The following is a 144,179-nucleotide window of genomic DNA, read 5'->3' as shown; positions in this document are numbered from 1 at the left end:
GATGAACTTATCATGTGACGTCGCAGTCACATGATAAGTGCATGTGATTGTGACGTCACAAGAATTGATTTTATTGGCAAAAGAAGAATTTTTTAGGCTAGAATTTTTTATCAAAAAGATAAATATATTACTTTCAAATGAGTAAACAATTTCTTAAAACCATTTTTTAAATGTATTAGTTTTTATTAAGAACGATTTAAAATTTCTTTATTTTTGAAATGCTTTATGTGTATAATTAAATCTTTGCATTTATTCTTTTTTTATTTATTTCTTTGAATAATTATATTTTTTATTTATTTCTGTGAATAATTGTATTTTTTATTTACTTCTTTTAATTATCATATTTTTACAGTTTTTACTAATTGCCTTTGTTGGCCAGTAGAATCGCCGGAAATATTATATATGCAAATTTTAATTAAATCTCGTGAATAACATAATGTTTATGATCCCCCCCTCCAAAAAAATATTTTTGAGTACCAAATTGCGAAAGACAAGTTTTGTTATTTTAATACTTTTATACCTTCTCTGTTCATTCTGTATATGAATCATTCAAATAGAGCCAAATTCTATGACTTCATATAGCTATTAAAAACATCGGTTTAAGGAAAATATATCAGTTAACTTTCTCGATATTATTATTTTTATTTTTTATTCTTCATGAATTTTGCATAGATATTAAAATAATCCTTCAAAAATTTCAACAATGGAGAAAAATGACGCTGCTAAACAATTTTGTGAAAGAACAAAAGCTACTTGAACATCGATTCAACAGTAACAGTATTGTTAAAAATTCTGTAAAAAAAAGTGTATTTTAAAAATTGGCAAAATTTAGTAAAAGCGTGATCGACGATTAAACTGGTACAGATAGAATAACAATATTTTGGATGTTTATGGTGAAAAACGTTAAAATTTCTGCTAATTTTAATAAATTAAACTTTTGATTCCAATTTTTAAAAACCCCACAGGAGTACACGTTTTCATCCTCCAAAGTATATTTGTGACAAATTTAATATCTCTAGTTCAAATATCTGTTCTGTTAAGTGCCAACATCCCCATTTATTATTATTATTTAATTGTTTTCTGTCAAGTTTCACCATTTCTATTTTGTCGTTATCAGTATTGGTAATAAATTCCTGAGATTACATACTCCCTTTATCAGCGTATTAAACATTAATCAATCAAGAAAAATTTTAAGCCACATCGTAATGGTAAATGATGCTTTAGGTAAAGCTAAATGACCAAATATGAAATGATTGAAGGAATAATTGCATAATTTTGCAAATATTTTGATCTTTTTTTCCATTATTTTATATTCTTTTTATTTTCAATTTTCATTAAATGTTCTTTTATAAAGGGTGTCCCGAAATTAACATTAGATTTGAATTTACCACCATTCGTGCAGTAAAGTATTGACAACCCTAATTTAAGAAAACTATTTGACAGCTGATAGTTTAGGAGATAAAAAAAGAGGGTTACACAATAGAACAACGTGCTTACATTGTTGAGCAATATTTCAAAAATAATGAAAGTTTTCGCGACCACTTCGGAAATTTGCGAATTGATCATGTGATTCAACTCTATTGGATTACTTTTTTATGGGGTTATTTAAAGTCAAAATCTATGCCAACAAGCCCATAAGCGCACGTGCATTGAAGGAGGAAATTCAACGCTGCATCAACGAAATTCAGCCACTTTTATGTAAAATTATCATGGAAAAGTTCGACAAAAGAGTGCCTATGTGCCAACAAAGCAGCGGAGGCCATTATGAAATGTTCCATACATATAACCATATCCTTTGTACTTTGCAATTTAATAAATAAAAAAAACTTTTTTTATTTAATTCAAATCTTGCGTTAACACCTTGTTCTATTGTGGACGCTTTATTTCTACTAACTATACACTATCAGCCGTCAAATGGGTGTTTAATAGGGTTGCCAACACTTTATTGCAAAAATGGTGGCAAATTTAAACTTTGAGTTAATTTTGGGACAAACTTTATATTAAGTCTTTTTCTCACGTTACAGTTTGTTCATTGTCTGACAAATTGGCAATGAATTTGACTAACTAACAATTGACTTTCAGATTGATTTTGTCATGCGCAGCTATATAATTTTATATCTTTACAGTTCGTGTTTACCAACATGATTCTGTAAAACTAAACAATTCAGTAATAGGAGAATTAAAGCAGTGTAGTCCAATCGGTCTATTTAAATTCCCGTTTCTAAGCTGTTTTAAAAGCCAGGAAAGTCAACCCCTTCAGGAGATGTGATTTGTCTTCCATTTTATTCCAGTGACATCGCTTAAATAAACTTAAATGTTACAATTTCAGGTGCATAGAATGGTATTGCATTATGTTCTATTTACATTTTAATCTCTTGTGTTAGTGAAAATTAAAATGCGTTTGTTGAAGTCATAAACAGGAATCGTGTAAAATGGCAAAATTAAATTAAATATAAATTATTTCCTTTCAGCGTTATCTGAAACTTTTTATACGATGATAAATTTGATGCCATTATTTATAGGCAAAATCACATCATTAACCTTCTCGCTGGAATTTCCCGTCATTTTGAAAAATATTCTCCTGAAATAAAAAAAAGAAAAGAAAAATGTTTGAATAGGTTGGAAAGTATCCAGACCTCGATTCGATTCGCGAATCCGAGAGAGACATTTGTTCGGATTGAGAAATGAATTTGAAGTAACACATTGCATCAGTTTTTTTTTTTTTTTTTTACATCTTAATATTTATTTTAGTGGTGATGATAAAGTAATTATTTTTAATAATACGAGAAATTGGGGAAGTCACAGATTGGAACTCTTTAAATTATGGATCAAAACTATATCCAAAAGTGGTTTTTACTGGTGAAAAAAATTGGCGAGTGTTTTTTACTGTTAGATTCCTTAATCATACTATAAAAATTATATTAAATAAATTAACAAAAATTATTTTTAAAAGCAGCTTTATAAATATAATAAAAGTGTAATTTAAAAAATGATCCTTTTCTGGTTTAGTTTTTAATTTATTGCGTATACATATAAATATTATGTTTCTTGAAATTAATTTTTCTCTAAATCGGTACAAGATGGCTCCACTAGTATTGAATCAAAATTTAATTAAAATAATCAATTTATTGATTAGTTACTGTGCGACATAGGGAAAAATTACCCTATAATTAATCTATTAATCTGGTAATAACAAATTACCAGATTAATTTCGCAAATATTTTTCTGTTTTGTATTTCGTAGAGGATTTTTTATCTTCTTAAAAAACCATTATAAATATTTGTACAGATCTTGAATTCTTAGTCAACTTTCCTTATAATAATACCAATAAGTTACCAACTCTTTTTACGAAGATTTAACGGCATAAACGATGTAGGTATTAACAGCGAAAATAAAAATTATGTAAAACAGAGCCATTATGAGCATTTCATGCATGGATGCTCTTAATGGGTATATTCACAAAGAGTTGCGTCTCATCATTAGTGACAAAGCCATTGACTCTTCCCCCCTCTCTGGTAGAACCAAGCGAAGGAGTGTTTTTACCAACCGATGCTAAATAATCTATGATTAGTAACAACTTGACTGAATACATTAAGCTATCACATCCCCAATGAATGACATAGTACATGTTTCTATTATTCGTGAAGCTATAGAGACAGCTGCATCAAATTATACATTCTTCTGTTTAAAATTTTATTATAAGAATGATCCCAACGTTGTGCGATTGTGATGTGATCCCAACGTTGTGCAATTGCTATTCACTGTAGATGTTGGGATTTAGAATTAGTTTCAATTAATTATACAGATCAAACAACTATTGTTTGAAGTAGACCTAGAAAAAAAATGTACCATACGCGCATATCTGCGACTTTTCAAAACTTCATTCTAAAAAGACAGAAAAAAAAGGTTCTATGAGATATCATACAGTCTCAATAAACTTCGTATTTCTGGAAGGGGTTACATTGAACACTGTTGTTGTTGTTGTTTATAATGGCATTTGCCATGGACAAGCTCGCTGACGATGGCAGCGATTTTAAGCCAAGAGAATATCTCTTGTTTCAGTAGCGCCAATTTGGGCCAAGAGTAAGCTACTCACGCATCACATTCGCTTGCACAACCCCTTTTTACAGGGGGGGCACATTCACACATCTCACAGATAGAACAGAAGAAGAACAACCATGCCCGAACCGGGACTCGCACCCAGGACATAGTACACGTTTCTATTCATAAAGCTATAGAGACAGCTGCATCAAATTATACATCCTTCTGTTTAAAATTTTATTAAAAGAAAATACAATGTGATCCCAACGTTGTGCAATTGCTATTCACTGTAGATGTTGGGATTCTAAATTAATTTTTTTATAGGTCTACTTCAAACAATAGTTGTTTGATCTGTATAATTAATTGAAACTAATTCTAAATCCCAACATCTACAGTGAATAGCAATTGCACAACGTTGGGATCACATTGTATTTTCTTTTAATAAAATTTTAAACAGAAGGATGTATAATTTGATGCAGCTGTCTCTATAGCTTCACGAATAATAGAAACGTGTACTATGTCATTCATTGGGGATGTGGGAGCTTAATGTATTCAGTCACGTTGTTACTAATCATAGATTATTTAGCATCGGTTGGTAAAGACACTCCTTCGCTTGGTTCTACCGAGAGGGGGGAAGAGTCAATGGCTTTGTCACTAATGACGAGACGCAACTCTTCAAACAATAGTTGTTTGATCTACCGCTATCGACCGTCATTCACTAACTTAAGATTTGAATAACTGCAGCTTTTAAAAATGCTAATCAAACATGCTGAAAAAAGTGTGGGATCAATTATCTTATCGCTTTGACACCATTCGTGTTTCTTGGAAGGGTGGCTCACTTTTAATACTTATAACAGTTCTATATAAATTTTCGCTATTTTTTTTTTAAAATTACGATGAATAACAAAATTTATTTTATTTTGTTTTGTTTTCTATTAACAGTCCTTCAAAGTAACATCCTATGTTAATGTCATATTTGGAAGCAACACTAGTGCTGTTTTTATAATTCTGAATTCTGGTCAATTACTAAAAATGACACATGAACTGGCACTCTCCTGTTACTAACTTCGGCTTCACAGCCTACAATATCAAATTTTGGGCACCAGGCATATCTTTAGCGGAATAGGGTATAAAAGCGGAACTCTAAAGCGAAAATCTTGCCACAAGGCCATTTCGTCTTTTGTAAAAAAAAAAAAAAAAAAAAAAAAAAAAAAAAGTCTATTTTTGATACATGGTTGCCATTTATATTTTTATTAATTTGCTTAATATGAAGCTAAATAAAAGTGGAAGCAAGATCTATATAATTTTGATTTAAACGTTCAGGATTCTTAAGGTAAATTTTTTTGTACATAATTTGTTATGATTGTGTAATTTTTAATGTATCATAAAAATGAAAAAATAGTTTGGCTGATGCTACACGTTTCCAACATCTTTTATTTATTTTTATCCCTTAAAAATTTTAATTTCAAAAAATGGAGTTAATATAGAATAACTTGCAACATAGTAAACACATCGCATCATTTTAAATTTTAAAGCTTAATTGCTACTTGCATTATTACATTATAATTAGTATAAGACAGAGTTGGATAGTTCATACATTTACTTTTGTGACTGTGGCGTTGCAAGAATCGCTTCTTTTTGTAAGAATAAAAAAAATGTTGTCAATTTCATTTTCTAATGCTATTGACTTCAGGAAAAAAAAAGCAAATATGTGAATGTACTGTTTTATGCAAATTGGATACGAAACGTAAAAAGGAATTTCTGAATTGAATTTTTCTTTACCACATTTTTGCATCTTTAAAGTTCGCACTGAAATTTCTGAAGATATTCTTTTAAATGTTCCAAGTCAAAGTATCGCCATCTGTCGGCAAAATGCTCAGATTAAAATTTCGCCTTTTTCTTTTTCTTTCTGTGAGTTAATTATTTGCCTCATCTTTCTCACAAAATAAAAGGGGAAAAAACATACGAATGAAGTCATCTGTTATAAATAAATTTAAAAAAATCACAAACTATTGAATTGAAATGCTTTAATCATGTTCCAATTATTTAAATTTTTAAACTTCCGTTAATAATATACGAAATAAGATAGAGCTCAACTCAGTTTATTATTAAAGAAAATAATTTATGTGCACTTATAAAATTGCTCTATGTTACTCTTTAATGCGAATTTAACACTGTTCTGCTCTGATAACCATCGGAAGACTGAATTAAGAATAAACTTTTCAATTTACAAACAAGTGCTAAACTACGGAGTTTAAACGCAAAGTGAGCAAAAACGACGCATGGTCAAATTATATGTGTGTGACTTAAAAATTATAGTTTTGTTTGAAATAAAATGAAAAATAATTGATTATTTAAAAACAAACTATGTGTAGTTCCTTTATATTATATTATCTGCGTAGAAATGTGAATTCCAAATAAACAATACGAATTTATTTTGCAAATATTGCCTTTCAACAGACGATAATTATATTTAATCGAACGCACAATTATCCTTTATTATATGATTGATTACGTTAACTTGATTGTAATTTTTATTCTTATTTTATACTGTTTTTTAGCAGTTAAAAACTACTGCTGTAAGTTTTTCGACTGAAACAATAATTTTACAACCTTTTGCCTCCCCCTCTCCCCGAAACAAAATCAATTTCCAACTGTGGATTATGTGTAATTTGTTGTTTCTTTTCTTTTTTTCTTTTTTTTTATTCTGATTTGCTCAGTTCAAGATTTTAAGTTTTAAAGAGATAATACAATTTATTTTGTCAAATGAAAAATTATTTTAGAAAGTGTCATTTAAATGAATGTCCACTTATTTTAAGTACTATGTATCAACAGTTGCAAAATGATTCATAAAGAGTTAAATAAAATTTTAACTTAAAAAATTAAACTCGTTTGAAATAAATTTCAAATTCTTATATGCACCATGTTAGTATATGTAAGCAAATTTTTAGAGTCATAACAAAAACTCCAGCCTTTTCTTTTAGCTTAAATTTTTCATGCCAATCCAATTTAACCAAAGGGTGTAAAGCTTTTACACGTTAATAAAAAAGAAATTTCAAATTCTGTAAATTATGTCCATCTCGGTGGGTGGAAATGAAGTAATATAGTATATTGTTACAGAAAATTAATCCGAGAATTAAAGTCTGGGGCAGTGGGCTTACGGTGAACCGAGCCCAACAGATTCAATAATGGATAAAGATGTTTTATTCTACACTAAATAGCAGTAGCAAAATTCAGAAGAAGTGTACACAAACAGTATTTGTAGTAAACAGCAGCTCACAAGAAGCAAATCAGTAATAAATTACCAAATTGTTTACTATTGTCAATCCCTTGAGCAGAACTCAACTGCTTACTCACTACTAATTCAGTACGGACTCAGTACTGACTGATTTTAACTCTGTCTCTTGGCTATTTATACTAATTTCCTTAATTGGGAAAAGTAGCCTCTAGAAATATTGCGATATCTCGAGCCCTACTGGATCTATCGCCAAAATTCTTGTTGTTTCTGGAATCTTCGATTTTATCGTCAAAGTCGTCAAGTTTGTCGATATATATATATATATATATATATATATATATATATAATCAATTTTCATCATATATTAATTTTTCATCAGGGAAGAAAATCTATGTGCAAAGTAAGTGAGGAAGTGTAGTATTTTCTACTTACAGTATCGAATGCTAAAATGGAAAGTTACTTACTTCACCTGAAATACTACAAAAGAAAACAATGTGGATAGAATTGAAAATAAGATGCCAAAGCAGCGATACAATATAGATAAAGGTAGATATATAGATACAGTATAAATAAAAGAAAAGTGCTGATAAGATAAGGCAAATATAGTTACAAACCAAACACATTTTGACTATGGTCTTGAGTTGCAGCATTTTGAATATTCGCATCGCTTGTTTCCCCCCCCCCCCTTTTTCACTTTCTTGTATAAGAAGTATATAAAAAGAAAGCATTGTTATTATGAAAGAAAATCAAACTCGGGATTTTTTACGAATATCTATGTTTCCAATTTAAAATATTCAACATAAGAAACTTAAAAAAGCTAAATCTTTTTAAAATAATAATACACTGATTTAACATTTAAAATATAAGTTCTTATTAAATTTTTAGCCACATGTATCCAACGGTTGACTGTCTGTTTCAAATGCAAGTAAACTCAATATTTCAAAAACACAATGGATTAAATAAATGATGCATTAATAAAATTTATGAAACTTAGCATATCTTGTGACCACAACTGTATTTTTACATCAATATATATATATATATATATATATATATATGCAGTATATATATACTGCATTTTCGATCACATACAATACATACATATTCGATTTTCTTGTACTTATGCTTTAATCTAATAATAACTGATAATCATTAAACCTCTACCCCCTCTAATTCGCCAAAGATCTCATGATGGATTCAGTAAAAACATAAAATTTAGACCAAAGAACTTGTACCTGTTGTTCGCCAATGCTATAATGCTTAAGGGCAGATTTTCTTTACAAACTACGAAACATATCATTTTCATGAGTAGGACGCTGAAAATAAAAATGTGAGCATTTGTGGCATACATGGTCTTAACAAAGAATCCATAATTTTAAGCGAAAAGCAGGCGATAAAACATTTATTAGAGAGTAAGTTTGAAAGTTTCGGACGGTCCATTCCTATTCACTTATTTGTAGAAATAATTATTAATATCAAAGGTGAAATGTAGTTTCCTTGGAAAATTTTCAAGCTTAGATTTTGATTTTATCAACGCAAAAGAATTTGGATTTCCTCCTTTCTTCATTCTCTTATGCACTTTGCTGATAATTTTATTTCATCATTGAAGCAAAAGATAAAGTAATTTTTGATGGTAGAGGGAGTTGAATGTGAAGAGGCTTTTCATAGGGTTTTCTGAGAAATAATGAATTTTAAATTTTCGCTGATGGAAGATTTTATAATCTAATTAAAGGAGAAAGAAATCAGAATTTCAAGAATGTTTGATGCACTAAAATTTTAGAAAGGTTTATTTGTTAATGCTGTGAATATTCCAGGTATAAGAAAATCTAGAAATTTCATTAGAAAATCTAGAAAAAAACATTTCCAGGTATTTCATGTTTTTATAAGTAAAATTCCAAAATATTAATGTGCATAATGTTTAAAATAAGGGATTTAAAAAAAAAATTTAAAGCACATTTTAAGAAGTAAATAATTCATCTCCTTTTATTCAAGAATATTATAAATATCTTTAAGAATAACATATAAAATAGCAAATATTTTGTCAACCATGTGATGTTACATCCATAATTTAAAAAGAAAGCAAACATATACTATAAATATATTTTTCTGAAAAATGTTCGAACTGAAAGATAACATAAAATTATTTGATGAATTCTATTGAAAAACTAAACATGTATAAAAAAAAGAATTCCAAGGAAGTTTGGGTTTTTAATTTCGAATAAAATCACACGATGTGGAAAAGATAGAAGAAGCAAAATCAAAAGAAGGACTCTTATATAAAATTAGCATAAAAAAGAGATCGTTAAAAACTTTTTTTTTTAATATTAAATGCTTTTCTTTCTATATCAGGCTGAACCATACTTCCACTTTTTTGTGTATAGAATTCTATCATACTCGACACTCCAATGAATTACGGAAGTTTAAAGATAGAAATAGGTTTTTAACAATAATGAAATACAAAATATAAATAAAAATTATTGAGGCTTCATATGTATATATGTATGTGCATTCCACATACTTTTTCCATACTTTTTCTTTAAGACAAGATAAAGAATATTGTTATCTTTTAAGAATGGAAAAATAGAATTAAATATTCAAAAAATTAGAAATTCTCCAAAGTTTTACCGTTTTTCTGCAAATTTCGGAAAATTTTGCAAGAAATATTTTAATACAATCTTAAAATTCAAGATTCTATCTTTTTAGTGATAAAACAATTCCTTTCTTTGATTTTTATCAATTCTTTTATAGCTCAACGCAGACGATTTTGAAATAAAATAAAAGTAAATTCTCTGATTTACTCTATCTTCATTTTTTGAAATTTATATTTCATATCTTTTAAGGACTTTTTTATTGATTAGTTATTTAACGGTACCTAAAAATGAATCATGTCGATGTCAAATCAACCTTGCATACTTTTTCTTTAAGACAAAATAAAGAAGGCCGTTATGATGCTTTCATTGAATGAAGTGAAGAATGTTCAAGTTTTCAATTTCCTTGATTACATGTGACCAAGGACAGTCAATCAAGTGATGTGGTACAACAAATAATTGTATGCATTATATTAATTTATACAAAAATTTGTTTCTGCATTGAAAATGTTGTACATAAAAGTATTTATATTCCGCACAAAGCTGGGTATATCATCTAGTAACAATTAAAGATAAACTGAATACATTTTGCCTTTAATTTTAACTTCAAAGGTATATGCATTTTGTATGTTATGTTTATTTAGGAATATTTTATGCCTTTACAATTACAGAATTAATTCCTGAATTAATTTAAATTTCAGAGTCGGGAATAAAGCATTATATAACTTATAAATACGAGGCTCCTTGTGTTTAATTTGAACCATATTAAAAGAAATTTGGGTATGTATGTTGAAAATTTTCTCTTTGTTCAATTTGAACCACATTTTTAGAGATCTCCTCTTTTAGTGCCAACATCAACTACTACAGTATTACGATGTTCGTGGATACATGAACAGACAATATTCACCATTCGTCAGATTTAGAGTAAATCTAGGTACAGACCTGTATAATCCCGATGTGAAAGTCATTATACTGAAAGTCATCTTTGCTTTTCGCTTAATACGAACAAACAAAGCGACAATCATTTGTCAGTCAGCACCTTGACAAAATTCGATGCATATCTAAAATATTGTAGAAAGTTGTTGATCTAAGTTGTAGTAGAAAATCTCAAGTACGTTGGCAGAATACTTAAGGAATAAAAAAGAAATTATTATTTGCTGTACCTATACTTTAAATTTAAATATGTAATAACATCAGAAGTTTTGTTTCTTTGCAATAGGATCTTTTCAATCCATAAAGTTCACGAACAATCAAATCAAAAATAGTCAGTCACTAAAACTGGATTATAGCAAATGGTGATCCTCTAATAGAAGAAAAAAAAAACCCGCAATGCCGGATACAAGACGAAAATTGTAGATCTTCACTGATTAACTTTTATTACAATTTAGATTTTTAAAAGATGTAAATAAAATATGAAATTTATAAAACCATAACTATACATATTTATACTACTCATGTTTAGATTTATCCATAATCGATAAATCAGTCAATTAGAGAAACTATCTCATTTGGTAGATACCAAAACAGAAATTGGAATTTAATATACAAAACTGATAAAGACAAAAGCGCGAAAAAAATTTCACTTCTACAAGCGTTACAGACAATGATGGACGATTATATATGCTGATGTTGCCTTATGAGTTTCTGGAAACGGACCTCATAATTTTGATATGATCCAAATGAAACATTTATATACGTCGATAATATAAGCGGAAGCCATTTAGTATTCCAGTGAGTCAAAATGAGACAAATCTTGGATATATGAATTGGTAGAAGAAGGTAGTAATTTCTAATATCTAATTATTCTTTTACAAAAATGAAAAAACAAAAACAAGACTGATTTCTGTGAAGTATGCTAGCATTATTCAAAAATTAAGAGATATATGTGCTCTTTACTAAGTAATTGTATGATATGGATGAATGAGCTTCCTGAGGCTTTCTTTTTTTCTCCCTCTAAGTGAAAAACAAATATGGGCCAACTTCCCTTGGAAATTGTCTCTTGTACTATAATTTCTAGGGCGAGTTTTAACGGATTAATAGAAATATTAAATCAACATGAATTAGCAAAAAAAAAAGAAAAAAAATCCAGGCTATCTTATTTAATTTGAATAATTCAGATTATCTTTATTATTTAACAAAATATGCACATCTATTTCCCAATTTTAATTGATTTTTCTTAAGTGAAATTCACCACACTGTGATAGTTATTGAATGAAAATAACTTTTCATATTATTCGTTGTTCACAAAATAACCAAAATAATATATTTTACTTAATTCTACAATTTCTATTAAATATTATTTCTGAATATAACTTGATGCATTTAATTAAGCATGATTTTCGAAACCTATACCTAATTTTCATACCACCTTTTTTTCACATTCTTATTACATTGCTATTGTTATAAAGAATTATTGTTCAGAATGTATTAAAATGATAAATATAAGCAGATAAAAATAAAAACGATGCTCGCTTCTCCTTAAGTGTTTGATTTACAGGTTTCCTATGAGGCCCAAGCTAAAAGTAGTTAATTTTTATGTTACCCTAAACATTTTCGTACTCACCACTAATGAAATAAGTAACAAGTTTGCATAAGATAAAACAAATAAAAAAATCATTGCTTACAAGGATTTTTCCCAATTGTGGGATTGTAAATCTAAAGTATGTTAGCAAACAATTTTTACATTTAAAATTATTCGGATGTTAAGGAGGGAAACGCGGTCTTGAACTAAACAATCATGTCATTTCATATACCTAAGTGATCTAAAAAAAAAAAAAAAAAACGGCATTATAAAACTAATTTTTTAGTGTCTCATCCAAATATAAAGGGGTGAATTTGAGGACATTCGTTAAACTCATTGCCTGTATCCGTATTTATAGCAGTTAAATAATAAATTTTGTATAAGGAATTTTTTTTGTCGATAGTTCATAAATTGATCATTAGTCAGCTACTCATTGATCTTCTACTATAAGATTCTCCTTTTCTTAATTTTGCAATGAAGAATGAAGAAAAGGGTCTAGGCAAATACAAACGTAGCTTTCTGAATTTCTGGCATCCTTCTAGAAAGTATGCTTTAAAAATGGTTTAGCGATAATAAACTTCAAGATCCTTACTTCCCTGTGAGGAAAGAGGAAGATGAGTTTCATTTCTATATCATTTACACAAATGATAACGAAGCTGACATCTTTACTCATTTTACCTCGTGCTAGAGAACAAAGAACAATCAGCTCAGAAATAAAAGTTCCCAAATCAACAGTGTACAGAATATTTCAACTTAAAAACTGGAATTCATACAGCATATGTTATTTTCAATAACTGTTGAACAAATATATGGATAAGTACACTACTTGAATTTTAGAATTGGGCCTTATTTCAGGTAAAATCAAATTAATAGTTCTTGATAAATGTAATTTGCACAAATGAATATCATTTTAATCAAGAAAACAAAAGCATTCATTTTCACGAAGATCACTTTTGGAACGGTAAATATCCATTTTTCATTCAAACCGTTCATCATCAGTGACAATCTTCTATAAATGTGACATTTTTAGACACTCGTTAATTAGTCTAATTTTGTACAATATACTAAATAGAACTCTGTGAAGATTTTTGTCGACAAATTTAAAAAAATCTGTCTTTATGTCACAAATGATGAACTGTATCGCATTTTCACAAGTATTGTTAAAAGAATGCAACTTTGCATAGACATCAGAGAATGCGTTATTATTTTCTGACTCAGCTTTTTTAATAATCTTTGGTAATATGTATATGTAACATTATTTTATGTGAAGCAGAATTCAGTTTGAAGACAATGAAGATACTTTCAATTTCGTGACGTCGTTTTATTTCATTTTGAAGAAGCAGGCATATGTACAAGCGACGAGCACACAGAACGACACATAAAGGAATGAGGAAAAAGCTCTTGGACATTTTATCCCTGGTCTTATATAACCTATGATTTTGATAGGGAAAACATTTCTTCATAGTGCTAATATATTACGAGATTTCGATAGGGATTTTCGTTACACGCGCGGAGAAGGCAGGGGAAACACAGGGAGATTTTAAAAAAGAATTTGTCTCATCAACGGTATTTTGTCTCTTCACGCGCAGTGTGGGAAAGTTAGTTTTAGCTGATTCAGCAGTTTAACAAAGCTTCTCTTGAATGAATTAAGTAGAGACAGTGGAATTGGATCACGAAATAAGAAAATATTTTAGAATAAAGTTACTATGGGCTAAATTAAGATAAAATCTTGAAAATTAATTAAATTGAAATTAGAGTTAAAATATCATTACATATAATATCCTTGAAAATTTCAAAGGAAGATTTGCTCAAATATAGGTCAGAGATATGGGAAAATGGTCTAAGTCAATAAATTTGCTTTTTATTAAGTCAGAAAATTTTACAAATTGAAGCGTGAAATTTTGTGTCCTTATAGATGAGTGTAGACAAACATTTTATTTATTGATATTTATTCTCTGGGGGGGGCGTTCTATAAAAATTCAATTTTTCTATTTTTTTACTATCTAAATTCTTTTTTCTATTTTTTTTTTATTGCCCAAATCATTTCCATACTTTCCTAACTTGATGAAACCTACAATTGGAAGTATAACTCTAATTGCAATAGTTAAGAAAATAAATGATTGTAATGCTTTTTTGGATTGAGCTGTTTATATATATATATATATATATAAATTTAACATTTTGATATAGAGTGTACTTGTTGCATAGCGCAGTTTACAGATAAAATACCAGCCTTTAAAAATTAATATGTTTGTAGGTTCACTTTGTAAATTAATTTCAGTTTTCTGGTTATTACAAAAAAAAGGAATCTTAATAATTGAGAGAATCACGGGAGAAAACACTTGAGAGCAGAAACAAGCTTTGATAGCGGAAACAAACAAATAATTTATCTAATTTCTTCGTCATTTTGAAAACATATTTTAAAGACTTAATTGAAGTAAAAGACTTTTTAAACTCAAGAACACTCAAATGTAATTGAAATTTTCTTTGAAATCTTTGTACTTTTCAATGATTTAAGTATATTTACAATTTTTCTAAGTGTTCTTGAAGAGAAATTCGCCGAATCAGTTTCTGATTTAAAAAATAAGAAAATTTTATCTTATTGTTACATTTAGAAAGAATAGAAAAATCGTGGTTTTTCTTTTCCCCTCCTCTCGGTCTCTTCCTTATTCTCTAACTGCATTTAAAAATATAACATTGGTAGAATTGATTAAAACTTGATTTCAAATGAAGTTGTTGAATTTCAATAGCCGAATATTTTAATAATTTTTTGTGTTTGAAAAACTATGAGAGCATTTCAAAAGTGCTCTAAAATCAACTTTGATCTCCAGAATTACAGTAGACCGCAAAGTTATTGTATATTAAATTAAATAAGTAGTATTTTCTAAATTACATTGGAACATAACATGTTTTTGCTATTTTTTTTACAAAGTAGAAAAAGAAAATATATTTTAACAGTTGAAAAGTTTGATTGTGTGATTTTGATGAATGTTCAAGTTTTAGGCATACAAAATTTCGAAAATATCAAACTTGAGAATTGAATCACTCTGCAAAAGAATTACTCAAAAGCACAACAAGCAATATATAGTAAATTTGATATGTGGATTTCTCGTCTATTTGTAAATAAATATCGAATATTAGATGAAATCTGTCCAAGGAAAAGTCTGTCTTTACTTTTATGTACTTATGAACATGATAACTCAAAAATATAACAAACTATACCGATGAAATTTGGCACATTGTTTTATTATTATATCAATAGATATGTATTCAATTTTGATCTAAATACATCAGATAGAAAACTGTGTTTTGATTTATTTGTTCAAATGTATGTAAACACGAAAACTAAAATATTAGAAAGATTAATGAAAATTGACAATGTAGTTTCGATGCAAAAATTGCAGCTTTCTATCAATTATAAATCAGTTCTGTCGATAAAAAGAGGCCCAAAATGCATTTGAACTTCCCCATATTTCGAAACTAAATTCAAAAAGTGCCGTATGGTATTTGATGCGTAAAAGATTCAAGAAAAAACATTTCAATTGATTTATTTAAAATATACAGGATGTTTCATAAATGAACTGACAAACTCAGAAGATGTTAGTAGACATCAAGAGGGAAATAAATTGCAATCGAACAATGTGTTGTGGCAAAACACGTTGAGAAGGAGAAAATCGAGAAAAATATATGCAAGTTCTGAGTCCAGGTTCTAGGCAATATTACACACATAATGCACAAATGTTTCTAGCGGATAATCCCCATGCTAGTGTACAGTAGAAATCTCAATAAAAGTTTAGAGTAGATAGTTACGGCGAGAGCGCCTGAATGGATCAATTTTTTTTTCTGCAACACATCATGTCAAAAATGTCAAATTACGCCGCCGAAGTATAGCAAGGCATAGTGCTCATACAAAATGATGTCTTGAACATTTTCCCTGTGAAATACGTAATGACGCACAAGACTCATTATTTGGACTAAATGTTCACTGAATCTTAATCTATATTGTTTTCTGATATGGGGTAGTCTTAAATCCCTCATTTATTCCACACCAATGGACGCAACGGATGATCTCTTAATGCTGATTGTCGTCACTGCAGCAAACATAAAAAAAGTGCCTGGTATTTTTAAGTCAGTCTAGAAATCGTTTTTACTTTGTTGTAGACATTGTTTCTACATCGTTGAAATGGCGTCATTGGCCGCTACTTCCAACAGATCTTATAGTTATTAATTAAATAGATTATTGTTATTTATTTAATTTTATCGATAAAGACAGCAAACTTACGGTTTTCATGATTTTCACTCCCTCCACATAGTTTGATGTTTTATTGCAATTTTGATACTTATTGATGCGTAATAATAATCTTCTTTGGACCAGTTATAAAACACCCTGTATATAACATATATATTTTTCCAGTACCCTGCTTTAAATCAAAACATTGTTTTAAGTTAATTTGTACTTCCTTAAAGTTAGTGATGTTAAGTTCAAAGTGTATTTTCTAAAAGCAGTTTTCTAAATACGGGCCCCTTAAGTTTTATAATGGATTTCCTTCTGTAGTATCTCTCAGAAACATCAGATCAAAATTGAAATACCTAATAAAAATAACCATATAAAATGTTCAACTTATAAATTCTTTTAAATACCACTAATAATAAAAAAGCATGCGCACACATTTGTCTTGGCACTCTACTGGTCAGACCCAAAGTTAACAGACAAGATTCAGTTTGATAGAGTCGCTTTTTTAAACATTAATAAATGAAATATTAATTGGTTTTGGACTTTTCCTTGATACTTTCGAAAATTTTATCACTCAAAAATTCTTTTTATACTAATTTAAAAAATCAAAATGCCAACTTTTCATACATAGTAATTTAGAAGATGCTCCCTTTTCCTGCTTAATTTTAATAAATTAAAAAATGCTTTTTTTACGATTTGAATCACTACTTTGTCACCAAAGACAACTAGTCAGCAATAAATGTAACATTTCATAATCTGATTTCTTAAAATTTCGATTATACATTAAATTTGTGATCTTTCCTTATGATGGATCTTGCTCGGTGTTTATTAAGTGGCTTTTGCCGTTAATGACAGCTCTTCAATCGGCCGCACTTAGAATAATACAAGGGTGAATCGTCATTGCATCAAAGCATACATTAATGCAGTAAAGAGAGGGCTATTACATGTCATATTGATTGACGCAGCCATTTACTTCTAACATCTAGCATCTGTAATTGCGATCAAAATCTCAGTACCGCTAGCAATGCACAGTTGGAAGGGTGCCACCCCATGCCAGAGATGTTGAGATGTATGCAAATTTCCTATCGATAGTTATGAAGAGTTTGGATCGCAAAGGTTATGGAACATTTTGAAAAATGCAACAATGCTAAGAATATCGAACACCGATCAGAATTTATTAGCATTCAATACGTCTTTTCATCGAGTAGTATTAATAATAATGGTGTTGAATACATCTTCTGTAGACAGGATAAGATGTCTATTATAATCATGACTCGTTAGCTAATTTTTGAACAAGCGATACGCATTCACTTCCATTTGGAACAAATAGAATTGATCTCCTCAAAAGGTTGTCACATATTCTCTAATAAAGGTGTGATACCCCGGCATCGCATAAAATTATAAACTTTGAATAATTCCACGAATGCCCTGCATGGCATTGGCAAATAAAAATTAAGAAATATTTATCTTCGTAAATATTAAGCAACTTTACAGAATCTGGCATACGGCTAATACAGCAGTTCTAGAAAACAGAATTAAAAAAATTTTTGATGCTTTTTTACGATGAACATAGAACTACAACTGGCAGAAGATCATAAACCAAATTGTATATATTTAAGCCATTATGCTTACACACATGCGAAAACACCGATCGACAGGGGTCAATCCTTTTACAGATATGGCTCGAAATTTGATAAAAATCTATACTTTACATACTAAACCTGTGTGCCAAATTTTATTTATCTATCCTTTTATGTTTAGTAGTTATTTTGCTCACTTATACTTGGATGAACGAACAAACTTCTTTTGAAAGAATTTCGATGGGAAACGTTAACAGTTTTCGGGAGCCCAATGTTATTGATGTTATTGTTAGCCTAATTGGATTACCCAATATTATTGTTACAATTTTACAAAAGGAAAAGGATTTTGTTTTTATGTTTTAAATCCGAATATATTGACATTTGAATATTAAATTACGATATGTCGAAATGCACGCTTATCATTCCAATGCAACTTTAGTCTTGCTGAAAAAATCCAGAAATTATTTATTTAAAACATAGGCTTTTCTGTGACTTAAATTTCATTTCTCTACGATTTTTTTTATTGTTATCCATTTTTTTTCCAAGACCAATTTAAACACAATCCACAACAATGCCTTTTTCTATTGAAATCTTAAGCCTATTTTAATGTTTAATTACACATGTCACTCACGCTCTTTTGCCATTGTTAAACATTATGTTTTACCAATATTTATCCGAAATGTTTAGCATCAGTTAATTAATTACTATTCAAATTAGAAGTGGAAGACTCAAAGAAGAGTTAACTCTTCAATTATTTTAAAATGATTATATGAATTTGATAATTCTGCTATAAGAATTATATATATAGGATTATAGAAGTGGAAGACTCAAATAAGAGTTAACTCTTCAATTATTTTAAAATGATTATATGAATTTGATAATTCTGCTATAAGAATTATATATATAGGATTATAGAAGTGGAAGATTCAAATAAGAGTTAACTCTTCAATTATTTTAAAATGATTATATGAATTTGATAATTCTGCTATAAGAATTATATATATAGGATTAATAAATGCTATCGAATGGGCAGATATAGCGGCTGGTAGGTAATAAATTATTGTTTCGTTGCGTGAAATTTGTAGTAAAGTCCCATAAGTCAACTTTGCATGATGTCACGGTTTTGTTCGAGTCTCCCCTTTGCATAAGGTTTTTTGATTGATTGATTGATTTTGGAAAAGAGTTTAAAAAGCAATAAATGGAAAGCATCAAAATTAAGATATTTCAAATTAACAGTTTTAAACTATCCGTAGAATGCATAATTTTGATTACTTTAGAGAAACTGAACGTGAATGACATGAAAATTTGGGCGCCTAAAAATGTTCTACCAGTAAATAATATTACTTTAAATTGACTAGAACTTCTATTTTTCAATTATATCATCGCATAATAATTAAGAGCATTAAAATTCCTATCTATATAATTAATACAATCACTTATTTCAGGCCCTAACCATGCGAAGAGAACTTGTGAAAAATATTAAGAACTGTTCACTTTGAAAGACGAGCAAATGCGGAATTTCTCATCCACAAAAAAGGTTATCGAACTCCGTCAACTCAGTGGGTTACTGTAGCATCTCCTTAGTCTTCTTTTTAAAACAAAAGAGACATTATATTAAAATTTAAACAAATGTTCAATATACCACGTAACCATAATAGTAGGACTGCATACATTGCCATCAGATACCTTACCGTGCAGATCACGCAAAAGTGGGTTTGAAATTTCGATAATGCATTTCGGTAATCCCTTCTCTTACTGTGAGACGCTTTTGGGACTTAATAATAGCTTATACTATATCTGCAATTAATAACAGTAAGAGACTCTTCTCCCGCATAGAATAATCCCTCTTAGTACCAGATATTGTACCAGATCCTCACAATGATGTTCAATATTCTGAGTTGCCGCGCAATATTGTGAAGATATCTTCGGAGTCTTGTTCGACATTTTGTGCTAATAAGGAAGGAATATGAATCGCTGATACATCAAAGCTCCAGTTAATGAATAGAGAGAGAGGGACTTTAGCTCGTATTGACAATAGCAGCAACGATCCGAATATCGAACATTTACGATTCCATCACGTTTTCAGTGGCAATCGAGATGTGCCTTTAAATGGGGTTTGCTCCATTACACAGATGTGAGTGATCTGTTTATGACAGTTTTAAACAGTTTCGATCCCAGATGTTGTGGAAATTTTTTATACAAACCCAATAACAGCTTCGTTTATCGTTTTATTTGTATAAAAGAAAAAAAAACATATTGTTTTATGTCTATCAGTTTTCAAATTTTTTATATTTATTCCCTTAAGAGTTTCTAGGGTTCATTAACTCTAATGAGAAATAAGTAAATAATTTAAAGCTTTAGGATGAATGATAATTTTAATTTCGCCATTTGGCACATAATAATGCAAACTGTTATTAAGTAGAATAAGATCTTATTCAGTGAATTCAAGCTTTAATAATGCAAACTCTTATCAAGTGAAATAAGACCTTATTCAGTGAATTCAAGCTTAAACAAATGACGAATGGTATGACAAGTGAATACATAAAAAACTTTAAAACCATTAAAGTATAAGGTCAAACAGCTAATGAAATAGCGAATTTTAAAATACATAGCATTTGAACAAAAAATATAGAACTCATGAAAATTATGTTTAAATTAACTTTGAAAAAACGAATAAAAAGCAAAAAAAAAAAAAAAATTGTAGGATAGTAAAATTTGTCCTCTCGTTATTAATTCTTTTTGATTTTAAAATGATGCAAAAAATATTTTTGTGCGGTAATTTGTTCAGATATTATAGCGAAAAAATTTATGATCTTCCAACCCCTATTTCACCCCCTTTAGACAGCTGTAGAAACTTTTTAATAGCGCCATTTATCTTTCTAAATGCCAAAAAACGTGTTAAATTCCGTTCAAATTTGTAAAAGATTACGGAATGGTATAGAGTTCAGACAAATGGATTTTCAATTTTATATAGAGAAATGGCATTAATAACAATTTTGCTTATGCTGAAAAGAATATGCAATTGTATATGAGCCCAATAATTTTAAAACTAGGTTTTACATAAAAATTATGCACCTGTATCGACTTTCGATCCACGTTTGTCAAACGAAAAATACTTTTTCTTAAATAAATATATGTTATAATTTCTTTATTTTGCTATAAAATTACACAAATATAATGAAATTCGTACTTCCAATATGAAATATCGAAGCAGCATGTTATTTTAGGAAGGTCTTGTTTATCTCAATTTATTTATTAAAATTTATTGCTAATCATCAATAACATGCACGCAAAAATAGAACAGTCGCAATCCGCATGAATATATAATCCGATGATTAAAAGAATGAAAAATAATTTATATAAATAAAATTAAAAATATTTTAATAAAACCTATCAAGATGAGAAAAATATGGAAAATCAGTAGCACTAGAAAGCTTTCCTTATAAATTTTTAAATTGTGGAAGAATGGCCGTGGCATTTTATATGAATATACAATCCGGCAATTAAAGGAATGCAGAAAAGTATAATTAAAAACTTATTAAAGTGAGAAAATTATACAACATTAGAAATTATACAACAATTATTAATTATATAAAATTAGAAATTATATAAGAATTATTAATTATAGAATATTGTTAATTATAGAACAATTATTAATCATAGAACAACAATATTAATTATAGCACAACATTTAATAATAGAAAATATAATTAATTATATTAATAATAGAACAACAATATTAATTATAGAACAACATTTAATAATAGAAAATATAATTAATTATATTAATAATAGAACAACAATTATTAATTATAGAACTCCATACAACATTAGTAATTATAGAAAATTATATAACAATTATACACTAAAAAGCTTTTCTTTTGAAATTTTTAAATGGTGAAAAAATGGAGGTCACAATTTGTATGGATATTTGATAATTAAAAGAAGGGAAAAACAATTGGTTTAAAGTATAATTAAAATATTTTTTAAACCCTATTAAATGAGAAAATTATACAATTTTAATATCTCTAAAAAGCTTTTCTTTCAAATTTTTAAGCGTGTAAAAAATTATTTTGTATGATCATATACTCAAAGTTATTGGGGGAAAAGTTAAATATTAGGATTAATTTTTCATTAAAAACACCATTAGAATTTTTTAAAAACTCTTTTGGGGAATTTGTTTTCTAAGAAGTATTTGAGTATCAAATTAGGTGGGTCTAGATAGTCTGCCCTGCCGAGCATTTTCAGCAAGTTTGTTTGGAATTTCTCTATTTCCATCGTAGTTTATACAAAAATAGATTTAAACTATCGATAAACTCTTTTAATTTTCTTCTATAACAGAAAATTCTCACCAAGTTTGTTAAATTCTATTTATTATATGTAGATTTCCCCTTATTTTCTCTTACTCAGAGTAACATGAATATGAATACTCTGATGCATTAAAACATACATTAATATAGCATATAGAGAGAGACTGCATCTCGTATTGACTCACGCTACAACGATTCTAACATCTAGCATTTATATTGTGATGACGTTTTCAGAAACGCATGAGATGCATCTTTAAACTGGTTCATCCTTGTAGATACTGGCAATTATACAGTTAACGACAGTTTTAATTATTTTGAGTGAATATTTTACGGAAGATAGTTGGGATAAGTTATAATCTGTGTATTTTCTGTAGGCGGTTCAAGGTCACATTTTCTACCGCGTTACTGGTACCAGAAAACCAATAACGAGGTAAAAAATGTGACATTGAACCGCCTATTGAAAATACACAGACTATAATAGCGCTAATTATTATATTGTAGAATAGTCTCAATATGGCTATTCTATATGGCGATGTTATCTTCTATACGAAATATATAAAAACAAATTAAAACACTCTGTCTGAAAATTCGTTTGTGAAGAATTATAGATGTTTTAAATAGGCCTGAATCGGAAGGAAAAATTGACATTACAGTAGAAATTCGTAATTTAAATTCAAGGAATCCAAAATTTCGGAAGTAAAAATATTTTTTTAAAAAAATTTCTGAAAATTATTTATTAAATTACAAAGGAAGATCTAAAGGAAAAAGAAATTCCCAATGGTATATAGTGTTACAAATATGTAATGTTGCTTCTCAACATGGTTGGTCCAATCACTGGAAAAACCGCTTTAAGGTGAGCTCTGCTGGATGCTGTTCGGATGCCAAATCAGTGATCACAGAGCTTGGCGACAAACTTGGCGGCGAAATAGATAATACTAGAATCTTCCAGAATTTTGGTGATAGAGCCAATAGGAACCCAGATATGCCTGCTTGTTCCAGAACCTTCTCTGGGAACTATAAAAGGCCAGCAATCTCAAGCCGAAGTCTGTAGTGTATTGAATCGTGGAAAGAGCCAACAGTGAATTAGTTGAATTAGTCCAGCGGAGCCCAGGTGTTGAGTGGAGTTCAAACGATTGCTGAATTGAGCTGTGTGCCGAGTCCTGAAATTTATTGTACAAGCAGCATTGCGTCTAGTGTGGAGTAGTCATTCGTTTAGTAGTGAGTCGGCAGTTGGATATAGCTAAAGCGAGGAGACAGTGGAGAATTGCATGCTTTTGGAGAGACCGCAGAGAGAATCTATTCCCACCTCTTGCTGAATTCTGTTTGGCCGCTTTGTGTGCTACCGATTACTACTCGGTTGTTATCACTATCGATTACAACTTGTGGGCTACTGTTTGTTGTAGTGTGCTGCTGTGTGTTACTTGTGTCCGTCTCGGCTGTTTATTTATTGTCGGCGTATCGTTGTCTTGGTGTTTAATAAAAGTCGTCGCTTCTTACTAAGGACTGTGTCTTCATCGAATAGAACCCTACCCGAATAAATCGAAAGAACCCCAGAATTCATAACAATATGAAAGAACTCTCTTTGCTTCCCCAAAAATTGAAAAAAGAACTAAATAGCAAAAATAAAAGGAAGTAACCATAGAAGATAATCTTTTCCCATGATAGTGTAGAAACTAATTTACTGAGCAATGAGAGCAATATTAAGAAATGTAAAATGACAAATAATTGAAGTAGGGCCAATTTGCTTTATTTCTTATATCATTATAGGAAGTACAATGATTTTTTTAAATGACGCTAGTACTTTTTCTTTAAAAAAACATCGTTTCCTTTTCCCCCCCATATTTTGCTTCTTCTTACTCATAAGTTTGACTGATAATTTGTATAATATAAGAGTATCAAAACAATTTTTTTTTCTTTTAAAATATCTATAATATATAACTGATAGTCGCTGAACAACCTTGTAAATGAGATACAATAATTAGTTGAATGAATATTAAACGCCGAAAATTTTATGATAAATTATTATTAATTTTTATTCTTGTAGCATTTATTTCTACCCCTTTTTATTCCCGAGGGTAAATGTATTATGGAAAGTTATAAATTGGTTGCAGGCAGTTTTTTCTGATTTAAAAGAATTTCAGATCTATATACACAATTTATTAAATACTACACGGCCATAATAACAGACTTGCTTTTGAAAATTGTGTTGTAAAACAGATTCCACTTAAGTCCAATGTAAACCAAAAACGCTGTTCCCGCTCCACCCTAAGGCATACGAAATAATTGAAAGACCTGGATGCCGCAATAGTATTTGAGTTAAATATGGTTGAATTAGTTATAATGTGTGTTTTAAGAGGAACTTACTGTTGTTGCTTTTCCTAATAGTGTAACGTCAGAATTCCATCAAGATATTCCCTCATTTCGCAATAGTAGTGCGGCGGAATGTGTCCTTCTGGAAATACTATTATTCGCTCTCAAATATTTCTGGAATGCGTGATCTTCTTTCATGCATTCTTTTTGTAAAGTCAGGTGAGCTTCGTCAATCACTACACGTTTAAAGAGAGATCTGGCAAAATCGCATCATTTCTAACCTACATCTTTAACACATAATAAGTTCACAGTTAAACGAAGAGGATCTATTAATCACCGTGTAGTTGTTATTAATCTTGAAATGATTGAGCCATGATTTAAGAATTTTTTTTTTTCTTTAAAGGATATAGTTATGAAAACTGAAAAGTTATAACATCCATTAATTAGAATCACGGAACGTTCGATGGTTGAGAAGTTACTGGATGTGCCTTTATCAATCACAGCTATAAAACTTTGATGTACACTATTTATAGTTTACAATGTAAATATATAATGTTTGTATAAATATTTTTAAACACGTTTAGTTATGTAAATCACTAGCGTTTACCCGCGACTTCGTACGCGTGGAAATAGATTGGAATTTATAGCATCAATGGCTTTATCTTTTGTTACTTCTGCGCATGCGTGAATTTTCAATGCCAATTGGAGCAACACAAATGTATGAATTTTTTACGCCAGTAACGCAATATAGATTATAAATTTTTAATTTCCTTTATTCTGTTTTATTTTAATTCAAAAGTACTTCAGAATGAATCCCAAAGATCGATTCATTCACAATGTTTAATTTTAAATGTATCGAACACTAAGAAAATAAACAGAATCGTTTGAAATAATAGTCAAAATCATGTTAAGCCTAATCTCATTGGCGTGGGGAAAAAAACCCTGAAGCTTTGCTCATTTGGCGATTTTTGGCGGGAAAGTTAGTTTTTAATTAATAAACAATTAACCACTCAATTAAACGGAATAAATAGTAGCCTATGTCCTATTCTATTCTATAATCTATTTCTCAGCTAAATTTCATTCAATTCTGTTCAGCCGTTCTGGCGTGATTGACTAACAAACATCCATCTATCCATCCATCCAAACTTTCATATTTATAATAGTAGTATAGATTCATAATAATCAGCGGAAGTTTTCCCCCTCGAAACTTAGCATCTTTGTATAGTGAAGAGAATTGCCATCTTTTGTACATCTTCCCTTTATCGATTAAGATGAAAGTTATCTTAATTTTTTTTTTTATATTTCTTGTTATGATTTGAGTCATCATGTTTATAGACAAGTAAAGAAAAAGACAAGCTACAAATTTGGTTCAAAATTAGACACGGATTTACAATATTGAACTAATTACTATTTACTAAATTTTTTTCCATTTATCCTGTATTATTTCTGGACTATGGCTACTAAATACACACAGTTAAATAGACAGACGATGAATTCTTTATCAAATCTTGCCTAACATTTGACTCATACCACCGATTCTTATGATAAAGTCATATTCCACATTTCATGGATCTCTTTCGTCGTGTTTTTGTGCTACCGAATACCGAATGTTCAGGGACGAACCGACAGATTTGCTTTGATGGCTTTCGTCTAAAATTTGAGAGATATCTGTAATTTTGATGGATAAGTCATCACTAACAGAATTTCTCTCTTCTCTTCTCTTTTGTAGGACTGTTTTTTTTTTTTTTTTTTTTTTACTTTCTTGTGTACGAAATATAGAGGAAGTATTGCAATTGTTAAAATATTGGAATTCAAAATTTTGACGAATCTCCTGTCCATTTGTGATAACTCAAAAACGCTTTGTGTTAGAGTCCGAAATTTGGTATATGGAATTAAGATAAAATTTGTAGTTTTTCATGAGATTTTGAACAAAGTCCATTCACAGGAAATCTGAATGCAAAGATTTAGGTATATAAAATTTCGTAGACAGATTTAGCATCTAAAAATTGATACTTATCAAATTTTGAACCAACTTCGATAAACGGTTGATCGTCTATCGTTTTGTAGTTTCGCATGCATTTAAGCATAGAAACAAATGACTTAGAACAATGATATTCAGTATGTTACCTTGTGATTACACTTCCAATTTTGAGTTAAATTTTGGAATTAATCGGCCGGCAAAAAGGCGTCCAAAATACATGTTCTCTAAATTCAGTAAAATACTAGTAAAATACTAGATTCACTTCAATGTTCTAAATTTTGCACTATCGTTCGTTAATGCCAGGAAAAATATTCGCAGCGCCTTACCCAAGGTCCACAATCCACAATGTTATGCAGAAGTGGGAAACGGCCTTTTTTTTTTTTTTTTTTTTTGGAGATTATGCGAGAAAATTTTGAAGAGACCACTCCCGCTGGTTTAAACATGTATCCACAGATAATATGGTGTAATTCTAAATGTGTATCTTTCGGACTAGTTATAGATATGCCCACTTTCCGACCTTTAGCAGTGCAAATGATGTGGCCTCTCTTTTGATAAATTATTTTTAATTTTAATAAGTTTGTAAAAAGACATATGTTTTATTTATTTATTATGATTCATGAGTATACGATATCATTTTTGTACACATACTTAAGTAAACATTCGTGGTTACATGTATTGTAATAACTAAGTGAACGAAATAAGAAACAGAGAGACGTTCGATCAATTGTACTTGATAAAGTGATAATATTATCCTACAAGTTTGATCAATTGTACTTGATAAAGTAATAATACTATCCTACAAGTTTGATCAATTGTACGTGATAATACTATCCTACTAGCTTGATGAATTGTATTTGATAAAGCGATAATATTATCTTACAAGTTTGATCAATTGTACTTGATAAATGGATAATACTATAATACTAGTTTGATCTATTGTACTTGATAAAGTGATAATACTATCCTACTAGTTTGATCTATTGTACTTGATAAAGTGATAATACTATCCTACTAGTTTGATCAATTGTACTTGATAAAGTCATAATATTATCTTTTGATCAATTGTACTTGTTAGAGTAATAACACTATCCTACAAGTTTGATCAATTGTACGTGATAAAATGACAATACTTTTCTACTAGTTTGATCAATTGTACTTGATGAAGTGATAATATTATTCTACAAATTTGATCTATTGTTCTTGATAAAGTGATAATACTATCCTACTAGTTTGATCAATTGTACTTGATAAAGTGGTAATATTATCTTACAAGTTTGATAAATTGTACTTGTTAAAGTGATAACACTATCCTACAAGTTTGATCAATTTTATATGATAAAGTGATAATACTCTCCTACAAATTTGATCAATTGTACACGATCAAGTGATAATACTATCCAACTAGTTTGATCAATTGTACTTAATAAAGTGATAATATTATCCTATAATTTCATAAGTCATCGAATTTGCATTTCCACAATTTTTTTTATTTCGAAACTAGAATAATAGCATTTTCTTAATCGATCTGCTTATCCCCCCACTCATTCCACTGGCCCTAAGCAGCTGTCTACTTTGAAATCCATCAATGTTTAGGACACAGAGAGGTACAATATTTTCTGTAAGAGAAATTTAAAACATAATATAGCAAAAATATTTCCAAAGAATTATGGAACAAAAATCCTACACTAACAAAAAATAAATAAAAATATAAACCAACAAAGAAACAGCCTCGAACATGACTTATGCCCTATGCCTATCAAAACCTAGCGGACTTCTCTTTCCTCTTAAAAGAAACATAAAACTTCCGTAAATGAAAAACTACGAAATATAAAACGACACGCTATAGAAAAAAAAAGTTAAAAGAAAAAAAAAAGTAAAAGCATGAATTCAAGTAAGACGATTCATCATGATTAAACTTTCAGTCTGGAGAAACGTCTCTTTCCACAAAGAAGGGTCAATATTCTTGTCTGAATCGATTCGCAAACGTTGCTACATTTCCAGGAAAGAATTTTCTTGTTTTTACGCGAGAAAAACTCTTACACAGAAGTTATCTTTTATAGATTTTTTCCGCCTCTATAAATGGTTCGATGACATCATCATGCTTTGTTTCGTAACTTTTCGTTGTCAGGTTATCTAACTCTTTTGGTTTCGGCACCTGGAAATGAGAAATTAAATCATGAACTTCACTTACACCTTTCCTGTATTGTATTGTGCATTGAAATAATTGCACCATAAAAGCGGTAGTTGTTTCTTTACATTTCAAAATTAATTAGCTTTGATTTTTACTAAGTTCTCTAATGCTTTATAAATCTCCAAATGAATTTCATAATCTTAATTGTTTTTATTGTGTGTATGTTTCTACTAATAATAAAAACTAATGTCCATATTTTTTTGCGCCCTACAAGATGACCATTTGGCTTAGAACTATCAAATATGGTACAAAAATACCTTGTACAATGAGAATGAGCTCCTCAAAGCGATTTCTTTTCGAAATTAATTAATTAAAAATTAAATAAATTTTTGGTACGTTTCGATGACAGTTTTTGAAAATATCATCTCACAAATATCTCTTTTTTACAGCAACTTAAAATACAGAAAATATTTTTCAATGATATTAATTTAGATACCTTCAATTATTTTCATGATTTTAATAAATATTTAAAAAACGTTAGATGTATAATTTGCAACAATATTTTCAGTGAAATATTCTTTAATGAAATTCAAACTGTTTTCATTGTTAATATTCTGAATTATTTTTCATGTTTTAAACTAAGAAATAAAGATTCTGCTTATTTTTTTTTTTCTTCATACTTTTTGGAAAAATCGTTTTGGATTATGTTTCTTTTTCCATATTTTATCAAATTTGTTGAGGAATGTGTAAAATAATCTAAGACGTTAAATATATTCAGAAACATATTGGTAATTTTAATTATTAGTAAAGCTTTTTAAAATCTAATGATTATCTTATTTTAATCCAACTAATATGACATTGGACATAATACCCATCGAACCATTTAAATGTTAATATCAAATGTAAATTTTTTCATTAGGAATAAGAAAATAAATGTGGTACTAATACTGTGCAATTAAATATGCTGGATAAAGTGGGCACTTATGCTATTTTACTTGAAGCCCTTAGAGATGCAGACGCACATAATGGAAAAAATAAATACAATGTTACTATAATTACCCTTCTCGAATGTCTGTAATTATTTATTGTTTAAAAATAATTTAAAGAAACGATGAACATCAAATTATGCACGAGATATTTAAATGAATTGATCCTCAGTCACTATTGTGGGCGAACAAGCTAGTCGCCAAAGGTAGCTAGCAAATGCATAAAATAAAGATTGTTGGACAAGAAAAAACAAATTTTAAAACTTTACTGATTTTATTTACATTTTACAATTTCTTTAACCAGGAAATGAACGCTTTTTTAAAAATTTATATTGATCATAACCCTCACAGGGAGACACCTCAGAAATGAGGATGAAAAGTTTCTCGTAAAGTGGTTGGTTCTCGCCATCTTGCTGTAGCCCGCCCCCATGGTGCGGGCCAGCTACCTCTTGTCGATGATGGGACGTGCTTCCCGCGGGGAGGGTTGTACCGTGGCCAGTGATGACTCTTAAGACTTAATCATAGTTCCCGCCAGAGTTACTGTTGCTGCGGTCCGGTCAATCAGATTTAATCCGAATGCCTTTATTAGCCTGGAAGGAGTAACGAGTGTAGCTATATTGATCGTAATATATATTCTTTAGAACAAATCTTGATCGCTTTAAAGATGAACAAAAAGTACTTCTCTTAATCGCAAAGGCTAAAATGAGAGAGGGAAATTACAATGATATGAAAAATTTAAACGATTTGCATGTTTTAGCCAGTTTCCCAAATAAACATATTCTTAAAAAAGGAATTCGTCACATACATTTATAATTTGTTGACGAACCAGCTGTATTAAGGTTGATATTATTTCCATGTTTAAATGAATAGAAAATCAAATCATTTAATTGTGTCCAAATGTTTATCTAAGTCTTTCTTATACTCGGTATTTGTGAACAAAGTTAGAAGTATAGCTGATTTAATAAATATTTATAACAAAAATTAATCATACATATCAGCTGTTAAAAGCTATGTATTGTAAATAAACATTGTAAGCAATACAGAAAAATAAAAATTTAATATTTGTATTTGGCCCAGTCATATCATTATTACTTTCTACCGTCTCCACTTATAAAAATGTGAAAATACATCGCCTCGCCCCTCAAATAAAAAAAAAAAAAAAAAAAAAAAAAAAAAAAAAACACTTCTCGATCCTATTTTGCTAATGTTGCTCTGTTTCAGGAATGTTTGACATGAGTTTTCAGGTAAATTTAGAAATGAAAATCACTTCTAACAAAAACAATTATTTTATAATTGATTAGAATATATCGATTTCGAAATCCATTGCAAATTTATTTTTCCATAGAAATAATTTGAAACCCTAGTTATGGCAAATAAGAAATAATGCTCTGAATTTCGATAAGAGATTCAAGATAATTTATCAAATATATTTCCTTACACCAAAGACCTTATTTTCACATTTAGCTTAAGACCAATGTTGTGCTATTAATTTGTTTTGTTGATTAATTATTTTTGATTTTCAACGAGGAACTATAAGATGTAGACAATTTATTCGAATTACGCTGGTTTTCAGAATTAGTCCGGCCCAAATATAAGATAATATCGGTAATCATAATTTTTGTGATTTGATTTTAATGAAGCCGTATTTTAAACCTGGACAAGTAACTATTATTTAAGTTTTCGAAAAACTCTAGCTGAATCTTTTATTTATATTTTTTTGTCCTAAATCTATATTCTTAGCTTTAGTGAGTTCATTTAAAGTACCTCTTCAATAAGGTCATCAGGCCACCATGACAAATATACAATAGAATATGCATTTTTCATATCGTTACAGTAACATCGGTCTGCGAGGGAAAAATTGTCGGTAAAGCACGTTCTGTTTTTTTTTTTATAGTTTTTTCTATGCTGATTACCGGAAAAGTAATCAAAATCTCCCATAAAGTACAGTTTCATCACAAAGAGCAATCTATGAATTTAATATATTTCGAACAAAAAAAAAATGCATTATTTGTATGAGTTCTATAAACATATTATAAGAATAAAAATAATGAATTGGTGGATAGAACGACTAAACAAGAAAGAAGAAATTACTTCAATTTAGAATATTCCACTGAATCGCTCACTTGTTTATTAAATACGATATCGAAGACAGAAAAACTATTGGCAATAGTTGGAATCGGATACCTCTCTTGCTTACACGTGTCTGCCCCCCATCCCTTCTTCGTACTTCAATCAATGACCTCCCTTGTTCCTGTGCGCACACGTGTTTGTATTCCTATAGCTGTATTCCGATCTGTGAGTTATAAGTCCTTATATTTTTACTTCTAGTTTTTGTTACATTGGAGATCAATGACTTCCAGTAACTCACTGAACTCAGTAACTTAGTTCTAATAAATCACTGAATTATTTCTGCTATATATGTAATAACATGGGAAAAAAAATAACAAAAAAAGCATTTAAAATTTTGCAAAAAAAAAAAAAAAAAGTTTACCTGCACGTTTTTTGGTGTACCAATAGTTTGAAGAGAACCAAAAAATCATACTGATGACAGTTATTTTTATACTTGTAATATGAAAGGTTTCAAATTAAAGAACAAAAAGCAAATATCTTATCATAACATTCCTTATGCCATCCATCCCAGACCATCATGGCCATTCTATACCGGTTATTTTTGTTCCACATACCATGGAATTTTTTTTTTTTTTTTTTTTTAAATTCAGATACTGAATCTGAAATTGACGATGGTGTTGATAAAATATAGGACTTCATTAGCGATAAATCTAAACTTTTCACACAATCTTTCTGAAGTTCAGTTCAGTTATATTAACGTCCTGTTTTAAAAGAACACTAGGGTTATTTTAGAACGAACCTTGTAATTTTGAACAGCGGTCAGATGACGACGACGACACCTGAGATAGCACCCTAATTTCTCCAAGCTTCTGCACCATACCCTCACAGAGGGTACATTTGGTCCCAACGGATTTAACGTACACTAGATTTGCTTACACGACAGTTCTTCGGTAGAATCGGGTCTCGCACCGGAATCCAGACATGCTTTAAATGATTTAGTCAGGTATTTAAATCTTCGTAAGGATTTAGCAGAAGTTTTAAATTTAAGATTAAAAGAAGAGAGAAAAAAAAATCCTAGCTCCTGATACATTATTTTCTTGATTTCGGAACAAAAAATGAGTTTATTCCTTTTTTTTTTTTTTTTTTTTTTTCCCTTAAGCTGCTGAGTTTACTCATTGCACAGGTATTCATAGCCCTCATAGCATGTCCAATATAATCCTAAAAAAAGAAGACTTTTTGACAGTACTTGCATAACGGAAATGAATATGTTTCTATACCTTTTAGGCATTCAGTTCATTTGAAAGAGAGTTTTAAAAATTTTGATACCTTCGGAACAGACTATCGTATTAAACTCACAAATGGAAAAATTGCGGAGATGTGAAAACGATTCTAATCTAACATGGTAAGCAGAGAGGGTACACGAAATTTCCCTGTTTGTTTTGGTGAATCGGGCAATCGAGACAGAAAATAACATTACATTAAGAAAGAAGGGCCAATTAGGAAGACATTAGATCCTGGAGTCAAAACTATTCAAAAAGAATTTCTGGTTGATTAAAAAAAAAGTGTTACTTCCTCCACTTCACATAAAGTTAAGTCTTATGAAATAATTTATCAGGATATTAACCACAAGAAAGTGAATGCTTCAAATGTTTTTAAGGCCAGTTTTCGGGTTTATTCGAAGCAAAGTATGTTTGTAGGACCAAGCATTAGAAAAATGATGAAAGATGAGAATTTTGGGATTCAGATGGAAATAAACGAAAGGAAAGCTGGAAAGCTTTAAAATTACTTATTACTAACTTGCTTGGAAACAAAAAGGATCCAAACTACAAGTCTGGTGTAAAAGAGATGATCAAAAATTTCAATAATATGAGATTAAACGTTCATTTTTTTTAAAATTTACTTCTGGATTGTTTTTTTCAGAAAGTTCAGATATAATTAGTGAAGCATGTGGTGAAATTAGTGAAGCATGTGGTGTATGAAATATTTCATCAAAACATAAATGAAAATGAGTGGCAATTTCAAGAAAAATGGAATATCAGCAAGATAGCTCAATTCTGCTGGATACTACAAAAAGATAATCCCTACAAAGTTCGTACGAGGAAAAGTGGCAAAAGAACTTTTGAAGTAAAGAAAAACATTATTATAAGGACTTACAACTTTCTACTTAACAATGATTTGAATTAGGATATAAATTTAATTTATATGGATTCAGAAATTTAAATAAAACGTCAAAATTTCATGAGTATTCAATAGTTTCCTTTCACATATTTAATCACCTGATAAAAAAAAAAAATTCTTACATGACATAAATAAATGAATTTCATTTTTAGAATAAGTACTAAAAATGACATAAAATGCAATCATCAAATTTAAACTTTTTTTTCTTTACAGGCCTGTGCACTTTTGCATCTAGATTTTTGAGTTGTATATGTAATTTGTACAACCTTTTTGAATAAAAGCAATGTTAAAAATTTCAATCCTAATCCTATTTACTATTTGTAAGTTGTAAATTTAGTAAGACTTGCACTAAATTTTATCAATACCTGTATTTCCTAGGTAAATACATCTACAATCATTTACTGATACATAATATATTAATGTGTCAAGAATACAGCCTATTTCGGTTGCATTATTCATAAACTTTTCTTCATTGGCAAAGTATTGAGCACGCAAAGTAATATAAATGTTGCAATATATAATTATATTGCAAAATAATATAAATGTTGAGAATATCTGATCTTTTTTAATATCATATTTCTATTCACCTCATCATTTGGTAACTATGTCAAGATACAAAGTTATTACAATGTACTTTATTATTCTAATGAAATGGAATCAAAGCTTTCTTTGTTCAGAAACAAATTTTTTTTTTAGTTTGTTATGTAAATTAATCCTACACACATGCATAAAACTAAAAATAATTTGCTTCCTCAATATTCATGCTCAAAGTAATTGCTAGTAAAATATTTGCAGCTATTTAAAAAGGAATCATACAGGAAATTTCAAAATGGTAAAAATCATTTTTTTTTTTTTTTTTTTTTTTTATCAAAGTTGCATACAAACTGCTATTTATGCAATTTTTTTAATACATCATTTCCTTGAAAAATTACAATTCATGTCAGTAAAAACAATATTTTTATATTTAGTATTTTACCATGCCCTGAGAAGCATCCATGTATATATCTGAAAAACTGGCTTGACTGTATTGAATGAAGATGTGAATACAGAAGAAGGTATTAAAATCTCACTTGAAAAAGAAAAATCAGTTAATAGCAAATTATTCAATCACTCTGGTTAATAATTAGTTATGAATGGAATCTTATGTTTTTCTAATACTCTCATTTTATTAAGAAGAGGAAACAATACAACTCAAATAAAATTTATTCTTGTAAATGATGTTTACTACAATTTAAGATACAAGCACATATTCAGATAGAAAAAAAAAAGAGCTTTTGCCATAAAAATAATGATATAAAAATTGTAATTATTTTAAATCGAACTAAACAGTAAATAATATTAGCATATTTAAGAAAGGGGAAAATTGTAAACCATAACTAACCTCATCAAAAATTGTTTATTTCAATGGGGGGGGATTATTTTTATATGCAGTTTTAATACAGAAGTAAAAAATGTAATGACTTGTTTTTGCTATCTGTGAGTTTTCAATATATAACAAGCCGGATTTGCCACTTGAGCCATCATGATTAGTACCCAAGATGATATAACATTACTGAGGCATTTAATTCCATAATAGTAACTTTCTTCATATAAAGTTACACAGTTTGAAACATAAAGAAAACCACATTAAAAAATAAAAGTGAAATAACTAATAATAGTCTCTTTTAATAATAATAAATATATACATATACAGATATAATAATGTTTGTTTGTATGACTTTTATGCAAATCTGCAATTTTCTTCAGTGTTTATTAAATTTGAACAAGAGAAAGGGCACTGCCAATTTTTCAAAGTTCTAAAATTAATTTAGAAAACAAAACAAAAAACAATCTTTTAGAAAATTTTAATTATATATTACAAAAATGTTATCATAAATATGGCATTTGCACTGCCTGAAAGCTTAAAAATATTAACTTTCTGGTGATATTAATTCCAATCCTGTAATTTTTTTCTAATAATTTTTTCAAAATTAATTTTGTTCATATTTCTAAAAATATTCTTATTGTTGTGAGATATTTAAAATAGTTACTTTCTTCATCAATCCTTTTAATCATGTGCTTTTGTCAATGTTAAATTTATTATTAAAACTACAACTACTATTAATAATAATAATAAACATCTTCCTAAGATCTTTACTCTAAAGTAAGATTTTCAGTAAGATTAATTTTTTTTTTTTTGTGATATTTACAATTTTTAATTCACATGCACAGTAATTTGTAGAAAATTGATTCTATTAAATTACATTTTTTAAAGTCTTAATCAAATAATAAAGTGAAATTTAAAATGAACGTATCCTATATTAATAATTAAATAAAAAAAGCATGCCATATTTTGGTTGAACAAGTTGGTCATTGAAGTCAGTGAGTAAATGATAAAAACTTTTTGTTTAGTTTTCCATTAAAAATCAAATTTCAAAGCATATAAATTGAAGCTTTTTTTGAGTCTCATACAAACACAAAATAAATAAATACTGAATTTTTGTTTGACCAATTTATTGCATGATTTAATACAATATGTATCAAAAAAATAATTATGCATTGATAAGAAATAATTTTACAAACTCTACAAAATCATATTAAAAATCACTTAATTCTACAACAAGATGTAAAATAAAACATCTTTCTCAGCTAAAAAAAATTTTTTTTCAATCCATCCACAAGTACTTATATAAGGCAAGAAAAAAAAAGTAATGTTTAAAGAAACCAATAAACTTTACCTCACAGGGGTTATGTAATGTATAAAAACATTTTTTGCACAAAAATTCATTTATCACATATAAAGAGGAAACAATGAAATGTTTCCAAATCCACAAAATCAATTGTAACTAAAATTGTTGTTAAAGTTCCTTATTTAGGAATGTAAAATAAGGCTCAGAAAATTTATAATATATCAATTCAATAGTAAGATTTGTTAAGAAAGAGTTTAATTCATTTATACAAAAATATAAATCAAACAGTTTCCTCTTAAAATTACATTTTTTGCACTACCACATGAATTAATACAATTTTATTAATTTCATGAAATAAATATTATAAAATCCATCTAATCAATATTGATTAAAATACTCTGATAATTTAACCATAAAAAAAAAAGAAATATCAGAAAATATATAGAAAATATCACGAAATTCCATCAGAACCAAGCAAAACACAATGTGCAACAACAACAAAGAAATTTCTTATTAATGCATGGCATATATATGATATGAATCATGTTATTGAAGATATAGTAAAATCTCTCATAAATGGCACCTACATCTATAACATCTCTTTCTCTCTATATATATGTGTGTGTGTGAAATAGTTATCAATCTTGCAGCGTTCCACTTGGCGAAAATGGTGAGTCAATAGATAAAAATTCTTTTGTTTTAAGACATGTCGTATCTGTGTCTGATATTTTTTATTTAATATGGAGAAGATAAGATCTACAAATATATAACTTTGCCTCCAGCAATTTATATAAGTTGCTTGGGAGGGACAATGTGGTACAATTTATATTTTTTCTTTGCAACAATCAAAATATTCCCTTTGTACTGAGAAAAGTGAAAGACAGGATGAACATGTACACACCTTGAGAGTTATGTAGGTTGAAGTTGAAGAAGAACTGCAAATTTTTCATAAGATTTTACAAGCAATGTTCATTCGCATCAACACAAGTATTTTAAAGCTTCAATATAAAGATAGTAAATTTTTGTTATTTGTGATTATTTTGTAGTAGGTACACATTCAATATTACATGTCATAATACAAAGAAATTCATAACTCTTATGTAATAACATAATATGCATGATAATTTTAAGATGCTATTTAATTTTCTTATGAGTCTGTGTTTTTATTTTAAATACTGTCATTTTCAGTACCATTCATTCCGTTGTGGTTTATAAACTGAAGAACATGACAAACAAATTTTTCGTGCTACAATATCTAGAGTTGGAATGACAAAAAAACATGAGCAAGTATTGCAAATATATAAATATTTATAATTATCCAGAAAAAAATTATTTTTCTTGAATCAGCCAGGTCCCATAGCTGCCAGATAAGAGAGATACTACTACATATAACTGGAATATTAATACTCATAAGGACAATTTGTAGAATATTTGAATAATTTTTTTTCATAGACAATAACCATACTGTTTGAATTAATTCTGAATTGTTTCAATTGCATGATTCAAAAAGAGTTTCCACATAATATTGATAGTCACAGAAAACGATTATATTTGGAAAAAAATTCATATTATATATATATATATTAATAAGAGAAATTAATTTCCACATTTGTTAAATAAGTATTACATATGGCAACTGTGGAAAAGTTACATGGCAGAAGTAAGTACACTTAAAAAGTATATTTTTCCATTAAGAATATTTACAATGTTCCTGAGAAAAATTTCAGCAATTATTTTCCAAAACAATAAGAACATTCAACCTGTCATCTGGGCATATTGTATTCACCTGATAAGGTTAATTTCCATTGCATTTATGTATAATAGAGCTATGCCAAAAAAGGGGTTGAATTATAAAAAGAAGGGCTTCTTTCAAGTTAATAAATACTTTCCATCAATTGGACAAAAATAAGTGCAAGACCCAGATGATTGGTTAAATACCAGTCAAACAGCTATTTGAACTTTAAAAAACAACACTGAAATGCCAAAGTAAGGCAGTGCATTATGGAAACCGAGCACATTGCAGAAAGAAAAATTACGAGAAATCTTGAAATCATGACTATTAATCTTTTTATGCACATGCATGCAATTAAAAACTTTAATATAAATTCAGTATAAACTGGAAATTAAAATACTGCTCAAAATATTGAGTATTATCTGTTATTTTTGTATAATTTGCAAATAACAAAGTAAAGATGAGAATACAATGAAAAAGTAATTGCCAAATCTTAGAAACAAAATACAATAAATGCAAGACTGTAAAAAGTATAATAAATATACTCCTGTTCCAAATGAAAGATTTCTTTTTAAAATATTGTGCTTTCTTGAACTGGAAAAGAAAAATATATATATATATATTCAGAACAAATTAAAATATATTTACAAACAAGAACTAAGATATGCACATACAAGTTTTTATTATAAACAAAATATATATATACACACTGTAATTCAAATACTAATTAATATGAAACAATACACATAAAAAGAAGAAAAAGTGCATGAGTAGTTGACTGATTAAATTTCAAAATTAAAGGAATGTGTCCCTAAAAACTTAATTTCACTCGATATGTTCAGGTAAGAATTGTTAAGCATTCATTTTGTCACTAATCAAACATTGTCAATACTATTTTTTAAAAAAGATGAGTAGAAGGCACTGCAATATATTTTATCAGTATTCAAAAGTTTAAAACTGGAAGATCCATATTTTATGTGGGTATTCAAAACAGAATGCCCACATTCAAAATGGATATTGGGATTTCAGTAATTTTGAATTCACATTCCTATCTTTTAGATAGACTATAGTCACAAATATAAAGAAGATAAAATTCAAGTGAATTTCATATTATTATAACAATGGATAAGTAGTGATAATAAGTGGCGATTTGAGTTTTTTAAATAAGAAATCACAGATTTCTCTCTCCTAACATCAATAATCATATCACTGTAAATGCAACTAATTTATGACGATACATAATATGCAATTTCTGTCTAGTAGAGATATTTTCACTCAAATACAGGAAGCCCAACAACTTACTGTAAAAAAAGTCAAAGATGTTGTTCAAAACATAAATTTATTTATACAATTATCTCATTAGTGCATATCAGTTCATAATACAATATTCACAATTATATATATATATATATATAATTTTGTTAACCATTTCACAGTTGACTGTGCTATTTTCTATGATAAAAATTAATTAAACTAAAGACGTTAAAATAAAAAACAACAAGCTATTTAACTTCAGTGGTTTCATACTTTTTTTTACAAATAACTTTTAAAATGTTAAAAAATTAATTAACAATCTTAAAATATGATGATGTTGATGTGCTAATCTCGCAATGTTCTATTTAATTTTCATAATTTCTTAAATTATTCTAATCAGAATAAGCACTGAAAGTACCTGAGTCTGTAATTACCAAAGGGAGAGGAGTATGAAGAAAATGAAGGAACACTATGAGGCTTTTTAATCCCAGTCAAGCACAAAAGCAAAAATAAATAAATAAAAATGATGATAGAATGCTAAAAATTTCATATTATGAAAGGAAAAATCGTATTTAATGGATTGAACCATTTAGTTAAATAGTTTGAAGTACAGAGATACAAGAAGAAGTTTAGCAGGTTGCCTTTAAAATCAATGAAGGCTGCACCATCAAAAAGCTGAGCTACTTTTTTATTAAATTTTAATAGTTATAAGCATTCAGACTGAAAAGTATTTTTATCTTTAGATATAACAGGTATATCAAAAAATATTTATTAAACAATGCCATTTGGGACAAATAATAGTAAAATTGGGAAGAATTTTAAAATAATTACAACAACTTTCCTTTTACTTCTCTTTCTCATAGAAATAATGAAAAATATTCAATAAAAATATCATATATATGTTATCTATTAAAGAATTAAAAAATAATTCAATTCATTTTTAATCAGTAGTCATTTATAGTCAATTTCCTTGAGTCATAAAATAATGTCAAAATATTCATATCCTTAATTCATTCTTCTAATGCATGTTGAATTCATCATTGTTTCATTAAAAAACATATCCATTCAAATAATACTTTAAAAAAAATTTTATTAATAAAAAAATAACTTACCACATTATACACAGAGTTCTTTAAGACACTCTCGTAGTTTATTCCGTGCTTGCTGCACCTTTTCTTCTTGCTTCTTTATATCTTCCTCAGTAACAACAAGAGCCTATATATATATACAATACATTATCATTTTTTAAAAATAAAAATAAATTCCAATGCAATTGTTTTTTCTCTTAAAAACTAGATATCATTCAAGTTTTCATATTTGGAATTTTATCACCATATATTTACTTTATTTAGTATTAATATAAAATTAATTAGACATACAAAATGCTTTGATGAGATAAAATATTTGATATTTTGAAATTCTTTTAAACCAAATAATAAATAATTTGGACCTCATAGTGACAGAATTAAAAGAAATAATTACTTTTATAAGTACATAAGCTATGTATATATTTACAAATTAAATGATTGAATGATGATTTAGAAGCACTGACTCTCAATTTCATAAGACATTATTGAATACAATTTTCATATTTTCCATTGTAAGAGTTAAAATGTTCACATTTTTCTGACAAAATTTATTAAAATGAGGTGAAATACAACCTTTTCTAATTATTTTAATGAAATGTTGGATGGAACATTTCAACGGTTTTAAGAACAGAATCATAAATTTCATAATGTTTAAAATTTAAAATTCACTTTATTTCTTTATTTTTCTTTTTCAAGAAATTTCTCACCTTCACTACTTTAGTGAGAATGCTGAAATATGCATTTAATAAAAATAGTAATCACTAGAATTTTTTTTCTTAAAAATTAACAGAGCATTATAGTAGGTTTATAAAATCAATTTTTCATAAATATTTTTAACTAAAATTTATGAAGAAAGAATATTTTTAAAGCCTAAAATATTCTTTCAAAACTTTTTTCATTAAATGGTTTAAAAATTGAAGCACCATGCATTAAATACATTAATATAAATGGTACAAAAAATATTATCCACCATCGTCATCATTAAAAATGTGTTCTTAAGAAGTAGTATTTGAGAATAAAAATCATTTTGAGATTTTTCTGATATGAAAATTTATTTATGAATGAGTGGTGAATGATATATAAATAACTTCTATAATTAAGAAAAGATTTGTTTCCAAGTAAAATAATTGTATTTGCACCACATCGAGTCCCCCCCCCACGCACACATTTACATACTAATGAAAGTATTGAAAATATTGCAGAGGGGTTGTAATGTACTACAGTTTACAGTAACTTGACATAATGTTTGTATGTTATTGTTTTGGAAACTTATATTGTTCTATTTTCAAAATATAAACTAACTATTATATTGTCTAATTTTCTAAAAATACAGGTTCAAGATTTTTATAAAAAGGAGTAGGGAATCAGCATGCAGAAACAATTTTAAATATAATCTTAAGCTTAATTATTACTTTGCAATATATCTATAAAAAAACCATATCAAATATTAAATAATTTGGTTTTTATATAAAATTAATTTAAACTCAATTAAATAAATCTTTACCTGTACCAGAGGCTGCTCTGGATTGATGTATACACTAGGATTCTTGTCCATCATAACTCGTGAATTGGTTTGCCCTACAATTGGTTGCCCACTAACATGCAAAGCAGTAGCAATACTTCTCAGTAAAGTTTCATCACTTAATTCAGGACCAATACCTAGATTTAAAATAAAGTTTTATATTATAAAATTGATGTAAACTTTCAATTAAACTATACTGACATGATTTGAAGGATAATTAAACATGTTTTAATTCATTTTCTAGAGAAATAGAAATATTAAATGATTCCTTTATAGAGACTATATATAGTGTATAAAAACAGCACTTTTATTTAGAATTATTAATGATATAACGAAAATAAAGCTTCAATAAAAGTTACCCTGACATTTACCTCACAGTGCATATAGATTTTTTAATCTTGCACAGTACAAATTTAAAAATATTTTTGGACAATATATGCATTTATATAAAATTGAAATAATAATAAAAAGCCTTATAATAATAATAAAAAGCCTGTAATAAAATGCCTTATTCTAATGCTCAGGGATTATTATACCATTCATAATACATTCATTCCAGCTTATTCTCCCCTCGAAGCATATTTATGTAATTAGCTACAACTGAATACTTATCCTGTTTATACATTTAACAGTTGATTAAAAGTGCAATATCCAATAAATAAATAGCATAGTACGACCAATTTTAAAAGAATTATTTATTTATTATGAATAATATTCTATTCTTTTTCTTTATATAAATATAGTTTTTTAGAACCTCTGCAATAATGATAATAAAACAAAAAAATAACATTAAGATTAACAAATTAATTTCTTTCAGATCATCATACCTTTCATATTTCTTGGAAGTTCAAAATTGGGGAATGCTTCTTCATCCATATCAGATGCTCTAAGTCCTTGCAATCTTTTCTCCCAAAAAAGCTGAAATCAAAAAATTATCTCATAATTTTTTTTAAAAAACCACGGATTTTCTTTATAATTCTTAGATCACTTAGATCTAAATTCTTAACTTGGAAATACATTTTCTTATCATATTTAGATATCCGTATTTTTAACAAACACTCTTTTGATCAATTCTACCATGGCAATCCATTCTCAGAACTTATCTTACTTACTTCAGATCTTCCATTCTCAGAACTTATTTACTATTACAGCAAAGTATGATATTAATAGAGTGTCACTTGTTAGTTCTGCATTTCCAGAGTTTCACTTACATCTGCATTCTGCACTGACAAAAGCTATAAAAAGGATTTATACTTTTCAACATTATTATCATTGAAACAATTTATAAGAATTACATTGAAAGCACTAAGCCTACGTAAATATAGTGAAAATACATAAGGCACTCTTTTTTATATACCGTAAACTAAAATACAATCTTGATTTTTGTGTGTAATCTTGATTGGCGTGCAGTTTTAAGAAAAGATGGATGTAAGTCAAAGAGAATGTGTATATAAGAATATTGCAACTGTTTCCTGATATGCAACATTAAAATGTTGTCATCAGACCAAAAACTGATGACGAAGAGATTCAAAGATATTCATAAAATAACTATCATTTCAAACTATTTTTAATCATAATGTATTAAGTTTCAGTCTGTTAAAATTTATTAACACAGGAAACGTCAATACATCTAACAAATTTTTTTTTATACAGTAAAAGCATTTTGCATTTAATAACATAAATTTTATTTATTTTTCCATGTTATAACAATAACCAAAATTTTATCTTTTCTCTATATTATATCCTTTTGCCTTGTTATATTCAGTCTCATACCAAGATATTACAGTACTTAATTAAGAATTCTAATACATAAACATTATATGCATTGTAGAAATTATAGTTTACAATTATAACTAAATAGAAATAGAATATATTGAAAGCAGAATGATTTAAAAAAATATATATATGCCAATTAGTAAAATTTATGATGTTTTAAGATATTCCATTTCTTTCAGTGAGAAGCAAAGCATAGTAAAAAATCTTAATTCTTATTCATCCAACCATTTAGAAGTGTGTAACCATGATCATACATGGATTCTAATCATATACAGACAAGGCAGTCTTGGCATAATACACTTACATTTGTTATGTGATGTGATGCTTTTCACTGGTTAGCTTATTTCAACATTTATATTCTCTCTATTTGGATAAATAAAAGATTATAAAAAATAATATTTGCATCAATAAATTTCTTTATTTACATACTTGTATCTCTTATTTCAACCTAAAGAGTAAACGTCATTTTCTATTAAATATATGGATTTTTCTTGACATTTTAAATGAATATTTTCTTATTAATATATTAAAAGTTAGGCATATTTAATAAAATGTGTTAAGATAAGCAATCTTTTCTATTAGATTTTTATTAAAAATAAGTAATAAAAACCAACAAATACATTTATTTTTTTACACATATCCTTTCAAAATTTCAATTAATAGACAAATGAAATAAAAAGTAAAAATTCAAATAAATCAAAGTTTAATAAATACAATAATCAGGTCATTTCTAAATGAATAATATAATATTTAATAATTTAAAAAATCCATGTATGCATGTATTTACCTGCTTAGGTTTGTCTTGAGGACCATGCTTAAAATCTGTTCTCACTTTTCCTTCTACAGATTTCACAACTGTCACTGGCTGTTTAAAAATCGATGCAGTTTGCCGTATTGGTGGGACTAAAGATGCATCGTTCCGGATTCCCCGGTTATAATCAAACTGAGTTCCTCTTTGACGTTTACTCTTTCTTAAAAGTAGAGAATTTATTTTGCCAGTTCTGTAATCAAATGTACTGAGGTCAACTGCATCACCTAAGAACCGAGCTAGTTGAGGCTTACTCCGAAAGCGCTTACCCGATGGACTGAAAAAAAAAAGTTTAATTTCAATAAAGTATTAAAAATTATCAAATATAACAGAATTTTTTAAAGTTTAAAATTATTAAAAAATATATAAATTTAGAATTTTTCAACAATACTGAATATAAGTTGTTTTTATTTCTGGATTTCAAAATGATATTTGAGCCAAATTTGAATTTTATTCAAATAAATGCTCGCCAAAGTAGAAACTTGATTTAATATGTAGAAGAGCATTTTACAGGGAAATGTTATGAATTAAATTAAAGAAAAGAAATGTTCTTAAGAATGCCTGGTCCTATTACTATTATTTATTGAAATTTAAAAATATATGGCTGAATTAAAATTTATTCATTTAATTTTAGTGACAGACATAGACAACTTTAAAAAACAACAAAACTCATAATCTGCTAATAAAACCAAAATTGTTATCCAAGCTATCATAATATTTCAAAGCATATAAAATTTGAAAGATTAAAAAAAATATTAATTTTATTCAAAGAATAAAATCTATATAATCTGTAAACTTATATTAATTATTTCTGATTTCTTAATTTTGAAAAATATAATTACCATTAAAACTTTTAAAATAAAAGAGAAGAGGGAAAATTCAAAATTCTGAAGAACAAATAGAAAAATAAATACTTTATCTTCATCACAGAACCTGCAACAACTTCATCTCAAGTACCCTTAAATAAATTTTACATAGAGAAATTCTGCTTGATAAAAATTACAAGAATTATGAAAGTTTAATTCAATAAGAAATAATATAGGCAAATAATGAATTATTAAAGGATAGTTACAGAAATGAAACTCGTGAATGAACACAATGATGCTTCATATTAACTCTATTAAAACTGATAAATCCCAAATGTCCATTCAATGAAACTACAGTAGGCACACAAGATGTCTGGATATCATTAAGGAATTTCCTTACTCTTTTATTAAGTGCGATTGACTGAATATCCACGGTGCTTGCTTTGTTCATTAGACAAGCTTGCCCAAATGTATTTGGGGAAAAAAAAAATCTCTCTCTTTCAAAAAATATCCAAGCTTACATTTGCTTAAAAGCCATCAGTTAAGCAGAGCCCTCTTTTTTTAAGGGCATTGGGAAATTTTACTATCCCCAAAAGAGAAATTTGGATGTTCAAATAGTCCAAAGTACTGAAATTCAAACAATCTTAGGAATAAGAGGGTTAATCCCATATAGTTGAAAGCAGGCAGTCTATTACACAAAATCATTTTTGTCTGCTGCTGTTTATTAAATGATCATTTAAGAAATAGATTTCTGACACATGTTCATCTTTATGCCTTTACATGGATTCTTAAACATTCAGTAACATAATAACCATAAAACCATACCCATTATAAGCATTTTTTAACATTATATTTCATTGAAATCAAAATGGAAATTACAGAACAAAAATGTTTCATGTCCCAAAATAAACATTTAAAAAATTAGAGTTTTTAGTTTTGTTATGTATTTAAGTTTTCCTTTTGTTATTATGATATGCAAAACAAAAACTTAAATACACATATTTGCTTCAAAAATTTTAATGAAATATTTTAAATAAAATAGGTAATCTGAACTATCTACGTTTATACAATTTCTAATCCTGATGGAAGCACTGATCATCAATAAATTACAACCACAATTCTTTTATCTTTAAAAAAAAGTCATATGAATTTATTTTTACAAAGTGTTTATTTTTCTTTTAAATTGGAAGATTTTAAAAGTACCAAACCTTAAAATCCATTTATAGGAAGGCAAAAATTTTGGTAAGCCCTTTTCACCAAATGTTTATTATAATTTCAAAGTTCAAATATTACAAGTATAAAATACAAAGAGTGGGATGTGCATTAATCAAATGGCACTAGTGAATATTCGTTAAGAGTGAGTTCATTAATATACCATGTTTGGAAATTAACTACTAGTATGCAGTTAATATACAAGTACCAAATAAAATATATTATCAATAGAATAAAATACAATGAAAAAATTTATATTTTCTCTTACATTTTATATTACAAGATAATTAAAAAAAAATTTTTTTTTTTGCTAACAAGAATTTTGCTAAAAAAATTTTTGTTTGCTTTGAAAGAAAGCCCATTTTTAATCACAATATTTGTTTAAAAAAATACAAAACGTTTTACATTTTTAAAGGAGAGCATAAAAAAAAATAATAAATCCAGATCTAAATATAAATGAAAAATCAGATTCTATAACATTCATTCTTGTTTCTGAATTCTTTTAGTGAAATGAAAAGGAAATTTCCTTAACATTTCTATTTCCTTTTCTATTATTTTTAAGTAATAGAATAAGCACTGACATGAAACTAAATAAATTTAAAGGTACATGAATCTTTCATACAATTTCAAAATGCATTTATAATACCAATACTTTTTAATTCCAAATTATGGAGGAAAGTAAGAAAATGAAATAAACCTCATGCCAATGTTTAAACTATTTGAAAAACCGAAAAAACTGTGAAGAAAAAAAGTCTCCAACTATAAATACACACACACACACACACACACACACACATATATATATATATATATAACTGCCACAAACATTTTCTTTTTTCTGTAATACAACTCAAAACATGAAATCCATATATTACCAATTCAAATAATAAGGTCGATTAAACAGATTAAGATTTGTAAAATACATATGATTACAGTACTTCATATGCTATAATGAAAGTTGTAATATAACAATTGTAATCTCCAATTTTTAGACATAAATTAATCCATTTTCATTCTACCTGTAATAGAATACATCTATTTTTCCAGATGAGAGACCGTTTTTTCGAATGATTTCTTCACGCTTCCAACCCTTTGGGAGAGCAGGACAATCCGTTGTAGACATTTTGTTTGTTTTTTCAAACAAACAAAAGTTTATAATTTAAATGTTGATGTTAAATAAATACAAGCATCACAACCATACATAGACCAACAGTGTAATAATAAGTTGTTTATGTTGTTCTTTGTAACTAGAGTTCGAGAGTATGTAATCGATGGGAAAATGAATAACGATTACGATTATAACTGAGATATAAAATTACTTTGTTTGAAAATGTAAAAATTTAATAAAACATTTTAAATATTTAAATTAATTATTACTGAAGAACATTTTTTTACTCCTTTAATATTCGAAATATGATCTGAAGAAATTTGATAGGATTATTCAGAATTGTTAGTTATGACATCATATCGTTTCTTGATTTTCATTGGATATAATTTGTAGCCAAAGTATGCGTTTGTGTTTAGCAACAGCCAGAAAGGCATGATTTTTGTTTATTACCGTACGGAGATTTTTTTTTGGTAAACATATGGGAGTGCGATTATAAACAAGTAAATAACAAACTGTCAGCGTGTTAATGGCCTGTAATTTGAAGGGCTTATACTCGTCAAATAGAGAAATTAAAGGGTATGTAATGTTTAAAAATTCTAGACATAGCAGAACAGAAAGCAAGACAACAAAAATAATAATTTTATTTTTTATGTTTGGTTATTTAAAAAAAGTTTTTTATATTAAACAGCATGTTTAATTAATTCGTGTCTTAATCTTTTTTCGTTCGGTATTATTTTAAGCAATAAAATATATGAACTCTTTCAAATAACATATATATATCTCAAAATAGTTTCAGTTTGAAAACAGAAGAATTACCAAATTCTACTGTCAGAAAGTACCCTATTAACAGATTGCTAAATCTAACTATATATTCTTTAACATACTACCACTTTAAATGTCTATCTTAATTTCTTTAAAACAAATTTTGTCAAACTGATTTCTGAAATTTCTGCTGATTTATTTGCACTATTTGCGAATTTAAAGTAATTTCTTATTATTATTTTCAAAAGATAATTAACTGGTTGCTAGTTTTTCTTCTATGGTCGAAAATCAATATATTTAAAAATACTTATTTAAATCATTGAAAAAAATCCCGGCACCCCTCTATTGATATGTTTATAAACATTTAATATTACCTTGATGCAATATTGAATGTCGGATTGGAGATGCTTTCAATTTTTTGAATAAAATTTTTAAAAAATGAAACTACAAAGAAATGCAACATTATTTAGCCAATCGGTTGTTCTACAAAAGAAAATTTTTTTTAGTTAATTCGCTAATTTGTATTACAAAAGACAATAATAGATGGCAGCACGAATCTAAGAAACTGATTGACGTACTCGGTTTATTATATTTCTGCTGCTGAAAAGATCAATTACTATTTTTGCAAATGTGTTTCCACACTAAGAATCACTTCAACAGTTTAAAAAAAATATATGTACTAGTTATTTTAATTGAAAAGCTTATTCTGAATCTACGAGATTTATCTTTTTCGCCAGCTATATTTTAAAATATATTAAAAAAATTAACGGTTTTTGAAATTGCTTGATATAAAATAACAAAGGAAGTCTTACTTAGAAAATTTATTAATGGAAATTATTCATGTTCTTATGAATAAGGATCGTTAAGTTCGGAAAAGGAAAGTGTTATCTTTGTTATTTGATAACAGTTCTAAATTACGAAACGAATTCTGAAACAGTCTTTTTTTACCAAAATTTTTTAGGCTGGTGACTGGGATTACTATCCGATTAAGAATAAATTTAGAAAAAGAATATAATCTCAGTTGAGAGTTAGAATGGACATTTGTGGCTGACGAAAAGATCTTGCCTTCGAAACCACGAATGCTGCACCTTATTTGACGGTCTGGTGGACGCTAAATTTAGCTTCGAAGGCTCAACTTCCTCTTGCTGGTGTGGTGTGGAAATGCAGATGATGGAGACGGGTAAAGGAAGAGGCGAGGGAGGCAAGCCAATAAAAAATGTTACCTTTATAGATTTATTTAAATTTTATATTAAGATTTCAGGGTTCTTTCCATTTATTGTCAAATAAAGGAATTATTTTGTCGTTCTGGGTAATTCAATGAAATACTTTTGAGAATATTTTACAAAATTCAACACGTTGGAAATCGTTTACTTTTTTCTATAAATGCAAACTACACTCAAGGAAAAAAAAAAAAGATCTAGCTGTGAATTTGGGAAGTTTATGTCTGATGATCTTACATTGATAATTCTGATACCAAATAATAAAAAAAAAACTTGTAAATACACTTATCGAGTTTTTTTTTTATTTTAAAGTATGTCAGTAAGTCTGTCAGTTTATCTTAAAGTATGTGGTTATCTTAAAGTATGTCAGGAAATGAGTGAAGAAGTGTGATATTTTAAAATGGATGTAAATTAATTGGGAATTTTAATATTGTAAATAAGAAATTTCTAGAATAGCGTAATATTATAAAGAGGGAATGCAAAATTTTATTCAGTATTGTAGATTCAAAAAGGCCCACTAGTGATAACAAGGCTTCTAATTATCTGTGCATGTGAAAGGTAAATCAATGATTGATTAACTAATAACTAATAATGCTGTTTTTTTTTTTTTTTTTTCCCTGCTGTTTGAAAATTTCATGAGCATCTGTTTGGAGTACTGAGATCCACCTCGCTAACGCTTTGTCATTTTGCTGTGGTTAGACCATATGCTACTTTCATTTCATTGCTACCATACGCTAACTTTCTTCCTTTAAGCATCATTTTGCTGTGTATTTTCATGGCTACAATAAATGTGAATTATAATTGAATTTTTAGGTTATTTTTATTCAATTTGAAATTATCGAAAAGTCCAAAAACGTTCTAACCTGAATTTTAAATGGTTATTAAATTTCTCATTATTATTTCATTCTATGAGTTTCTTTTTTTTTTTTCTTCTTTAAAATTAGCTATTTCCCATAAGCCTTATTTCATTGTATGTGTAAAAAAGAATTTTTGATGGAACCTTTAAACTTGAATTTATCTGTATTAATTAAAGATGCATTTAGCCATGTTATCTGAAAACGGTCTAAAAATTAATGAATGGTAGATAAGATAAAAGATACTTGGTTGCCTTTGATCCTTCATGCTTTTTACCGTTATCATAGTTATTCTTACAAAAAGCTATCTACCAAAATACTAAATGAATATATGGCATCTGAAAAGCAGAGTTTGAAATGAAATGTTTTTTTCTATAAAGAACATTAAGTAAGTAAAGATATTCATTGGTTGTTTAGAATATCTAAATGTATTGACTTATATATATATTTCCAAATTTTGTTGAAATTGTAATAAAAAATTTCACTAGTCATAATTGTAATCATTTATTTATTTTTCTCCCTCTTTTCTTTGAAAATGATATAAAAAAGCATTTTTAAACGGTCATTAGATAATTGCATTTTTAATGATTACTGCTTTTATAAATTTTAAATTTTGGAATGATTTTTTTTTTTTTTTTTTGGAATGAACTGAAATAAACAAGCTGATTCGAACTTCTTCCAATGCAGTGGTGGAATTATTTGAAGAGATCAAAGAAATATTATGTCATATTTATATTTATAAAAAATCGCAGCACTTATTTATTTATTTATTTTTATTTTTTTAATCTCATACTTGCCCTTATTCACTGATATATTACTGGATACTCCCCGAAATCTGTTGTGTTTGTAAAAGCATTTTAAAATACTCTTCATTGATTTTATTTAGCTGTTGTTAATTTTAGAATGTGCGGTGCAAATATTTTTAAAAAAAATGTTTTCCAACATGAATATTTTTTATAAAAATTGTGCATTTTTGTGGAATGAATTTTTCTTAAAAAATTTGTGCACTTTTGTCATATGTGTGTGTTTAAGTGTAATATAGATCCATTTTACATATATTTAATTTCTTTTTATTTTTCAGGTTCATAGTCTATTAACTATGGGGCTAAGAAACATTGTAAATGAAAGTAAGTTCATTTTTTTGCTATTCAATAATAGTAGTAAATTTATTATCTGCACATTTTAAACATAATTTGAATCTCATTTTTGTATTATTTGATTGTTTCCAACTCAAAGAATTCAAATACTAATTTTTACTATATCCACATACGATGAATCTACATTTTGTTTTAATAATTCTAATTCTAATCTCACTTTGTGCATTTTCTCAATTTTTTTCAATAGCCTTTTAAAATGTAGTAGTCTCTCTATAATTCGATCCTTTACCAATCCAATTCATTCCGTAATCCGGCATTTTCAGATGGATTAATAAAAAGTTTCAAGGAGAAAAAAAATCATTGCATGCTATCGCCAGTAATTATGGTACGAATTAAAAACAGTCCTAGATTTTTCAATTATAAACTGTAACATTTATTACATATAGTAGAAACATAGTATGAGCACAAAGTGAGAAATTCTATAATTTTATATATTCTGTACATATAAATCTTTCTATTAAAATACGTTATTTAATAGCAAGATTTGTTAATTTGGCTATTCAGTAATCTGATGAATGCCAGATTATTGAATGATTATTATATCGGAAATAAACGTTCGTCAGAATATTTATCAATGAAGAAAAGTTAGATATCTTACTAGTAAGCTACACTACCAACCTCAATTTTTCAAGATTTAAAAGAACAACCATTAACGAATCTTTCTGAATTTTTTTTCACATCTAATAAAAAAATACATATTCTTTATTCGTTAAAAAATATATAATTTTTTTCTCTCTCTCTCTTTTAAAACTAAAATATTATTTAAAATTCAAAGTTCACATTTCGGAGATCTGCTAGATCAATAATAATAATAATAGTAGTCTATACTTATATAAAGCTGAATGTGTGTGTGTGTGTTGACGCTTTACAGGCCAGACCGTTTCACCTATAGATACCAAATTTGGTACATGTATACCTTGAAAGTCGGAAATGTGCACCTAGGGTCCCTTTTTTTTAATGTTTAGTTAGAATTTTAATTATTAATTAAAAACTAACTTTCTCGCAAAAAAAAAAAAAAATCTTCATTTCTCCACCGCCAAATGAGTAAGGCTTCAGTTTTTTTCCCACGCTAATACGGTTAGGCTTAATATTTTTCGAACGATTATTTCAAACGATTCTGTTTATTTTCTTAATGTTTGAAGCATTTAAATTTAAAAATTATTAATTAATAGATCTTTCAGATTCCTTCTGAAGAACTTTTGAATTTAAATAAAACAGAATAAAGGAAATTAAAAATTTCTAATCTGCGTAGCGTTACCCCAACTGGCGTAGAAAAATTCACGCATTTGCGTTACCAACTGGTGTTGAAAACTTACGCATGCGCATTGTGTTCTGATTGTTGACAACTATTTTAAACGGATGCGGACGTGATTTAAATTATTTTTAGGTTAGTTGTATTATATTAATTGTAGATTAATCGTTTCCACTTTAATTTTAAGCATAAATTATGGGTTAATTTTAATTGCTAGCTACGGGAGCTAACAAAAAAAAAAAAATTAAAGATACATATTACGTTATGACTGAAGACCTTTATAATATTATGAGTGAATTATATGACTATCAAAATTTGAAGTTTTCAAATATTTTGATGAAGAAGCTATTAAAGTAGGAATTACATAAGATATTTAATTATTAAAATTTTAACGAGTATTAAGATTTGTGAACCGGCTGGTCGCCAAAGGCGGCTAGTAGTGAATAAATATGATAGTAATAACTTTGTTTTTATTCTATTTTTGTATTTAATGTATGGAAAAAAATATTTCAATACTGAGAAGAACATTCCTTTTTATATTTTAATCGTAAGAATTCCTATTTATAGGTCATTTCTCTCATCAGTACGTTTTTTTTTTTTTTTTTTTCTTTTTATGATACTAAAATTTAAATTTTCTGGAACCTCCATATTTTATTTTAATATACTTCAACAATAGATTTTTATCGAAATCAGACTTCAGTACTTAACGACATTTAGGCTATTTTCATGTTAAAATGAGCTAGATAGATAAAATTCTATCCACATATTTAACCTCTTTAGTGTAGACATCTATCAAACTTTGAGCGAAGTCCAACAGCGGGTTGACTGTGTGTCTGTCTGTACTTTCAGAAGCAAGTAAACGCGATCATTCAAAAACGCAGTCACTGAAATATATCAAATTTGGTATGAATATTTGTGACTACACGTGCAGTTTTGTGTCAAATTTTTGTATTAATCGGTTGAGAAAAACATGTCTAAAACATAAATTCGATTTTTGGATACTGTTAACATATGCCAGGGATCAATCGCCAAAAAATTGGCCAAGGTTCATCAGATAGATTCAGTAAAAATATAAAGTTTACCCCAAAAATTAATATTTCGTAACTTTAGTACGCCAATGCCGTGTAAGGTGTTATCTGGCATGACGAGTGTGTTAGAGAGTATGCGAGAAAGTTTTGAGAAAAACACTCCCGCTGTTTTTATTATTATTATTTTTTTTTATTTCATTGATAGATTTTTCCCACAATATTTCCAGTATCTAAATTAAAATGTTGTCATCGTCTATATTCTAGACACCTCTATACAAGGACCAATCAATAAATCCGTTTGCAATTTTTATAACGGAATCGTTTGATTAAGATTATTCAATTACAGAAAAATGTGTTTTTTATGCAACGACGAATGTAATTAATGGTTAAGATACCTCTTTACCTTTTGAAAATAAACGGAATGAATTCAGATGCAAATGAAAAAGCATGAAGTGAAATTCATATCTTTAAATCAATGAGAAAAATCAAAAACTCAACCCCAATCACTTTGTCGATTTGGCTAATTTTATTTTATATGCAAGCTCATAGTCTTTAAATATGTCCTCAATGGCCGTAAGAACTCTGTCACTCTTCATTTTCGAGAAAAGTCTCCAACACAATCATTCCATTGCACATTCTCAATGGCGGGAAACTTTAATAGAGTCCTCCAGTCTCAACTATGAATTAATTGTAGTGATGAAAAATAAAAGTTAACTTCCTTCAGTAATAAGTGCCTATGGCTGTATTTCTAGCACTGAGGAAATAAATCACTTGTTTGTATCATTTAAATGTGTTTTAATCATCTTTTTCTTTTTCATTATTTTAATTAGCTCTTTTGTATGTTATTCAGAGCTGTAGTGTGTAACTAGTATAATTACACACTACTATAGTATTTAGAAATCGAACAAATTAACGAAATTTTTTAAGTAACTGCACCTTAATCACGGTTTTCGACAGTTGGATGCACTTTTAGTTTAAAGCCGCAAGTTAATAAATCGAAAAATGTAACAAAATCTAGAAGTATTCTGGCATAAATTGCGTTCATTTCCTGATATTTCCAAACTAGCTAACTTATTCGGCAAGCACACTGTTCGTGTTTTAGATCAATTAAATGCCCTATATTTTTAAATTTATTTGACGAAGGTATTTGAAACTTCATACTGCAAAAGACACTATTATTTTAGGAACCTTAAGGCTATTCTGTTCATTACACTGGTGTTATTACCTACTATTGGTCTATCACATCTCCTTTTTAATTTATATATTTGACAGAAAAAGAAAGAAAAGAAAAAGACAAATTGAAATAAAGCAGGAAAATTTCACACGAAAAATAAATTTATGTAGTTAAAAATATAAATTTTTGAGCTTTAGCTTTTGCTTAACGTTACCTTTTAATAAATATTTGTAGTTATAGACAAAAAATGAAAATGCTTGGATTTTAATTAATTAGAATTCTGATTAAAATTTAAAGATAATTCTAATTAAAATTCTTATTTAATTAGAATAATTCAATTCTAATTTTAATTAATTATCTTTAATTTAATTAGTATTCTAATCAAAATGAAAAAAAGCGAAGTGAATATTTACAATTTCCGATGAATATTGTACCAAATTTCATAGCTTTAGGTCTAACGATTTGTCCTATATATCTCTTAGAAAAAAACATTCATACATTCATTCATCAGGCAGCAAACATATATGCATTCATTCTAGAAAAAGGTATTCATAAGCAAACATAAATGCATTCATCCTAGGAAAAGGCATACACATGTAAACATGCATGCATTCAGTTTTTTTCAAACAGAAATAGATATTGGATAATTTTTAATAATATTTTTGTAAGTTGTTATATTATTATATTTTCTAGAAAATTGTAGTAAGTAACCTTTTAAATGTTTTATTTCAATATTTTACTGTTAATGCATATTGGAATTAATATTTTAATGCAAATTTGTGTTGATCAGGCTCTAACAGTCAACTTCAGAAGGCGAGTTCATCAGAATCTGATTATTTTGACTCACATGAAGGTATGCGCTTCGATGGCATTGATTGTATCTTATGCGCGGTACCATACTGCAATGCATGCTGCAGCGGATGGACAAAAAGTTACTTGTTTTTAGTTCGAAAATTAATTGGCACTTCGATGGCATTGTTTGTATCTAATGCATAGCACCACACTGCAATGCATGCTGCAGTGGATGGACAAAAAGTTACTTGTTATTAGTTAGAAAATTAATTTTAACAACCACATGCTTATTTATGCCCAACTGCTATTGTCCTCAATATGCTCTTAAAATATAGGTTGCCTCAAAATTTGTCATACGCACTGTTAAAAGTGATAGAAGGGAAAAAAGAATTACATAGGAAATGCATGACTAAAACTGGAATATACGCGAAGATGCAAAAATTCAATCTTTATTTGGTGATGGCTTACACTTTGGTAATGCGTGCTTATGTTCAGTTTAACAATAATTTTTCAAAATTCTTAATTATCTCAGTTATAACACTTGACCTACTGTGAAAAGTTTCGCAGAAAATTTATGATGGCATTGACAATTTTAGCGACGAAGTCATCAAGATTTTAGATCACGTGATTGGCAATCTCTAACTCAGTCACAAGGTTCTTCACTTGTCTGACTTAGTACGTCAGAGGAAATCCGATTTTATTGTTTGTTTCAGAGATAACCCTCTCAGAAAGCCATTGCTTTCTACTCCTGTAAAATCTTTGATAAACTCAAATCTTTACAAAAAAAAAAAAACATATTTGAGATTTGAAAAATGTGAGATGCAGTTTTTAATAATTCATTAGCGTAATGTCTTTTTAGTTGTTGCCATGACAATATAAATAAAATGTGAAAAGAAATATATATTATGCATTTTATATGTGTTAATAAATTGTTAAACACATTTGTTAAGTATTACGAAATTTAATACCTTATCTTATTAAGAATTTTTCTCGCAGTTGCACGAAGAAAGGACAGATGTTTATTGACGCAACAAAGAAAAAATATGAAAAGATTTAAAAGTTTTTATTTTTTTATTTTTATGATATCTACACAAAATAATACCGCCAAACAATTTTAGGCTTACTCTATCAAATTTTATTAAAAATATTACTTGTGTGAAATAACATATAATTTTTTTTTTAATATTTTGTTTTAGAATCTCATCTTCTAAACAAAGATGCGAAGAAATTGGAGGTAAGTGAAACATTTCTGTAATCTGCATATGTAATTACATCTGATTTAAATTTATTATAATGTTATTGAAAAAAATAAAATCCAAGTTAAAATTATAATTTGTTTGTCTACGAGGAGTAAAAAACGTTAATAATACCAATTCACTTTGAAGTAAGATTATAATTAGAATCTTGTCATTTCAATAATATTTGCTGTTCTAAATTTGCATGCTATCGGTAATTTGAGTGAAACATTAACTTAAAATTGTATCTTTAATTTGGATGCAAAGGCATAAAAAAAGTGCTCAGTAAATAATTATTAGTAAAGCATTTTCCAATGCATTTTTATTTTTATGCACTTTTATTTAACTTAACTTGTTTTATCTATATAAAGATCAAATTTTACAACAGAATTTTCCACTCATCTCTTGATTCTAATATTTTGAAATTTTGTTCTATCAATAATTATAATAAAAATACACTATTTTGATATTTAGACCTTAATTATCAGTTAATCGATAGATTGCATTATATTTTATATTTTATTTGCGTGGCGCCATCTATTGTAAAATTTGGGAATATTTGCTTTCAAAATACCATAATATTCATAATAATGATTTATAAATTGAAAATTTAAAAAAAAAATTAAAGAATTTAATATAAAAAATTTTTTTTGATAATTTTTTAGTACAACAATAAATATGCAGTTTTAAAAACTGTTTTTAAGTTAATTCCAAAGCAAAATCAAATTATTTATGTTACTTTTTTTTCTCAGATGAAAATATAATATCTAGTATGTTGTACTCCATTCAAGAATTCAGTTGCTGGATCACGAATCGAAATTTTTCACTGCATTAAACGAAATTTCGAACGCTTACATTTTATTATACCGTCAAAAATAGATTTTTATGTCTCGAAAAATGTGTTTTTTCATCTAACAGTTAAATTCTTGAATGAATATAGGAGGGAAAAAAAATATTAATTTGTTTATGGAAACAATATTTTTATAAAAATAACACACATTTTATTTTACTTTCAATGTAATAATTTAATTTATTAATGAAAAATCTGCAACATTGGCAGATTATATTCAGATTAGTAAGCAGCATTGCTTAAGAAACAATTACAAAGAACAACATATGTAATAATCATCGTTGATTCTGCCATTTGGATTTACGAATTCGTCTTGAAAGGGGAAATTGAATGCTTTATCATAGTGCAACATGAATTTTGACATGCGACATAAACATATACATATTGCAATATGACATAAGTAACATAAGTATATACGTTTATCTTACAACTGCTGCTTCCCATAAATTGACCTTAGTTCGAATTTCAATAAAAACTGCTGCCTTATGCATACATATATTTAAATAAATAAACGTACAATACTTTTGCTGAAAATACAGTCTAATTTAAAAAAATTCTTTTAATTTTGATTTCTATATCTAGTCTATTTTGTCGAACATCCAAAATGTTTTGTATTGTAAAATTCTTTAGTACGTCTTTCAAAGAATTGCTCCAAAATGACTTACCAAGAAGAACTATGTTCTGAAGATATTTATTTCAAAATGGGATAAACTATTTTCTTAATTGTACAATATTATATCTATGTATATTATATAGACTTGCTTTTGAGACTTCACTAATATCATCATCGTTATATCAAAATGTCGAATGTCAAATTGGCCGAAACACGTTATTGATGCAAAACACTGGTATATGTTTGTTACATCTGCTTTCAAATTGTTGTAGGGCGTCACAAAATGCCATATACTAGTAGCGGTTCTGGCTATTATATCTATTGTATATTTTACTGTGTGTGGTTTTTGACATACCACATTTTGATATAACATCGACGATATGTTATCATAATGCTAGTGAATATAAATTAAATATTATAAAATATTTCAAATTTAATTTTTTTTTCAATAGTTTAACAACTCTAAATGATAATTATTGGACTTTTATTGCAACAATTCTCTTGAAAAATTATATCCAGATATTTTTTCCTTGATTTCTTTTAACAGAAAATATTTTTTTATTTAATTATCACTATTGTATATATTGAGGTATTTGTTATAATAGAAATGAAATTAATCTTTATTGTAACAGTCCATCTTGATTTCTACTCCATTTTATCCAATTTTAGGGAAATTTGTAAGGAAATAGGCATATTTTTAATGTCGTATATATTCTAGAATTGTATTAGTTTTTCGTTGCGGCACATAATTTTGGATTTTAATAAAATTATTACGAACTGAATTTTCATCCTTCAGACAGGCGACAAACTATTGAATATTTGCTACAATATAAACGCTAAATGGAAAAAAAAAAAAAAAAAAAAAAAAACTGAAGCAGATTCTAGGAAAAATGACACACTAACTAGAACACTAACTAACTAGTAACTCAAACTAGAACACTAATACTAGTAACTAACTATCGACTTAATAAAAAGTTTATTTGGTTTCACCATGTTTTGCTTATAAATTAAAGTAACCCCTATTTCTAAACTTTTTTTTCCACATGCTCTACTGTTTGATATCAGTTTAACATTTACTTTCCCGGTGGTGCTCTGAACATGTAAGTCGTATGTAAAATTTGAATAAAATAAAACGTTCTACATATAAATAATACAGTTATTTCGTAAATAGAAAATAAAAAAATGGTGCATATTCAATCTGTTCTACTTTGTTGCGAAAGAGAATTTCAAGTAGATATGTTCCCAAGACAATTCTTGAAGAAGATAACAAAATTCTGCTGTCTTCATCACGTGAATGATAATCAGAAGTAGCTTTTTTTTTTTTTAAATTCGAAGAACGAATCAGAATTTTTATTTAATCAGTCAAATGATATGTGTAGTCACCTCTAAAACGACCTTGGCTGCAATTGTCAGTATTATAAGTTTTATATTATTTCCACAGTCTGCGGAAACTTTACATCGGATTAATTAAATATAAAATAAATAAAAAAAATTCCAAAAATGAATTTTACTGAAACAAATTACAAGTTATCATTTGCCTAAAGTACTTATAGGTATCATAGACAACGTCGTAGTTTTCTTGTATTTTAAGATGAATCGTCCTCATCATGAACAACTAATGTAGTTTATGCATTGCATATGAATACTGTGTATGCTCCATGATTACAATTGTATATTGCATGATTTATCAGCTTGTGATGCAATTGGCAACGTTCCACTAAACACTAACATTTGCATTTGAACAGAAAGCGAAAGTGACATTTATGTATTATGAAACAAAAATGAATATATGAAAATTCCGCTGATAGTATAAAATAAAATATAATAAATCGTTCGATGTTTTTTTTTCTTCATATTATTTATCGATGCATAATAGTATTAAATCAATCCAAGTTTATTTTTCCATGTTTCTTCTATTCCCGTTCTCGCGTTCTTCGTTGCAGCAACACAAAGTCTTAATTTATCTTCTAAATTTGCAACTATATATCAGCATGTTCTGTTTGTTGTCTAAACGGAAGATTTTTACTTGAACTTTTAAATGTATTGTACTCTGAAATTTGGAACTATGGTTTTCCAAACTAATCATAATAACCAGGGCCCGACTTAGCCTAATTGGGGCCTGGGGAAATAACTTCTTTGCCCCCCCCCTCAAAGCCATATTTTTGTAAATATATCGCAATTTGTGATATACAAAAATACAGGCTTTTGATTGGCCAAATTTGTCCATCGTAATTGCAAAAATTTGGCTCAGATTCCACCATAATTGCAAAAAAATTCCACCTCAGAAAGCCATGGATTTACGAAATAAAGATTTTTTGTGTTCATACGATAGATTAATGAAGAAGCTAACTGACAGATTTTACACTATACTGATATTTTGTATAAAAAAAGTTCATTAAAAAAGGATTCGTAAAATAAACTTTCTATTCGATTTGGGGCCCCCCTCTGATGTGGCGCCTGGGGCAATTGTCCCGTAGGCCCCTGCCTTAGTCAGGCTCTGATAATAACTTTTAATTTATAACTATAAAGAATTGCCCAATCACTTTTTAAATATAAGGCGTGTTTGAAAGAGCGTTCTGTAACAATCAACGACAAAGAAACTGAGAATCACTCTACATAAACTTCCTTTATTTTCCCAAATACTACATAGAATTTCCATTTCCGCCATTGAAGTAGCCTTCTGAGACTTTTAGAAAGTTAAAGTAAAATTGGTATACTTCCAAGATAGTCGGGGTTCTTTTCTTTTATATGGCAATTTCTTTTGCTTTTACTAGAGGTTGCCCGGCAAGCGAGAGTTTTTAGATTTATATTAGCAATCTGATTGATTTTTAAATCAATCATATCTAATGAAATTCATACAAAGTTTGGAATTTAATTATATTTCACTTTAGCATCCAAAGCTTTATATGTATATTCTGAAAGCAAGTTAATCCTTCAATACTCTTTGATGTATATTTTCATCATTACAATATTTATTTATTTGAAATAAGTACACTACAGAGATTGATTCCATTACAGAGTTCATTAATCTAAAACATACAAGGAACATTATCCACAAAGCAAATGAAAACGCATATAAAAAAGGAACAACAAAGAATAAAGAATTACAAAATTGTAAGAAATATATAAATTAAAATATAAACAGCTTGCATGGTTCAAAACATAAAATAATACCAACACAGAATGTATTTACCTTTTATTTTCTCGTATGCAAAATACAGCAGAAATGTTTTCTATGCGTTCCGAAATTTTAAGAAAACATATTTCGAAAAAAGGCAAAAAACTCTGTCTTCCTGTCATTAGAGCTCTTGTTAGAATCATTATTAAAGGATAATTTATAAACTATAAAGGATAATATATAAAGAAATTAAAAAATTACTGTAATTACTGAAACGGCGCTCTATTTTATTAGACTAAAATTGAAAAAACAATTTTTTTGAAGGTACAAATGTTCCCAGTTTAGAACTTGATGATTCGTGGTTGAACTTATTTGACGATTACTGTTCTTATTTGGTATTCAAGAAAATAATTTAAATAAATTATAAAATGTAGCGTTATTCTAATTGTACTCATTGTGAACTACGTATTTTGTTCACAACAATTTGCAAAAGTTTTGAATGGACTGAATAATTGATACATTATTAAAGAATTTTTTTAATGGCTCATTGTTGAAAGGAATCTAAATTCAACAACAGAGGGCGGTGGCTAGTGAATGAAATAGAAAAATATTCTGACGTGGGTATGAAAGGCGTTCCAGCAATTAGGCTACGTATCTTCTTGTTCTTGTGTACAGTCGACTACCCGGCTACCACTGCACGAAGCAGTATCGACATGATTTGTTGTAGCCAACTGCCAGGCTTCGGACCAGACAGCATCGACATGCAGTTACAAATTATTAGAAAAGAAATCTATTTTATGCTTATATTTTTTTCCTGTTAGACAAAGAGCAGTGAGCAAAAATACTGAGCTGTAGTTAGCGTTTTGAATTATCCTAAGAAATTAACGATAAGAAACTTTCAGCTTGTTATCTGTGAAAGGATGAGTCTGGCTTTTAAGTATGTGATTTCATGTAATCCCTTAAGTAAGCGACTACTTAATTTTTTATTCTTTTTCTCGTATATGGAGTGTAAAGATGATACATAGCTTTATTCACAGATGCCCATCGTGATGGTATGAGAAAAATATTGGAATTGGGAATGTTGTTTGCTTTCAACTTAATTTCTTAAAAATGAAATTCAATAAAATATTGATTCGAACATAATTGAACTAAAAATATTTTTTTGTAAATGTGCAAATTTTAAGTATATTTATTATTATTATTATTTTTTAAGTGCGCGTTCGTAAAAAAAATTGGGACTGCTGTTTTTGATGAATCTATGTTTTATGTCATTCTGAGTTAAAGAAAAAAATTTGGAGATTGCATTTGTTTGTGTACACGTTAATTAAAAAACGAACGAATCAAAAGAAGTAAAAATTGCATTTTTTTTTTTTTTTTTTTTTTTTGCCGAAATTATAGATAGGTGTCGAGTTTCGAATTATATGTGTTTGTGGATTATATGCGAATACTATAATTGAAAAATGTAACGAACTGTTTAATTAAATTGAACAAATGCTGTTGCTATAGAATTGCTGATTTGATAAAATTTTTAGACCAAATCGGTCAGAAAGTTCATTGGTTGTCTATTCCAACTTTTTCGATAAGTCAGAAACACCATGCTAGACTTTGAGCGCTGAGTTTTTATTTATGGTCTTTACGCTGAGATTATAGATCATTGCTTAATTTCGGACTACTTTTCTTAACGTGCAGCTTTTCTGTTTGCATGCATCTCAAGTGTGTAAGAGAGCACGAAAACTGAGAAAAACAAATGGTTTGATGAATGAAATTTAGTATTTTAATTTCACCTAAATTGTAGATTTATATCTAAAAATATAGATTATTTCCAATCAGTTAAAGTGAAGACGTCCAAAATATGATCGAAGATAATAAATGAAGTTTGCGTTTCCGTGATAAAAACAAAAGCACCGAGATTTGTTCATTTTTTTACTAATCACTTCCAAAGGCATAGTAATGACTGATATTGTTACAAAAACCGGTTCGTGGATATCTTTTGCAAGAAGTCTAACAAGCTGGATAACAGATAACGATGATTTATTCTACGAAAAGCGCGAAGCATATACAACAAAAACACACTCAAAGCTTACACAAGGAACAGCACTAATAGAAATTAACAACGCAAACAGACAGCAAATCGCTACTTAAATATCGATAACCTCAAAATAGCGCTCCTCTTACTTCCAGTTTACAAAGTGATTGCATTCCATATACAGAATTATTCCACATGTGAACGTTTCCCTTTTATAGGTTCCCAGCAAGGTATGAAATTTTCTAAACGAATCTCCAGATCTCAGATCCTAATAGAGATAGAGCCGAAATTCTTAGAATTTCCAGAACGCTCATTTTGCTGCCAAACTGCCAAATATTCGCCATAGTTAGGAGTAATTGATCTGATATCTTTTCAACATTTATTAAAAATTCTTATAAATTTCTCTTGCCTGTGATAACACTAATGTGGCGAAGAAATATTATTATAGATTTGTAATACTATAAATAAAAATTAACTACAAATGAAATATTGAGTAACGAAACGAACTAAGTTATTAATAGATTCGTAATACTGTGAATAAAAATGAATTACAAATGAAATATTGAATAACGAATAAACCAATTTAATTATTTAATTTAAAAGTATCAATTTAAAATTTTAAGTAATCTAATTAGATAACAGAAACAGTTATGCGCAGATTTTTTTAATTCCATTTTTCAACAACCCGCTAGTAAATTTGACAAGTTTTCCCGCTGTTTATTTAAACTATTTTAATTAGTTATTTCAAAGATATGTTTGTTATATTGCCATAGAAAAATTTAAATAAATTTGATTGACGTAAATGGGGCTGGTAAAAGTTAACTAACCTATTATTAGTACACTGTGTCCATAAACAAGTCTAGATTTGTTTGGATTATGCTATTTATTTCTCAAGTGAGATAACCATTAAAACGAACACACAAGGTCGAATTCGCTGTCTGCAAAGCCTTTGCTCATGTCATGAATTTCATTAAAAGGATATCAAAACTCCAGAAACACTTCTCACAGTTTTGCATCTTTTCCGTGTCTCGCATTCGAATCCAAGACGGTTACCCATTGACCTCGTATCAAACGAAATTCGTTCCACTTCTTTTACTTGAGTGAGGTCGGTGCTCTTTTATCCTATTTAGTTTTTTCCCCAACTGCTCCAAAATGCCGCTTCGTTTCGAAAAAAAAGCACCTCGAGACCTACAATTGGCGACAGAAACGCGACATTTATTGTTGTTGACTGTGTAATGTGCGTTATCTATCTCGTTTTTTTTTTCCACAGTTTGCGTAATGATAATTTGATTTAAGGGCAGTTATGTTTTAACTAACGTCAGTGCTGAGGAAATTTTGTTCGATTAGATTTTAAAATTTATATGAATTTTTTTCATCACTAGAGATGAAAATTGTTCTTTAGTGATTATTTAGTCTGAAATTTTATCCCAAAAAATTGATGATCTCGTGATTTTTTTTCCTCTTATATCAGTTTTTTAATTGATTTTTAACTTAAAAAATGCTAGTTATTTTTATGGAAGAACTAGCCAACTTTGGTGAGCAGTCAGTTCGCTAATATTGTTAAACAGTTCGATTAATTTTGTAACTTGGTATTAATGGTTTCCTCAACAGGTATTTTTAATTTCTTTTTAATTTTAGTACTTTTAATTTTGATAGATATGGAATTCGTACTATTTAAACATTATTCTGCTTTATTAAAATGCTATCCGCCTTTGATGACCAGCTAGTTCACCAATCTTAATGCTCTTTAAAATTTTCAGTTAAATATTTTATGCAACTTGCTTTTAATAGTTTCTTCATCAAAATATTTTTAAGCTTTAAATTTTGATATAGTCGTATAGTTAGTTCACTCATACTATTATAAAGGCCTTAAGCCATAATGTACAATGTACTCTCTAATTTTCTATCAACTTCCGTAAAATTTCAACTTTAAATTAAAGTGGTAATGATTATATCGCTTAATTTTCTTTCATCTCATCTAAAATTTGAAATTTAATTTTGAATGGAACTTAGAATTTAAGTTTTATTTATGTATACATCAGAATTTCAAAAATTCATTTCAGACGGGCCTTAACTGGAAAATAAACTGTATCTAGACATCTTATATTCACAGCTATGGAAGAAAAATTCAAGGTGAAATATTTATAGTGACAATAAGAGTGATATGAGTTTCATTGATTTTTGCAACAATTGAGTATACTGTTGCAAAAATTGCTTAAAAATATTTTAAATTAATTAAAAATAAACAATTAACTGTTCAACAATTAGACAGTTATTATAATTAACATTATTTTTTTGCATTTTAAGATGATGTAAAAACAGTTTTGATGCTTTAATACTGTCGGAAATCATGGTGAAGAAACATTAAAATGTTGCTTAGGTTTTAAATAAATAAAATTTAAATTTAAATTTAAAAAAAATCGAGGTGTACATCTTAACTTTAAAGTATATCTGTGCCAATAACGGCCTGTCCTGTTGAGTGACATGCTACACGCATAGCATATATACATTCATCTTTATTAGTAGTAGAGATTAGAGATTTGGATATTTCTTTCTTTCAGAATGCTGATTTTCTATCTCCACGTTCCATAATTTTGAAATATAGTAAATTCTTAAATTGCCCGCAAAATTATCCGCAACAACTGCCGAAAGGTGGCCAGAAAAGAGCAGAAATTAATATGAAAATTGAACAATTCTTATTTATTGTTGCAAGCCTACATATACAATTATGACTTAAAAAACAGCGTATTTTTTGCATTTACGAATGTGTTAGTTTACTTTTTCACAAAAATATTGATAATTTGTTTGTATCTGTCTGTTTGTATTTGAACATATGGTTTTTAAAAATTTATAATTAGTTTCTTTTATCACATGTTTGGATTAATAATCGTAAATGAAAAGTAAAGAACATAATACAGAATTTACTATTGTATCAAAGTATAATTTTTTGCTTTTAAATTTATGTATGATATATACATTATATTATATATATTATATATAATGTAAACATATAATGCTTTTCTTTGCAATTAATAAAAAAATATTATTTAAAGTGATAAAGTTTTTTCTTACAATTTAAGCAACCAATTGAATATTAGCATGTAAGGCGATAAGGTCTTGCTTAGAAATTCATGCAGTCAATCAGATAATCATATTTAAAATGAAAATAAGATGCCTTGTCTGAAAATTCGTACAGTCAATTAAATCCTTCTATTTATAGTGAAAATGCAGTGTCTTTCCTTAAAATTCAAAAAGTAACAGGCCGTGAGATTTAACACTGTATAGCAAAGAGTCTTGTATTTCCCGATAAGAAAGTTTTTCAACACCCTTTTTGTATTTCAATATTTTGCTGCAAACTTGAAATTGGAAAATAGTTAGAATACGAAACATCATTATTGGTTTAACGTTCATCCGTATGTTTTTATACATATTATCATCGATAACTCACAAATATAAACTTCAAAAACTGAAATAACTATTTCAAAATTCCATCTTAACTAATGAGGAACAATCCATCTTAAAGAGCACAAATATGAATATGAATTAAAAACATTATTCCGTATAGGCTCGAAAAAGATTTAACTCGTAACACATATATTTTATTATATCCATTGTAAATTCCGACTGCCCGAATGTGTATAATCTTTGTTTACTTCTAACCTCATTATTGTGTTGACTACTGTATATCGAAACAACCTTTGCATTTTAATTTCCTGATTTCCTTCTAGCCATACTTGACCTTTCGTGGTGGAATTACATAGTTGGCATTTTTCTCCCGTCGTTTCATCCGTTTTTAACGACTCATTATATCTTTTTTTACAACATATCTAGTATATAATGGAAGTCTTGGACATTTTGTACAAAAAAATTGGATTTTCAAACTTCCATATTTTTATATGTAGTATTTCATGATGTCATGTAACTCCCGAAATATTTCCTAGACATTTTAATAGGAATATATTTTTGGTTTGCTTTTAATATAGGTTTAGGCTATTGGGTCAGAGATAAAAATGTTCATGTCCGTTGTGTACTTTGTATCACGGCATCTATTTTTTTTTTATTTCCTTTTTTTTTTTTTTTTTTTTTTTTTTTTTTTTTTAGTACGAAAGAAGGCCAATTTATGCTTTTAAAAATAATACGATAATTCATAATTATACTTGTATCTTTACATGATAGAAATATGTTTTATGAAAGGGTTCGTAACTTTTAATATCTATTTCTTTTATTATAGTCCGATAAACTGATTTATGATATTTCCGGTAAACTGCAAATTTTAATCTCAAATTCTTATAGTTAATTATTTAAATTATCCGTATGAACGTTACGTCCGTACTTTTTTTAACTTATTCGTCGGAATGCAATTTTCTGAAATTTTGTTAAAATTTGTGTCTAATGAATTTCTGTTCCCACGTTATTCCTTGAAAATATTACACTATTTCGAAATATAATTTTTTTGTTTTTGTTTTGGGCATCGTTAAGCAGACTTTGATTGTAGCTGTTTTTAAATTATTTCTGCAATTTATTTTTAGAATATATATATATATATCTTAGTTTCAATAAACTAATTTTTTTTTTTTTTGCTTTAATTATTTTGTTTTGTTTAATCTTTTGTTTACAATTTTTTGTAAATCTTTTGGAATTTCGAACTCAATTTATTTTCATATTCAATACCAGGTAGCGCTACTTGTACGGAATCAAAATTTGATTGATTTTGTACAGTCATTACGAAACGTTAACGTACAAAATTTCAAAACTGTTTTATACCAGGAAATGAATGAAAAATTGATTACAAAATTCCATATTTACAAGTATGAAACTTTATGATTGAAGATTTTTTAAGAATACATAAAAAATAGTGTTTTTATTTACATTAATCTTAGCGCTGTCTGTGTTGCTTCATTATATAATTTCCAAGCTGCAAAAAACAGTTTATGAAAACTTATAAGAAGATTTTTGAAGTAGTTAAAATTTTCAAACTGCAAAAATTATTATATTTGATACTTTTTCTTATCAAGAGAAAATGTCATGAAAATTAAAATGGAAGAACCAAAGCGGTGCATTAAATTGAGAAATCTACTGAATTAAAGTCTACCAACTTTAATTAAAGAATTTATTAAATTAGAACTCGCTAAATTGAATTAGAAAGCCCGTAAATACCTACATATGTTTTTAAAATCTACATTAGTTTCATATATAGCTATACAATTAATTTCTTTTCTTTTGTTTATTCAAGATTTGAAAGAGTATATTTGTATTGATTATGGGATTAAAGAGAATACAACGGAAGGACTAGGGAGTGACTTCACTTTCATGTACTCTAATATTTATATATGGTATTAGAAATATATGTGGAAATTTTCGTATTGATTCTATTGAGCTATAAGTCATTAAAATTACCGAATTGCTGCACAATTATTTTTGAGTGGTACGGGAGACAGCAGATGTTATTGAAAAAAGTATTGGGAAATTATCATCATTCATCAGTTTTTACAAACTTAGTATCAATATTTGACATTAAATGTCTGGCTACATGGGCATAAGATACAGTACGTGGCCTTTTTTTTTCACATTCTTTTTCTCTTCTTATTTCAGAAAACGTATTGTTCATCATGAGTCAATAATTCATGCTATGGACTATGGCTATTTCATTAATATTCCACATTAAAATCTGATAATTATTATTTTATATCAACCATGATCAAATAATAAGAGCGATGCCTTTCAAAACTTCTGTATCTTTATCAGAGGAATATTGTTTGAGTTTTTATCAATCCAAATTAAACTATTCCTATATTCAATGGATTTTATAAAGAACTGGAACTCACAATTTGAGTAATTAGTCAAACTGAATAGCAATTGCGTAATTTTGGGGTTTAAATGTATCAAACGTTTTATCTATGTAACAAATGCTCGTCTTATGACTGGCGCGATTGTAATAAAAACGGTACTATTTCTGACTAACTTTATGAGTTAGTCAGAAGTAGTTTTATTCAATTTTCAATGGCTTATCTTATTTTGTCTGCCATATACTGTCATCTCTTATCATTACTTTCCCATGTATTGGTTTTCGATATTACATGACTTTTTTTTTCAACTAATGGAAAACTTTTAGCTACAAATAAGGTATCAGTAAACTGAATTTATTTATCGACTGTTATCGTAACATACATATATTATAAGGCATTTCTTGGTTTAAATTTAAGTTAAAATAAATATTGGAACATTTTAAACATTGTTGTCAACTGTCAGTCTAGCAATGAAAGAGTTTACTTGCACACATTGCTAAATCGTAGCAGATATGTACTGAAAATTATTCTTTCTAGATTTAGTTTGCAGTAAGAGTTAACTTAATCTTTTAATTTGAGCTTCCATGATGACACTAATTTTTTCCACGTTCGCGTAATATGCTCATACCTGTTAAATTTTAATTTTGTTTTGTGAGAAATGAATTGTTAGAAATACGCTTGAAATATTTTTTAAAAAATGATTTAAAAAGGAAATTTATTTTATATGTTAAAAATTAGTATCAATAAAATTTTTTTTTCTTCTTGAATCTTAAGGTGACGTGAAAATTTTTTGTACTATATTATCTTCGGATGTTATCACGAAAAAACGCTAAAATTCAGTTTAATTTTTAATTAATTCAAATTCTAAATAAAATTACAAAAAAAAAATCTCCCTGAGGTGCATATTTTCACACTCCAAAGTGTATATATGCCAAGTTTGGTAGCTCTAGGTCAACACGCACACATATTTATTAGTAGTAGAGATAAACATGAAAGGATTTTGATTTCGAGCCACGCCAAGCATATTGTACTCTATGTAGTCTTGTACTCTATGTACTGTATGCGCCTTCTATGTACGAACTCAAGTTTAGTTTAGTTATATTAACGTCCCGTTTGAAGCAACACTAGGACTATTTTGGGACGGACTTCGTAATTTTGAACCGCGGTTAGATGACGAGGACGGCACCTGAGCTGGCACCCCCCTCTCCACACCACACCAGCGGGAGGACGTTTGGTCAGGACGGATTTAACGTGCAATAGACCCCTTTACACGACGGTTCTTCGGAGGAATCGAGTCTCGAACCAGAAACCCTCCGGTTCCGAAGCCGAGACCTTAACACCAGGCCACCGCGGCCTTATGTACGAACTAAAAAAAAAAAAAAAAAAAAAAAGACCAGAACGAGAGATGCTGTGATGGAGTGATGTGAGGATGAGTGGTGTTATATGGTAAGAGGATGTGTATTTGATGTGTTTCGTGGAATATGACCTCAGAAAACTGTTAACAAACTGCCCATTTAATGCTGAAATAACTTTATATCTTTTATATAGGTGTACCTGTGATGTGTACAAGTAATTACTTATTAAAACATATTGCACTTAAAGGTGGTTGACTATTATTTGCTCTTAAAAGACGTCAACAATATCAACTAGACCTCGATATATGAGATGAAACTTTGAACAGAAACATACGTTTTCAGATTTCTTTATGATTATTGATATACATTTGAAAAATATCTTAAATCATCTAAAGTGAATGATGCTATCTAAAGACGTATCAAAACTCAAGCACTGAATGTGCTGGAAAGTATTCAAAATACTCCAGCTCCTCATAGTTATCAAAGACTGTCTTCTGAATTTGAGTTTTCATATCTGATTCAACAGCTTTTGGAAATAGAAAAAATAAATCTAAATTCGTTGAACCTTTTTAGTTTGTCGCTTTTGAGATAGGTGGCTACATTAAAAAGTCATTTTTTTTTTTTTTTTTTTTTTTTGCGAAACATGAATTTTTTTTATTTAATATTCTTAATGTTTGAACAGGTTTCTTTATAAAACCGTCAGAATTTTGCTTCTAAGTCTATTTTCTGGGAAGTTACACTGATTTTTAAATTTGCATATGCATATGTTTTAATGCTATTTTACACCTTCATATCTGTTTTCTCAAATAAAGAATTTCATAGATCTGTTTTCTCAAAGATAGAATTTTCTTTCGAGAAACCTCATAAATTAAATTCTAATGCATATTTTTTTGTTCAAATTTTGTATAATAATTTCTCGATATGTTCTGCAGTTCCTGAACTAGGGAATAAGTAGTTTTTCTACTTCTAGTTTTCATTTAGAAATATTTTATAATTGTTTTAGTAGTCTAAAATGTGAAGAAAAAAATGGAAACTTATTATTATTTATCAGTCGAATGCCAATATTTAAAGCTCAAATAGTAATACAGCGTATCTTTTTAAATTCAGAAACTAGATAATATACTTCTTAAACTATCTGTAAAATTTTAAGCAAATCATTTGATAAACCTCTAAACTAGAAGATTTTTGCTTTATACCTCTTTTCAGGGGAAAAAAGCCATTTTTTTTTCTAATTTTTTTAAAGAAATTTTGACATTTAAGAGTTGACTTTAAAAAATTTTTCTATCTTTTTTTATGCAAATATTCAAAAATATAATCATTTTCAAATATTTTTCAAAAAATTCACCCCGAACATAGTCACATACTTAGGCCAACTGAAATTGGGAAATTAAATCGCCTATTGACGTATTTAATTTATTATAACTTGAGGTTCATGATTCTTTTATCTAAAGAAGAATTTATCTTATGAAATCAAGTTCCATGTTATCATAGTGGCATTAAAAACTTATGTTCTTGGATAATTTATTTCACATTGCGCATTGTATTTTGCGGTACAGTACATCCACTTTTTTTTATTGTTTATGTAAACACTGTATACATGATCAATAGAATCTTTCCTCCTTTGTTTCCAACAATGGAAGAAAGTCGCGCCATTAAATATTTGATGAAACAATAAAAACATTTTTGAATTTAATTGAAACTATGAAATATATTGTTAAATATTATGCAAAAATTATTTTTAACAATTGTTTGATCCCAAAAGAATATTCTATGGCAATTAAATTTTCATCATTTTAAAGAAAAATTTTAAAGCGATGCAAAAATTAGTTTTGTGTGATAACATTTTTGGGAATATTTAGGAAGAACTCCAAAACCTCTCTTGATTCTTTATTAATTAAAAAAAAATTAAAAAATCCCTTTGAAAAGCACATTTCCACGTTTTAAATTATACTTGTGGCGAATTTGGTAACTCTAATTAATCCTGTTGAACGCCAATGCACACGCAGACACACACACACACGCACGTTCTTTATTATTAGTGAACATAGAAAGAAATATAAAATTTAAATTACCGATCAAATGGTGTTAATAGAGTGGTGTTATATTATAAGGGCCAACAGCCTAAAAAAACCGAAATTAAATAAATTTAGAATTCAATATTTTGCTTCAAGCAAATTTAATTCATTGTTTGTGTCCGAAAATAACATTTTCATTAATTACATTTTTTATTTGTACAGGAATTGAGCTTCATTATAAAAGATAATATTTATAAAAAGATCTGATATTTAATTTTAAAATTCAATTAATATATTTTTTAATGAAGGAAAGATTCATCTTAAGTTTATACATTGATTTTCTTTCATTCCTAGAAAAGATGCCATATATCAAAGCAGTAAAAGTAAAATTATCTACCAAGGTGAAGTAACTGTCACGTGAGACATATAATGACACTGCAAAATATTTGCTTTTCTTGTTTCTTTATGGAAATGAATAAAAGTAGATAGCTAGATGTTCAATATGTGTGCGTGTGTCTTTGAATTTTGTACGTTTTTCTTTCTGATATACGAATCGTGCAAAAGAAGAGAGTAATGTAACCATTAAAGAATTTGTTCTCGAGATTTCAAAGAATTTGTACGTTTAATGTCTGGAAACACACTTTTGGAATTTGTGTATTTTTATGACCACAGTAATTTAAAAAACACCGAGGCGGATAAAATTTAAATTAAATCATGCATGACAAAATTGCAGTGGATTTAGAATCAACCAAAAAGTAAAGATTCAATTATTTATTATTGGCAAGTTTTTTTTCTTTTTTATTGCTTTATAAAATCAACAAACTTCTAAACTTCTTTTCTTTTTTTCTTTTTTGAGAGATTCTATACAATGCACACGCGCGCGCACGTACACGCACGCATGCACACGCACCCAATTTCGTCTATTTGAGGTTATGGTAAGATATTTTTTTTTATCAATTTAAGAATATATGTTCTAAATTAGATATAATGTCTGATCTTGGCTTGGCTTTAAAAATATGTTTCATTCTTTTTAAAAATTTGGTGATTGTGTTTATTTTTTCGATTCATTTCTTGCGAAGTACCATAAGTCGACTATACCATCTTGAATTTAAGCATCTTCAGACCTATTTCTAAATTCAAATCTATAATCGCTATGACTATGACACATAAAGCGTAGGCAGTCATTGTTCCTTATAGATAGAGAATTCTCATCTTGATCTCATGCAAAAAATAAACAATTAGATAAACAATTTCAATGAAAAAAAACCCGATGATGTTGCGATTCTATGTAGATGTAAGTCTAAACGTCAAAAGAAATGTTCCCTTTGTTTTCTAGATCGAGCCCACAGTGTTCTTAAAGTGAAACAAAATAGAATCAAAAATTTATCTGAAATTTGACTTTGAAACCCAATTATATTTTAGAGCCTGAAAGATTTCACATTGTAAGAGGAATTACGACAATTATCTGTTTATCCTGATTCGCCAGGAATGTATCTGATTGTCCTACTACCTTTTTTTTCTTTTATCATTATACAAATAATGCTGATAAATATTTTTTTTGTTAGAAAAACGAGCACTTCACATTTTAATGTTATCATTTTATTTGACTTTTGTCTATACCGATCATGTGCTGCTCTATCTTGTCATAACAATGCTGGCATAGTTTAATGCGTCGGGTATTTGGTGTTTATGCAAATTTTACCTTGATATCTCATTTTATGATTTATGTGTCGCTTTAATGTTTGATGTTTTGAGCTCCTTTCAACATGTTTAAGGCAAAATCCAAAGGGAGTTACGATGTTGTAAGTTTTCTTTTTATTATTTTATAGCCTTTTTTACTTATTTTTTTTTAAATGCCATAACAAATATAATCATATATTAAATTATTTTTTATTTATAATATAGTGATGCGTACTAACTGTAAATTTTTCATTGATTTTATGTATAATATAGTGATGCGTACTAACTGTAAATTTTTCATTGATTGTTATCAACATTTTTATATCTTTTCTTATTAACACTTCTTTATATATGTTACGGCCAAAGCCCGAAATACGGCCAGTTCGAAATACTTGCAATTAATGTTGTATTTTCTACTTTGGCTGGCCATTTCGCGAAGTGGCCGGGAATCCTTGGCCAAAGCCCGATGTGATAACCTATACTTATAAATAAAACTCAATGTATGTTTGTGAGCGCGCGCGCGCGCCTGTTTGTGTGTGTGTGTGTGTGTTGGCGCTCTACAGTCCAAACCGTTTGACAAACAGTTATTGAATTTGGCATATATATACCTTGGAGATTGAAAATGTGCACCGTGGAGAGATTTTTTAAAATTTTTAATTAGAATTTTAGTTAAAAATTAAGCGTAATTTCGGCGTTTTGTCGCTATAACCAGAAAATATTATAGCACAAAATCGATTTTTGCATCAAATTAAAGCTTAAAATTTAATTTATAAATTATGCTTAGATTAAATTATGCTAAAATTTAATCTGCACGAGCACGTCGAATTAAAAAAAAAATAGCTTTTATCAACGTGTTGCCATCACATTGATAGAAGTTTAAATTAAAAAATAAATAAACTAGTATTGCAAATTTAATAAACAAAACTGTAATTTTCTGCAGGTGTCTGTATAAAATGAAAAAAAAAATGAAATAAGATATTTTCTGAAAAGTAAAAGGAGGAAAATTTTCTATGACAATACCTATATTATTAATTCAATAAAACAATTTAATTTAAGGCAAACATAGTTTAATATGCTTAGGATAATCATTCTAATCAGCTACCATCAGCTAATTTGGGGCATACATTTGCTAACAAAATGGTCTAAATTAACTAAATAATTATATTTAATATAACTTTAGTCAATAAATGCTCCGATGAATCAGGAATTTTAAATTTTTACATAGGTCCTCTACCCTTTGAATCATATTTAACAAAATATTCTTGAGACACCAATATTTTTAATAAAAATTGTTGAACTCCAACCAACTAAATCAATCACTAAAACTGACTGATTTATGAAATTTCAATATCACTTTTCTATAAAAACTGGCGATAATAGACCACTTCACCGACTGTCTCAATGAAGATACGCTAATCCTCTGCAGGGTTCTGCTACGCTAATCCTTTGCAGACAGTGATTGGCCTGTGAGTATAAAAATGTTAATAGTTCTAAAATTGATGCATAAAAACTTCATAAATCGGTCAGATTTCACTGCTGAACGACTCTGATTTCAATTTTCATATTTAAAAAAAAGACATGGTTAGCTTTAATATAAAAAGCTTTTATATTGATTGCAATTTAACATTTCCACTTTAGTTTAAAGTAGAAATTTTATGGATACTGACAGAACATTAGGGAAAGTAGTACAATGAAACAGAACTGTTTAAGGTCTACATAAAAGTACGACTGAATCATATAACTACCAAAATTTGAAGCTCAAAAATATTTTACATAAAAAGCTATTAAGAGAGCAATTTGCATTAATTGAAAATTTTAGCGATCATTAATACAGGTGAACCGGCTGGTCGCCAAAGGCGACTAGTGGTAAATAAATATAATGATATTTATGTATAAAATATAAATAAGGACATGTTGTTGATGAAATTCGACAGATGGCGCCAACAAAGAAATGTCTTTAAATGATATTAATAACAAAACTATTTGTCCTACATATTTGTTTTAATTAGCCCTTATTTTTGTTATTTGCCTTTGCAAAAAATTTCATATTTTTTGAAGCGACATTTCGGGAGACAATGTGATCTGGGATCTTTAACATTAGGTCCATGGAGTAGAAAAAGACTAAGGATCACCCTTAAAGGTAATTGAAAACTGAATACTCAATTTGCCTTTGTATTCATACACGATACGCAACGCCTTTGCTCAAGATATAATTCTTCCATTTTAAACGGCACAAATCTAATCTTCACGCTATCACGTTGTTAAAGTATATACGTTCACTGAATAATTTCTATTATGGCTTTAATATGAGAACAGAATAACACGAGATCATATTTTTATATATTAGAAGCTTATTTTTAACTCAGAGGTGTCACTTATATTTGAACTCGTTTCTGAAACAATTGTACTTAAAAAAAAAACAGTACACAGAATTACTCATTTTTAAATACTTCATTTTTAACAGGGTGTAAAACAATGTGCTCTTGATTCCTTTCTTTCTACTTTGGTCTATCGTCCTTAGCCATTTCGCGAATTGGCCGGCCAAAGCCCGAAATCAAGAAAAGATTGGACATTGGCCGGTAAGTTTACAGCAACGTTGGCCAGATCGCGAATTGGCCGGCCAATTCGTGATCTGGCCGATTTCGGTCTTTATCCGTAACATATATATTCATTGGTGGCTCAGGTCAACGTCAATTATGGAGCTATTCAACATGCACTACATTGTAGGTTCTAGTATCACCACAGCATTATAGATTAAATGATGCTTACACTACATTGTAGGTTATAGTAGAGCCACAGCATTATAGATTAAATGATGCTTACACTACATTGTAGGTTATAGTAGCACCACAACATTATAGATTAAATGATGCTTATACTATATTGTAGGTTATAGTAGCCCCGCAGCATTTATATTAAATGCTGCTTACACTATATTGTAGATTACAATAGCAACAAAGCATTATAGATTAAATGATGCTTATATTATAGTGTAGGTTATAGTAGCGCCACAGCATTATAGATTAAATGATGCTTACACTACATTGTAGTTTAAGTTATACTTTTCGGCATAACTGAATTAGTGCCGTTTCTTGTTGATATTGAATAATTTAAATATTAATAACAAAAAATTAAAATTAATTTTTTTTCATATACGCTGAAATAAGCTGAATATATATATATATAAATAAGCTGATTAATATTAATTAATTATAAGCTAATATTAATTATATATATAAATAAGCTGAATATTTCTTAATTAATTTGAAATACAAAATAAAGTTTAAAATAAATATTTTTGCTAACTTTTTTTGAATTCCTCTCTCTGGTTTATAGAGATTTGTTCAACTACAGCTGAACTAAAAAAAAAAAAAATGTGTTAGTTCACATAAATAAGAAGTAGAAACTTTTCTTTCATATTTGCTTAAATAAAAATGTTAGTACGATATTTTCAAAATTGTTTTTTTATTCATTATTAAATACCCCCTTTTTTTTATTTATATTCAAATTTCAGCTGTCAAAAAAAAAAAAATCTGTAGCATCTAAAATCCTGCTTCTAACGATCTTGGAAAAGAGTAGAGTGCTTTTCCTTCGACACTTCTTCCTTTTCCCTGGGGGAAGGGATGTTACTGAGCATGCGCAGCAACAAAAATCGGTACTATTTGGAATTGTTGTACTTTTTAGGAAGTATCTCTCTCTCTCGACAATTTGATAAATTTCGTTTTTCCCTGCGTTTCCCCTGAAGATTCAAAACTCTATAAAGAATAGGGTGGGATTTTTGATGGATTTCATTATAGGGTGCAAAATTAAATAAATTTGTGATTATATTTGCACACTGAAATTGTTAGTGTCTATACACGAACCTAATCACGTACATATTGCAAAAGATGTAGTTGGTGTAAAATTTTATTCCTCTGAATCAAACAGAAAATATTGCGGAGTTAAATTTTCTCTAATGATAAGATAGGATGGTAATTGTCCTTAAGTCAAGATTAGATGTTTGTTCAGAATGGTTGAAGTAATATTTATGTTGTCAGTAAACATACTTCTCATTATTCAATTAAGAATTTGTCGTAATATTCTGTTATTTGTCTCCTGTAAGACTTCGATTTAGGGGGGGGGGTAATCAACATCGAGTTCTCTGCTGTTTGTTTATTAAAATCGATTTTGAAAGAAAATTATTCAACTGGAAGTTCAAGAAATAGATATTTGAATTTGATATTATCTTTTCCTTTTATTATTTTATTTATGTGTTCATACACTGAAAACAACAGGCCCAGTCTTTAACAATGTGCACAAAATGTTGAAGTTTTGTCAAACAAATAATATATTTTGAAAGTGTTAAGACATTGTAATTAATTTTTAATTTTTTTCCTTGTTAATTGGAATTTTTTTCCTGAAATCGTTTTTTAACATTCCAGTGAATTTCGCGTGTTATTTTAATCACAAATTTTCTTGAACAAGAAGCATGAAAGGTTTTCATTACTGCTTTTATTATCTCTACTCTCTAGGTAAGAAATAATGGGAACTGTGCTATAAAGTTTTGAAGAAAGGGTATAAAAAAACCATAACTTAGTTTATTGTTAATTTGAAAAATTGCAAATGAAATTTTCAGATATAATTTGAGCCCATTGCAGAGGACGAAGTTTCATCGATACGATTATTAAAGCAAAAAATGGAAGAGACGACATTTTAATTGTTTCGAAAGGAGTTTCCCGTTCCGAAAGTGAAATTGGAGCCGAAGCTAAAAAACTGCCTGAGTAGCAGTTTAAAATATTAAGTTACAGCTATACATCCCGAGAGGCATGGGAAACCCGCTTAAATAAGTAATTAATGTGAAGTTAAATTAAATTAGAATATATTTATAAAATAAATAGAATTAAATTAAATAGAATAGAAAAATAAATTAATTAAATAGAATAGAAAATTAAATTAAATAGAATATATATTTTTTTATAATAAATTCAGTTTTTATTCGCGTTCTTAAAATTAATTAGTTTCTAACTTTCTTTTCAAATAGAACTTTAAATTTTGCGTTTTGCAAACTTTCGGCTTTCCCATACTTTTCAAAGTCTAATTTTTGCAACTATAACTGTACAACATTAAACTGAGAATATTATAATCGCGTGGTTTAAAATAAATGCTAATTCGGCAAAATTCCTTTTTAAAGATATATCGGCTCTGAATGCTTTCATAGTGGTTCCGGTTTCTTCCCCCTTGTGTTCTACCTTGCATTACTAAACATGCCTTTCTAGTTTCTAGAGTTGGTTTTAATAAAAATTTTTCAATGCAGATAAATTATGAAATTTTAAGGAAGTAGATGAAAGCTATATTAAGAACTCTTCAAGAAGTCCATCTTAAGAGTATGATGCATTAGAAAATTTTAAATAATTATTTATTAATGAATTTATTTATACATTTTTGAGTATTATTATATACTGTGTATACAATAAATCCAATACCCACCGTTGATATAAATAATTTTTTTATTTCTAATGAAAAATTAAAATTTCATTAATTGCCATAAAACTATTAAAACTTATATTTTGCTTCAACATTTGTGATCTGAATATGAAATTCGTAGAACGTAATAAATGTTTCTAATAAAAGTTTTTTTTATGCAAAAAATTTTAACATAAAATATTTTTACGTATAAATTATTATAAAACGAGATACGTTTTTATTAGTTATCAACTTTTAGCTATATGTTTAAAAATACTATTACATAAAAGATTTTTACAATTTCTTCTGAAAAAATTACAGACTGTAGCCAGCGATTTTTAAAAATTAATTATTTACAACACAAAAAATTATTTTGTAAGTAATCAATAATTTTTAATGAATGATGCAAAATTTATTTAATTATTTTGTTTGGTAATACAATTTGTGCTTATAGTATTAAATATGAATACCATTTTGAGGATTGAATTTGAATCTTCACCGATAGTTAAAAACAAACAATCTTTTTTTTGAAAAAATGGGAAATTTCGAAACAGTTCTCAAGTTAAAGAGACATTTTCAATTAGATAGAGAATCTTACTTAAATATCTCTATTACCCATATTTATATTCATTTCTTATAACTTTTCGTATCTCTATGAAATTTTTGTTTTCAGGTGTCTAAAAACATTGTTTTTTATAAATGCTAATGTATTTATTAAAATTTGGAATCTTAAAAAATAATTTCTTGTTATTAATTTAAAGAAAAAATTGCATTGAAGCAACAAGTTAGATAATCTGCAATTATTAATTTTCAAAAAAAAATTATGATATGTTAAATATATCTACCTTATAAAAGTTTTTTTTCTGAATTAATTAATTACATAGTTTTTTTTCTTATTGGAATAAAAAAATTTTCTGAATTAATTAATTACATAGTTTTTTTTCTTATTGGAATTTTTTTTTTCTGAATTAATTAATTGCATAGTTTTTTTTTTTTTTTCTTATCAGAGTAAATTTGGATTTTTCTCTTAACTTTTTACTTCAGAGTCCACGATCGAAGGTCAGACCTTGAATATCTTTTGAAAGATCTTAGAATCTTATGATAAAAACATTGTTTATTATAAAAAGAATAGTAATCTAATCTTTTTTTCAATATTATTTTCCATTGTTTGGTAATGTGATTATATGAATTATGCAATAATTTCATGTTCCCGATAACGAGATGTTGTGTCTCAGCAGTTTTGTTTGCATATTGATATTGATGAATAATTAGTTGCATTCAGCGTTCATCTGGCTCGATAATCAAATTAATATCGATTAACTGATATCAATAAAATATTAGCTTTAGAAATTATTTAATTTTTGTTTAGTTGAAAGCTTTAAGTGCTACTGAATACTAAGAGCCGGATAGAAAAATATAATAAAAGAATTTAAAAAAAAAGAAGAGTAAAAAGTGCACATGGAATTTATTAATATTTAAATTAAATTTTGTGGCATAAGCAAAATAAAAATGCTATGAATGTTTTGCATCTTACGAAATTTATGATTCTATTCGTTACATTCATCTGTTAAGGAATATTACGCAGGCTTTATAAACATCTCGAAAAAAGTTTCTTAAAAATATAATAAAAAAATTAGAAAAATATAATAAAACAATTAAAAAAAAGAACAGAAAAAAGTGCACATGGAATTTATTAATATTTAAATTAAATTCTGCGGCATAAGCAAAATAAAAACGCTATGAATGTTTTGCATCTTACGAAATTTATGATTCTGTTCTTTACATTCAACTGTTAAGGAATATTACTCAGGCTCTATAAACATCTCGAAAAAAGTTTTTTAACGATCTAAATATTCTCTGAAAGATTCTTTAAAAATATGAAACGCATTGAAGACTAAAAGTTTTTTGGCTGTGTGTAATTCTAATTTGAATTATAAAAAAATGCACTTTATTTAGCTAATCACAAAGAGAGAGAGAGAGAGAGATTCAAATCATAAACATTGTAATATGTTTCGGATATTACAAGTATATTGATATATGTAAATTCGTATGTTTGTTTTTTCATGTATATTGTATGTTTATTTATTTTATTTTTAAATTGATTCTTAATTATCTAGAATAGCTATAATACATACATACAAAAAAAAATATATCTAACATCGTCGGAACTGTCATGTGTAAATCCAGCAAGTAAAACAATAAAAAGTATTATTATGATATATATTCGAAGATATTTTTAAAATTATTTTTAATACATTTTATAATAATAATTTTGGAGAATACTTTGTTGCAATTTGATGAAAAGACTGTGCAGGTGTAAAATTGTTAACACTGAAAAGATTATTTTTTGAATTTTAAACTAATCAAAAAGATTTTTTTGTTTACTTATATCCTTGGAATTTAATGAGGAAAACGAATGTATATTTGAAAATTTGATTAATTCTTAGTTGAAAATCGAATTCGAATATTAAAAATCTCTTTTTTAGTGAATTTCTACTACCCGACAAATAATTATGAGCTTATTTGGTTGCTTTAGGTTTAATGGTGATTCTTGTACAACAATTTGAACGATTTTTTTCATCATATTTTCGCAATTTACTGATAGTATGCCAGCCTAGAAAGATTATTACATTAAAGATCGCAGCAACAAAATATACAGTGGAAAAAAATTCGTTTTGAGTGCTTTTAGAATATTTTCTAAGATCTTTTTCGAGAAGATTTAGCTACTTAACATTTTTTTGTCGTGCATTATGAGCGACATCTTTATATGAATATATACCAGAAAATTGTTTATGTTATAAGTTAATGATATTAACCTTTTATTTAATGCAATTGTTCAACTCATTAAAACGAACACTACGAAAGCGGCGAATTTCATCTAATTTTTACTTGATTTTCAAAAATGAAGTTTTTACCGTTGATTTTCATTTGTTTTTGAAAATCTCGTATCAATTCAACTTTAATATAAATTATTACAGATTAGTATTTCTATGCATAATTCTTGAAAGCCTAGATAATTTGTTGTTAATAGTTTTGTAAGTCTTATTCTCGATTTAAAAGAGGTACAGATTCTCCTAACCGATCTAAATTCATTCCTTTTAGAAAATCAACCTATCTCAACGATCAGCTTAACATTAACTTCAGCAAAACGCTTTGCTCATTTTACTTTTAAACATAATTATTGGAATGGTTTCCATTTGATTTGAATCGGCGGTTAATATAGTAAAGGAAGTTTGAGTTCGGGAGTCATCCAGCTCAGAAGAGGAGGAAGTGTTGGGGGGGGGTTAAAATATTCATTTTACTATACTTTCTTTTCTATTGAAGATAGAAAGTTTATTCTAATTAAGCTAATAATTACCTTTTTATAATATATGACTTATATAGTTATCCCCCTAAAAAATAGGAAAAAACTTATTTTTCGTAAATATTACACTTAGGCATATATTACCAATAACCAAATTTCATTAAGTAGTGTAGAAAATTTTATGAAAATGCTTTAGTTTTTATTGGAATAATTAAATTTTTTTTAAAAAAATTATATGTCTTTTATAGATTAAATTATTAACCATTTTCCTTACATTCATCTATGTACATTCGAAATTTAACTTTTCCATTTTCAAAATTCATAAAGATATGCGTATTTTTAAATCTAGAATTTATCTCAAATTTAAATGAAAAAAATTTATTTTAGAAATACAAATTTATTCAACAGAAGAAAAAAAAGGTAGATATAAATATAAATAGTTACGCATCAACTGATTATCCTGACTAGAAAGAAGTTTGCTATTCAAACATAATGTTGTTCACTTTGATTGGTTGATAGTTGCAGCTTCAAGTTATAAAGTAAGGAAAAGAAAATGACCTTTTAAGATACCTCTGAAAACTACTGGAATACCGAGTAAAAAAATAAAATTCTTTGCTTGCAATTATGTGCTTTTTGAAACAATGACGCAGTGACGATGAATGTTTAAAAATACTGCCAATTTATGTTGTATATAATTTTAATACTAGTTTAGTATTGTAGAAAAATACAAACGTCTTCCTATTCCCGACATATTTTGATTCTTGGTATTATTTCTTAACTAAGACTGATTGTAAATCTGATAATGATTGTGTGCAAAAAAAAACAAAAAAGCTGTAAAAAAGGTTATAATTAAAATTAAAAAGCAATTTAGATAGCCGTCCAAGGATTAGCCATTATTTTAATTTTTTTTCATTTGCATATGTGATTGGTGTAAAGAAAACTGTAGTCAGCCAAAAAAATACAATGCCAAAATTTAAAAAAAAAAAAAAAAAAAAAAACCATGGAGAAGATTTGAACGGCATAAGCAGTACTTACTTAATATTACACAATAACTGCATCCTTCAAACATAATTAGTAAACATTAAAATTTTCCAAAGATGTATAATTTAAACTTAGGAAACAGAAAAATAAATAGAGGCAAACAATAAAAAAGAAAAGAAAAGAATTTGAAAGGAAAGGGAAACAAGAAAAAAGATTAATATATACATTTTAAGTGGAGTCCATTGTCAGGAATAAAAGTCTAGAAAAAAAGTTGACGTCTTATTATTATTTTTTTTCTTATACTTAGGAGCTACTGTTAAATGTAATGATACTTAATTTTCACTGTGCATACTTTGAAAGGCACAGGTAGTATTAGAGTCTAATTTAAATCTAATTATAATTGTAAAAAAGCATTTACTCTTAATATCACTAAGAATACAAAAATGGTATTCGATAAGGTACATTCAATTACAACAAAAAAATCCTGTTGTCTATAGTAAAATAACAAATGATTCCGACATAGGCAGAGTCTAATATAGGGAAGATAGTCCAGATAGAGGAAGAAAACGAGAATGTATTATTATTCTATTTGGAAAAGCCTGCTTTTATTGTGAAAGAAAAAGAAACCCAAAGAAAAAGAAATCCAAAGAAAAGAAATCTAAATTCTTATAGACAATTTTTTATCTCATAAAATGTGGGAAATATTTTGTTGAGGTTTATAAAATCTTTTTAAATGATGAAGAATAGGAAACTTAAAAATACAGAGTGGAAATGTTATCAGAATCATCACCACAACTACATTTACATTTTCTAAAATTGAATCTTTTAAAACAATACCACAAAGTCCATGGTTTGTAGTTAATTGGTCTAAATATTGGATAAAAGAAATAGATTTCAGTATATCTATTTCTTTTTATTTGAGAAAAGATATTAAAGTTAAAGCAGCATTTTTCACTAATTTTCTATCTTTATTACCATTCATCGATGAGAATTTTACGAAGACGAATTTTGATTGTTCTTTCAGTAAGTTCTATAAGATGCAGGTCTAATTGAAGCAGCTTTGGCTACATTATTTGTCAGTTCATTACCTATGATACAATGTGGGCTTTAACCCAGTATAGTGATATATTACTATCCATTAGACCTTTAACATCTACTAAATGTTTCTATAGATTAAATTTCTGAAAAGTCCTCAGTGCAATTAGATTGTCTGTAAATGTATGATAACGAACAAATAATTTATTATGGTTCTTCCAATTTAAGGCTTGAAATATTGTAAAATACTCTGCTTGGAAAACAGAGTAGTGGGTTTCAAGTATATATTGAAACTCTTCAACTTTATCTTCTCCCCCAAAACGTTTTTTTTTTTCAAAAACACAAGCTACCACACTGCTTATTAATTCCGTTTTGAGCCATCTGTACAGATTGAACGCGGAACTATCTTTACAGATAACCTCACTGTACCTTTTCATCACTGTTTGAATTGCCTTTGGCAGTACACACTGTGCAGACTTTTGTATATGAATTCAAAAAATTGTATGTCTCCAGTTATGAACTCGTTTGCATGAGCACAAAGGTTGTTAAAAAAATGCAATTTTGTATAGGTAATGAAGGTGTTCATTTTGGACAAGTTTTTAAGCACTTAAATCAATGTATTGTCTGATCATTTATTTAAAAAATTAATAAAAGTTAATAAATGCGTTATTATTTTCTGTTTCTGCTCTTTTAATAATCTTGATGTAGATATATGCATATTTATTAAAAATTACAACGAAAGTCTCGCTTAAACACGTATCAGAAGTTTAGAGAAATGGTTTAAATCAATAAATTTATCTTTTAATATCTCAGAAAGTTTTGCAGGAAGAAACTTGAAACTTTGTGTTCTTATAGATGAGTGCAAGAAAAATATTTTACACTTTCCTAAGAATGATCACCTATAAGAGGGATTCTAGGTATTAGATTATTTGTAAAATGGCAAAACACTCTGTTGTTGCTTCTTTGAAATTTTTTCTTAAAAAGAATAGACTTAGATTTTATCTAATCTATTTTAAATTAATTGCAATATGGCAAGACCGTTTGTTATTAGTTTCTTAAAATGTACCAAAACGCAGTTTGAAATAAAAAAAAAATGATAATATTTTTGAGAAGCTATAAATAATTTTATTCATCATATCAAGATTCAGAATTCATATTCCATTTTCATCATCGTCGATGGTTGTAATCAGTCTATGGAAATTTCTCATGCTTCTTTATGAAATCCGTTTGTTCACAGATAATATTCTATTGAATTTTCTTGCTTACACGGGTAGCTGGAACTCTTTCTTAATTCTCGAAGTAATCGTCTTTGATTCTGAAAGAATTCATTGTAATAGCCAATTTTTCTAGTTAAAGCTTCTTACATTTGATAAGTCGTATAATTTTTCTTAAAATAATCTACATAATTTCCGATAAAATATTCACAAGAATCTTTATTTTTCGTATCATTTTAATTTATTATTATTCATTATAATAAGACTAATTCATTAATATCCGGTTATGTTGCTTCCGTTGCATTTGGTAAGTGTAATGTTTCTCATTTTTAAACTTCTTGCGCAACAATTTTGCTGTGGATATGGCATTATCTATAAATAATAGAAATATTCCATAAAGAAAAGAATGATTTAAGTAGTTTTCTGCTTAAACGAGTTACGAATCATTTCATCTCCTACTATTATACTCACAGAGAAAAATTTCAAAAATTTGAACTATCAGTTGGACATTGTAATATCTACCTTACAATTCATTAAAAGCAATTATTAAACTTTTAGATTAATTTCTATTTATTATGCATTTTTTGGATTAAATTTTTTTCATATTTCTCACTTTTATTTTGTGGAGTAATCATATTGATGTGGTTACATCATTATTTTTACTTATTTCTGTTGTTAGATTCTTGTTCTCAGAAAATAAAATACTTTCAAAAACAGTGCAATGAACTTTCCTTTTCAATATAATTTCAGAATGGTGAAAAATAGAAAGATAATACGAGATTAGAATGTATTTCCAACTTTGGCTTATGAATTAAACTGAACAAAAGAGAAACGTCCGTTACTAAGTGAAAATAATTATTTACATAAAAAAAAATGATACAAATGATTAAAGTAAGCTAAAATGTATAGAACAATTTCTCCTAACTCCATACTGATTTATAAACCCATAAAGAAATTTTTTTCAATCGATTTTAAACTAATTTTCTCGTAAGGTACATCCCATTACAAAATTTGTAGCGAACAGAAAAGAAAGCGAGTTACTATTGCATTATCAACCAGTTTTGAGCTTTCTTTAAAGTTTAATGCTTCAGCTCATCGGTATGTTAGTTTAAAATCAATGACAAAATTTGTACCTAACGGAAAAACAAACCGACAGACAAGAAAGCGAGTTTAAAAAAACGTGTTAAAAATAGTAGCGAACGTATTACAATTATTTTTATATAAACGGAGATAAAGTATACGAATGTGCAAAGGGTAAACCTACTACAAGTTTTTTTTTTTTTAAGAATATATCGCGTCTATGGCCACTTAGCTGTCTGAATTTAAAAAGTTGTTAATAGAAACGAAAAGATTGTTTTGATGTAAATTAATTGCTTTAATAACTTGACTAGGAAATTCTACAAAGAATAATCGAATTATGACCGAACACAAATGTTAACTTACAATAATCAACATGAAAAAAAAAAACTTTTGTTATTATCAAACTGCCTTATTTGAACCCTTTGGAATTTTATAAAGTATGTTATTAATTTTTATAGAAAATTTAGTACAAAGTTATTTTATCTCAAACAAAATGGAAATTACGATACATTAATTCTTATCAAAGCTGTTACGTCATGGATGATTTAGTAAGAATAATTTGTTTTATTAATAAATATTCCTACAGTATTTTTCATAGAAAAAAAGTGAGTTGCTTCATTTTTAAGGAATTTAATTTTATTTTCTTACTAGCCGCCTTTGGCGACCAGCCGGTTCGCCAATCTTAATGCTCGTTAAAATTTTAATAATTAAATATTTTATGTAATTCCTACTTTAATAGCTTCTTCATCAAATATTTTAAAGCTTCAAATTTTGATAGTCATGTAATTCACTCATAATATTATAAAGGCCTTCAGTCATAACGTAATATTATCTCTCTAATTTTCGGTTAGCTCCCGTAGAATTTATGCTTTAAATTAAAGTGGAAAGAATTAATCTGAAATTAATATCATAATAAATTTTACTGAAACAAAGCATTTTTTTATAATATGATTACTGATAACAGAGTCACTGAGCGTTTAAACTTTATGGGCACTAAAGAATATCTTTCTTAATTTATGTAATATCTCAAGAATTTGTCAACAAAAATTTCTCAGATTCATCATGAACAGATCGATTCATTAACAATGTTTAATTTTAAATGCATCAAACACTAAGAAAATAAAAGGAATCGTTTAAAATAATCGGTCGAAAACAGGTTTAAAAAACTACTTAAAAAACGATGTACTTAAAACTATAAGCATATACAAAAAATATATAACTAACATAAATACAATTTACTTACAAAAGCATGCAACTAACCTAAAAATAATTTAAATCATCCGTTGATAACAGTTGTCATGGCAACAGTCTGAAAGCGCATGCGTGAATTTTCTCCGCCAGCTCCGGTAAGGCAAATGCGTGAATTTTTCTACGCCAGTTGGGGTAACGCTATGCAGATTATACATTTTTAATTTCCTTTATTCTGTGTTATTTTAATTCAAAAGTACTTCAGAATGAATCTGAAACATGGATTAATTAACAATGTTTAATTTTAAATGCATAAAACATTAAGAAAATAAACAGAATCGTTTGAAATAATCCGCCGAAAAATGTTAACCCTAGCCTTATTACTGTTGGGAGAAAAAAAAAGCTGAAGTCTTATTCATTTGGCGGTGGAGAAAATGGAAGATTTTTTTGGCGTTAAAGTTGGCGGTGGGGAAAATGGAAGATTTTTTTGGCGGGAAAGTTAGTTTTTAATTAATAATTAAAATTCTAATTAAAATTTCAAAAAAAGGGACCCCAGGTGCACATTCCCGACCTCTAAGGTATACATGTACCAAATTTGGTAGCTGTATGTCAAATGACCTGGCCTGTAGAGCGCCAACACACACACACACATTATAAGTATAGATATAGATATAGATAATAGTAAATAATTTTTTTTCATAATTCATTAGCATTGTTGCTTCATATTAGATTTAATTTAAAAGATAATTTATAACTTGCAATTTTTTTCCTGTTAAATTTGAATTCTGTTTTTATATATTTTAGGGTTATACTTTCAGATTTTTTTTTTTTTTTTTTGTGTGTGTGTGTGTGTGTTTGTGTGTTGAACAAACAACCCGATTTTTAATACTGTATATTGCATTTTTAACTTTTTTGTACTAATTCCAAATAATTTAATGCTTCTTTAGTAAAAGCATTTGCTTATTAATTTTTTAATTGAATTGGAAAGTTTTTACCAAAGAAATTTTAATGCGCCGGTTTCATTTTTTAATTACTTCATTAAATTTAATAAAATGTTTGCATTAATTATTTTTTATTTTCCTTACATGACATATTGATTTACATCATTGAGATTAAAACAGATATTCTGCAGTGTAAAGTTAGGATAAATTTATTTCAGTTTTTAATGAAATTGTCAAAAGTCTGATTTTTTTAAATAATATTTTTTTATTCTGCAATTTTTTTTTCTAATTTTGCGAAACGGTTTTTTGTTCTTTATTAATATTGTTTTGTTTTTTCTTTTACCTTTTGTTTCTACTTTTCATTCTTCTAAAAGCAAAAAAAAAAAATCTCTCTTTTTTTTTCAAGCTGAGGTTAATATTGATATTCTTCTATGTAAAGTTAAGATAAGTTTATTTCAGTTTTTTAACAAAATTTTCAATAGACTGCATTTTTTTTCAAACGATTGTTTGTTTTCTTTTTAAAATAATATTTTTTAATTCTACAGTTTTCTTTTCCAATTTTGCCAAACGGTTTTCTGTCCTTTATCAATATTGTTTTGTTTCTTCTTTTACCTTTTTTTTCTACTTTTCATTCTTCTAAAAGCAAAAAAAAAAAATCTCTCTTTTTTTTTCAAGCTGAGGTTAATATTGATATTCTTCTATGTAAAGTTAAGATAAGTTTATTTCAGTTTTTTAACAAAATTTTCAATAGACTGCATTTTTTTTTCAAACGATTGTTTGTTTTCTTTTTAAAACAATATTTTTTTAATTCTACAGTTTTCTTTTCCAATTTTGCCAAACGGTTTTCTGTCCTTTATCAATATTGTTTTGTTTCTTCTTTTACCTTTTTTTTCTACTTTTCATTCTTCTAAAAGCAAAAAAAAAAAATCTCTCTTTTTTTTTCAAGCTGAGGTTAATATTGATATTCTTCTATGTAAAGTTAAGATAAGTTTATTTCAGTTTTTTAACAAAATTTTCAATAGACTGCATTTTTTTTCAAACGATTGTTTGTTTTCTTTTTAAAATAATATTTTTTAATTCTACAGTTTTCTTTTCCAATTTTGCCAAACGGTTTTCTGTCCTTTATCAATATTGTTTTGTTTCTTCTTTTACCTTTTTTTTCTACTTTTCATTCTTCTAAAAGCAAAAAAAAAAAAATCTCTCTTTTTTTTTCAAGCTGAGGTTAATATTGATATTCTTCTATGTAAAGTTAAGATAAGTTTATTTCAGTTTTTTAACAAAATTTTCAATAGACTGCATTTTTTTTTCAAACGATTGTTTGTTTTCTTTTTAAAACAATATTTTTTTAATTCTACAGTTTTCTTTTCCAATTTTGCCAAACGGTTTTCTGTCCTTTATCAATATTGTTTTGTTTCTTCTTTTACGTTATGTTTACACTTTTCGTTTTTGAAAAAGCAAAGAAGACATTTTCTTTTCAAGGACAATTCCATCAAAGGTCTGCAGCACCATCTGATAATGTTCGTCATTCAAAATTATTTAGAAAAACTGCGTTTCTTTTATCAAGCGAGATTAAGTTCCTATAAGTCAGTAAATGAATTTTATGTTGTACCATTGTTGCACCAGAACTACCCTTCCTCAAATCAATCCAACCCCAAAACCACAATTTATTTCTTCTACGTAAACCATTTGTGTACAAAGTAAGGGACGATAAATTTTCTTTATGTGCCCAAACACGAACGACACCAATTTTCTAGAGTTTCTATTTTTTTATTTACTATGAACAATAAACTTCCATGTAATGAGAGAAGAAAAATTCACCTCGGTACGCACCGACACCGGTTTGAAAGAGATCAAAAGGGGGAAGTGAGGAGGTTTTTCTGGCAGCGCCATCTAGACAGTAGACGCAACAGGTAGGTATGTGAGGAAGCAAGAAGTGACACACCAAAAAAAGGTTTCCATGCTGTCAGTCGGCCCGTTCCCTGAACATATGTGTTTGAGGTGAATGTATTCAAATCCATTTGAACGGTGATTTCAAACTTGTTTCTTTCACAAGCATGGGTAAGAAACCGGGAAATGGCCGTGGGGACGAGGTAAGGAATTTACTCTTGCACTTCTGGGATTAGTTTTTTTTAATCGGAATATTTTCTAAAAAGGGATCTTTTTGTTTTAATACTGACATATGGTTATAAGTATCTCGCTCCGTTTAATGAAATCGCTCCCATTTAGTATAATACAATATTTACAATATTGTTATGATATTATGGAATATTATACATTATTTTTAAGCTACTAGGGCAAAACTATAAAGAGCAATAGAAAATATTTTTTAAAAATCTATAAATATAGTTTTTTTTTTGTATTTTTGAATAATTAATACTATTTAAACATTAGATGAAATTTCATCTTGATCTGCGCCAAATACCGTATTGAATAATCAATACTACTTAAACATTAGATTAAATTTTTTCTTGATGTGCACCAAATACCGTATTAAATAATTAATACTAGTTAAACATTAGATTAAATTTTATCTTGATATGCGCCAAGTACCGTATTCCACAATCAATACTACTTAAATATTAGATTAAATTTTATCTTGATGTACATCAAATACCGTATTAAATAATCTTCCATAAAAAATCTCTTAACAAAAATACTTAATCAACATTATTATGATCATATCTTAAAAGACAATAAAAAGAATTAATGTAAAATAATATATTTGTTTGTATGCGTAAAAGCATTCTGTTCCGTATAAAAATCGTCTAATAATTTGATAAAAGAAGCGGGGGGGGGGGGGAGGTGAAACATTTGAAATCCATATTGTAATTTAATTTTAATATTTAAATATATTGAAAGTTTATCATATTTTATGTTAATTTGAACCATAATGCAGTAATATTTTATGGATATATTTTGTAAAAATCATGAAAACTATCGTCGTTTTTTTTATATGATAGTATATTAAAGTACCTTGAAAAAGTCGAAATAAAAGTTTTCATGCTGTGCCTTTATATAAACTGCTTAGCACTTTACACCATTTATATTGAGTCGCTTATTAGTACACAAAAAACAACGAAAAATAATAATTTTTAATATGTATTATGGCTCAACTACAGCAAGAGGCAGTTAGATAGCGATTAATCGCTGCAATCGCTGCAATTTAATTCCGATTTGAACCACATTAAATAATTTTTCATGGAACATTTTGTGTAAAAAATAAATAAATAAAAATGACTGCCGCCTGTATTGAAAATACAATTAAAGAAACTAAAAAAAGTTGATGTAAAAGCTTCGACTGTCTTCCGATATGTATCTAAATTGGTTAGTATTTTTCTCCGATTGGATTAAATCACCAAATAGTACAATATAAGACAACAACAAAAAAGATAATATTCAAATCCTACTAAGGCTTATTTGTAACGAATAATTAGATATCAGCTATTCTTTATGTTAAATTTGAAATTAATTTGAATCATACTAAATAATCTTTCACGAAGATGTTTTCTATTGAAAACTTATTTAGAAAACTACTTCTAATTCGGAAATACAAAACAAACAGAAAAAAATATTAACTTAAAAGTAATTCTTGTGTACTTGTATGTAAGTTTAGAAACATTCTAAACTTTTATTTTTAAAAAAATCACTAATTGCACAATCAAGCGTCTATTCTTGATTTGGGACTCCAGAAGAAGTGCCTTATTTAAATATCATTTTAGAGGCGCCATTATAATAAATATGTTATACATATCATTTCACTTCGTTTAAAGATTTTACTTTTCACAATCGTTGCGAATAAATGTCGATAAAAAAAATAAATTCCGCGATTTTATACAGAAAAATTAAAAATAACTTAGGTTTATCGGTTAATCAAGGATATTGATTTCCCTTCAATATAAAACTTTCCTTCGATAGATATGTACGAAATTACCCAAGATAAAATTTTTGAAATAAATTAACCCTTTAAAGGGTCATTTTTTTCTAGTCATATTATGTTAAAATATTTTTAGGCTTGAAATTAGAATAAGAAAAGGGATTCATTTAGCTTATTAGATAAATTTAATTTGATTAATCAATTAATTTCGTTAATTAATAATTAAGTGTCAAACAAAGACACATCATTTTGTGTGAGATAAAGAACTGAAGCATCTAAGTTTCTGTCTTTCTAAAAAAATTTGTCAGAACTTATGCCAACCTACATAATTTCATACAAAGATTGATAAATTTGGTGGAAGCATACTTCCCATGACCTTAGAAAGGGTTAATAGAATATATTACCTTTGATAGAAATTTTTGGTTGCAAAATGTAAATACATCTACTCTCCATTTAATTAGTATAAACGATTTTTTTTTTATAAATGACATCTGGGTTTAAGTGTAGTTCTTGTATTTTAATTATGCTATTTTAAGACTATTAGATAATGATTAATTTTATATTCATTTGAATTACACCGAATAAACTCCATAACTTAATTTAAAACGTTTTAAGAAAATTACCTTCTAATGTAGCGTATTATAAACGACAAAATGTTATTGATATAAGAAATGTGTAAATGTTTTAACATTTTAAATAGTTATGAAATAACGACTAATGCTGGTTCACATTTATTTTTTATTTAAAGTAGTCTAACACCTTTTCAATTCATCGTATCTGTCATCTCGTCTTTTGTTGAATTACTTTTAACTGAAATTATAATACATGTATTATTCTTATCATTTTACTGTTTCTTTTATCTTGCCGCTTTCGATGATTTGGTAAAGTATAAAAGAATATTTTCCTTACTTATTTTTTAATGTTTGCTTTATAAAATTCTATCAGCAAAAGTTTAATATTCATAGGTTTTAATAGAATGGGATTGCCTGTGTATATGAAATTGGTACATTTGTTACCTTTCCGGTTACCATCAAAATAACCTTGAACTGGAAGAAAATACCTGAAAATATTGCGAAACTAAAAAATGCGCTATCATTATTTATATGAGAAAAAAAAAAAAAAGATCTGCATCTACTCTTACATCTACTTTCAGTACACTGTAATAAGTTTATGTTTTGGTAGTTTTGGTATTTTATCATCTGGACGGTGTTTATAATTTCATATGTTTTTTTTTATTATCTTTAAATTGGGAAACAAGATATTTCGAGTAACATTTCCTTTCTTGAAAGTTTGTTTCGATGTTAAATTAATTTTCCAATAAAATGTTTTATATTAAGAAAAGAAAGAAAAAAAAAAACCTGAAACCAGTATAAAAATGCTTGTTCTTCTTTTTCATCCGTTAATGGATATGAACCATAAGTTTGAGTAGATCTACGACGATTTCAATGAATTTAATCTATCTAGCATGTTGGAATTTGGAGTTGTTATGTTCCACACACACAAGGGTGGCTTAGGCATAATCAACGTGGAACTGCAGCATCTCAACTTTTTTTTGAATGTATAAAAATATAATCAACTATTCTTTTTTCTTTTGCTGGCGTCCTTGCATAGGGATAGCGCATCTTCCCCGTGATCTGGGCGTCCCGGGTTCGAATCCCGGTTCGGGCATGGTTGTTCTTCATCTGTGTTCTATCTGTGAGGTTTGTGAATATGCCCCCCCCCCCCTGTAAAAAGGGGTTGTGCAAGCGAATGTGTGAGTTTCATCCTCATATGAGCTAGAAGACAGACTTCTGCCCTCGGGTGCTCAGGGGTCTTTATCCTCAGAAGCTACTGCACCCCCTTTCCGTGGTAACGCGGACACGACATCATGATCATCAACTATTCTTTTAATCTTGCATACAAATCTAAATTTATCAACAGTCTGGCATTATTCTTTTTATAATTTTGAACTTTAAGAAATGGTAAACCTTTCTTGTTAGCGAGGAAGAAGAATTTTTAATCAGTTCTACGATTCCAAACTGTGCCAATTTCTACTCATATTCTTTATACTTCAATATTCTTCATTACTCATGCGCAATAACAAAAGTTAGTCATTCCACTCCCCCTTCATTCGGGTGTTATGAGGGATAAGGGTGTAGTTCTTCGATAAATAAATATAATATACAATAATCTACTATTTTTAATTGGAAATAAATACGTAAGTAACATATAATTAAGTGTATTTGTTTAAATCCTATACTTTCATGAGTTTTTTCCCCTCAGTCACAGTTGAGTAAATCTTTATAAATGAGAATAAGTAATCGAAAACATTTATTTTGAAGTTTTCTTTTTAATTAAATCAACTTAAAAAATTGATTGCTTAGTTATAATTTATTTGCTAATTTTATCTGCACTGGGTAATTTTTTTTGTTCTTGCTTAAATTATCCAACTTTATCTTTCAAAAGGCAAAATCTAATTTGTGCCTAAAGGCCTGAATATATAATGCATGAATGCATATAATGTAAAAACATGAATATAATATATATTATTTTCGCCCCCCCCGCATCGTTACAGTGGACGAATCGCCCTTATATAAAACACACAAGCAGACAGATATGTTCCAAAAAACAAATTTTTCGAACTAAGAAATGTGTTTTAAATGTAAAATTTTATACAAAGTATCGAAAATGAAGTATTTTAATGATTAAAATAATTTCTTTTAAGTATATTTCATTTGTGAGAGAAAAAAAATTTAAAGAAAACTTTTCAAGAGACGTAGCAATGTAACTCTTACGTTAGTAAGGGATTTTGAAAAGTAATTTCAAGAAACGTTGCTTAATAGTTACGTTTCCATTAATGTTCGTAATGAGTATTGAAATAGTTTTGTTGTAACTTCCGTATCGAACAATTTTTGTAGAGGATATTGCAAGAGCGGTAAAGCCGCTTACGATGAGCATTTACGGAAGAAGCTACTTATCTTCACAAAAAGTTACAAATATTTCGTTTTTTCTTATTGTTTATTGAAATGTAAAGTGATTTTTACAGGTTGTTTTAAAATTTATATTTGTGGTTTCGGTTCTATGTTCGCAAAAATTAAAACTTATACACTTTCATTTAAAACAATACGTTCCATGTTTGGAAGATCGAATTTTTTATCAGTTTTTCACTTACTTTGAATTTTCATACACATTTAATATAGCATTATCGATAATAATAAAATCGAAAGTATAATGTAATACTTTCGATGCTATATAGCATTATCAGTCCTAAAATTATAACTATTCTTCCTTTGACGATATCTCTGGCAGTTTCTCAGAAGACCATCGTATTAGTGAAAATTTTAGCTATAATTTCTTCGCCAAAGTCCGCCAAATATTACGTCCTAAATGATTTGTATTATTCAGTATTATAATTGTATTATTCAGAAAGTTTGCATCTATTATCTTTTGCCGATTTCGGCTGTAGAACATAGATTTTGAATGTCTCTTGTCGAATTTTGTGATTATTTCGGAGGTACAAATGGTATTTTGCTTTATCTTAATTGTTTGAGGCTCTATTTTTTTGTAATAAGGAAAGAATATAACTAACTAATGTTTAATTTTTTTTGGTTATTTAATTTGTATTTAATCTTCAGATTCTTTGAAAAATATTGTTCTACTTGTTATGTACTGTCATCCTTCTAGTTTTGGTGGGTTCTGCTCTGGTTGTAAAATTTTGACTTTATTTTCGAGGTGTTAATAATTTAATTTCATATTTTAACAAAGAACCGGTATATTTATGAATACGACGATGTTAAATTGCATTTCTTGAAGGTCAAGCTTCTTTATGTCAGTTTGGAGTAGAAGTTTGTGGACTGCTATCTGTTTAGGCATCATCTGTTTATGAAGTAGATTTCTAACCTTTCATGTGGATTTAAAATGGTACATTTATACGATGTAGCTGTTAACCATCAATTTTTTCTCTAAAAGTTTGTTGATCCCTTTCTTTTATATTTATTTGTAACTTTAGATATAATAGTGTACTGTCTAATTTTTGCTACTATCGAACAATTATTTGTTTTTAATTTTTAAACTCAGTATATGTATAGAAAAACGCCAATAGCACATTTTTGCACATGTTTGAAGCATTCTTATAGCGTTTTTATATAAATCGTCTGTGCTTTTGGACTTAAAGTGAGCATTAATTTTTCAAAATTAATAATAAATTAAATATTTTCCTCGAAATATTCGATATTGTTTTATTTCGTTTTGTAAAAAAAAATTTAAAAAAATGGATATATAACTTCAAAAATAAAAATATAATAATGTCTCGATTTCCCTACAATATCAAAATTAAAATTTAACCTTTGTCTTTACTACTCAACTGGAAAGAATGTAGTAAATATTTCCAACAAGGAAATAAAGGCATGCATTGCTGATACATAAATTCAGGTATTCGAACAAAAGCGGCGGAATGAAAACGATTGTTTTATTATTTTATCGTGTGTCTTTCTACTTTCAATACAAACGAAACATTTTCGTGATGTCAAATATTGACACAAACTCGCACATAAAAAAGATTTTCTTTGAAAAGAAAAAGAAGAAAAGTTTTTTTTATATTTATATTGAAAAGCCACGATCTATTTTTCGTTTCCTGGTTTTAATGAAATTCTGTGGGTTTGTATGCTTATATCAAATTTTTAAATACTGTTTTTTCAACATCTAACTAATTTTAACTTTCTTGTGAACAAATTGTACAGAGAGAAAGTATTGTAACTATCAGAATATTCAGTCTCGAGTGTTTGACCTTTTCCATTCTGAGAAATTTCGATTTCCGAGAGTTCCATGTTTCAGACTACACTAATTCCGGAGAAAAAAAAAAAAAAAAAAATGGAAATTATGTCTTTTTGTCTATTAACACGACAATTCAAAAACGCTTTGAACAAGATATATGTTATTTGGTTTGTGAATTGCTCACCAAATTTCTAGATTTTTGTCATATTTTTAAGGAAATTTATTCACAGAAAATCATGTCTTCTGTCTGTCTGAAAGCAAGTGAGCGCGATAATTACAAAATACAAATAGCTAGATAGATGAATTTTGTACACAGTTTTAGCATCTAAAGTGTATATCTGTATCGAATTTTGCACTGAATTCTTCTGCAGATTGTTTGTCTGTACATTTGCATGCTAGTAAATGCAAGAACTCGAAAATACAATGACTTAAATAAATGAAATTTTCTATGTGATCTTGCGACTACAATTGTGGTTCTTTGTTAAATTTCGGATTCAATTGGTCAAGTAAAATACATTCAAAAGACATTATTATTATTTTTTCTTTCCTTCTACAGGTTTACTATTTTCAAGTGCGTGGCTCTAAAAATAAAGTTATGAGCACTCGCGGCAGTTACGATCTTGCTCAACGTCCACAATTTTTGTGCAAGAAGGAGGGGGTTGACATTTTTATTAGAAAGTATGTGAAAAATTTTCAGGGGGGACACTTTTGCTAGCTGTTTATTATGTATTATTTATTTATCTCATCTTAAATTGAATATATGTTGGCCATTCATTGCATGAAAATTCTGCCTAGATTCAAAGATTCGCTATGTCTTACAAGTATCTTATGTTCATTAAATAAAATTCATTCTCTCATGATGTATATCAAACACGCCACACGAACTTAAAATTGATATAAACTGCGGACGTGTCATTTCAAGTGGTTCATTTCCCACTATATCTATTAAGGATTCATGAAGATAGGGAAGTGTGATATCCTCTATTTTTCGAAGGATCTCTTAAGTAACACCTGAAAGAGACGATTGATATTCTATATAGAAAAGAAGATATTTATAGTATACTTTCAAGAGAAACTGGGTCACATTTACGTTTCGATTGAATAAACCAGCTATAATTTTTTTATTAAGTTTTGAACAAGGTTGATAAAAAAGTTCAGCCGCAAGATACGTACACTGATTCTACCGATTTTTATTCCTCAATCTTTCCATGTCATAATCCAAATAAATAACTAATAGGCTTTTGCATTTGTTGCTTATAAAATTATATGACAGCATAGTTCAGGCAGTTGATATGAGTATTTACATTTTTTATGTAATTATGACTTCGCATGAGTTTCTCAAGTACAGAGCATCATCAAGTATTCGATATTAATTTGAACATATCACTTTTATTGTTCTATCGTTTTTTTTTTTTTTTGGAAGTTGAGTTAAAAATTGGATTATTCCATCGGATAATATTATACAAAAATCTGAAAACGCATGAATAGCAAAATTGTACGTTCATTGTACAAGATTGTAGCAAAACGCTTTTTGCTATGCTTCACTAGTTTTTCAATGCTTATTTTCTAAACGAATTACAAGGTATTTGTTGTCACTGATTTCATGTTATCGAGGCATAATCTAAATACATCTATAAATTGTTTTATGTGCAGTGTTTTGTTTAGAGTAAAATTGTTTTTACCTTTTGTTGACTTAATTTACATTCTTGTCCTTCAGCTAAAATTGGCGAATGAATTCGCTCCCGCTTAGCTGGAGAGAACACAAGTTCTTTAAAGATAATTGTTTTTAAAAGATATGAACTTAACAAACACCAGGTTTCTTTTAAACTTATTAAGAGTTTCATTTACTAGAATAAATTCACATTTTTTCGAAAATAATAATTTACGTTGAGACACAAAAATACTGTAAGTATGTATTACCAAATCTTACTGCTAAATAACGTATTTTTGGGAACTGCATAAGTGAATTATTTATATAGTTTCTACATTTTTTCCCTCTATTGTGTTTTATATTTAAAATAATTGGGCATAAACTAACTTGAAAGCAATATTTTGTGATATAGCAGCTTTTGCTCCTCTGCAGAAATTGCATTTATTATTACATGCTAAACGTGTTGATTTTTACAACGTACGATTTACAGAAAAAATATCAACCTAAAATTATTTTCATTTGGATAAAAGCGAAAGAAAAAACATGTTTGGAATTAATATCTGAAAAAAAAAAACGATTTTTAAAAATCATAACTTTAATATTGGCAACTTGAAAAAAAGATTTGATGCAACTGTGAAATTGAGAGCATTGTTATTAATTGCCCTTAAAATTAGTTTCGAAAAACTCATTAAGATTTTTAAAATGTACGGAATGAAAGAAAAATATACAGAAAAACTATTTATTGCATATATTTTAAAATGGCGTGTCAATGGGTTTTGTGGGAAAATATGTTCCAAAGCTGTTGAGGAAAAATTTTAAAGCTGTAAAATTGTTACATACTATGCATAACAACTTTCTCATAACGGAATTCGCAATATATATGTACAGTCTAAAAATTATCATATTAAAGAAAATCTAATTCTAAATTTTTCTTAAATTAATTAAGACTTTACAAATTATAATATGCTATTAAAAACTGCAGTTTGATTTTGAACAGCAAGTTATATGAATTAAGAGAAAGTGTTTAATAGCGAATCTGATATGTATAAAATATTAGATGATACTGGAAAAATTATATTATTTATACTAATAATAAAATTTGCGTTGGAAATTAAATAGATTTTAATTTTTAACTTTTCTGGCCCACACAATTTTTTTTGTCACTTTCTTGCATAAAATTTTAATCTATTTTTAGTCACTATTTGCTGTGCCTTCATTTGAGTTTCTTCAACCATTATGCCATATAACTCTCCTCGCATAGTTGGGGAAAAATTCACTTTTCAACTTCTAACAGAAGACTTAATTATAACCCCGTTTTAATTTCGATTTTTGCGTTCTATGACGTAGTTCTATGTCTTTATGTTGCGTGTATGTGTACACGAATACTTACTTAAAAGGTGCTTTTTTCAATAAACTTGCCACGATTATTGGACCTTAAGTGATTTTTTAGGTCAAGTGATTTCACGAGGCCAACTATCGCGCACAATAGGTGTCTTCCTCTGTTGTCCCGGTATTGTCCTAATGTGATCAAATGAGATAACATTGGTCCATCGGGGTCACGTGATTTGCCTGAGATGTGCGTAGTCTACTATTGCGATCTATTGAAGGCCATGTGTGAACGCCGCATTAGAACTTGCTTTAGTAAGTGATTCGATAAAAGTATTCATATCTGAATCATTTATCGGGGCCGCGGTGGCCTGGTGGTAAGGTCTCGGCTTTGGGACCGGAGGGTTTCAGGTTCGTGACCCGATTCCACCGAAGAACCGTCGTGTAAGGGGGTCAGTTGCACGTTAAATCCGTCATGACCAAACGTTCTCCCACTGGTGTGGTGTGGTGTGGAGAGGGGGGTGCCAGCTCAGTTGCCGTCCTCGTCATTTGACAGCGGTTCAAAATTACGAGGTCCGTCCCAAAATAGCCCTAGTGTTGCTTCAAACGGGGCGTTAATATAACCAAACTAAACCAAACCTGAATCATTTATCAACACTATTTAATTTAAATGTTCAAATAAATTGAATTATTTTTTTGTTACTTCTTTTTTAACTCCTTAACTGTAGTGCATTCTTTTTTTTTTATTTTCTGATTAAATGATACTAATATACTGATGTTGACTTTCTGACATGATGATCATGATACTTTTGTTGACTTTTTAATTAAGAATTCAAAGAATATTAGGTATTTGTGGATTATGCATTATTTTTGTACTGAATATTTAATTTCTAGTTCTAAAGTTTAATAAACGATAATTCGTTGTCCGTTGTCACACAGCCACATCGATTGAAGAATTAAACACGAATTTTTACAGAAACATTGACCATCAAACTTTATGGAATAATTTGGCGCTATTGCTTGAAATATGATAGTTAACTCTCTGTGAGCAGCATATAAGCAATAATTATATACTTCCTATATCTTAGCTTTACAACTTCAGTGCGTTTGCCTCTTATATCTTTGAATTGCATTATGCCCTTATAGCGTTGCGAATAATTAATTCGTTTCATTAAATATTTATATATGTGAAACTTAAGTGTAAAAGTTGCGTCTAAAAAGAATTGTGGAAAATTTTGGCAATTAGAGGCTTAATCATATTTCTTTAAAATATAACAAGCATCTTAAGAGAGAGCTTTCTCTTCTTCCGAATAAAAAAAATGTTTATAATAATTTAATTCTTAAAAATTCTTTTGTTATATAATTTTTAGCTTTATAATAGAGATGTCGAAAAATCGAATTACAGATTCAGATTTTTATATACAAATATTTCCGATTCTTTTTAGAATTCATGTAAACAAAGAATACTATAAATTTGAAAAGAATAATCAAAACAATACTGTTTATATGATTGATATCTCTGTTGATATGACAAACTCACTGTCGAATTATTTTTCCTTTTTTATTTTTAATTTTTGGAGAATTCCTAAAGTGAATAATTTTCTATTAAATTCTAGACGTTCGAGTCACTTTTATGTATGGTTTAGTTACTTATAGACCAAGAATTCCATCATTATATTATATTGATACGAGATATTTATAATCGGAATTTATTGCTGTAAAATATTTTTAGAATAAGATATTCAGATTGCAGTTTTTGCTTTTGTTAAACTTTTCTGAAACCTGAATACGGCGAAAAGAATATTATATCTTTTCGAGCTTTAAATCATTTTTTATTGCTTTACACAGAATGTTCTAATTTCAACTAAAGGAATTTGGTCTTTCAAAAGACTGTTTTTAATATTTAATTTCTCAAATGTTATGTATACTGTTAAATATCGAGAAACGTTCTTTAGTTTGTGATTATTATGACAATCACAACTTAAATTAGTGGATCATTGTAAATAATAATAAAACGAGACTACTAATGTTTGACTACTAATCTCTCTAAATTTTAAATGCTAGACATGTGTACCAAATTTTATTCATCTAACTTTCTTCATTTTCTAGTTATCGTATTAACGTATATTCGGAAAGTCAGACATTTCCCCTAATGTATTTCGTTCACAATTTACAAATTTATTGTAGAGACTGCATACCAGATTTCAGTTTAAGTCAAAGCATTTTAGAGTTATCGTGTTCACAGACAGACAAGCAATGTTTTCGAACTTAATGAGAGGGCCGCGGTGGCCTGGTGGTAAGGTTTCAGTTCGTGAGCCGTAGGGTTTCAGGTTCGAGACCCGATTCCACCGAGGAACTATCGTGTAAGGGGGTCTGTTGCATGTTAAATCCGTCAGGGCCAAACGTCCTTCCGCTGGTGTGGTGTGGAGATAGGGTGCCACCTCAGGTGTCGTCCTCGTTATCTGACCGTGGTTCAGAATTACGAGGTCCGTCCCAAAATAGCCCTAGTGTTGCTTTAAAACGGGATGTTAATATAACTAAACTAAAAACTCCGAAACGTACAGAAACGTAAAAAAAAAGCTTGCATATCCGATAATGAAATTTTATATGCGCCTTTAATACATTCATTCATAATACCCAGGAGAACAGCACAACTTTTTGATCTTTAGACCATTAATTGTCCGTTTAGGAAAATCACTATAGTAAAAGCGATTTTGGTATGAAAATTCTACAAATTTAGTTCTTAAGAGTTCCAAAATGTTTAATCGAATCTTTTTTATATATATGCATCGAAGTTTAAACATGAGTAGACAATATTTCTGAGTGTTATTAGTAACTTAGATTAATTTTTTTGTAGTGTCTTTCATTTTTGAAGAAAACTAAATCGCTAATATTTCTAATTTTTATGTCTTGAAAAAACAAAAAGAAAAGTCCTGAAGCAGTATGTTCATTTTATGTCACTTTTTGCATAACCTTCTCGTGTATTAAGTCCTTATAAGACGCGATATGAATGAAATGTTTTATATATATACATATATTTGTTTTAAACGCTGATGGCGTGGTTTCTCTTTGAAGGTCACCTGTCTTGGGTGATAAAACTAAACTACTTTGGGACATTCCACTCTTTATCTTTTCCAAAGATAAAGCTTAATACTTGTCTAGTGTATTACCACACTCTGTTTACTGTTACACTTAGAAATTATTTTGCATTATTCGGCTAGATGTAGCTGTTGATTTCAAAAACTTTAGAGATAAAAATTTGACGATTTGATCCAGGATCAGTGGTGGATTTAAATATTTTGCGGCCTTAGGAACTATACATTATGAGATTTTCCTTTTAATAACTGGTCATTTTAGTTTTTCATTTTAATAAATTTAATCAAAATGTTAATGATTTATTTAAGACGAATTTCTCATTTTAATTATTTTGTGAAAACATGTTCTCTATGTATTTATTGTGTATTTTAGCAAAAATGGTAAAACTAAAAAAAAAAATCCCTGACTAATTATTAACAATTTTCTCATAAATAAAAATCGTTTAATTATTGTAAATTAGAATATAAAGAAATAATAAATCTTCAAACAAATATAATAAAGAAAATTATTATTTCACAAGTCAGTTCCATCTAGTGAAATGTAAAATTACACATAGTTTAATGAATACTTGATATTTTTATATATTATAAATAAGTAACTTTTCATTCCTTTAGATTTTAATATAAAGTTCGTTTAATTTATTTATTAATAATTTTAATGATTAAATGCAAATACACACAGTAATCCTGATATTTTATAATTCATAGCATCGGTATTTTTCTATAGGTTATTTATTTAGCTACAAATAATATTATTTAATCGACTTCCTTACAGCCCTACGCAACTACATGCCTGGATCGGAAATCCATTACTGTCCTGTATACTACAAAATACTCGAATTTTTCTGCCCAATATCATTATTTCAAAGTACACATACATTTATATTCGGTGTTTATTGGTTTATTACTATTTATCGCTTTTTGTACTATTTTCTTTAGTTAGAGCTAGCTTCTTTAACTAAGATAAGATTATGGTCTAGAAGTTGGCCTCGTCCTTTGCATTTAATTCGTATTTACAAAGCCCCACCGAATTATCTCATGTAGCTTCAAATCGGGATTTAGTCGAACCAGACGTCTTGGATTAGGCAGGACAATCTTAAGTTTAGAGAAAGTGCTTCGAATTTCTCACAGCTTTGAACCGAACTTCCTTTATTTTCTTTATAAGTAAATAATCCATTTTAGAAAGAATATTTGCAAGATTAATTTTTTAAAGAAGAGTTAGAATAGTTAATTATAAATGAAAATAAAAATTTTTAAAAACAAAAGAAATAAAATAAAAGGAATTAATATTATTTAATTAAATAAAATTTATATTATTTTATTAAATAAAAGAAAATAAATAAAAAATTTCCTCTCCTACAATATTTTTTCGTAGTTACTCTGTATTACATATTGTATTGTATTGTAATTGAGTTAAAATTCATTTTAGAAATTGTAAAGATTTAAGATGCTTCAGATCTTCCTAAATCAGAAAATAATATTTTGGGAATTATGTCTGTCCATCCGCTTGTCTATGTATGAAAGTTCATGTAGTTAGCCTATTGAGATATGACACCCTGTTTTTACAATAAAATTTTAAAAAAATAGATAAAATCTAACAACGAATAAAAGTGTTTTTCTCACATTTGATTACGGGCTAGAAGCATTTATAAATAGCATATTTATTAATGCTATTTTAGCATTCTTATTGTCGTTCATGTACAATGAAAATTTTATATAATTTTTAAATATTGCATATATTTATCCGAGTATAAAAATCCGTATTCATGAAAAAAACGACATATATTTTCATTGCATTTATTCGAATATTCATTTCTGAAAATATTAAAACACATTTATTTCTATTTACGTTATTATGTTTCAATTAGAAGTAAGTAAGAAATATAGTAAGAAATATAGTAATATAGTTAGAAAATATAGTAAGAAAAAACCTCGATAACCAAACTAGAAATTTAAAAAAAAATATTTTAATTTTATAATTGCGTAGAAATAGATTACGTAGTATAAAAATTACCATTAAAAATTCAAAATAACAAACCAAAAGAAGAAAAAAAACTACAGCATCAAATCAACTGCAAAAAGAGTAATTTTCGATATTTTCTCAGAAGTTTTTATTTATTTATTAGACAGATTTAGTTTCAGAGAAGGAATCATTTTAGAAAACTTATTTTAAATGTCACACATTTTTTTGTGTGTGTCTTCCAAATTTGTGAAAACAATTTTCCACGCTTTGTCAAAATATCGCCAGATAGATCATTTACACCTGTTATATGGATGCATTTATGCTCGGTCAGTAACATCTGTTCCATGCGACACCATTATTCTGTATTTGAACTTTTCAGAATGTTCGAAACGATTGCTATTTCTTCAGCTACTGTCGGTAACAGCTTTAAAAAATAATTTTATTTCCTCTAAGCCTACTTAAATCCATATAACATGTAAAGCAAGATGCTCAATATTAACGTATTTCTTGAAACAGCTGTTTTTCAAAAACCTACCGATGAGTTTCTGCAAATGCTTTGGATAACAATGGAATTCTGTATAGCATTTTAATTGTATGAATTAAAATAATAATTCTTCAGAAGCGCTATTTTTTTATTGATACTTTCAAAGAATTAATTAATTAATTAATGGACTAAACACGTGATATTACGGTATTCATATTCCTTTCATTGGATTTTGTTTTAATTATATTTTTTGTGTTCTTATTAATGCATTTGATTTTGTAATGAATAAAAAAAATAATCATGGTTTTGTCATTTTACTTAAATGTAGAAAATATTTTTTAAATCAAAGTTCTTTTTTCAAAACAAAATGGTAAAAGTGTTAAGAGTATCATAGAGAAGATATTTATTTCAATAAAATTTATGTATTTTTAATTTTAATGAGTATTTAGACACTTTCCTTCGTATAATATTCGATTTGGTTTATTTTTCCGGTATTGTTTCCAGCGCTCGAGCTTTTACAATTCTGCTTTCTTATGTGTATTTTCTTTTAAAAAATTATGTTCTGCTTATTCTTATAATGACAAAAACGTGTTTTCTTCTTTTTTTATTTTCATTATTGAAATATTTTGTCTAATATATTCCATAATTCATTATTATAAACATAACTGAATTTTGTAATCATTTCTCAAATTTAACACCAGTCGGTGTCTCTTATTTTGAATCAAAACTAGTTAAATATAATTAAAAATAATTGACTAACTGGCAATAAAGTTCTGAAAACATTAAAATGTTATATTGTTATCTGGGAAACATAATTGTACTTAATTTCAGACCTCTAGTACATTGGGAAGTGATTGATAAATTAATTACAAATCTCCATTATTACCCGCATAAAAGAAATCAAGTAAAACAAAAAAGTGTGCAAACATTAAATAGTAAATTGTACAATAAATAATTTTAACAAGTCGCATGCTCTTAGTTTAATAGCGAAATAAAACATTGCTGCTATATTTAAAAAGAAAAACGAATAAAAGTTGATTTACATTTTTCATAGCAGTGTATAATTTTCACAATAATTTTAAGGATTACAAAATCAGTTCATATGCAGTATTAATTATAATAATCACGCACAACAAGAATATTTTGGAAATCTTAATATTATTTAACACAGCTGAAAAGGTTAAGAAATTTTATAACGTGCGACCTGTATACCTTGGAGGTTTGTTTCAAAAATCAGCTGCGTCGCTTCTTTTATAATATTATCTAATCTGCAACAAATACGAAAACGTGTATTTCTATTCTAAAAACGTAGCTTCGTGTCAAGGATACGGAAGCAAATTTCGTAATCGTATTTAATTTCATCACGGAAAAACACCTTGTTATTACATTAATTTATTCTTAAAATTCTGCGTAATCTTTGCTTTTGTATTTATTCGTCTGCTTTAAACTTTTCATGATGAATTTTATTTAAATAAAATGGTTACATGCAGTTAAATTTAACACTGTAATTATCCATTTAATCCTTCTTAAATATATTTTAATTAATGCAAGCATATAACTTTTTGAATATTAAAAATTAGCATTTATTATTGTTTATGGACTTAGAGTTTTCTGATTTTTTTACTTTATCGTATACAAAGAAAAGATATTGTATTTGCCAATGAAATGAATCTCCAGATATTGGCAAATTTTTAAGACCTCTTTTGAGACCGAAAAACACGTTTGAGGAATTCTGTTTTTCTCTCCGTGAGCAAAATAACTTAAAACGAAAGAAATTTAGTATGTAGTATTAATATCTAATCAGATGATATGTTTAAAATTTTCGACGAAATCTATCAATGGAAGTCTATTTGACCGTCTTTTCGTGTATCAATTCATTAACTTATAAACGCTAGCTGAATGAAATCTATAACACAGTTTTACTTACACAGAATTATAGAAATGTGACAGATTTTGAGTCCACTCTGTCTGCTAGTTAACTGTCTGTCTATTGTCTATCCGTTTTCATATGATAAAACCAAACACAACAAGTAAGATGACATTTGATTTGTGGTCTTACATAACTGTATGAAATTTTGGGCCCAATTCGGCTAAAGATATTGGCGTAAATTGCATCTACAAACGCAGTTACTAAACCAAAGAAAATTATTGTTGGAAGATATATTTAAAAATATTCTGATTTCTTAGTAATGATTTAAGGATCTGTGTTGTAATAAATTTATTTTTGAAAAGGTTATCTTTTTTGAATTTTGAAACGATGCAAAAATAGTTTTTGTGCAATTCTCCCAAGTTGTTTGATTTTGATAAATTTCCAATTAAAATTTAATTATAATTTTTAAAATCCTTTTCTTAACGAACGCCTTCTATCCAAAAAATAAGTATAAATCGAATTTTATAATTCTAGATCTAAAAGTCTGCCCCGCAGAGAATTTTTAACTCTTTTTACATCAAACAAATTGCGATTTACATATAACATGCCAGCCTATAACAATATTATGTATGATGTTCGGATTAAAGATTTCAATTTTTAAAAAAATTTCTCTAATGATTTTTTTTTTTGATATCTCGTATTTTAGGAATTTTAATAAATATTCTCTATATTCCGATATAAATGACATAGTATCCACTATTTTTATGAGTACTTGTTATTTCTCTAGAGTGATTTGAATAATCGATATATAATGATTTCTTAAAAAAAAACATTTTTAAAATTTTGCAAGCATAAATTGAATTAAAAACGTTGACCAATAAGCAAATAATGCCAAACGACAATTAAATGTTTAGAATTACTGGCTTTCTAACCTAGATTGAATGATACAATTTCTTTTTTAAATATTCACTGAGACTCTTCAGCTGTTCTTTAATTTTTAGAAAATGAGATCACATGTGAATGAGCCTGAAACAGCTAAATAAACAGAGAGATATTTTTAACAACAAAAACCAAACTATCATTTATGCGAAAAGGCATCATAAAATGATGTTGAATGATGCTACTTCCTGTATTAAATATTCTTGCATTTATTTTAATTTCATTCTATTAATTTCTGAAACGTTTGTATGTATAAAAAATTTTATGAGACATTTCTTTATTTATCAGCAAATGAATAGAGAAAAATCAAAAGTAAACAAACAAATGTGGAAGATTGTTAAAAAGATATCATTGACTATTAAGATTGTGTTATATGTTTCTTTATTCTGTGAACTTTTTATATTAACTTTAAACAGATGCTCTTAGCATACTTTTTTTCTGATATTATCTAAAAATACGGTCAGTTTATGTTTGGTCATAATATCATGACGAATATAACTGCGTATGTTATCCATTTTTTCAGTGTATTGCATTCTAGACTATGCTGTGATGCCACATTCATTTTTCTTTCGTACAATCTCTAACGAATTCTGGAATTAATATAGAAAGAATCATTCTTCGCAACAAACAATTTTATATTTATATATATATATTTTTTATATATTTTTCTCAAATAAGCATAATTTCACTCGATTAAAAAATAAAAATTAGATATTCGAAAATATAAAAATGTTTCAAATTTTAGCCCTTTCTTCATGATAAAATCATTTATTTATTGATATTTACCTATTGTTCCATGATGATATCAAATGTAACTAGCGAATAAACAGCAACGACAAAAAAACTGTTTCGGAAGAAATCGGCATTTTACATGAAGAAGTATTCTTTCTAGTTCATCTTCGCTCTTTTTCAAATAAATAAACTCTAAAAAAAATCAATATAGTATTTGAAATTCGTTCAACAAATAGTACATATACTGCTTTCAACTGCATAAGAATGAACATAAACAAGCATTACTGCATAAACAAAAACACAAACAAGCTTTACTGCATAAACAAAACACAAATAAGCTTTACAGCATAAACAAAAACACAAAACGAGCATTACCTCATAATCAAGAACATAAACATAGCGTTATTCTATATATACAAGAACATAAACAAATATTGCGCATACGAAGCATTATTTCAAAGATAATTTTTATGAATTTGATTCATTTATATGAATTTGTCTCATATTGCAGTTGATAGGAAATTGAAAGATAATAAAGATACTAAATTTTATGATATGTTCAAATGCTGAAACTTTTAGGATCGTTTTAAGAAAACTCAAAATATCCAAATGAAAATCCGGATCAAAACTCTATTTGCAATTTCTCTCGATGAAATAATATGTCTACCTATTCAGGAAAACGTGTTTGCTGCTGAACATAGAACAGTTTCATAGCAAATTGAAAGTCTGCTTTGATTCTTTAACCTGGGTTGAAGTCCAGTTATTTCTTTGATACTGAAATATTGTCTCCCGCATTGAAAAAATGTGTTGCATTTCCTCTAAATTCACTATACGTTGATAAAACGGCCGAAAGTTACCTTTCACAATTCATTCTTAAATTTCAGAGTATTGCGTAGAAGACTGAAAGAAAGAAACTATCCAATTAACGTCCAGACAACTGTGGTTCTAATTCGAAAAACAAGTTCTGATAAAATTATTCTTGAGAAGTTTGTCCCCACTCGGTTTACTGATAACAGTCGAGTTTACATACTTATGCTAGAGGACACCTGTTAGAATTCATATCCAGTGATATCTTGCCGATAATTTCTTTTTTCCGAATCTCCGCTCAACAAATCTTTGAGGAGCATATAAAGTTTGATTTGGTCGAGCTTGCTGTTAGTTGGTAAAACCGTGTTGATGCTACTGCATCAAAGGTTTCAAGGATAAGTTGTTTTCAATCATCTGTAAATACTTTTTTCACTGAAAATTTTAATTGATATTGTTGTTGTTTTTAATATTTAAGACAAGTAGTCTGTATTCTGTATATTTCATTGAAGTAGAACATGGATATACAAAACGTGGTATGTATTTTTATGAACATTTATAAGAGGTTTTATTATGTTTTTACTACTTAATTTTCCCCGTTATCATAAAAACTTTGTTATATAATTTTAGAATATGTGTATATAAATGTAAATGATCAGCCAATTTAAAGTATCTGCAATTCCATCATACTATGAATCAATTTATTAAAAATTTGCATTTATATGTAATGCCCTATTTCTGAAAAATAAACTATAGATAAATCACTAATAATAAAACGCTTATTATTTCATCATACATAAAATTTTGTCTCATTTTTTTTACTATGTACCATTACTATCTTTTCATGTTGAATAATTTCCCATCATTACATCAATTGCTTGATTTTTTATTTTTTTTAACTGATTGGATAAATTTTCCTAATATTCAAATATAATTCGTACTTTTATAACGATATCTTATTTAAAATATTTATCCGAGCAATAATTTCGCACTTAATTTGCCTTTAACTAAAGTTATGATTTTTGGAATTATTCCATGCATTGCTGAGGAATTGGCGAACATTTTAAATGAAATGTCTCCCTTAAAACAGTTTTTAAAATTAGTCCAAACTTCCAAATATATTTTCAGAGACTTAAAAAAAAAATTGAAGTAACATAATAACAAGTATCAGAATTAGTTATATATTTTTTAAAATAAGAAAAAGGGCACAATAAATTGCTTCTGTTGGTTTTAATTAGTCGGAGAAACTTTTTATTTTGTGTGAAATCGTTTGGTTTCATGGTGTGACTAGAAATATGGAATATAGATTGTGACTATACATTTGCAATTCTAATCTGCCGCCAATAATGTGGTTTTTCAGTTTGAATAGAACGATATTCTTATTAAGGAAAAAAAAATGATTTTCTATTAGCAAAGGCCCGGACATAATGAGAAAAACTACATACATGTATTTTCTGTAGGAGATTAGATAATGTAGTTCGAAGTAAACAGCTTCTAGCACAAGATATTTCACAAATAACAGTATAGTTTGGCTGTTCTTTCAGAATTGCAATGTGAAGAAATCAACTACAGAAATTTAGAGGGAAGCTATAAAAAAAAACAATATCATTTTAAAAATGTTATACGTAACTGTGGTAATTTTTTCCCTTTTCAATTTTACCTCAAAGTTACATTTATGAATCCTATGAGGCTTATTAACTTTTATTCCGGTATATAAAATGTTGTTTTTCAAGGATTTATTCTAGAAAAAAATTTGATATTGAGAAAGAAACCTGTCTCTCGTAAAACTAACATTTATCAGGTTATTAAATAATTGATAATTATTTGCTAGAGAATTGTTTATTTGGCTTTTCATTGATGATCATTAGAGTTTTCATTGGAAGAATTTCATCGAGGCTTTCTGTTTATTATAGGTATAGGTATTTATTTAGGTACATCGAGGTTTTCTGTTTATTATAGGTTATATTTATAATAGGTGTTTCGTTCATTAATAGTAATTTGAGTTTTCTTTTAGATGAGATCAAAACAAGATATCTGAAATTATTTTGAAATGGCAGTAAAACAATTTACAACCACCTATTTTTTATCATCAAGAGGTTTTCATGATTTTGTTGACGTTCTTTGGTCTGTAGAATGTATATTCCGGAATATCATGATCTTTGGCCAGCTGATAATAACATCTTGCTTGACATAGATTTTTACTCTAATTTAAATATTTTAGATAATTCAAATATAATTATATATTCTATTTTTTTTCTTCTGAATTACTGATCGGTGCGATGTTATTCTAACATAATTAAGTATTGGGCATTCTCGAATAACTTATAAATATATACTTTTTAAGCAGCCACCACCAACTTGTAGCCGCTTTGCTGATAGTTTAAACTATCCGACATATTTTGATTGAATGTCAGTCACTGAACTCATTGCGTTTTAAGTATTTAGATTCAGTTATCTTTTGACTTCAGTTTTTAATTAGACATAAAACACATTTTAACATTTCCCTTTATTTAAAGGAAGCAGACTTTTTTTGCAAAAATTTTGAAATGTGATTATTTCTTATTGTTGCTTTCAATTTATAGTGGTCTTTTTAATACCTGGTTATAAACATTTTATGCATAGGTTTAAGACGTAGCGTTGAAGTTTTCATCTAGTTGCGGAGCAGTTCATCCAGAATATGGATCTTGCGCTAGGATAATACTCACTCACTCACTCTATATTTGCCCCCATCGTTTACGAAGCATAAAAAAGAAAATACTTCAATTGACAAAAAATTGACTTCGAAATTTAAAAAGGTTTCAATGTTTTAGATATCTCTGAGTTCGAAAGAAAAAAAATATCTAATTTTTATGTGAACATGATAACTTAAAAATCGAACAAACTAGATCAATAATAGTGGTTTTTGCACATTAATTATAAATCTTTAGTAAATTTTGAATTAAATCCATCGACAGAAGGACTGCCTTTTCATTCGAAAAATTCTGTTCTACAGTCACGTGCATTTTGGTTCATTAGACTTACGTTAAAGCTCTTGTATATTCAAAGGGTTCGAATCGCTTCTATTCATTGCTGATTCTTTTGGGTACTCACATAACCTGCCCTTAATTAGGTATCATATGGTCTCCTGCACATCATTAAATATATCCTTTAACGATCAATAGTAACTGTCGGTACCTTCTTTCCATGATGGAACAATGGGCATTTTTGTTTGACTTGTATAATCTTCTAAAAGGTATATAATTCGGCAGTAAAGCGTGACTTGTTCTTATATTAGGATGCTTTAAATTTTCCAGTTGAATGAATTGTTGATGAGAGAGACCTGAATCGGTGTTTCTTTGTCTTCTTAGAAAAGTTTCAATGCTAATTGTGATCGTCTTTGGGGAGATGTTTTATATATTTTTGTAATTACGGATAATTTCAAAACAATATTCAGGTCAACAAATTATAAGAAACGTCCATTATTTCCGAATAAAAATATGCAATTAAAAATTGTCGTACCGACGGCGAAATGATTTAAAATGGTTTATCTAGTAGAATTGTTTATTCCTTTTTCTGAAGAATTTATATACAAAATTCATTATACCAATATATTATTAACATAACATTTTGAAGGAAAAATAATTTATTTATTTTTAAATAAACCGTCTTGAGTGATCATTATAAGAGTGATTTCTAAACCTGTAAAAAAAAAATCAGAACATTTAAGCATCTGGATTTATCTTGCTATTATTACATCGTAATTAAAAGCTCATGTTCAGTTTCATGTTTGTTGAATGAGAACCGGTTGGTGAATTGATTTAAACTTCAATATCCTCATTATCATACTCTATTAAACACGTGCCAACCAAGTAGGTCGGCAGCCACGATCAGATAGTCAATTAGACATCTAACCAACTGTCAAAGTTATTCAAAAGTATCTTATGGAAAAAAAAGAAAGATTTATAAAGTTTCAGAGACCTCATTCGAATTTATTATTATTATTATTGTTGTTGTTTTCTCAGAAGCATGATTTAGCTCAATATTTGTGGCTTTAAAAAACATATTAAACTGTTGAATAATTATACAATACAAATAAGACAAACAGAATTCAAGATGATATAAAAGCAAATATATACTTTTAATTAAATGAAAATATATTTATAAATTTGAAAAAAAACACTTGCATTGTGTGATTTATGCAAAAAAAGTCTTCTTTGTTAAGAGATTGTGAAGGTTTTTATAATTTGATACTCTTTACATGACATCTTGCCGAGTTTAGCTTTGATAAATGTTTATATATTAGTTTGAAAGAATTTATTATATAATCTAGAATAGAATTAAAAAAATTATTTCATAGAAAAGTATATTTTAGTAAATGTTTTAAGAAAACTATTCTTATTTCGTTTGCGAAAACTAATTTTGATTCTTATTATCGTTTGGAAGAGATATAATTTCAATTTAAATTACAGCAAATCGTATATCTTTTACTTATCCGCCAAGTTAAACATAAGTCTGTGATTGTGTTGGTATAGTTTTGTACGAAAAACGTAAAACACTGAATTATAAATAAACAATTGAGATTTTAACTTAAAAATATAAAGATCTTTTTTTGTGTTTTTTAATAACGTCTCATAGTAAATTATCATATTGTTATAAAAATACAAACAAAACAATGGCATGCTTGGTTGAGTACATACGATTGAACAAAAAGTGGAAATAAATGTTAAAGGAGATTCACGTATGAAGACAAATTATTTTTAAACAATGACGATGTAAAAATGTTATGTGTTAATATATCTTGAAAATATCGTCTCAGGAAAGGAAGAAAGCTGAAAATATTTTTTAAACTTAAAATTTGATAACATTTTCAGTTTTACTTGTATTTAAATAATTTTAAGTTTAATAAAATTTAAGAAAAGATTTGCGCCTCTGAACATTTTTGAAATAAAAATTCTTTATTTATCTTTTTAATTTAACAATTAAACAATTTCTTTTTTTATCATTTTCGATAACTCTTATATACATTAAGTATATGTTATAAATATGAAGCCTAATTAGATTTGAATAAGCCAGATTTAATTAGATTAACATTCATTTTTGAAACTACATGAAGGCTATTTTGGGATGAATCTCATAGTGAAGGCGTCACTCAATTCTCCCTGTTTGCATTCTACACCAAAGGAGTACCGAAAAGTTCGGACTTGACACGCATGCGATAGGTTCAAATATACGACAGTCTATTAGCAGAATCTATTTCGAATCTTCATCTATTTGTTCTGAATCCGAGGCTCGGTCACTAGACCAGCAGGGCGTAACATTATAACCGTGAAATTAATCCAATTTCAATGGTCAGATGAAAATTATATAATAATCAACAAAAAGAAGGAAAGAATAATCATGTTTTGAAATGAGAGAATGTTTTATAACTGGATTTATTCTTTTTTTTTTTTAAATTTACGCTTTTAAAAAAATTTTTACATATATTTTTTATGGATTGACATATTATCTGTAAATTGCGACTTGACAAAATCACTTAAAATGTTCTATTGTGCAAATCACTGGACCCTGAAGTACCACAGTTAGGAAACAGTTTTTTTTTTTTTTTTTTTTTTTTTTTTTTTTGCGTAGCGTGGTGCTCGTTAAGAAAGGGTTCTCATAAATTAATTAAATTTTTTAATTAAAATTTGATTAACATTAAGGTTTATTTTTCCGTACTAATTTCAGACATTATTATTGTCACCCTTCCAAAAAAAAAAAATATTTTTACGCCATTTTAAATTTTTTAAAAATATTCTTTTCATTAATATCAATTTTATTACCATAAAATAATTTCTTTACTTTAAATAATTTTTTAAAAAATATTTTAAAAATATATTACAACAATACTTTTTATTGTTTTAGTCATTGAAATGTTACATACACGCGTTTCGATGATATTAAGTATATTTTTTTGTGCGCAGATTATCGTTGCAAGAATTGCAATGGAGCAAATTTTAAAAATATTATGATAAACGAATCAAGTTTTAACATTATCATGTTACAGTGTTTCGGACTTAATGTCCGAATCTATTTTACTTTTCTTTTCCTTTTATGTACAAAATACACAAAGAGAGTGTATTGTTGTCTGAAAAATTCGATCTCGAGATTTTCACGCATCTCCTGTTTTTAAGCTTTCTAAATTCGAAAAATCCATTTCTGGAATCATGTTTATTTATCTACAAACTGAAACAAAACAAATTACACGAATGTAAATTGATTTGTGAGGTTTAAACTATAGTTGCAGATTTGCTTTTAATTTCGAACTTAATACAAAATTTATAAATTTATACGAAAATGTCGATTGGAGAATATTACCACTACTTAAATAAATAAAGAGTATAAAATGTAAAAAAGAATAAAATTTGTTGATAAAATATTGTATTATCAGCAGTAAGAGATTCTCTTCGAATAATGATAGAAGGTTCAATGGCATCCAGTGGAAATGGATAGATTACAGTTATACGATGCCAATAAATAATTTCATGGAATAATGTACAAATGTTATATGAAATAAAAAAATATTAGATAATGATGTTTTTTGAGAGATATTAGAGTACCAAAAATTTATATAATAGTTTATACTTAGTATATTAAGTGGTATCCAGTTTTACTATTTATTTTTATATTAAAATATACATTAGCACTTTTGAATCATATTAATACATGTTTTGTGTGCAAAAGCATCTTAAAAGCACCAATATTTAGCATGAAAACGACATTCTTTTTTCATTTAAGATTCAGATGAAATTTTTTAGTTTCCTTGAGTGTACAAAACTCATTACTGAGATTAACTTTTATAAAATATTTATTGTGAAATATATATATATATATATATATATATATATATATATATATAATTTGGACAAAAATTCATCCGAAAATGATGCTTATAAAATGTCGATGTTTAAACGCAAAAATTGTGAACTATAAACTTTATTATTTTCCGAACAATTAATTTGTATTTAATAGTTGCAGTGTTGCAGTAAAATATTTTATTGTATTCCAATGTCATTTTACCTGCAACCCACTATATTTTTTTCTTTTGCTTATAAAATATAATTAATATTAATTAACATAATATTAGCTTATTACACTGAATAAAATCTTTTCTTTACTAAATTTTTATCAAAAAGTAATTATCTCAATTTTTTTTATCGTGTAATCAATGTAAAAAATTATCGTTTTACATTTATAGGATTAAAAATGTATCCTTCGCAAAGCAGTTTATTTATAATATTGTTTGTGTTTGATTTAGTGGAAATATTTTTTTTTTTACCGTTTAAAAAACTTGTGAAAATCGATTAATGTAGCAGCGAATTAAACATTTGTTGACTGACGTAACATTAAGAAATAAAATTTTTTTAAAAAAGAAATAAATAATTAAATTAGGTATTAAACTATATTGTGATACTTTTTATATGCTAAAAGCGTAGTTTATTATGTTTTAACAAAGGTAGCAGTTTTAATTTCTGAATGTCTTTAATATGATTTCAGACTTTAGTTTATATTTATTGACAAAAAAAATTAATAACAAAAATGCAAAATCTGCACTAAAAAACATTTCGTGCGATACAAAATCTGGTTACTCACTGATTCCTCTAATTTCGTGACAATTTCTTCATTTAAGATCTATTTGTCATAGAAAGATACTATACGCATATTACTTTATCAGTTTCTATCTCTTTATCAGTAGTACTATTTTCATATCACAAAAAGCATGTAAATCACAACTGATGCTACAGAAAATGCAAGCCGCAGAACTATTTATAGATGTACTGTAATAAATCTCTTTTTCTTCAGTGAATTGTGAGTGTTTTTTTTTTAATGCTATTCCGTATTTTCTCAATAAGAATTATGCTTAAAAAATCGTTTGCTTCAAATTTTTTTGTCCTTTTATAAGCTAATCTCTCTCTCTCTTTTACTGTATTTTTAAGCATTGGTCAATAACCATCTCTTAGATTAACATCTCTTTAGAAAACTACAGAAGAATTTGTTTTAAGGAAGGGAAGAATATTTTTGCTTCAAACAATATATGGCAAATTTGTTATTTATCTTAATATTAAATGAATTTATTCCAGAAATAATAAAAACAGATGTCAATATAGAATTTTATATTAGTTTGGTATATAATTTTATATTAGTTTATTATCGTATTTGTAGATATGTATATCAAATTTGAAACTAAATCTGTTAAAGAATCGATTACATATCGGAAATGATGTGATAGCTTGACACTCAGCGAGCCAGATAAATGAAATTCAGTATATGTTCTTGACACCAAAATTCTATAGCTGTATCAATTTTTGCATCCAATCTTTGAAAGAAAAAAGTTTAAAATGCATATAGAATTTTAAAAAAAAATTGGAGGATGACGCTACTATTGAATATTTTCTTAAGCTTGAAAGAAGGAAAAAGAAAATGAAATAATTACAATTTAATGAATATACCTTATTGAACATCTTAAGAACTTTTGACGTTCAAAACCATTGAGATGTAATATTTAGAAAAATAATTCTTATATGAATAAAACGTAATCTTTCTTCTTAGCTTTTGTACAGAATATATTATCTCAGCAATAGCTAATAAATTCAGTGAAAGACTGAAATGCATTGTTTTATTTAGATTACGAAGAAAATTTTGAAGTCTTATTGCAAATATGTTGCAATAGTAATCATATATAAAGTAAATTAGTTCTTTTAATAGGTAGTAAATATAGTTTCTAAGGCGCAATCTTATTATCATATCACGATTGTATTCTTATTTTAATTTGAAATTTCAAAGCCTCATTTCCACAACTTTTATTCTCAGGATATATTTATATATATTATAGATAACTAACTATACAGGAAACATAATTATGTGAGTTTATTTCATTTTAAATTTATCGAAAATATTATTTGAAAAATTGTGAACAAATAATTTTTTCAAATCGAAAGTATTTGAAATTCGAAGAAAGTGAAAGGTATTTTTTTCCAAACTGAAATGTAGATTTTAGCAGTTTCAAGAAATGTTTTTCGTAGTTTATCTATACTTATAATAAAGCTCAATGTGTGTGTGTGTGTGTGTGTGTGTGTGTGTGTGTGTGTGTGTGTGTGTGTGTGTGTTGGCGCTCTACAGGCCAGACCGTTTGACATACAGCTACCAAATTTGGTACATGTATACCTTGGAGGTTGGGAATGTGCACCTGGGGTTTCTTTTTTCGAATTTTTAATTACAATTTTAATTATTAATTAAAAACTAACTTTCCCGCCAAAAAAATCTTCCATTTTCCCCACCGCCAACTTTTCCGCCAAAAAAATCTTCCATTATCGCCAGCGCCAAACGAGAAAGGCTTCAGTTTTTTTTTCTCCCAACAGTAATGAGGCTAGGGTTAAAATTTTTCGGCGGATTATTTCAATCGGTTCTGTTTATTTTCTTAATGTTTGATGCATTTAAAATTAAACATTGTTAATGAATCAATCTTTCAGATTCATTCTGAAGTACTTTCGAATTAAAATAAAACAGAATAAAGGAAATTAAAAATTTCTAATCCGCATAGCGTTACCCCAACTGGCGTAGAAAAAATCACGTATTTGCGTTACGTAACCGGCGAAGAAAATTCACGCATGCGCATTCTGTTCTGATTGTTGCCATGACAACGTTATCAATGGATGATTTAAAATATTTTTGGGTTAGTTGCATGCTTTTGTAAGTAAATTGTATTTATGTTAGTTATATATTTTTTGTATATGCTTATAGTTTTAAGTACATCGTTTTTTAAGTAGTTTTTTTAAAACCAGTTTTCAACCGTTTATTTTAAACGATTCGTTTTATTTTCTTAGTGTTTGATGCATTTAAATTTAAACATTGTTAATGAATCGATCTGCTCATAATGAATCTAAGAAAATTTTGTTGACCAACTCTTGAGATATTACATAAATTAAAAAAGATATTCTTTAGTGCCCATAAAGTTTAAACGCTGAGTGACTGTATTTTCAGTAATCAGATTATAAAAAAATGCTTTGTTTCAGTAAAAAATATTATTATATTAATTGAAGATAAATTCTTTCCACTTTAATTTAAAGCATAAATTCTACCTTTTTCAACCGTTTATTTTAAACGATTCGTTTTATTTTCTTAGTGTTTGATGCATTTAAATTTAAACATTGTTAATTAATCGATCTGATCATAATGAATCTAAGAAAATTTTGTTGACCAACTTTTGAGATATTACATAAATTTAAAAAGATATTCTTTAGTGCCCATAAAGTTTAAACGCTGAGTGACTCTATTTTCAGTAATCAGATTATAAAAAAATGCTTTGTTTCAGTAAAAAATATTATTATATTAATTGAAGATAAATTCTTTCCACTTTAATTTAAAGCATAAATTCTACGGGTGCTAACAGAAAATGAGAGAGATACATATTACGTTATGACTGAAGGCCTTTATAATATTATGAATGAATTATATGATAATCAAAATTTGAAGTTTTAAAATATTTTGATAAAGAAGCTATTAAAGTAGAAATTGCATAAAATATTTAATTTTTAAAATTTTAACGAACATTAAGATTGGCGAACCGGCTGGTCGCCAAAGGCGGCTAGTACTTATAATAAAGCTCAATGTGTGTGTGTGTGTGTGTGTTGGCGCTCTACAGGCCAGACCGTTCGACCAACAGCTACGAAATTTGGCACGTGTATACCTTGGAGGCCGGGAATGTGCACCTCGGGGTTATTTTTTTCGAATTTTTAATTAAAATTTTATTTATTTAAAAAATAAGCGAAATTTTAGCGTGTTTCTGCTATAACTTCCTAAAATATTACTGCACAAAAAATTTTTTTACATCAAGTTAAAGATCTAAAATTTATCTTTTAAATGATACCAATGTTTTAACCTTAAAATTAAATTTCTATTTTTAATGAATTTTTAAATAAATATTTTAACTATATTTTTCAACAATTTTTTTCGTACAAAATAAAAATAAAATTTAAGCTGCACGAGCACGTTTCGCATTCATGGGGAAAAAATTAGCCTTTTTCAAAGTGTTGCCATCACGTCGATTAAAGCTCCATTTAAAAATAAATTAAATCTTTTTGGAAATGAAATCTGCAAAAATATGATTTTCGTCACGTGTCTGTAGGAAATGAAACAAATATGAAACATTATTTTTTTCTAAAAAATAAATTCAAGAAAAATTATTTTATGATCTTTTACACTCTCTATATTATTAATCCAATAAATCAGTTTTATTTTAAGGCAAGTTTTGTTTAATATGAACAGGATATCTATTCAAAGCAGGGCCAGACTGCTCATTTGTAAACCTTTAGTAAGACACAGATCTGCTAAAATGGTCTAAATGGAAAATGATTATATTTTATGTAACTTGATCCAATAAATACTCTAATATATAACGAATTTTTGATTTTACATAAAGCTTCTGCTGTGGAAATCACGTTTAACAAAATGTTTTTGAAACACTAATATTTTAAATAAAGAATTAATTTCCAATCAACAAATTCAATCACTTAAACTGACTGATTTATAAAAATTTAAATATCACTATTCAAAAAAAAAAAAAAAAAAAAAAAAAAAAAAAGATAATTTTAGATTTTCCATCGATTGTTTTAAAGAAAATACGCCAATCAGCGCGCAGGTTTCTCAAGATTAATTGGCCTAAGATTATGAAAATGTTAAGTTTTTCTATATTTTTAACATTCAAAACTTCATAAATCAGTCTTAGTTAATCGTGGAAAATAGAAACATTCATTCATTTATTTAAAATTTGGTGTGTCCAGAATATTTCTCAGAATATGATACCTTACTGCATAAAATTTAGATTTCATAATTTTTGAAATATATTTATAGGCCGGAACAAAATATTATTATTGATTTCATTTCAATCCTTTTGAAAACAAAACTAAAAACTGAATTTTATGCTGAATCAGAAATTTTTGTTGAATTATTCTTTGAGATATCACGCAAATTATGAAAAATATTTTGTAGTTCACATAAGACTTCAATACCGAACGATTCTGTTTGCAGTACTCATTTTCAATAATAATAATAATAAATAAATAACAACAAAAATGATAAATAAAATAAAACGCTTGATTTCATTAAAAAAATCTTTACATTAATTGCAATTTCAGCATTTCCACTTTAAATTAAAGTTGAAGTTTTACCGGAAATGACAACAAATTAGCAAAATATATATACAGTAAATTGAACGAAACGACCTAAACAACAGTATAAGTTTGGTATGACTATCAAAATTTGAAGATTAAAAATGTTTTGTTTGAGAAGCTATTAAGAGACAAGTTACTTAAAATATTTAATCGAAAATTGTAGCGAGCGGTAATACTGGTGAACCGGCTGGTCGCCAAAGGCGGCTAGTTCTTATATAAAGCTCAATGTGTGTGTGTGTGTGTGTGTTGGCGCTCTATAGGCCAGACCGTTTGACCTATAGCTACCAAATTTGGTACATGTATACCTTAAAGGTCGGGAATGTGCACCTGGGGTCCCTTTTTTGAATTTTTAATTAGAATTTTAATTATTAATTAAAAACTAACTTTCCCGCCAAAAAATTTTCTATTTTCTCCACCGCCAAATGAGTAACTTCAGTTTTTTTTTTCCCCAACAGTAATGAGGTTAGAATTAACATTTTTCGGCCGATTATTTCAAACGATTCTGTTTATTTTCTTAATGTTTTATGCATTTAAAATTAAACATTGTTAATTAATCGATCTTTCAAATTCATTCTGAAGTACTTTTGAATTAAAATAACATAGAATAAAGGAAATTAAGACAGAATAAAGGAAATTAACACAGAATAAAGGAAATTAAAAATTTCTAATCTGCATTAAGTTACCGCCAACTTAAGTTACCCCAACCAAAATTCACGCCTTTGCGTTACCGTAACTGGGGTTGAAAATTCACGCATTTGCGTTATCGTAACTGGGGTTGAAAATTTACGCATTCGCATTGTGTTCTGATTGTTGACAATATTATCAACGGATGATTCTTGATTTAAAATATTTTTAGGTTAGTTGCATGCTTTTGTAATTAAATTGTATTTATGTTAGTTATATAGGTCAAATCCTAGTCTATAATAAAAATAAATCAGGGTTAACTTAAAGTGTAAATTTGATAATTTTACCAATTTTATTTCCAATTTTTTTCTCTGATTTAATAAACTTTTGAATTATATTTAAATACATTTTGCTACAATTATTTTCAATGTTTTGGCTACTAGATTTATACTCACATTTGTTGCGATGATATTAAAAACATTTTCTTTTGTGTGTGTGCAAGTTTAACGCTACTATATAAAGAAGAATAAATTTTAGAATTGAAAGTAGAAGAATCAACCTAAAACACGATCGTGCTATTATGTTTCGAAACAGAGGCTGAAGTCTTTTTTCGGCTCATTTTGCTTATATTTATCAAAACGAAAACGTTCTTATAGTTGAATGTGGCTTGATTGTAAATAAAGAAAATATTTTTTTTTAACAAAGCTGCTTTTTTCTTTCTTTTACAGGAAGAAAACCAAGAGAAGGAGAAGTATCCAAAAGCAGTATTCTTCATTCTTGGAAATGAATTCTGTGAACGATTTTGTTACTATGGCATGCGGAGTAAGTTCAGATTTTTTTTTAATTTGATGTCTAAAATTTTAAGATTTTTTTTCTAAATTTTCCTATGATTCGTATGCCTCATCGAAGCACATGCAACATTTTATTTGTATTTCGTATATACAATGAAGAAAGTATTCTACGAAAAATTCGAGATTTTAATAGATCTTCATTTTTTGGATCTATTTGAGTCCTTAAACTTATTTTTGGATTTGTGTTTGTGAATACTATGAGTAAATAATGTACAAATTAGATAGATGAAAATTAGCATGGTGCTCTTAGTATAAATTTGTGGATTTGTATTAATTTTTTTTTTATCAGGAATTTTGGCTACAAATCGTAGACCAAGAGAAATCGGACTCGCCACTAAATTTGCACAGAATCCATCGACGTTAATTTTAAGCGACTGATTCCGCTTATTAATTTTACCACTTTATGAACATAGCTAACCATTCAGAACTCTCTATGTTTATTATGCAAATATCATTTAAAACGGTTCTTGTATTGCGATTAGATGTAGTTCAGCGTGATTTTTTAACATGACTAAATTAGTATATAAAATGATTGACGAGCAGCTAGTCTCCGAAGGCGTCTAGTTATCACATTAAAATTATAATTAAGAATTTAACATGAGAATTTTCGATATGATACTCACATAAAATATTTTTACTTTCAGCTGTCCTCACAATTTACCTTACCGAAGAGCTTCTTTATAGCGGCAGCAAAGCCACCATAATCTTCCATTCCTTCATTATGCTTTCGTATTTCACTCCTCTTTTCGGTGCACTCTTAGCTGACTCACTGCTTGGAAAATTCAAGTAAGTCCCTCTTGTTTCCAATACCAGTATCTGTTTGAAATGTGCCGAAATTGATCACTTTCATTCACGTACGTTTTTATTAAATAAAAAGTTTTTTTTTTTAACTTTTCAAATAATTTATTTATTGATATATATATAACTAAGGATGTAAGAAACAAAAATGGCAGTGTAATCGTAGAGAATCCATCTTGCCTCTCCATTTCGAGCAAATGAACAAGAATGACAAAATCATCGTGAATATTAATATGAATGTTGAAAACCATACAAAATAGATTTCATTAAGTGTCTCATGCATAATGCACAGAAAGGTATGAACCGTCATTGGCGATAGGACCATCAGAACACCACTACATTACCGTCAAACAGAAATGAGAATTTGCTTATTTATTTGTCAGAAAAATACCTGTCTACGATCCAACGTTACCCAGCTCTAGGAAAAGAATTAGGGCTGCAATTGATAATGTATATGTAAATTTTCCAGCTGTAAAAAGGTTGAGAATTTCTTAACTCTGTTGCCAATCTGGTGGCTTAAAATTCTCAAAATTATTACTGCTTAGGCCTTAGATAGCTATGATGAGCTACACGTGCGAAACATTTTTCTGGAAATTTTTTAAACAGCCCAATTAAATCCAGTCCCCATAGAAAAGGCACGTGCAACGTAAATCCATTAAAGTTCTTTTTTACCTCATAAATAATCTTTATATTATTTTTAATCAATTAATTATATCATAAATAATAATAATAATAATTAAATACCAAATTTCATGATGTTAGAGCTTTAAGCGCTCATCTAAACTAGTTTCAATTAATTTTAACTTTTCCCTAAACTAACAAATTAAAGTAACTGTTCGAAATTATGATGTGGAGGTATTCGTGACCACTTTGTCACATCGCGGAAATCCGAAACATCGCGACGTTGCCGTTGCCGTTATTCTCGTACTGAAAGTCCCCCCCCCCCCACACACACATACATCTAGCTAGAGAAATAAACAGATTGGGAAAAAAAATAGTGAAAACAATTTAAGAGGAATTATTTCGTTATAGTCGATCCGTAAACTGTAATTAATTTTTAAAACAAATTGTATTCTTCACATTTTTGGATGATTTAAATGTAACATTAGCATTTATTGTTGTATTTATTTAAACATTATCGTCTTGTAAAAATTTCATTGTGCATGTATGTCTATTTTACATTTAATGTACAAAAATTTACATTACATTATGTAAATGAATCTATGAAGTTGGAAGTATGATGTCTATTAAAGTTCTTAAAACCCCATGCAAACAAATGTAAATGAAATTTCTTTCTTTTTTCAGAACAATTCTATACATTTCAATCGTTTATGCTATTGGAAATGTGATCCTTTCTATTGGCAGCATTCCTAATGATTTAAGTACTATGAAGTAAGTTTAACTTTTTTATTAATAAAACCTTTCCTGTGTATTTTAAATTTTTCTATTCATTGTATTATTTTAAATTTGTAATACTGAAAATTCTTAATTGAAGAAAAATTATCGGCATTAAAACTATAAATATAGTAATATAATAAAAGTTGGCATTGTAACTCTTTTGCCATAATAAAATAATATTAGATATTCAAGATATTAAAACTTGAAAATTATGCTCAAATAAAATTTAGAATATTTTGCTTCTAAATATGTTTTTTCCGAAAAAAAAATTACTTATAGAGGTTTTTTTTTATTTTTATTTATTGCAAGAAATGATTTCTTTCAAACCGTTCATGTGACATAAATAACAACTTAAATTATCATGTTATATTTTTAAAATGCAAATTCAAAAAGTAGGCTGAAAAATTTGGAATTAATGACTCATAATTCTTTTCAGATTTCTAAAGAAAATATCTTCATTTTTAATGTCTTGTTAAAAGTGGATAATTAAAAAAATTGTGTGGTATTCACATATTTCTGAAAAAATTTAGAGGGATACTGTGATCTCACATATTTCTGTCACGAACTGTTTTATATATCATATTTATATAATATAAATAATGAATCTTTGAATTGTATACATATTTCTGCACAGGAAAAACTGAACTAATTTGAATCAAGAACACATAGTAGCAGTTTATAGAACGTTATAATTAAAAAAATCCAGTCTCGGTTAAACATCGAACTCTGATTGCAGGATGAATGAACAATGAAACAGTTTAGTAAAAATTATTACTTTAAAATTTACATCTTGAAGGATGCAACACAAATGGAAAGTATGACAGCATATAAAATATTTTAATAATGAAACGTAATATCCAAAATATTTTTGTTATAACATTCTAATTTTTTCAGGGCAGTGTCTTTATTAGGCCTCTTTATTATTGGAATAGGAACAGGGGGAATAAAACCGTGCGTTTCTGCGTTTGGTGGAGACCAGTTTTCCAGCAGACAGGTAATAATATATAATAATAAATATGCTTTAGCGATATTTGAATATGTTTAGCGAAAAATTTCGGAATTTTATTAGTAATTTTAAAAGAATTATTCTTATTTTTTTTTAAAATAAACTTTTATTTATTATTAGCAATAAAAGCTTAATTAAAGTTGATTATTTTTAGTTAAGGACTAAATTCTTATTAAATATTTTATTCAGTCATTGCAGCCTCGAAAATTATATTAATCAATGGTAGAAATGTATAATATTTGCCTGAAGTCTGAAAATTTAGGTCTTGATGAGAAGAATCAAATAGTTGTAGCTTTGATAGCTTCTTTAAAAAAAAGAATCGAGTGACACGTGAATATTTTAAACATAGAAAAAATTTCAGGTATCAGCGATCAAAAACTGACAGAAATATGAAGCTTTGAATTTCAATATTTCAAAATCAAAAGGTTGAGGATGTGTATTAATTAGTCGATCTTTTTCAATTCAGTCTAAAGTAATTTGAATCGGCAATATTTAAAACCTCATAAGGTGAATAGTTTTAATCTCAGAAGTTACTCATTCTCTCTTCTTTTTCTGAAAAATGAAAATCAACTGTTAATAAAAAATGTTTTTTACTTGTAAGTTAAGAATAAGGATTTTTTTTTTTTTTTGTTGAACATACATATACCATAATTATTGAGGAAAATTCTGTATAATCTTTAATCCCAAAAACAGTGTGATTTTTTCCCCCATATTAAAGAAAGCGAATTATTTCTGACGCTGCGTAGATAAAAATATCGTCTGCCACGCTATTGGCATTTAACGGTAAATCTATTCATTGTCTGCTAGATTATTTACATTTAACTATAACAATATTTGCTGTCCTGAATTCTCGCGTGTCTCCATACATCTGTATTCTTGTTCTTGATGCATTTCAATGAACATTTTTATTATTTCACATTTGATAAACCAGCATTGATCGCACTGACATTTTCATGCTTTCACATTAATTAAGAATTAACAATTATATGTTGCAAATACTTTATTAAGTTCTTGCTTGTATCTTAATATTTACGGACAAAATTTTAGGTATTCAATGTATACGAGAAATTTAAAATATATTTAATATTAACTTCAATGGAATTCCAACATACCAATAAGTAAACGCTTTTTGTATGACCCATTTTCAATCAAAAAATTGTTTTATATATATTATAATGAACAAAATCTTTATTTCGTCTGCAAGTTTATTCTTAATAAAAATTAGAAAGTCTGTTGCACTAGAGTTCTGATTTCTCAAAAAACACACCCCTTCAAATTCACTTTACCCTTGAAATACTCAAGCGTCTCTTTCTTGAGATTTCCCAAAAAAATATAGATTGTCTTAAAGGATTTTTAAAAATCGCATAATACTAATTTTCCCTCATAAGCTATTAATTGTAAAATAATTATATACTGTTTATAATTGTTTTTAAACGTTGTTTTAATATTTGTGTAAATAATAGTTATTCTAGTATTTTCTAGCAACTTAAGTATGTGCTTACAATATGAAATATGAAGGTAGCTATTATCATTGAATCTTCCATAAATCCTTATATATGCTTCACAATATTTGCAGAAAACGTTTGAAAAAAATCTATTCTGTAGTTTTTTTTTTTGTTTGTTTTTAATTTCTATAGTTAACAAAAAATTGGTGCTTCTATTTAAACGTAAAAAATAAATGTTTCTGAAACGCTGCGAATCTTTTTATCAAATCCAGTTGAAACGTGATAGAATTTGAGAAAACATTTAGATGCACGTAATATGTATGAACATATTTTATTTATCCTAAAATATTATATCACTTATTCTTGCTAGTAATATGCATTTATATCTTTATGTGTAATATGCATTTAAATCTTTATATAGTAATTTACCCGCCTAATATAATTTTAAAATTAACGCTTATTAATTATAATTTCATTGATTGGAATCAAAGTAATACTTTAATGTTATTGTCATTTATGAACTACTTTGGTGATCAGTGCAAATTTACAGAAACGCGAATCCATTGTATTTTTTGCTTATATAAATCCTCGAACTTATGTTATTTCAACTATTCTCTTTTTGACAGGAAAAAGAACGGCAAAAATTCTTTTCTGTTTTCTACTTTGCTATAAACAGTGGTAGTGTACTGTCAACTCTGCTTACTCCTATTTTGCGAGGTAATATCTTAAAATGTGATTTTCATTTTGTTAGATATATCTACAAATTTTAGAATGAAATGTAAAATTACATACATTCAGTCAGGCAATAGTTCAATAAATTTTTTCTACTCATTATATTAAATATCCCAACAAGAACAATACGAAATGCAAATGATTTCTTCTTTTAAGATGATCTTTAATTTGTTTTTCTTTTTCTAGCGGATGTCCACTGTCTAGGAAGTGACAGTTGCTATCCACTGGCATATGGCATTCCTGCAGCTTTAATGGTTATTGCTTTAAGTAAGTATTATTACAAACATTAAAGTTTCCTCCAGGTACCAAACCTTATACCACCAAATCTAGAGCATGTACCTGATGTTAATAGTTAAATATATTCCTTCTAGTGTGGCATAGAAGCTTTAATTGAGGAATACCAGTTCAGATATTTTTCAAGTCTTCCGACACGGTTCAAAATAACGAGATTATATTCCAAAATGTCAATTCCATTGCTTTAAAACGGGTCCTTAATAAGATTTTAATTAAAGTGGCAAAATAACTTATTTCCACATTAAAGTTCCATTTGCTTAAATTTTTATTCATAATAAATATTCTGATTCCTGAGTCTGAAAAGAAAGACAAATTACAACGACAAAAACTGATTTTAAAAGCCACTTAGAAACTTATTGGATATACCTTGAATTATATTATTATGCTGAGATATAACTTTAGTTTTCCTGTTGAAAATAATGAAGAATAGGATGCTTCAAATAAATTTTTAAAAACAAACAAACTAATATTTGTTTCTAATTTTGTTTAATACTTGCTAAAAATATTAATTATTTTTCAGTCTTGTTCCTGATTGGCAAGCCGCTTTACAAGATGAAACCAGCTGAAGGAAACATATTCCAATCGGTATTTAAATGCATATGTGTAAGTATCATATTTTCTGTTTGTTAAAAAAAAAAATCTTACTTTCCAATTATTTTCTCATTTAAAACATATTTTATTCTTTTTCAATTTGAAATATATCCACAACACATTAATTCCATACTGTAAAACATGTTTGTATTGTAAACACATGAAGTTGAAACACATTCTATAGGTGTATCACGAGTATTTTCGTTTTTTTTTAAATTCAACTTTAAGCATAATATAAAATATAAACATAATATATAAACATTACTATATATAACATAATTTATAAACATTAGAAAACAAAAGTATAGCTCATTATGAATTATGGTTTCTAGACACTCTTTTTGATAGCTGAACGATCTCTTGATTGATAGGTTTGTTTCAGTTGGTTGGCAAAAAGTCTAGACGTTCTTTTTCCAAATCGTTAACACACACACACACACACACACACACACACACACACACACACACACACACACACACACACACACACACACACACACACACACACACACACACACATATATATATATAACTGTTTTTTGTTTTTTTTCCTCATACACACAAAATCTTAACACCAGAATATTAGTCGGATTCACTACAAGACCTGCATTATATGGTGTAGAGTCAAACCTCATTTTTATACGATCCCTTTTTTTTAATGCGATTTTAATTTTGTGCACTTTATTTATGTGTTATATCCATTTTAACAGTGTTGGCATTATATTTCTTGGTGCTTTAGAACCAATTTAGAGCACTAATCCCGTTTTTACTCTTCAACTGTATGATTTATAAGAAAGATTTAGTATCTTTATTGCCTAATTTCAAATGACACTACAGGATGGATTAAATGTTTAAAATTTTAAACTACTCATATATTTTTGATTCAACAGTAAATGTCAAAAAATTCCACATATAAGTCTTGTTATGCAAGCATTAAAAAAAAACGAAAACACTTTTGATATATTCTAATATTTTCTTTTAAGATTTTAATACAAAATGTGTACGCAAAAGTTACTATCTACATTTTTTGTCAATTAAAAATATTTTAAAAAAATTATCGGACATAAGCAAGTCATATGGAGAAAGAAGGGATTTGGGAATCCGATGGTATAGTTTCGGCTTTGCGACTAGAGAGTTTTATGATCAAATTCCGATACCACCAAAAACTTGCTGTGCATGCCAGCTAGGTGCAGTTAAATCTACCTCAAGAATGACATATATCCTTGCTATTATTATGCGAAAGTTTTGAGATGGGAAGCTGTCTTAAATGTTATCCTCGTTAGGAAATCACAGTTCAAAGAATTGTCAGGGAGATCCACACAAAATAGTTTTTGTGTTTTTTAAAAACAAACTTTAATAATATAATTAATAACAAAGTCAAAAAAGTTATATGAAAACATTTTATAATATACATAAAATGATTTAAAACATCTTTTATCGTCTTTTATAATCACTCTAAGTTAAAGAAAACAATTGTAATTTTTCGTGAGTTATTGATTTATTAAACTAGTGTACAAAATTTTTTTGACTTTTTCCCTTTCTAGCATGCTATATCAAGGAAAACAAAAAGCAAGGAGAAGAAGAAATCTCATTGGTTGGATTATGCTGATGATAAGTTTGATGTAAGTATACGTTTCACTTATTTCTACGATCATAGATTTCTTTTTCACACTAAAAGAAGCATTGACATCTTCCTATTATCTAAATTATATATATTCCTTTTTTTTCAGAGAGATCTGATAAAAGACATCAAGACACTTCTGCATGTTTTATGGGTGTTTATTCCAGTGCCAATATTCTGGGCACTTTTTGATCAAACTGTAAGGAAATAGTTAAAATATAGATAAATACTTTATGATTATAAGCATTAACTATGTTAGATTTCATACAAATTTTATACTGTATATTCGCTTATTTTTCTAGGGCTCAAGTTGGACATTACAAGCCACCAAAATGAATGGAGAAGTTGTACGTATATCCATTTTTTATAGATTTGCATATACATATTAATCCATTAAATATATTTTTTTCTTCATTACATTAAGTTTTTTTCTGTGTTTAAATTACAAAACATTTATGTTCAAGTTTCTTAAAATTCAGTTGAATGATAACATTAAAATGTGATTGACGAGCTAGTGATTGTACAAGAAATTAATTATTCTTTGGAAAACGTTTGGAGGAAGGGTTGTAAGAAACTTTTATTCTTAAGGAGTGTTGCCAAATCTATCAAAGTATTTAAAAGGGCAGCATAAAAGAGGAGAGAAGGAATAAAAAGAATACAATTCCTTTATATAACACTTCTTTTGTTGCTTCTTTTTTCCTTTAAGAAGGATTTAAAATAATTTAATTAAAAATTATCAAATCCTAAATTTTATTATTGTTTTTAATTCATAAAAGCTTTGACATTCCAAATGATAAATAATACATAATGACATTTTTATGTGTTAAAGTAACTATTAATATGTTTTTAAGTAACTTAACTATTTTTACAGTTAGGATATCATGTAAAGCCTGATCAGATGCAAGTCATGAATTCAGTCCTGATTATAGTTCTGATTCCAGTATTTGACTATGCTGTATATCCATTATTCAGCAAATGCAACTTATTGAAAAAGTAATTCTTTTTTTCATTAATAATTATTATTTATATTTATTTATCACACTGAATCCATGAAATTATAATTCGGAATATTTACATATTATTTATGATAAATTCACTCTCTAAATTGTTTTTCAGGCCCCTGCAAAGAATGGCTGTTGGAGGATTTTTGTCAGCTTTATCATTTGTTTTTGCTGGATTTATTGAATTAGGACTTGAAGTAAGCAAAACTTTAATATAGGTTATATTAATTAATAGCAAATCTTTTTATATGTGACATCAATGTGATTAAATCAGAGAAGTATGAAATTCCTCTTGTATCTGCAAATAAATATATTTAAAACCAATGAAGATAGAACAAAAGTGAACTTCATTTTTTAAGATATTGCAGTTCTTTAAAATAATCTAATGCTGCCCCTAACTAAAATCGAATATTATTTTAAAATATCTGAGGTCTCACTAGAGTGTCGGCCTTTTCATTTGATCATAATCTAAAATCAAGAAGATTTTCACAAGATAAGAATCTACCACTGCATTCGAGGTTTTACTAGGGTTGCTGTTCTGAGAAGTTAACTACAGGGTGATTAATTAAAAAAAGTAATTAATCTAGTTCCAAATAAATAAGATTTCTGAAAATATAATGATTAATATTCCAATGTATTATAAATAAATAATTAATTATTCATTTAAATGGTTATGCTATATCCCATTTGATAGACCCTGTTAAATAATTATTTTAGTATTATATGCTTATTAGTTCCTCATAATATGTCATAGTTATTATATGATTTATTCACAAGTAAGAATATTATTAACTAATAATTATGGTTAATTTTTTGAATTTTATTACCTTAATCAATTTTTCTGTGATTAACATATTACAAGATGCATAAAATTAAATTGCAAAAAAATCATTAATTTTTATTGATTAAATTCATCAGTTGAAATGAGAAACTAAATTGATCATTTATTAAAAGAAGAGAGACCTTTTGATATATAATACTAGGAACCAGAAATCTAAATTCATTACTGCTAGTTAGTATAACCTCAAGATGAGGCAATCTTATTAAAGTGAATTCAAAATTTCTCTATCCCTCTTTCTTTTCCCATCTTGAACATATTTATCTTAATAGGAAAGCTTCTCATTTTTATTATTTTTAATAATTAGCTAAAATTATAAATTAATTGATTTGCCTGTGTACCATAAATGCATTGTATATTTAAATTTATAAACCTAAGTTATTGACAAATGTTTTAATTTGAGATAATAATTATATGGAGTCCACAACTATATCAAATATTGTATGAATTTTTAGTTAATATGACTGCACATTCACTATACAGGGAATGGTACCTAATTCGATAGTAGATTAAAGAAACCATGGGAAACATAACAAGAGAAATGAATCTTGAGTTTTCATCTTGATTGGACTTTAAACAGGGGTGCAAATTTTGCTTTTAAGTAAACACATTTTCAAAATAGATGTCATCTAATTGGAAGTATTAAAAAAAATCAAACATTGCTTCTTTAAACCAAATATTATAGCCTTTTTTTACATTAAACATGTATACCATATGCCTTACAGATGTTCATGCCAAATATAAGTCTGATTTTATTTATTTCTTTATTTTCCAGAGTGGATATCCTGTAATTCCAGGAGCAGGACTCTCGGAACTGACCATAATAAACAATTCACCTTGTCACATGAGGATACTACAAGCAAATAATTCTGAAATCAAATTGGATCGATTTGAAGTAAATGTTTCCATAATATATTTTTATGTCAAATTTGAATGAGAGATGAGCTCATTATCAATTTTTTTAAATTGTAATTGTGGTCACTGTTTTTTGTCAACTAAGTAGCATTGAAAAATTAAGTGCTAATAAAAGTTTATTAGTTTTCAGTTTTAAATGATATCGCCATGGGCAAAGAAATATCATGGGAATTTATTCCAGAAAACTGTTCTGAAACCCGATCTGTAACAAAGCAATTTAATACCTCTTCATCTATTGAATCAATGATGATATTCTTACAAAACAATGAAATTCAAGTTATGAAAGTAAGTATGATTCCTTAATCTAGGCTAAATGTCTAGTAAAATATATAATTTAAATTAATATAATTTATATGATTCATATGATAATATTTTAGATACATAAATTTCATGCATCTTATTTATTCAGAAAAGCAGTTAGTTTCAAGACAAATATTATGGAAATATTAGTTTAATTATGTTTCATTTCTTGCTCATAAGATTACAATTTTCAGTCAAAAATGTAAAGAATAATAGCAAATGTACTAAGTTATTATGCAGCAATCCAAATACTGTGTGCAAATTTTAAATAACTGTTACATGTAATTGCTTAAGGAAAAAAGATCAGTGGGTTATAGATGTCACTTACACCAGTCTTGAGGAGCATTGAGAAAAGAATAAATTCAGAAGATGGTAGAATATATATATCATTCGTCTTATTTACTCTTGAATGCCTTACAGTGAAGTATCATTACTCAAATGAATAATTGCAATTGTCAAATTTGTATATTTGAACTTCATTATCATTCCAGTATTGCTGACCGATAAAATTGCAAATGTGGCATAGTTAAAGAGGAGAAGTGTGTGTAGATATCCAATTTTAAACGCCACTATGAAGGCAGTTATGTCACTTTTTAAAGCCTAAAGTGAAAATGATAACACAGATAATAATAATAAAACCATTTTCCTAAAACCCATTTTTACTTGCCGCAAAGTCATTCAATGATATAAAAAATATTATGACCTGGATATCATAAATTCTCAGAGTGCCATTGTGTTTGTCGATATCAGTATGCATTTACTTCAGTTATAACTCTCTGCTAATCGAACTGTAGCTTGTTTTGTTTACATATTCTCATTAAAAAAAAAAAAAAAAGAAGCAAGAAGGTACCTGTTCATCTTTCAAAAAAGAATTCCATCGAGGCAGACCTGCAATTAATTCAGGATTCAAATCAGCCAAAATGTGTCCTATGACACTTAAAGTACTAAGAGAGTTATAAAATAATGTTGCATGTTATTAGTTATTTATCAACAATTATTCGAAATGTGTATACAGACTTTTGTGATATCATGAAATTTTATAAAAATATTTTCAATTTTGATGGTCTTTACATATAATTATTTTTCCTATTTCAGAAGAAACATATTATTTATAATTTTCGATATTAAATTCTTTGCTATTTTATCTCTCAATAAAAACTAACTTGAACCATAAAATATCATGTTATTAATTATTTGTGTAGCATTATTCAAAGTCTATATAAAAAGTTTTTGGAAATCCTATATTTTTTACACATATATTTCAAATTGCAATGATCCTATTGTATGAAAATATTGTTTATAATTTTTAATATTTACTATTTTAGTCTTAATTTCTAAGTTATCTGAACTCTAAATTTTTGTATGCATCTTATTACTTGCTCATACATTTAAGCTGTATACATAATATTTTTTTTTTTATCATTCTATGTAATATAAATTCTAATGGCCTTTATATACAATTACTGTAATTGCTCATAAGTAACATATTGTTTTTAATATTTAATAATGATTAATGCATGCATATTTTAGACTTCAGACAGTAAACAACGAACAGATGATGGAGAACCAAAAATAAAGCTATATTTTACCACAGACTTTGAATTTTCATCAAATAAAACATCTTTTAAACTTGACAAATCTTCAAATCAAATATACATGATGCCAAACAACACAAATGAGCTTTTGACATCAGGTGTGACAGAATATAGCAAGACATCTCCTGGAAAGTAAGAATTAAATAAATTTTCTGATTTGCCTGCAAAATATCTGCACAATTATCTACATTACCTGTAAAATATCTTTTGGTACATTTCTAACAGAATTTTCCCACTTAGGTACAAAATATACCTTCCACTAAATGATACTGCTCATGAAAAAGAACCAGTGGGTGAAATAGATCTGAAATCTGGAGGCATTTACATAGGTGTTATTTATCAAAGTTCATCACCAAATATTTCAGTAAGTTTTTGAATATATATTAATCACATTTCTAAATATGGTGAAATCTCTTTTAATCTTTTAAATAATCAAATTCTTAACTATTTCAATGTTAATTATTTAAAATGTAATACATTTGACAAAAATCAGACATTTGTTGTACAGAAGGTAATTGGTTATTGAAGAATTTGGACAGTAAAATCGAAAGAAAAATAGCAAATTCTGAAAGATATTTATAAGTAGTTAATAAACAAAGAGATCATACAGATAAGATTTTGGAATCTATCAAGAGTGAGTGAGATACCAATGAATAGTTAGAAGCTGCCACAAATTTATCAGTCAATAAATGGATGAAATTAAAAAACAAAATTGAAGTGAGAACTTTTGTTTGCAATTGCTATTTTCTAATTGTTAACATTATGGATCCTACAAATTGTGGAGTAGGACTACATTTTCCTTAAAAACCAAGGAAATAAGTATCATTGTTATTTATAAGAAATAATAAAATATTTTAATTTTTTGTGTGCCTAGACTGAAATATTTAAATTCTAATAAAAAAATAAGGTTCATCAATCTTGCTCAACAAACATGATCCTTTTGAACATATTCATTATTAAGTCACTTAGAGAAAGGTATAGTACAAAAATTTGAAACAAAGTTGCACTTTTTATAACATACTACATCATAAAAACAATGTAGTTGTGTTATTTTTAAGAATTTTTTTTAAACTTTGTTTTTATATCATCTATCATTCTACAAATTTATCTATTTTTAATACAGATAAACAAAGTTATAAGTTAATATAAGTAATAGTTCCTTAAAAGACCAGCTATTAATTCCAATATTAAATATAAAATTAGCAGTTCCTTTCAAAATAATGATTTTCTAAAGAAGTATGTATAATATTTTAATATAAATTGAGCGGTCATTGCAGCTCAACTTATTTTAATTATCAATAATATCAATTATTTTTAAATTTAATGCATGTTAAATATTTTATATCTGAACAACTATCTATATCTACTATAACTATATTTAAAAAATTTGGAAAGCTAACTTAAAGTAAAATTCAGATATAATTTCAAATAAAATAATTAAATGTTATATTTATGTATACACATTTTTAAAGAATTTCTTATGCAAAATAAAGTGTATAATTTTGTAAAATTTAATAAAAATTCATCAAAATTTAAGAAAATAATTGCAGTGTTTAATTTTTTGGATGGAGAAGAGAAAGAGATAAGAGTGCTGAATATTGCTGCTTTTCTTTGCCTAGAACTAGTTCAATATGCTTAAGACCTTATAATGTAAATGATACTCTTATATCACAAAGATATTGTTCAATATCTGATATTCAACAATATAGTGCTACCTGAATGAAACTAATCATTCAGTTCTAGATAAAAATCTGTGCACATAAGGAATTATTGGTGATAGGGTACTGCTTTAAGAAAGAGAATGATTAATGTATTGTGCCCACTATTTCATAAAAAATACATAAATTATTTATCAACATTATTTTTTTTTTTTTGGCAATAGACTTCACTTGCATTTTTATTTAATCAAAAGAAATTATATTTCACAAAAACTAGATTATGAATGCTGAAGTATGTTTTGCATTCTGTTATAAAATCAATCATACATTTAATATCTAGATCATATAATTAATATCTCAAAAATAAGTTGAGAACTTTAATAATCTACATTTCACAAATCTCAAAATTTTGCATTTAAAGGGGGGGAAAAATCTATCCTAAAATCTTGAATTAATTATGTCCCAATTTTTTTAACTAACAAACTAACTAACTATATCTCTTTTACATATTTTTAACATATAATTTTGCCATAGCTAATAATTAAATACTTCATTTTATTTAAACATATATGCATTTTTACATTTAATCTTTCTCTTTACAGAATTTCATGGTTATTTCTATGGTAGAACCCAATACTGTTTCTATATTATGGCAAATACCATCCTATGTAATACTTACCACAGGTGAAATCATGTTTTCCATCACAGGGTTAGAATTTTCATATTCTCAGGTATGTGAACTGTCTAAATAGCTATATAATTTTCAATAATTTAAAAATAAATTCGAAAATTGACTTATTTTATTTTTAAATTTTTAGGCACCTCAATCAATGAAATCAATTGTACAAGCAGCTTGGCTACTCACAGTGGCATTTGGAAATCTTATAGTTATGATTATAGCCAAGCTAAGCCTATTTGAAAAGAAGGTAATATTTAAAAATTGTTAACATTCATTTATGTATAGCAATATATTTATTAAATTCATTCATGTTAACTAAATCTAATGAACTGTGTTTAATATGCAAATCCCTACTGTTTCACCTAGAAATGCCAAATAGAATGTGCACTTCACAATGATTTTATTTTTGAAATTTTAATTAAATATTAATGAATTAAAAATTTAAAGAAATTTTGAAGTTTTTCTATGGTAACATTTGAAAAATTTACACATCATTTAAATTTCTAAGTCATTTTGAATGATATTTAGTTGTCAAAAGAATGTAAAATTAAAAAAAAAAAAAATATGCATAATTTTCAATAATACATTTCATTGGTGCAATTAAATTCAAATTGTTTTCTCTGTTTCCTGAGATATTTGATCTTTTAATTTTCTTCCATTGTCGGAAACTAAAAAAATAATTGACTGGAATAAAAAAAGTGTGTTAGAAATGCATTTTATATGAGGAAAATATAAAAAAATGAGGTTACACATTAAAACGATAATATGCAATTAGAAGATCCCCTCAGATTTCCAAAGCATTTTTAGTTACATATAATACAAAGAGAAAATTTTTTTTGATAAAAAGATAATTCTGATCTATAAAATATAATAAATATTTAATACTTTTAAAAAGCATAGAAATTTATACAATAGCTGGTGAATTATTGCCTATTGTATATCAGCAAAAACATTTATTTTTCCCGACAAAGCATAAAGATATTCCCTATTACATATAGATAATAATTCATAATTTGTGTTTTCCTTAGTTTACAATACTGTTCTTCTGGTCCCTTGCCAAATATAATAGAAGTGTAATACCACAATCTGTTTTTGTAAATTACTAAAATTATTAAATATTTAAAAACAGAAGTGCTTGAAAATTTGAATTGCCTGAAAAACATTTTTTTTTTTATTTGTTTCATTTTTCAAAAACATAAATTAACATTCATTTCCTTAAATCCTAATATTTCCTTCAAAAAAATTCCTTGTTTTTTTCCCAAAAAATAAGGATATGAATTTCTTGTACTGCAAAAAACTTTCAGTAACAATGCAATTGTTATTTTGAATAAGTGAAGCTTTGTATATAAATGGAAAAATGTACAGAAAAAGTCTTGTTAAACTGCTGCACTCAAGTCAGGAATGGTTATTGAATAGAAAATTAGCTGTAATTTTCAGAGAATTTCTATTTAAATAATATATCATTATAAATATGAAGAAAAATTTTAATTCACACAAAAGAAATAATTTATAACCTATAACTGAATACTCTATAACATGAAAGCATAAAAAATCATTAAAATATTGCATTGTATGATACTATTTATTTAAATTTTCAGTTATTTATTGATTTTACATTTATTTCACTTCATTGCTTTTAAAATTTGTAAAAAATGGAAATTTTATGATTGATTCTTTATTTCCTGATGCTTTGAAATTTTCTGCACTCATATGTTATCAATGACAATGCTTATATATAACAAATTATTTTTGGAATTTAATCACCAGTAAATCAGATAAATTTTGTGTGCATATGCTTGGCACCACTTGGTAGTGAATTTAATAATAAATTAAATCAGGACTTCATAATATTTATTAAAAATGCATAGTTATGAATTAAAATATGCAGAATCATTTCTATTTTTTAGTTTACTCATAAAAGTGTGATTTAATTTTTTTTTATTTGATTTATTACAGTCTTATGAGCTGTTCATGTTTGCTGTGCTTATGGGCTTGGATATGCTTGGTTTCTCAATCATGGCATACTTTTTCAAATATGTGGAGGGCAGTAATTATGGTTCTCCTAAGCCAGATAAAAATGGAAAAGACAATGCAGCTTATGAAGAAGAGACAGACTTTAATAAATGAAAGAGGAAAACAATTTATAAGTATCTTGAAAAGATATTACTTAAAGGAGAACTAATTCCTGCAAAGGAAGTATTCTGTAGAATATTTGAAGAGTGAATGTTTGACAAATGAATGAAATACATATATAGCTTATAATGTTATTATTGAGCATTAAAAGAATTTTAAAACAACTATTTTCATACATTAGTAAAGTCAAACTATTATTGGAGAACATTCCATTTATATACATAAAAAAGTGAGATTATTTTATTTTATTGAGCAATTTTTTTATATATTTTGGAAACAAAGACCAATTAGCACACTTTAAGTCATTCCAAGAATGTAATTTATTTTGTAAATAATGTATTTTATTTGATGTGGTTGTTGACATTTTACATTGTATAAAAATATGTTAAATAAAGTTTACTGAATGTTTAAACTATATGAGTGAACTTTGAATTGTGCCTGATATTAACGACATTTTTATATCCATTTTTTATATCTATTTTACAGTATTTTCATAATTGAAATACAATTGAACATTTATACAGAATCATCAAGCTTAAATGAAGTTAGGCTTAATTCCATTTTCAATTTCTTTAAGATAATATCAAAAATTATCTATCAAATTTAATAATAGAAAATGAAAAGAATATATATATGTGTGTGTGTGTGTGTGTGTAATGATATTTTAAACTTTAATTTAAATCCAAATTAATTCCCAAAGTTTTATCTTAATTAACCCATAGTAACTTCATTCTAAAATATTCTCTTATTTCCTGATCCAATTCCACTTTCTCTACTTAATTAATTCAAGAGAAGCTCAGCAAAAATGCTTATATTTGCACTTTCACATGCTCTGCATGACGGGATAGAAAAATGTCCAGTAAGCACATTCTTTTTAAAAGATCCCTGTGTTTCCCTTACTTTTGATTGACATGCATCAGAAATCCCCATCAGAATCTTAATAATATATTAGCACTGTAAAAAAATATTTTCCCTATCAATATCTCATGTTATATAAAACAAGGGATAATTTTTTTCTCGCTCTTTCTCACATCTGTTTTTGTTCCGCGCAGAGAGCAGACGTGCCATGTCCGCGCCTTCTTGTAAATAAATCATGCCTACCTCCAGAGACAGAATAGAACGAACTTAAAAATGCAAAGTCTCTTCAATGTCTTCGAAATGTCACCTGCTTCTAAAATTGTAAATGCTTACATATATATATTACTTTAAGTATAATATGCAATTCTACTAAATATGTTCATTATTTATTATTTTAAATAAAAGAAATAAAAGGATGGACATTTATTAAAAATGTGTTCTTAATTTTATAATTTTAAAAACAACAGTATGAAAATAACACTCCATTTTGTAGCTAAATTTGATTTTAGTGTTTTCCATATTTTCTTATGTATTTACCTCTGTTTGATAAACTAAAATATAATTGATATGAGGAAGGGCATTTTTTAAAAAAATTTTATGTTCTCTTCTAGTAAAAATCAAATTTCGATTTTCTCTTCATATCATATTTGGCAATGAATTTTCTAATAGGTAACATTATGATTACATCAGTTTGAAGTAGTGTAAAAAAAAGTATAAAATATTGTACAATATCATTAAAATATGATATTGTATATTGTTCAAGGTTAGAAAAGGATAAATGACAGGCAATATGAGAAGTTACTCACAATTCTCCTAAAGCCTTTTTTTGTATCAAACTATATTCATTCACTACAATTACACATGAACTTAAAAAATACATACACACACAGAGGAAAATACAGACTCAAAAGAAATAAATTCT

At 27.5% G+C, this 144,179-nt stretch overlaps 2 protein-coding genes across 7 annotated transcripts; one reads left to right on the top strand and one right to left on the bottom strand.

Moving 5' to 3' along the window:
• Positions 1-36,742: 36,742 nt before the first annotated feature.
• LOC129961584 (methyl-CpG-binding domain protein 2-like) lies at positions 36,743-48,288 on the bottom strand. Of its 2 annotated transcripts, none has more exons than XM_056075081.1 (6): positions 48,055-48,288; positions 44,997-45,294; positions 43,261-43,351; positions 42,416-42,570; positions 40,936-41,038; positions 36,743-39,163 (listed from the first exon to the last, which is right to left on the bottom strand). In XM_056075081.1, exons 1-5 carry the CDS (start codon positions 48,156-48,158, stop codon positions 40,940-40,942), a joined length of 747 nt encoding a protein of 248 aa, XP_055931056.1. In that variant the 5' UTR covers positions 48,159-48,288; the 3' UTR covers positions 36,743-39,163; positions 40,936-40,939. The 2 variants fall into 2 exon arrangements, with proteins under 2 accessions (XP_055931056.1, XP_055931058.1); XM_056075083.1 differs by lacking the exon at positions 36,743-39,163 and adding an exon at positions 39,229-39,870.
• Positions 48,289-48,606: 318 nt separating this feature from the next.
• LOC129954847 (solute carrier family 15 member 2-like) lies at positions 48,607-142,395 on the top strand. 5 transcript variants are annotated; one of them, XM_056068176.1, is made up of 23 exons: positions 48,607-48,719; positions 52,061-52,106; positions 56,381-56,443; positions 57,579-57,616; positions 125,273-125,366; positions 126,040-126,181; positions 127,499-127,585; positions 128,486-128,585; positions 130,669-130,759; positions 130,961-131,041; positions 131,589-131,671; positions 133,204-133,281; positions 133,390-133,479; positions 133,583-133,627; positions 134,152-134,273; positions 134,397-134,478; positions 135,895-136,014; positions 136,158-136,319; positions 137,865-138,061; positions 138,170-138,293; positions 140,190-140,318; positions 140,406-140,513; positions 142,223-142,395. In XM_056068176.1, exons 2-23 carry the CDS (start codon positions 52,079-52,081, stop codon positions 142,391-142,393), a joined length of 2,235 nt encoding a protein of 744 aa, XP_055924151.1. In that variant the 5' UTR covers positions 48,607-48,719; positions 52,061-52,078; the 3' UTR covers positions 142,394-142,395. The 5 variants fall into 5 exon arrangements, with proteins under 5 accessions (XP_055924151.1, XP_055924152.1, XP_055924154.1 ...); XM_056068177.1 differs by lacking the exon at positions 56,381-56,443 and having other exon boundaries at positions 48,608-48,719; XM_056068179.1 differs by lacking the exons at positions 48,607-48,719; positions 52,061-52,106; positions 56,381-56,443; positions 57,579-57,616 and adding an exon at positions 75,014-75,182.
• The last annotated feature ends 1,784 nt before the right edge of the window (positions 142,396-144,179 follow it).

This window comes from Argiope bruennichi, chromosome 2 (genome assembly GCF_947563725.1).
Source record: "Argiope bruennichi chromosome 2, qqArgBrue1.1, whole genome shotgun sequence".
Lineage (NCBI taxonomy): Eukaryota > Metazoa > Arthropoda > Arachnida > Araneae > Araneidae > Argiope > Argiope bruennichi.
The sequence above is the reverse complement of the archived record's forward strand: the minus strand, read 5'-3'. Positions and strand labels throughout refer to the sequence as shown.

Bases quoted from the DNA above. Each gene is read 5' to 3' on its own strand.
- LOC129961584 (XM_056075081.1), bottom strand. From the start codon at position 48,158: ATGTCTACAACGGATTGTCCTGCTCTCCCAAAGGGTTGGAAGCGTGAA. The intron at 45,295-48,054 runs GTAGAATGAAAA...TTTTTTTTTCAG, and splicing joins ATAGATGTATTCTATTACAG to TCCATCGGGTAAGCGCTTTC. The intron at 42,571-43,260 runs GTATGATGATCT...TTTTAAATCTAG, and splicing joins ACTTCCAAGAAATATGAAAG to GTATTGGTCCTGAATTAAGT.
- LOC129954847 (XM_056068176.1), top strand. From the start codon at position 52,079: ATGGGGCTAAGAAACATTGTAAATGAAA. The intron at 56,444-57,578 runs GTATGCGCTTCG...ATTTTGTTTTAG, and splicing joins TTATTTTGACTCACATGAAG to AATCTCATCTTCTAAACAAA. The intron at 134,274-134,396 runs GTAATTCTTTTT...ATTGTTTTTCAG, and splicing joins AAATGCAACTTATTGAAAAA to GCCCCTGCAAAGAATGGCTG.